The sequence below is a fragment of the Schistocerca cancellata genome, chromosome 1, assembly GCF_023864275.1.
Source record: "Schistocerca cancellata isolate TAMUIC-IGC-003103 chromosome 1, iqSchCanc2.1, whole genome shotgun sequence".
Taxonomy (NCBI): domain Eukaryota; kingdom Metazoa; phylum Arthropoda; class Insecta; order Orthoptera; family Acrididae; genus Schistocerca; species Schistocerca cancellata.
Genome location: NC_064626.1, coordinates 170,062,640 through 170,206,818, shown reverse-complemented (window position 1 = coordinate 170,206,818; position 144,179 = coordinate 170,062,640). Strand labels below are relative to the sequence as shown.

The 144,179-nt window shown below is 41.5% G+C and overlaps 1 protein-coding gene across 1 annotated transcript; it reads right to left on the bottom strand.

The window, feature by feature from the left end:
- Positions 1 to 73,230: 73,230 nt before the first annotated feature.
- LOC126154949 (trypsin-1-like) lies at positions 73,231 to 142,740 on the bottom strand. The gene is made up of 7 exons (XM_049916200.1): positions 142,685 to 142,740; positions 125,464 to 125,562; positions 117,794 to 117,933; positions 107,860 to 107,957; positions 103,950 to 104,056; positions 95,692 to 95,888; positions 73,231 to 73,423 (listed from the first exon to the last, which is right to left on the bottom strand). Exons 1-7 carry the CDS (start codon positions 142,731 to 142,733, stop codon positions 73,280 to 73,282), a joined length of 834 nt encoding a protein of 277 aa, XP_049772157.1. The 5' UTR covers positions 142,734 to 142,740; the 3' UTR covers positions 73,231 to 73,279.
- Positions 142,741 to 144,179: the final 1,439 nt, after the last annotated feature.

Genomic DNA, 144,179 nt, shown 5'->3' with positions numbered 1-144,179 from the left:
CAAACTGATCTTCCTCAAGGTCGGCTTCTACTAGTTTTTCCATTCGTCTGTAAAAAATTCGTGTTAGTATTTTGCAGCTGTGACTTATTAAACTGATAGTTCGGTAATTTTCACATCTGTCAACACCTGCTTTCTTTGGGATTGGGATTATTGTATTCTTCTTGAAGTCTGAGGCTATTTCGCCTCTCTCATACATGTTGCTCACCAGATGGTAGAGTTTTGTCAGGACTGGCTCTCCCAAGGCCGTCAGTAGTTCTAATGGAATGTTGTGTACTCCCGGGGCCTTGTTTCGACTCAGGTCTTTCAGTGCTATGTCGAACTCTTCACGCAATATCATATCTCCAATTTCATCTTCATCTACATCCTCTTCCATTTCCATAATATTGTCCTCACGTACATCGCCCTTGTATAGATCCTCTTTATACTCCTTCCACCTTTCTGCTTTCCCTTCTTTGCTTAGAACTGAGTTTCCATCTGAGCTCTTGACATTCATACAAGTGGTTCTCTTTTCTCCAAAGGTCTCTTTAATTTTCCTGTAGCAGTATCTATCTTACCCCTAGTGAGAAAAGCCTCTACATCCTTACATTTATCCTCTAGCCATCCCTGCTTAGCCATTTTGCACTTCCTGTCAATCTCATTTTTGAGACATTTGTATTCCTTTTTGCCTGCTTCATTTACTGCATTTTTATATTTTTTCCTTTCATCAATTAAATTCAATATTTCTTCTGTTCCCCAAGGATTTCTAGGAGCCCTCATCTTTTTACCTATTTGATCCTCTGCTGCCTTCACTATTTCATCCCTCAAAGCTACCCATTCTTCTTCTACTGTATTTCTTTCCCCCATTCGTGTCAGTTGTTCCCTTATGCTTTCCCTGAAACTCTGTACAACTTCTGTCAGTTTATCCAGGTCCCATCTCCTTAAATTCCCACCTTTTTTCATAACCAATAGATGTCAGAGTCCACATCTGCCCCTGGAAATTTCTTACAATTTAAAACCTGGTTCCTAAATCTCTGTCTTACCATTATATAATCTATCTGAAACCTGTCAATATCTCCAGGCTTCTTCCATGTATACAACCTTCTTTCATGATTCTTGAACCAAGTGTTAGCTATGATTAAGTTATGCTCTGCACAAAATTCTACCAGGTGACTTCCTCTTTCATTTCTTACCCCCAATCCATATTCACCTACTATGTTTCCTTCTCTCCCTTTTCCTACTACCAAATTCCAGTCACCCATGACTATTAAATTTTTGTCTCCCTTTGCTATCCGAATAATTTCTTTTATTTCATCATACATTTCTTCAATTTCTTCGTCATCAGCAGAGCTGGTTGGCATATAAACTTGTACTACTGTAGTAGGCGTGGGCTTCGTGTCTATCTTGGCCACAATAATGCATTCACTATGCTGTTTGTAGTAGCTTACCCGCATTCATATTTTTTTATTCATTATTAAACATACTCCTGCATTACCCCTATTTGACTTTGTTTTTTATAACCCTGTATTTGCCTGATCAAAGGTCTTTTTCTTCCTGCCACCAAACTTCACTAATTCCCAGTATATCTAACTTTAACCTATCCATTTCCCTTTTTAAATTTTCTAACCTACCTGCCCGATTAAGGGATCTGACATTCCATGCTCCGATCCGTAGAACGCCAGTCTTCTTTCTCCTGATAACGACGTCCTCCTGAGTAGTCCCTGCCCGGAGATCCGAATGGGGGACTATTTTACCTCCAGAATGTTTTACCCAAGAGGACGCCATCATCATTAACCATACAGTAAAGCTGCATGCCCTCGGGAAAAATTACGGCTATAGTTTCCCCTTGCTTTCAATTGTTCGCAGTACCAGCACAGCAAGGCCGTTTGGTTAGTGTTACAAGACCAGATCAGTCAATCATCCAGACTGTTGCCCCTGCAACTACTGAAAAGGCTGCTGCCCCACTTCAGGAACCATATGTTTATCTGGCCTCTCAACAGATACCACTCTGTTGTGGTTGCACCTACGGTACGGCTATCTGTATCGCTGAGGCACGCAAGCCTCCCCACCAACGGCAAGGTCCATGGTTCATGGGGGGTGATATATAATGTATATAATATATATAATTTATATAATGTAACCTTGTTAAATAATAAAGGGCCGAAAACTGTTGAAAGCTAAGATACCCATCTGTGTAGGTACATATCACACACAGCATTACTCATATGGAGTTGTTACCACCAGGATGCTTGATGGTGTGACTGTGTGGGAATAAAAGACTTCTGCTACATACATGAGTAGCCTGATACCAGCACACACAGCAGACTCCAGTAGAGAAACAGGTAAAGCTACAAGGTGGAAGGGCCACCTGCAGAAGAGAACACATTACCTAGTGGTAGTCAAGCAAAACATGGCTGACTGATGGCAACAAGACAGACTAGGATAAGAGCAAAGCAGCCTATGTAACAATGAGGTACACAGTAAACCTTCTCCACACCATCGTTAACAGGCTAAGAACAATGACAGACAAACAGAGAGAAGGACCAAATGCCAAGTGGGGTTGTTTTTGAACAATCTGTAGTATAGAGATGATAGTATCCAACAATTTCAGACATGAGTACAGAACTGGCTGACTATTCACTGGGCACCCGATTTTATACCGGCAGTGAGGAACACCCCCGACTGGTGTATTCACATGGTGAGATGGGTGGTCTGCGAGCACAGCATGGTTGCAATATTATGTCCTCTATTGGCCATTTAGGTCCATGTCCTCTGTTGGACATTCAACTTCCATGGAGCAAGATAGGCACTATCCAATCAGGGAATAAAAATAACCTGTCAGGTTATGACGAAGATAATGAATTTGTGCCTACACATATTCCTTACATTGGGCTGGGTGGAACTTCTGGAACGGCACTGTGAGGTGTGAGGTTATCAACGTAAGACCTGTACACCAAACCCAAAGCATTGCTATTAGTGTCAGCATTTCAATGCTATTTGTATACTTTGAAATAATCAGAAACCAGCTGCATAAAAGAAATTTAATTTCTTATCCAGTTTCAGACATTTAGTGCCCTTCTTCAGAAGGTTATGACTTCCACATTGTTTGAGATTGTCAGCAACAAGATGCATGCAGCATCTTGGTGTAGTCATGAGATTCAAGGTGCCTGTATAAAAATGGCAAAAAGAAGCCAAACAACAAGTGTAGACATCATGCCAGAAGTGGAGCTAATCAGCTGATTATTTTGATATACTCAACTTAAGTTGCTGAAGATAGATAAAATACTATTTGTATGTTATCTAAAGCAGCTGCCAGATGTGTAATTTGTGGCAGATGTGACCACAACATAGTTTGCACACCTCTTTTACCAAATGCATTAACTGTACTTTGATGAGTGGGCTATACAGGAGATCTGGATGAGGGTAAAAGTTTCCTTTGCTGTTTCTCAGAAAATATTTGCCATCTGAAAGCCTTCCATACTGCCATCCAGCAGATACAACACTATCAGCAGAAAGAACACCATCATTACTATGCCATGACCAAATAAGGATATAATCACACAGACCTGTGAGCTCTGGTTTAGTGCGACAATTGTAAAAACCTCAAGCATGAAAGCAGCATTCTCATTTACGACTACTGTACTTGCAGAACGTATTATACGACCTTCATTCAAACATAGGAAATCTCTTGTGATTCCTACAAAAGTATAGAAATTTAACAGAGATTACTCCTGAGACAATTTATGCTTACCTCTGGCCATCAGAAGTCCACATCCTTTTCCAACAAATTCAACAGAAATAAGAAGACAGGTAAAGATAAACATTCACCCCTTCTTCAAAAAAACAAGGTATTCCAAAGCTGCCAAGGAAATTGTTACCATTGCATTAGATTGTCTCATCCTTAAATATGGCTATCCTTCAGTAGATTACACATAGCACTAGAACTGCAGCTGCTATGACATTCACAGTCCCTAGTGGTTATATACCTGCAAGAAACAAAAATATTCCTTTAAGAGTGCTTTGATATTTTATGCTTCACTGCTGTATGTTGTGATATTCCTCCTGAGACAGAACTCCAGTTCACAAGGCCCGATGACAATTGTCTGAGACTCATCCTGTTAAACACCCAGGTATGTAACTTTGCAGTGAAAAAATATGGATGGGCTGCTTACCAACTCTCATGCCAGACAGCATGGTGAGTCAGTGTCTGCAACCTCTACAGTAAACAATTATGAATCACACAAAAGTGGACTACCTGCTAAATAAAAATGTAGTCTTGAAGGCTCTGCTTACATGTAAGTAGCATGGAAACAAGCTCTTCAGGCCCTGTAAATTTATGTACCTTAGGTAGGCTGTTAGAGGTCTTAATGCTGCATGTGAGTATCTGGGTTGCAGGGGTTTGGGCCTGAGTGAAAGAACTTAGAAAGTATTGGACTGAGGGAACCCCGACAATGGCTTTAAACCATATTGTACACCCAGTTACTTTTGGCCTACGTTGTGTTACACTAAGTATGGCTACATAATCATATTGATCATAGTAACCTAACTGCTTCCACCAACAACTAGATGTAACTGCAAAGCTTTAGGATCCAAAGGTCGGTTAGTGGAGTGTGATGGGAGTTGTAGGATTGTCAAAATTGAAGGCAAAAAATTACGATATGTATTTTATGTAGAGAAATAAATAGGGAGGAGATTCCATGTGTATCATCAGGCATCTGCACAGTCACAGCCCCCTGACAGAGCAAGAACCCACTGTTTCTGCTAGAGCTGAAAACTGCAGAAACTTGTGGCCCCAACAATTTTCCTTCCCTGGCCATATTATGGAACGAAAACACATTCAAATAAAAGGTGAGAAATATTTACTTCTGTTTTAGGTTTTGCACTAACTTTTGAGGAGCCTCTCTTTATCACAAAACCATTGTTTTTATTTTACATTTTTAGTATAAATTTGGGGAAATAACCTCAATTAGCAAAATGTTAATGGCTCATTCTGGTTAAAACTGTGACCCTTATACTCAGTCACAGACATTGTTCTACTTTGAGAAGTTCAGTGACATTCCCATCACCATCAGTCCTCACAAGAGCTTCAACTTGGTCTAGGGTGTGCTTATGCATCATGATCTCACACTGCACACCGATGAAGACCTGCATGTAAACTTGGAGCAGCAGGGTGATCATTTTGTCTCTTGTATACAACAGAGGCCAAAAAGTAACAGAGCAGACATTGGTGATTTTGACCCCAGAAGTTACAAGTAATGCTTTACTGTTGTGATGCAAAACTTTATGTACAGCTTCCTATGCAATGTTTTAAATTTTCAGAAAGAATGTTCTCTCTGTAGAAGGGTGTGCGCTGATATGAAACTTCCAGACAGATAAAAACTGTGTCCTGGGGTGGGATTCCAAACCAGAACTTTTGCCTTTTGCAAGCAAATGTTCTACTGACAGATATAAGAAGACACAACTCGCAACCTACTCTCACAGCGTTACTTCTGGGAGTACCTGTCTCCTGCTTGCTGTTTCACTGCAATATCCTTTCTTGCATCTTACATGAAATTTGAAAGTAGGAGGAAGGCTGTGAGACTGAATAATGAGTTATGCCTGGATAGCATTCGCCTTTAAAAGGCTAAGGTTCTGGGTTCTAGCCCACTTACAGCACACAGTTTTAATCTGCCAGAATGTTTCATATCAGAGTTTTAATTTTTTTTGCATTTTGAGCATGTCTTATGGTGTACAAGTGACTGACCTGTGGAGACTGGATGACTACAGTATGATAATAATTTGTGCAGCTAACCACTAATATGTTTCAACTGCAGAGAGCAACATTTCACATTCTTCAACTCTCTCCTTTTTAAAAAAGGAAAGAAAGATGCAAGAGTACAAAACCTTTGACTGCCTTTCATATTGAGAAACAAAGAAAACATATTTAGCTACACCCAGTTCAAATTACAACCAACTTTGCAGAGACAATGGCTAAGACCCATCTATCACAAGGGCAAACACATTTACACCTCTGCTTGTGTTAAACACTGGTGGTTATCTGAATAAGTGTGTTCCTGAGGGAGACAACTGCTGATTGTGGCATACACTGGAACAAAAGATGTATGTTGTCCGGGGTGTCAGAGAAGGTTGAGAAGACCAGCCTTGCACACACAGTTTCAGCGAGCCTCTCAATTTGCAGCCTTGTTTCAGGACTTATTGTGGCCCTTTGGTTCTGAGGCTAGTGAAAGGAATGAACCAGAGACTTTCAAGGTTTTGTGACAAGACAGACTGCAACTTCTTGGACTTGTGCCACAGGGTTGAGGACTGTAGAGTCTGCCTAAATGGGTCCGATGTACACTACACACCAGAGGCTGCTACCCAAGTAGCTGATTGTGTTGGGGTGCACACATGGATTTTTTAGATTAGGCGAGCCTCCATACAGTCCAGGTAATAACAACTGCATGAGAACTAAGAGTACTAGTGTAAGATCTAAAGGAATGTCCCTCCCCGCCCAAAGGTGAGAATTTAAAATCCTAGTAGTTAACTGTTGGTGCATTCACAACACAATGCTGGAGTTTGAAGCATTCCAGAAAAGCAGTGAAGCTCGCATAATACCAAGTACAGAAAGCTGTTTAAAACCTAAAGTTGACAGTAGTGAGATTTTTGGGGAAAATTTAAGTGTATATTGAAAGGATAGGCTAATGGAAAATGGAAATGGTGTATTTGTTGCAGTAGACAAGACACTCAGATCCACCAAGATATAAATTGAAGCTGCATGTGTAACTGTTTGGGAAAGATTACGTATTGGAGGTGGCATACAAATTGTAATTGGTTCCTTCTATTCAACTCTTGCTGAAACCAAAAACTTTAGTTAAAACCTCAGTTCTCTTGTCACAAGTTCCCAAGTCACATTGTAATCATAGGTGGAGGCTTTGACCATGCAACAATCAACTGGGAAAATTAAAGTTTTGTTGGTCGTGAATGTGACAAGATAACCTGTGAAACAGTACTAAATGCCTTTTCTGATAACAGTCTGGGACAGATGGTTCAGAACGCCAGTCATGATGGAACTATATTAGACCTAATGACAACAAAGAGATGTGACCTCCTTCAGAATGTCCACACCAAAACTGGTATAGGTGGCCATGATGTGGCTGTAGCAAGAATGATTCACACAGTACAGAGGGCCACTAAAATTGCTTGAGGGATATAAATGTTCAGTTAACTGGATAAAAAAAGCAACAGTGTCATATCTCAATCACAAACTCTAAATTTTTTGCTCAGGACAGGAGCATATAGATGAACTATGGCTCAAGTGTAAAAGAATAGTTGACAATGAACTAGACAAATATATACCAAGTAGAACAGTTAATAATGGGGTGGATCCTCCATGATATACAGTCACTCTAAAGAAATTTATGAAGAGATAGAAACTACTGCAGAATTGGTGTAAAATGAAACATACCACTACTGACAAAGAAATGCTGAATGAAATACATTTGGCTGTCAAGAGAGCAATACGTGACGTATTCAATGGCTACCATAGCAGAAGTGTGTCAAATGATCTTTCACAAAATACAAAGAAATTCTGGTTGTATGTAAAGGCTGTTAGTGGCAACAAAGGTCATGTCCAGTCACTCATATTTTATTTTATTTTATTTTTTATTTTATTTATTCCATGTGATCTGATGGTACACAGTGTGTTGCAGATGTCGGAAAATATCATTTAACATTGTTAACATATATTAATGTAGGCCTATAGTATCCTAATGTATTATATTGCTCAATGTTTTCACTTTAACACAAACAGCATGATTACCGTTCTAAGTATTCATTTACAGAGTAAAAACAGTGACACAACAAATATGACTTCACGGCTTTGCTAAATTTTGTGTTGTCTTCGATGAACTTATTACTAGTGGGAAGACTGTTGAACAGTTGGAGGCCCATGTGGAAAACTCCCTTTTTACACAGTTGAGTGTTTGTACGTATAACATACAGGTTTGCATTTTTCCTGGTGTTGTGTTCATGTATTTCTTTATTTTTTATGACTCTGGGGTCAGTTAGCACTATGTGGTTTCTGAAAAATTTTAGAATCTCGAGAATGTAGAGGCAAGGCAGTGTAAGGATTTCCAACTTTCTGAAGATGGGTTTGCAGGGGTCTCTGGGTTTGCTCCCAGTAATAATCCTCATTGCTCTCTTCTGGATTCTGAACATGCTCAGAGTACTTGGAGAATTTCCCCAGAATATTACACCATATTTTAGGTGGGCTTGTATGTAAGCGAAGTCGCATTGGTTAATGTTTTCAGGCTAGCACATGTTTTCAGTACACTCAATGCGTAACAGCCAGTACAAATCCTGGCATTTACCTTTCCTGTATGTGTATTCCATTTCAGGTTATCTTGAACCCACAGACCTAGGAATTTGAAAACAGTGTCAGTATCTATTGACTGGTTATTTATAGTGACAAATGGCTGAGAGGAATTTGCATTTTGTGTTGTGTGAAAGTTCATGGAAGCTGTCTTTTTGCTGTTGATAGTTAATCTGTTGATTTTTGGCCAGTTGCTGAGTTGTTCAGTAGCCAAATTCACAGCTTTTTGCACAGCCTCTGTATTCTCCCCTTTGAGGAGTACAGTTGTGTCATCAGCAAACATTATTGTTTTGTGTGCATCAACATTCAGGCTCAAGTCATTAATATACAGGAGGAAAAGTAGGGGTCCCAATACTGAGCCCTGTGGAACACCTTGCTTTACAGTTTTATTACTTGATAGTATTTCGGTTATTGAGTTGCTTTGCCTATTAGTATATTTCATGCTGACTCTCTGCATCCAATTGGTTAGGAATATAGCAATCCAGTTGTTTGCAATTCCTCTGATACTGTAGTGTTCTAATTTTTCCAGTAATATTTTGTGGTCAACAGTGTCAAAAGACTGACAGATCCAGAAATATGCCTCTTATGGGTTGTTTTCTATCTAACAGTTCTAAAAGCATATTTATGCAATCATATACTGCAGTTTCAGTAGATTTGTTGCTTCTGAACCCATGTTGAGCTAAACTTAGTAAATCTTTAGTAACTTTATAAAAGCAGGATGAGATTGAGATAGGCCTGTAGTTATTCATATCTTTATTATCACCTTTTTTTAAAGACAGGAATTACTTTAGAAAGTTTCAGAGCTTCAGGGAACATACCTGCCTGGAAAGAACAGTCACAGAGGTGAGTTAATGGTTCACAATTTTTGATTACAGCTGCTGGGATACCATCAATTTCTATGTTCGTGTGTGAAGCTTTCAATTCCCCTCTTTCCCTTTTTATGATATTCCACATTGCTTTTACTTTATTGCTGGATTTGTCAATGTACTCATCATTCTGCATCCTTTTTGCTTGGCTTATCACTCTTCTTAGGATACATGTGTAGTTTTTATAGTATTCTGTTAGTTGGTGGGAGTCACTACTTTGTTTACATAACATGTGGAGTATTCTTTTATGTTTGCAAGAGATTTTTATAGCTGGTGTAATCCAACTCTTGTTACAATTATTATTATTATTTATTCTTACTGGTTTTTGCGGAAAGGCCTCTTCAAAGTGGTGGATCATTTTGTCAAGAAATATGTTGAATTTCATATTGACATCATTGGCTGTGCACATCTCTGTCCACTTTTCTTTACTAAGGAGGGCATTTAGCTTGTTCAAGTTCTGTTGGGTGAAAAACCTTCGTAAAGTTTTAGGTGGGACTGGGTTTGAGGTATCTTTGCTAACATCGACCTTTAGAATGACAGCTTGGTGGTCGCTGAATCCTGCATTGTATACTTCTAGAGTTGGGTTAAGTTTATTTCTATTTGCAAAAATTTGATCTATAGCTGTCTTGGATGTGGGTGTTATTCTAGTGGGCTCGTTTCCAAGGCCATGCAAATTATAAATTTTTGCAATGTTAATCAATGTTTCCCTGTTTCTGTTGTGGATGAAAAAGTCTATATTAAAGTCACCACATATAATCACATCCTGTTTCCACTGACTTATTTTGGATAGAAACAAGTCCATTTGTAACAGAAAATCATTAATACTACTGGAGGGGGGGATGGTAAATTGTAGCTACAATTAGATTTAGATCTGTAAGCTTTATGGCTGCACATTCAAAGATCTTATCTGTTCCTATTTCCTTTAGGGTAGGAAGTGGGCTATATTCAATGTGTTGTTTGATGAAGATGGCAACCCCACCATGTCCATGATTTGTTCTGGAGTAGTGTTCACACAATTTGAAGTTGGGTAGTGAGATTAGCTTAACCACATCAGAGCAGAGCCAGTGCTCTGCTAGGCATACTACTGAGATATCACTGAGTTCACTGGTCAGCAAAATGCTTAAGTCATCAGATTTGTTGCTCAAGGATTGGACATTGTGATAATAGATTTACAGGTCTGAGTGGGCCTTACTCAGGGGGCTTGAAGTCATATTTACTGTGTCACTGACCTTTAGTTTAAATTGTGCTGTATTCCAGGTATGTTGACTTCTGAGCAGTTGTGCTGGTTCTGTTGGTCGTCCTTGGCAGCCGACTCATCTTCCAGGTGGGCCTGAAAAGTATCCACATGCACTTCACACTGTTGAGGCATCACATTGACGTTTTGGAGGGATGTCTCGATAATGTTCACCATCACATTATTGATCCTTTCAGGTAAGACAGGAACTGAAATTGAGGGTGACAAAGCAAAGGCAGAAGTTCTTAGCTCAATTTTCAAACGTTCCTTTGCAAAGAAAAACCAAGAAGAATTGTCTCAGTTTAGTCCTTGTATCACTGAAAAGATGAGTGAAATAAGTGATAGTGTCAATGGCATTGAGAATCAGCTGAAATCATAACAATGTTCCAGGGTCTGGTGGAATCCCTGTCAAATTCTATACTGAATTTGTGGCTGAGCTAGCCCATCTGTTCACTACAATCTGTTGTAGATAACTCAAACAAAAAACTGTGCCTACTAATTGGAAGAAAAAACAGGTCACAGCCATTTGTAGGAAGGGTGGTAGAAGTGATCCACTAAACTACTGTCCAGCATCCTCGACCTCAATTTTTTGTTGAATAATAGAACATATTCTGAGCTCAAACATAAGGAGATATCTTGAGCAGAATGACCTTCTCCATGGCAACCAGCATGGAAACTTTTCTCAATATGACATACTGAAAGTTTTGAATCAAGGCAGTTGTAAATACAGTATTTCTTGACTTCCGAAAAGCATTTGATTCAGTTTCACATCTACACTTATTACCAAAATAAAGATTGTATTGGGTATCATGTGAAATTTGTGTCTGAATAGAAGATTTTTTGGTGGGGAGGACACAGCAAGTTATCTTGGAAGAAGAGTCATTGACAGATGTAGAACTACCTTTGGGTGTGTCCCATGGAAGTGTGTTTTGACCCTCGCTGTCGGTGGTGTATGTTAATGACCTTGCGACATTATTAATAGTAACATCAGCCTTTTTGCAGATGATACAGTTGTCTACAATGAAGTATTGTCTGATGGAAGCTGCATAAATCTTAATAAGATTTCAAAATGGTGCAAGGCTTGGCAGCTTGCATTAAATGTTCAGAAATGTAAAATTGTGCACTTCACTTCAAAAAATGAAAAAAAACCCATAGTGTCCTGTGACCATAATAACAACAAGTTGCAGCTGGAATAGGTCAACTTGAACAAATATCTGGCTGTGGAATGGAATGATCAGATAGGCTCAGATGTGGATAAAGCAGGTGGTAGACTTGGATTTATTGGTAGAGTTCTGTGGAAATGCAATCAGTGTACAAAGGAGACTGCTTACAAGTCACTTGTGTGACCCGTGCTAGAATAGTGCTCTAGTGTTTGATAGCTGTACCAAGTAGGACTAAAAGGTGACATTGATCCTATGCAGAGAAGGGCAGCATGAATGGTTACAAGTACGTATGGTCCATGCAAGTGTGTCTCAGAGACACTGAAGATACTGGCAGCCTCGTGATGATACGATGTAAACTATCCCGAGGAAGCCTACTTACAAAGTTCAAAGAACCAGCTTTAAATCATGACTCAAGCAATATATTAAAACCTCCTGAGAATTGCTCTCATAGTGGCCATAAGGACAAGATTAGATTAATTACAGCACACATGGAGACTTTTAAACAACCATTCTTCCCATGCTCCATACACATATAGAATGGGAAGAAACTCTAGTAACTGGTACAGCAGGATGTACCCTCTGTCATGCACTTCACAGTGCTTTGCTGAGTATAGATGTAGATGTAAATAATCATCACACTGCAGGAGACAATTCCCCTTGCCCTGCCTTCCTGCTGCAATCTCCCATCACCTGCTGGAAAAAAGAGTCCTACTCAACTGGTAAGCTCTCAGAGAGGATTATCTTCCTTTGGACTTATTGGGTTGACTAACACTGCCTTGCAGCCAATTTGCACCCAGTGGTTGACAAAGGTGCAAACCACGGATCACAGAATAGTTCACTCATCTTCCTTTCCAGACATGCTATGTGATACACCCAATTAGGAACAAAGCCCATAAGGAGAATAAACACAGAAAGATGAAAGAAGTCAAGAAGAAAACGAAGATGAAGGTGGGTGTGGCAGTCTCAGACTTTGAATGTTGACATCACTCTCACACATGTGATACAAACACAAGCTAAAGTGTGTACCATCTTCTCACCTTCCCACACTGCCTGAGAACACCTAGAACCATCATCCATGGTCACTGTAATCTACTTCTACATCTATAGATGATTCATGATTATGATCACCTCACAGTGGAACTCAGACAGCTATTATCATTGTATCCAGAAATCTGAATTTCCCTCCAGGAAACTAGGTTCCCTGAAACATATTCCCTGACCCTATGTTGTCATCAAACTTAATTTAAAAACAGAGTTGAACAGACACAAGTATCAGGTGGTGTCTGTACAATAATACTTTGGGCCATTTTTAATGATCAAGTACCATCCAACAGAATAACTCTGAAGGAGTTGAACCATTGGATGAGATGGACCAGTGGCATATTTCACAGATGCGCTGCTTGACAGGAGCTCCTGCTACTTCCAACAAAGCTCTTTTGTGAATAAACATAGTGCAAAAGTGTTGCTGTCACGTTTTTTCTTAGTTCTGCAGAAAAATCATATTCTCTGTTCTGATAAGCCAACAAGTTTTATCGTGTAGTTACATGATTTTAGCATTAAGGCTAAGTTTTACTGTGAGTTTGACAAATGTGTAGGCATGAAACTAACCTAAAACTGAAATAGAGTTTGCTGCCTACAGATAGAAGTTGGGGTGGTCCATCTCTCCTGACAATTGGGAGAAATGAATCAGTGTTATTTGGGAGAGATGGACCACTTGTTTCAATGAGGGAGAGATGGAGCACTATTAAATTAGCATCACAGCATGTGAAATAATCCCACTGAAGATGGCCTCAGTCTCAGGCTATGCTTATTTGTCATAAGATATGTCTGTGTCAGTAAATGGAAGATAAGAAAGTTACACACAAAGCAGCCAGTCACTTCAAAGCTCATCGAAATACCTAGTGATCCTAAGCACATGAGCAGAATTATCTGAAAAAGTCAAATTCCTTCACTGGCACAACTTCAGACTCTACTCCTACTAAAACTAAAACTTTCAAGATTATCACCTTAGAAATAGCTACTCCTAAGCCAACACTTTTGGAAGAAATATCACTTACTCTTTCTTTTGATACATCTGTGATTTTTAAGAGGAAGGCAGAAACTGTATCCAAAGGGCTGAACACTGTTGAATATATTAAAACCGTGAAGAAAAACAGGGATGCAAAAAGATAGGAAACATACAAAAAAACACAAACAGATCACCAAGGGAAATACTAGCAAAGAGAAAAACAGAATGAAGAAGCTAAAAAAGAAAAATGTTGCCAAAAGCTCACTGTGGTCATGAGATGCAAGCATTGTAGAAGGTCATAAAGATAACTTTGATGAATGGGATGAGGATGAACATTTTGGAGGTAGTGAGATCTATTATGAAACTAATAAAAACGATGATTGGATTCAGTGTGCTTCATGTTTATAATGGTGATATGAATGTTGTTCAACATTTGGTAATGAGTGTAACTGCTGTGATAAGTGAACGGTAAGCTAATGCTTGAACAAAACCAACAACTTATTTGAAAAGCCAATATTCAATCAAGACTTATCATAAACTGACAAAATTGTTTTGGACTAAATTATTTAGTACCATAAATCTGTATTCATTACAACACATTCCAAATAAAAATATGAAATTTTAATTGATTCTTTTCTCCATCCATAGCCATTTTCATGCAGTCCATCTCTCCCAGTACTCATGCATATTTTCATTTGATCATATCTTTCGTATTTTAAGTGGCAGTAGACAAATAATGTACTCTATATTTATATGACACACTGTATGACATCCTAACATAAGGGAAAGTTGAAAAAAACACACACACACACACACACACACACATTTTATGCTGAAGAACAAAAATGATCCAACTCTCCTGGATGTACACTACAGTTTTATATTCCTTTCCAGATATGTAGCTCCATATTAAGAGAGAGATAACTTGATTCATGAGCTTCCTCTACCTTTTCTCCTCCAACGAAGGCAATCTAATGGAACATGTTACCACAGATGTTAACTTATATTTACTCAAAAGCGACTCACCACCTCATTTTAATGTGGCACATGGAATGTATACAGTGACTTACCTCTTAATTTGTAACCCCAGTCTCCACTTCCCAATCCACTGAAGGGTACATGATGACCTCTGTGAGCATGACCATTTCCTGATTGTGATGAACCTACCATACCATTACCGAACCGAGTGCCGTTAATATAGCTCCCTAGAAAAGACAATTGGCATACTTTCAGCACTGCATGGTAATCTGGAAAGCAACATCAGTGATTTAATACAGGACACAGCTACTTTAATACCAAAAGCAGCAGAAGTGATGATTCTCCTTTCTTCAGGATCTTCTCATCAGAAACTAAACTCTTAATGGGCACAGGGAATTGCTAACACAAACTGGCAGTTGCATGAACAACATAAGTGTCACCTGCCAGTCAAAAACCTTATTGCTTTAAAACAGCTCTATGCCCGCACACAACCTTATAAAGGACCAGAAGAATGATAGAAAAGTTAGAAGACTTCCACAGAATGACCTTCACAGTTTTTGTTCCATTACTATTACCACTGGATTCCTTGCTAGTCACTAAGGATGCTACATCCCTTAGATAAACATTCCCCGTGATCATGCCCTTGCTGCCACAGAACACTATCTTTCTCACACATTCTTTCCAGGTACTGTAGTTCCCTGTGATTAACACTTCAGGGAACTCAGCCAGTCCTGGCTGGTTGTGGATTTGGCAAACCTGCAGTTCTCTAGACATTGGCTGGTCAACATTACCAATTCTCTACTACGTAAACTGTGGACATGCCTCAGTGGCTGCAGTTAGGCGTAGAGTATTATAATGTCTTGCCCCTGGCAGTGGGGATCTTGGCTTGACATTTCAGATCACTAATAGTATATGAAACATAAAAAATTCCCCAAAGTCAGGTATCCACCAATAGGACAGATAGCTATTGTAATGACATAGTAATTATGAGGAAACATCTAGGGATTACCATGTCTATTTATTTATTTATTTGGCATCCAATAGATCACACATGTGATATAGGCTTTGTCATTTGATTACACATAACACATAACAATACTTACACATAATAAACGGACAAACATATACAAACAGCAAAACAAATTACATGCACATAGTACGTAAGTAGTGTACAAGAACTTATTACACAAAAACAGAAGTATGTGCTCATGCTAAACAATTATAGATCATGAGCTACACCTTATACACAAAACATATTACCGATATTTAACAGATTTTTCATAAGTACCATAATTACGAAGTTGAAAACATAATTAAATTAGTTTAAATTTTTTAAAAGATAAGTACAGGTTTCAATCCACAGTCTGAGACAGGTATTCATTTACACTGTAGTAGCATTTTTCCATCAAGTATTTTTTTACTTCACACTTGAAATTATTTTTGCCTTTCATTTCTTTAATTTGAGATGGAAGTGCATTTAAAAGCTTTATTCCTAAGTGGATAACATACTTCTGACTTCTAGTTTTTGCTACATAGGGAATGTGGAAGTCTTTACATTGCCTTGTATTGTGATCATGGTAGCTTGAGTTGGTTTGGAGATTGCAGTTATTTTTCTTGATCATTTCCAGGCATTTAAAAATATATATGATGGTATTGTCAGTATCTTTAGTTGTCTGAATACAGGTCTACAGTGAGTTTGTGGTGGGCTGTGTGTCATGATATGAATAGCTCTTTTTTGCATAATAAAAACTTATGCCATAGCTTGCAACTGAATGGAAATAACTAAAGTACACTGCTCTAATACATTCCTTGCTACATACCTTGGATATTATTCTTAAGGCAAAACATGCTGAGCTAAGTTTCTGAGTAAGATATACACTGTGTTCATTCCAGTTTACATCTTGGTCAATTCGCATTCCCAGAAACTTTGTGGTGCAAACTTTTTCTATTTGTTTGCTATCCAGCATAAGGCACATATTTTCCCTTTGACACTTGCTTCCATAGTGTATAAAGTTTGTTTTCTTTGTATTTAATGTCAGCTTATTTGAATAAAACCATGACTGCATGTATGAGAGCATTTTTTCTGCTGTAGTACACAATGATTCTTTTATATCACTAATTATGATACTCGTGTCATCTGCAAATAGTAGAATTTTGGCTGAGCTGTCTGGAGCCTGTATATCATTGATATAAATTAGAAATAACAATGGGCCCAGAATGCTGCCCTGTGGAACACCTATTTCAATTTGTTTTGGTTCAGATATGAGTTTAAAATTGTGAAGATTGTTGGGTTACCTCAGCTCAACAACTTGTGACCTGCTTTGCAGATAAGATTCAAATCATTTTTTAACAGTACCCCTGATGCCAATTGCTTCAAGTTTTCCTAGTAGTATTACATGGTTCACAGCATTAAAGGCTTTGGATAAATCTAGATTAATTCCAACAACCTGTCTATTTGACTCCAAATTTCTTACTATTTCTGTTGTGTAGTCCAATATGGCTGTTTCTGTACTGTGCCCTGCTCGAAAACCATGTTGACTGTTATTTATTAGTTTATGTTTTTCTAGATATTTTGTAACCCTGATTTTCATTAATTCCTCGAGTATTTTGGAGAAGGCTGGGAGGAGAGATATAGGTCAGTAATTTTCTATTTTATGTCTGTCACCATTTTTGTATAGAGGTGTCACTTTAGAGATTTTAAGTTTATCCGGAAATATCCCTTCACTAAGGGATAAGTTTGCTAAGTGCACTATAGGTTTGACAACACATGGAGCAATTTTCTTAATTACTGATACAGGTACATCATCTAACCCAGAGGACATTTTGGATATCAAGCATTTAAGGACTTTTAGAACTACATGCTCATCTCTTGGGATTGCCATCATGCTGGTATTTACCATTGGAGTCGTCACTGTTGGTTGTTGCTTAAATTTACTACTTAAAGTAAGGGGAATATTTACAAAATAATTGTTTACATAGTTTGCCATGGCATCTTTTTCTATGGGTATATTTTCATTATTTTTAAGATTGATTTCCTGTTCTTTAGTTTGACCCCCAGTTTCTTTTTTTACCATTTTCCACGTCATTCTGGACTTGTTACTAGCCTGCCTTATTAATCTATCATTACTTAATAATTTTGCTTTTGCTATTACTTTGTGGTAAGTCTTTTTGTATGTCCTCATATATTCAACAAACTGCTGATCATGACATGTTTATAACTTTAAACTTAGTAATTTCATGGTTTCACTTGACTTTTTAATTCCGGGTGTAATCCAGGTCCCTTTGGATCCAGATGATCTATAATTCAAAAGCTTTTTTGGGAAACACATTTCAAAGTATGTCATAAAAGTGGGAGCAAATGTATTGTAAGCATCATTTGTGTTCGTTTGTGCCAAGACCTCTGACCAAACTGCATTTTTAAAATTATTTTTGATCTGATTACAATTTTCAGTAGAGAAAAATCGTTTGTACTCCTTTTTATTTTCCTCCTTCTTGAGAGTTACAGTGAGATTAAAGGTTAGTGCATTATGATCTGATAATCCTCTATTCACATTTGTAACTGCGACTTCATGTGTGACCACATTTGAGAAAATGTTATCTATTAGGCTTTCACTGGAATCTGTTGTTCTAGCGGGAGCTGATACATGGGGGAACATGTTGAAGCTTTTTAGTATGTCTAAAAACTTATTTTTTACTGAAATCTGGACCAATAGATTAATATTAAAGTCACCACAAAGAATTATGGTAGAGTTCTCATTTGAGAAAATGTTGAGCATTTCTTCCAAATTCTTAAGAAAGACTTCAGTATCTCCAGATGGTGATCTGTAAATTGCTGCAACAATTATTTTCTTCTTTAAACTATATAACTGAATGGCTGCTGCTTCAAAATCCTTTTCTATGATTAATGGTTTAGCCTCGTATCTTAACTTAAATTTAAGCTTGGGATTTAGATAAATGCATACACCACCACCTTTGGCATTTTGCCTACAGTACTGACTGGCAAGTTTATATTGGCTTAAGTTTACGCTGTTTAGTTCAATGTCCCTGCACCGATGTTCCATAACACATAAACAATCAATATGGTCACTATTTGCTGCTACCTCAAGTTCAAGGTACTTGTTTTTAAGACACTGAATGTTCAGACTCATAATTCTTAGCTGATTTGAACAATCCGACTGACCTGTGACTTTACACTCTGTTGATGCATTTTCTCTTATACTGTTACAAGATTTCATACCTTGTTGTAAATTCCTCTGCTTGCAAACATTTACCTGTTTCCCTGTAATGTGCTGTTGTTCACTGTTTTGCCCCAGCAAAAATCCTGGCTTCTCAAGGGTGGCTGCCTTCTTCTGGTGTGATGACTGCTCCTATTACCACTGCTGCTGCTGTGTGCTGTTGCAGTGAATGCCAGTGATTCTGGTTGCTTGGTTATTGATGTTGGAACTACTGCTTCTGATGTTGCTGCGACTGCTAATGATTCTGGTTGGTTGGTTTTTGTTGCTGTAACTATTGCTTCTGATGTTAGTTCTGCTGCTGCTGCTGCTGCTAATGTTGTTTCAGTAGTAGGTTCCTCTGTTGCTACTGTTTTTTGGACGTATCCCATTCGTATTAGGCTTTTCCATAAAAGATGGTGATCTATTTGGACTGACCTTTATTTTGCCCCATACTGATGAGAATTGTATGGTGTTAACAATTTAAAGTCAAACACTCTCAGGTTTAAGGATAATCAAAACTGAAATGAAGGCAGTAAAGAGTAGTGAAAGGAGAACATTGATTTGTTTTACAGCACAACTGGGAACAACACAGTAGTGGAAGAGTGAAAAATTCTCTAGTCTTGGAAGCAAGATTGCAGGAGATGGTCATTGCAAGGATGATATCAAAAGCAGCATGGTGCAGACAAAACTTTCTTTAATAAAAGAGCTCAGGTGGTATAAAATGTTGATTTGTAATTAAGGGAGAGGTTCCTAAAAGTGTACACATGGAGCACAGCATGAGTCTCATCTTGACAGGTCACTCAGAGCCCAGAATGTCCTCAGTACAAGTGAGCCCTCTCATCCTGGCAGGTCACTAAGGCTCCACAATGTCCTCAGTACAGGTGAGTCCCTCTTTTCTTGGGGTCTGAATGGCCTGTCCTACTTTTTAACCTTCTCCAACCTAATCCTCTACCTTCCCCAATAAAGGAACTGTTACTTCCAAAAGCGCTTTTACTTTTACCCATGTCCACTACCAGTGCTACACATTTTGGTTCATACTTGATATACATCTTAAATAATCTGGCAACTTGGACTCTCATATGCCATATGCATATTGCGAGCTGGAATTCAATGTATGTTTCTCTTTATTCTTTTATGGTGATGGAGTATGTTAAAATTTATTGTCATTATACTATTGTTGCTAATTTCTTATGCAAAACACTGGTTTACTGTAATGTATCCATAATAGGTACGAATGGTAATGGTGGGACTGGCAGTGTTTTAAACAATGATTAGGTTCATAAACAGTTGTGTAAATCATTGTTTAAAACACTGCCAGTCCCACCACCACCATTCGTATATATTATGGATACTTACAGTAAACCAGTGTTTTACAAAAGAAATTAAATTAGAAATAATAGTATAATGCCAATAAATTGTCATGTACACCGCACCATAAAAGAAAAAAAACAAACTTACATTGAATTCTAGCTAGCAATAGGCATATGGCATATGGGAATACAAGTTGACAGATTATTTAAGATGTATATTAAGTGTGAACCAAAATGTGTAGCACTGCCAGTAGATATGGGTAAAAGTAAAAGTGCTTTTGGATCCAATAGTTCCTTTCTTGGGGAAGGGAGAGGATTAGGTTGGAGAAGATTAACAAGGACAGATCATATAGTCCCCAGGAAGAGAAGGACTCACTTATACTGAGGACATTCTGGGGTCTGAGTGACCTGCCAGGATGAGAGAGACTCATCTGTATTGGGGACATTCTTGGGTCTGACTGACCTGCCAAGATGAGAGGCACTCACCTGTACTGAGGGCATTCTGTGATCTGAGTGAGGTGTCTGCATGAGAGGGACTCACCTGTACTGAGGACATTCTGGGGTCTGAGTGACTTGCTCTTCCTTTTTTTTACCTTCTCCAACTTCTCCCTTCATCAAGGAAGAAAGGATCAATTCCAAAAGCTATATGGTGTGTTGAACTTACTTTTACATTTGTCAACTAGCAGTACTACACATTTTGCCTCCTGAAGGTAAACTGGTCAGCAATGCTGTCTGAAGTGTATTAGTTTGCTGGATTGAATTCTCCTTTGATACACACAAATTAAACATAACTACCTTCACTACAGCTACCACAGATTATCTGCAGTACTACTGCATTTATTCCATAAGTGAATAGATGAATTTTAGTTTATGTGCATATAAATATGATTATTTTTCTGTTATAAACACTACATTTGCATCAAGTTCAATATCATCTAGTGATTACACTGGCTAAATCAATAAATGAGTAAAGCAAATCAAACAATAGAAAATCCAGGATGGAATGAAACAGTATTATGAAAAGGAAAGTTGCTACTCACCATACGGCAGATATGCTAATAATGCTAAGTCACAGATAGGCACAACAAAAAGACTGACACAAATACGCTTTCAGCCAGCAGGACCTTCATCAAAACTAGACAACAGATACACACGCACACGTGACTGCAGTCTCTAGCGACTGAAGCCGCACTGTGTCTGTGTGTGTGTGTGTGTGTGTGTGTGTGTGTGTGTGTGTGTGTGTGTGTGTGTGCGTGCGAACGCGTGTGCGTGTGTGTGTGTGTGTGTGTGTGTGTGTGTGTGTGATCTATTTTTGACAAAGGTCTTGCAGGCTGAAAGCTTATTTGTGGCAATCTTTTTGTTGTGCCAATCTGCAGCTCAGCATCTCCACTATCTATTTTTCACAATAAGTAAAGCAATTACTTTCCTACTAAAATGTAGACTTTCACGGCCAGAAATATAATGTCCATTATAATTATCCGGGCTGTTATGCCGTGGTCGGTTGATGAATTCTGTGTCGATTCCCAATGTTTCATCTCCGACTGCGGGAGACATCTGCAAGGGGGTCCGTAGCTCGATGGAAGGTCCAACACACCCACTGGCTCGCTACTGACTGCCGCTAAATTCCGTGTCCGCGCGCTCCCACACCGCGGCGTGATGTCACGTGTTTTAAAAACTTCAGTGCAATTGGCTGCTGTCCATCGCCGTCGAACGCCGTTGTCATCACCCAGTAGTGGACGGGTGGTACACATCTTCTTTAACACCGGCATCCATATACCGTTTAATTTCATGCCCTCCTAATTTCGGTTGAAATTATTTGGGTGTTTAGCGATTTCGACTGCCTCCCTGTAGAGCCTTTCGTAACATCCGCTTGTGGCCGCTAGTACTTGCATCTCCTCGAAACGAATATTGTGGTTCCCTGGCTGGAAAGCATGTTCCGCAACAGCTGATCATTCCGTTTCTCCTCTTCTACAATTTCCCTTGTGCTCTTCCAAACGTTTAGAAACCGTTCTTTTAGTGGTACCCAGCATCGAGCTACGGACCCCCTTGAAGATGTCTCCTGCAGTCGGAGACGAAACATTGGGAATCGACACAGAATTCATCAACCGACCACGGCATAACAGCCCAGATAATTATAATGGACAAGTTATTTTCCTACAGTAAAAAATTTGTGAATCATTCAAACAGACCACAAAATAAATTGCAGTTTGGAAAAATTGTAACAAAATAAAAAAATAATAAAAAAACAGAATTTAAAGTTTGAAACTGATGGAACAGATGTATATATCCGGATGCCTACACTGACAATACCAATGGTTATGTAATTGTGCGGCTTTTCATCTAGACTGAATAAACCTAAGTTTAAACTGAAACTGATACACGTGACAATGACACAGTAGCAGAAAAAATGAATGCTAAGTAGAAAAAGCAACTAAAACAAAGCAGAAAGATTAATATGAACTAGATAAAGAGGCAATAGCATTGTTTCCCAAGGAAAACTTAGATCTAGAAAGGAGCTTGTAGAAGACCTATGGATGAAGTTTAAAAGAATAGTTGGCAGTGCACAAGCTACCTAAATAGCCTACCTAGTATAACAATTCATGATGGATAGGTACACTATCACTCTAAAGCAGCTTCTAAGGAAATAGTGTCTATTGCATAATAGGTGTAAAAGCACTGGGCCTACAGATAAAGAGATGCTGAATGAAATGTGTTTAGCTGTCAACATGGCAATGCATGAAGCTTTCAATAACTGTTGTTGCATAATATTATCAAAATTCTCTCATAAAATCCAAAGACATACTGGTCATATGTAAAGGGTGACACCAAAATTAGTGTCCAGACACTCATGGATGAGACAGGAACTGAAACTGAAGATAACAATGCAAATGCAGAAATTCTGAATGCAATTTTCAAATGTTCCTTTATAAAGCACATTCCAGTAGTATTGTCTCAATTTAAATTTCGAACCACTATAAACATGAGTGATATAGATATTAGTGTCTGGTGTAGAAACAGCTGAAATAGTTAAAACTGAACAAAGCTCCAGGGCCCAGTGGAATGCCTATTTGATTCTATACTAATTTTTGTCACTCGATCATTCCTTCTCTTGACTATATGTGAATGGAATGGAAAAAATACCTAATAACTGTTAGAATGGGAAGTACTTTCTGCCACACACTTCACAGCAGTTTACAGAGTATGAATGTAGATGTAGAACATTAACTTCAGAAAAAGCTGGGTAACATTTTTTTGTACTGGTATCTATCTTCCTGCCACTTTAGCACAACAAACTGTACTGCGAAAGATGCATCTTGGCAAAATGTTTAATATAATGTATCGTTAAAACTGTACATTGTTTGAATATGCAAGTATAAATACGTTATTTACCACATACAACCCATTAGCTTCTGGTAGACTGAAGTTAAGATTGTGGTTACTTGATTTGCTGCTGACAGACAACAACAGCAAGCACAGTACACCTGATCTGGTTAGGCAATTACAAAGAGCACAGCAGACGTAATCTGATCAGCCAATTACACTACTATTTCACTGTGTGCACACACAATTTAATATACATATAGTACAGAAATAAGCGGAGCTGTGTCTTCACATGCAATTTTCATTGTCACAAATATTGGCTGCCTTTTTATTTTATTTCTTTATTTATTTTTGGTTCAGGGATGGGGTTAGGGTGGGATGTAAGAGCACAGCTTAAATTGCTGCAAGTGTAGCAATAACATTCCTATTCTCATTTCAAGAAATATCTGACTGTTTTATTCCAAGTATGTTGCAATTTCCACATCATGATTTCTGAAGGTACGGTTAGGCTTCGACGTAACTACATGGGCAGTGAAGCACAATGCAATATCCAAGAGTGTGGTTAGGCTGTTTTCAGCTGTTTCCTCCCCCCCCCCCCCCACAAATATTTCACGATTTATTTTATTTTTTATTTTATTTATTTTTTTGTTTTGCAAGTCTAGTTCCATATGACCAAACTGAGAAGCAAAGCTCCATGGTCATGGAACATGTCAGTACATGAAATTACAACAGAAAAGTAATAACTGATGCAACAAAATGTTTATGAATCCTAATAATTGTTGGAATGGGAAGTAAGTATGAGGGTGGCTCAAATGAAAATCTTAAATTTGTAATATCAAATCGAAATTTCACGCCGTTATCCTGTAAGTTGGTAAGCGTGCTACAAACAGGATGCAGAATGGCCTGTAGATGGCAGCATAGTGCACATGCACACATACCATCGCAGTATCAGTATAAAGATGGCTGCCCCACTTGTGACTTGCACCATTGAAGAACAGCATTCTGTTATTCGGTTTTTGCTTAGTGAAGGTGTGAAACCCATTGAAATTCATCGACGAATGAAAGTTCAGTATGGTGATGCATCTTTGTCACAGCAGCAAGTCTACGAAGGGAATAGGAAGTTTGCAAATAGTGTGACTTCAGTGGAAGATGCTCCTCGTCCAGGTCAGGCGCAACGAGTTGTGACTCCACAAAAAAATTGCAGCAGTTGAAGCCATAGTGAAGTAAAACCACCAAGTGACAATGAATGACACTGCAGCATGTTTACAGATTAGTCATGGGTCAGCACACCACATTGTGCATGATGTGCTCAAGTTTCATGAAGTTTCTGCAAGATGGGTGCCACGGCAGCTGACTCCTGAAATGAGAGAACGATTTGTTGATGCTTGTGAAGAACATCTTCGGCGCTTTGAATGAGAAGGTGATGGCTTCCTTGCATGAATTGTTACTGGTGACGAAACCTGGGTTCACTTCCACCAACCAGAAATGAAGAGAGTGAGCAAGGAATGGTGCCATTCCTCATCACCAAAACCAAATAAGCATCGAACAGAACCATCGGCAGGTAAGGTTATGTTGACTCTCTTTTAGGATGAATAACGCGTCATTTTGGAGCATTACATGCCTAGAGGGACCACTGCCATCAGTGTATCATACACAGACCTCCTAAAAAATCATCTGCGGCCTGCAATCAAATCAAAGCGACGTGGATTGCTGTCATCAGGTGTCCTTTTGCAACATGACAATGCAAGGCCCCACACTGCCTGTACAACAGTTGCAACAATCACATACCTGCATTTTGAGTGTCTTCCTCATCCACCATACTCACCAGACCTTGCCCCAAGTGATTTCCATATGTTTGGACCACTCAAAGACGCAATGGGAGGAAAGAAGTTCCTTTCTGATGAAGAGGTGTGCCACACGGTGCATGAGTGGTTGCGAGGACTACCAAAAGATTTTTTTTCTAAAGGAAGAGGTATGCCACACGGTGCATGAGTGGTTGCGAGGACTACCAAAAGATTTTTTTTTCTAAAGGAATTTATGCACTTTGTAAGTGCTGGAGGACTTGCATTGAGTGTGGGGGAGATTATGTTGAAAAGTGATACAGCTTTGTACCACTTCTGTACAATAAATAATATTTTTAAAAAAATTTAAGGTTTTCATTTGACTCACCCTCGTATTTTCTGCCACACACAGCGGTTTACAGAAGGTACAGTCAAGCTGGGAAACATGAGCACAACTTGAATTACCACAAAAAACTTGATTGTGGTCACAGTTGATCTGCACCATAGCATAAGGTATAAGTTAGGTTGGAAGATAACAGTCTGTGAGCTGAAAAAGCCTACAAAAATAAAATCAGACAACCTGATTATGGTGACAGACTTATCTGTAACCTGAGGTGCAGCAGTAAAATATATGTTGCTTGTCATTAATAAGAAGTTGTTTTTCTGAGTATGTCACAATTCCAAACAGCATGGATAGGCATGAAATTAGAAGCACAGCTTGAATAGGTGGAGCCATATGATATATTTCCTGTTTCGTGAAACTGTCAGTTTTTACGCTGAGCGACAGCTTATTGTTGCTATTTCACAGCATACCTTTAGCAGTCACTCTGCATGAGTCAAATGCGACATTACCATTCAACCACTGTCAATACCATATCAAGTGCTGTGAGATGTTACAAAATTTGAGCCCATTTGAAGGAGAGTATCATTTGCCTGATGGCAGTTCAGTCTTGAACATGGTGTGCCATGGGTATCTTCTATGTGAATCTACATTTTATAGATTGAGCAAAGCTGACTTATGGTCATTGTTTATGGAGCACAATGAACTATCACAAGGAAGGATAGTTGTGTGGTTAAAGTGCAGTGCACATTCAAGCACAGTTTCCAGATTGGTACTTGGTTTGGTGATCTGAATGTGACTCTCCAATGAACCTCTGACTTTTGTCCCATGCAGGTCTTCATATGTTATCCAATGAAATTGAGACTTGGCACAGATTTCGGCATGTCTCCACATATGGTGACTGGTTTTTCTTCTGTCATGAATTATGTATCAAGTGGGCAACAAAGAATGCACAATAGTTAGGAGGAGCAGGAATTGTCATTGAAATAGACACAGTGAAATCTGGGAAAAGGAAACATGGCACAGGCTGTAAAATCTGTGGAAAATGGGTGTTTGGAAGAATTCAGTGAGGGTTAAAAAAATGCTTTCTTGAGCCCATTGAATTTCGGAGGAAGGAAGTATTGACAAAATTAATCAACAAAAAGATGGTCCTTGGAATGACTGCTTAATTTCGTCCAACACTCTGGGTACCATACTGAAGGTTCTCACCACCTTAAGAGTGAAATATAGTCTGAACTTCACAGATCAGAAAGATCATTCAATTCACACAGAGATGTGGTGGGATGCTAGAGGTGTCATCCAATAATATGTCAGGAAGAACAGATATTACGTCAGTTATGTTTCTGAGCATATGTTCCGTCAAGCATATTGCTCAAAAGAAATATTACGCTACCTTTTTCATTGAAGCAGGTAAACTTTACCTTGCAGAACTGTGATACAATAATTCTTTTGAAGGATGCTGCAAGCACAACTAGAGACTACAATTCTGGGCCTTTCAGGGAAACCTGCGCCTTCACTTTCCTCAGCATTATGATATAGCATCACTTTGCTTTGTACTGTATGGAGCTAAATTTCAACCAGGACATATTGGAACAAAACAGCACTGGGGATTTAAAATAGTGCATGTGTATTAAATCACAACATAACTTAATCTACCATTGCACCAGCACCAGTGATGTTACAATGGGTGACCAACATGCTTTATTGAGGCAGAGGTGTTGTACAGTTGAAGAGGTGCGTCCTGAAAGATAAATATTTAGAAATAAATCACTGGTACAGTACACATTGTATATAACCTTGAGACATTTGCTTTACTCCTGCTTCATGCTTAATATTTTTTTGTCATTTGTGTGTTTGTGTGTAAAAAATGTGATGATGTGGTACAGTACACATTGTATATAACCTTGAGACATTTGCTTTACTCCTGCTTCATGCTTAATATTTTTTGTCATTTGTGTGTTTGTGTGTAAAAAATGTGATGATGTGATTGGCTGATTATATTATTTGTCACATGCTCTGATTCTGTGCTTTGATTGACTGATGACATCGCATGTCCTGTGCTCTGATAGTCTAACAAAAGCACACTGCACAGTGCAATCTCAATTGCACAGTTTCCGAAGCTATCACGGCGTATTTGGTGGATTTCAGTTTATCCTCAGGTAATCCAAAAATATGCAGTTTCAGTGATACAGAGCATTAAAGATCTATCCATAATACATCTTTGTTTTTGATTGGTTGTGCTACAGTGCCAGGAAGGCAGACACCAATGTATAAAATCAATACCAAAAGCTACAAGGTAAAAGTTTGACTAGCACTGCAGGTTAATTGAAGAACTATATAAAAAATGAACAAGTTGTACTGAAAAGATAATCATCTAATCACGTAACATTTTGCCTGTTGGAACATGTCGCTGTTGTGTTATTCATTGTTATTGAATTAATGAGACTCAAAGCAATTTTTTTTCTGTTTTTCTCTTTTTTCTACCTTTAGTTACTATCGATAATGTCACTAAAAATTATGTTTTTAAACATCTCATTTCACATATAGCTTTCAAATATTCTGATAGTTTACTGCATGCTACTGCAAAATATATTTCACCACTTCCTGTGGAGTTAACTGAACTTCAGACTTTCATGGAAAACTGGTCACTGATTCTTAACCTACAAAAAATATGTCATACCTGTCATATTTACTATTATACACAAACAAAATCATTATTATTAGGTACAGAGTGAATTATTGGATTGATAATATTAAGAATAATGCAGGAAACCATCAATCACCGAGTTTCCATCAGAATTGCTGACAAATGTAGCATATCCACAAGTACAATTTATTTGTGTAAATTAGAAAGAAGTATGGATATTAAATTCATGATACTGGACAATCAAGAAAGGCACACTACCTTATCAGCAACATTATAAGGGTTGCAACTTAAATAGTGGCAACTATTTATTTATAACTTACATAAAATGGGTACATGTTTCAAAGTTTTACTGTCCTTCAAAGTATTCACCAGCATTGTGTATAACCCACTGCCAGTGATGTAGAAGTCATAGGATACCCTTAGAAATGCCAGATGAGTTGATAGTTTCAGTGGAGAGGTATATTGCCCAATGAATCTTAGCATCAGTTCTGAAGACAATTTTATGAAGTGCTTCCTTCATCTTAGGGATAAAGTTGAAGTCACAGAGACTTAAGATTGGGGAGTATGGTGAGTGGAAGAGTACTTCGCAGCCACACTGGTTGAACAAATCAGTCACAACTTGTGCCACATGCACCCGAGCATTGGTCTGCAAAAAGATGGGCGGCTCCTGCAGAAAGTGTCCTGCTGAAAGTGTAGCCACCTATTTCTCAAAGTTGGTCACAGGTTGTGTTCCAAAAATGAACAGCAACACTTCCTGCAGGAACTGGCCATCATTTTACAGAACAAAACTCTGGCACATATGGCTTAAGTTGTTCCCGATTTGTTCAATCAGTGGGGCTGGAAAGTGATGCACTATCCACCACACTCCTCAGACTTAAGCCCTTATGACTTCAACTTTATTCCTAAGCTGAAGGAAGCACTTTGTGGTGTTTGCTTCAGAGCTGTTGCAGAGATATGTCAAGAAACAGATTGCTCCACTCCAAGTAACAACATGAGTGGCAGTGCTAAGGGTATTCTACATCTTGCCCATTGCTGGCAGTGGGTTATACACAAAGCTGGTGACTATTTTGAAAGACAGCAAAACTTTGAAACATGTATATAAATTGTATAAGTTGTTAATAAACTGTTGCCACTATTAAAGTTACAATCCTTGTGCATTCAAAAAGACAACTGTATTACTTTACTTACTCTGCCACCTCAAACATTTCAAAAAATTCTCATGGCTAGCACACAGATATCAGTAACACTCTATGATATTACTGGACACATTGGCAAAGTATTCATCTTACCTTTCACTATTTGAAAACTATAACTTATAGTGACTTTAGGGCATGCACCACTGGACACTGAACATAGACTTTTGGACCCGGAGACCATTTGCTTACCTTAACTGACTGATCAATTTTTGCAACTGAACCCAACCAAAGAACCGAATCGGCATCTACTTCCACAGTTGATACATCTGAGAAGACCATAACTGCGCCTAGTGAAGGAATCAATATCTGGGATCAGTGGCAAGAAATGCTTCAAAAATATTTCTTCTCATTCCAAAGCCTTAAGTAAAAAAAAAAAAAAAAGAGAGAGAGAGAGAGAGAGAAAACTAAATCAGTGATTTTGACACAGAACCATCAGAAATAGTCTTGAAGAATCGGCTCGATTTACAGGAGGCAAGAAAAAGAAGAAATCTAATATACACAGTATCTAGATGTCATAGGAATAAAACAAGAAAGTCAGTCAGCATTAAAGAACTCAATAAGCCTCAATCTCTGTTACCTATCACACTTCATCTTCAGAAGTGGCTCATTCTTCAGATGAAGACAGCATTCTTCAGAGGCACTTCATCACTGTGAAGTCTATGACAAAAACCAACAACTTACAGAAATTGTAATACTAATGTTTAGCAAGACCTGATAAGACAGCCAACTCAAGTGTCACTTCTGTGTTGTAATGGAACAATGAAGTATACTTCAAAAAATTAAAGAAAATTTGTGCCACAGATTGACGGTTGGATAGTAATTACCTAAACTAGTTATAACAAGAACGGCCTGAATGCAAATATATTGTATTTTAATTGTGATCAGATTGACTTCTGATTTTATTTGTTGTTTACCAGCCTATTGTAGGCTGTTTCATTACTATCATTTGTTGTTTCCATTTTAGTATACTATAATCCATAGCATCTGAGTATCCAAGAGTTGGGTGGCAAGGGCATAAAAAGTCATAACAACTTGCTATTTCTTATACACTGAAAAGCCAAAGAAACTGGTGCACCAGCCTAATATCATGTAGGGATTCCATGAGCACACAGAAGTGCTGCAACATAACGTGGCATGGACTCTACTAATGTCTGAAATAGCACTGGAGGGAACTGCCATTACGAATCTTGCAGGGCTGTCCATAAAACCGTAACAGTGCGAGGGGTGGAGATCTCTTCCAAACATCACATTGCAAGACTTTCCAGATATGCTCGCTCAATAATGTTCATTTCCGGGGAGTTTGGTGGCCAGCAGAAGTGTTTAAACTCAGAAGAGTGTTCCTGGAGCCACTCTATAGCAATTCTGGATGTGTGGGGTGTCGCTTCGTCCTGCTGGAATCGCCCAAGTCTGTCAAAATGCACAATGGACATGAATGGATGCAGGTGATCAGACAGGATGCATACATATGTATCACCTGTCAGAGTCATATCTAGACATATCAGGGGTTCCATATCACTTCAGCTGCACACACCTCATACCATCACAGAGCCTCCCTCAGCTTGAACAGTCCCCTGCAGGCATGCAAGCTTCATGGATTCGAGAGGTTGTCTCCATACCCACAACGTCCATCTGCTCAATACTATTTGAAACAAGAACTGTCTGACAGGCCAGCATGTTTCCAGTCACCTACAGCCCAATGTTGGTGTTCACGGGCCCAGGTGAGGCCTAAAGCTTTGAGTTGTGCAGTCATCAAGGTTACCCAGGTGGACCTTCAGCTCTGAAAGCCCATATCAATGATGTTTCATTGTATGGTTTGCATGCTGACACTTTTGGATGGCCCAGCATTGAAATCTGCAGCAATTTGCTGATGAGTTGTACTTCTGTCACACTGAATGATTCTCTTCAGTTGTCATTGGTCCCATTCTTGAAGGATATCTTTCCAGCCACAGCAATGTCGGAGATTTGATGTTTGACCAGGTTCCTGATATTTACGGTACATTCGTGAAATGGTCGTACAGGAAAATCAACACTTCATCGCTACCTCGAAGATGCTGTGTCCCATTGCTCGTGCGCTGACTATAACACCATATTCAGACTCACTTAAATCTTCATAACCTACCATTGTAGTAGCAGTAACTGATCTAACAACTGTGCCAGACACTTGTTGTCTAATATAGACATTGCCAACCACAGTGCCGTATTCTGCCTATTTACATATCTAGAGTTAGGTATACAGAGCTGTATTTGAATACGCGAGCTGTATTTGAATACGCATGCCTATATCAGCTTCTTTGGCGATTCAGTTTATGTAATGCTGATCAGCCACTGTGGTTTTGAGCCAAGTAGAATGTATTGGGTAAAAGGCTCTGAAGTTCTGTTACAAGCTGGGCTACGATATCCTGCAGTTGTGATTTAGGGTTGGGAACTGTAGGGGCTCTCTACATGTGTCATGGGTGCGCTACACATCAGAGGCCACAACCCAGGTGGCTGACTACATATGGAGTGCACAGACTGGTTTTTAGCTTAGGAAACTCCAGATCCATTCCAGATAATGATAGCTGAAGGACATTTGTATTGTTAGAATAAGATTCAAAGAAATGGTCCCCAGAGATGAACTGACTAAAGTCTTAGTGATCTAACGCCGAAGCATTCACAACTGAGTCCCAGAGTTTGAAGCAGTTCTGAGCAATGGAGCTCATCTAACACTAGGTGCAGAAAGTTAGCTAAAACCCGAAATTGATAGCAGTGAGATTTTTTAGGTAAATCTGTGCGCATATCGTGAGGATAGGCTAAGGGGAAACTGATTGGAATACATTTACCAGTCATGAGAGCAAGGTGCAAAGCTTTCAATGCCTATCACGGCAGAAACTTATCAATGATCTCTCACAAGAATTCTGATATTGTGTAAAGTGTGTTAGTTGCATCACAGTTAGTGTCCACTCACTCATAAATGGCATATGAACAGAAACGGAGGGCAGCAAAGCAGAAACAGATATACTGGAATTCTTTTTTCAAATATCCCTTTATGCAAGAGATATACGTACTGTCACAGTTTACTTTTGACACCACTGCAAAGATGAGTGATATAGATATTAGTGACAGTGTCGTTAAGAAATAGCTAGAAATTACTGTCATTAAAGAAGGCCCCTAGGGTTGATGGGATTCTCATCAGATTTCATGCACAAATTGCAACTGCTCCTATAATGTACAGCAAATAGCTTGAACAAAATTCCGTGCAAGGTAACTGAAAAACAAACTATAGGTCGTATTTCTGTACCAGAAGGTTAACAGAAGTACCGGCAATCCACAAAACTACTGTCAAGTTTTGTTGGCATTCACCTGTTGGAGAATCCTAGAACATATTCCGAGTCCAGGTATAATGAGATATCTCAAACAGGTTGATTTCCTCCATGTCAATAAGTGCGGATTACGAAAACATGTGAAATTCAATTTGCACTTTTCTCACATTACATTTTGAAAGTCACGGACCAAGGCAATCAGGCCAATGCTGCATCTATTTATTCCCAAAAGACATTTTTACCTGGAATCATACCAATGTTTATTGATAGAAAATGTGGCAATAAGGGGTATCAATCAAAATTTGTCACCTGGTTATGGACCACATGGTAGGCAAGATACAAGACCATATCTTGGATGAAAGTCAGTTACAGGAGAAGCAATAACTTCAGGCATGACTTGGAGGAGTCTGTCAGAGCCCTTTTTGTTCACAGTGTGTATAAATGATCAACCAGACAATATTAATAGCAACTCATGCTTTTCTCTGATAATGCATTTACCTATAATGAAGCACTGCCTGCAGAAAGCTGCAGAAATATACAGTCAGATCCTGATAAGATTTCTATGTGACGTATAAAAAAAGTTGTGCACTTCGTGAAACAAAATGGTCCACAATTAGAACAGGTGAACTCATGCAAACATGTGGGTGCATCAAATTTTACAGGTATGGAATGGAATGATCACACAGGCCCAATCACAGGTAAGGCAAATGACAAAGCAACACTCTTGATTTCATTGGCAGGATACTGCAAAAATACATCTTAGAATATTGCTCAAGTGTATGGGGCCTATACCAGTACTGAACCTACACAAAGAAGGCTGGCATCAATGGGAGTACACAGAAATTTTTCCAGAAGGGGTGAGATTAAAACTGCCATTTTTTATGTAAATGAGTTGGTCAGCAGAAATTTGCTGCCATAACTAACTCAATTTTAAAGATGGTACAGAAAATGTATTACATCTCAGAGAAACTATGGCTATCTGCTCTATATAAATATGAATAAAAACTCTATTCAGCATGACAGGTGCGAGAAAGGGGCTGGGGCTGAGCAGGTGCGCCTTAATCAGGTTTGACGCATACGTGACCATCAGAGAGCTGTACAAAAAATTTGAACTGGCACTGTCTTGAAGACCGCAAGAACAGTAGTTTTTTATTCATATTTCTGTTATGTTGGACTATCTTTCTGAAATAAAACGACTCGCACACTATTTCTGAGAAAACGAAAAATGTTCTTTAGTGTATAGGTGTATGCGTCCATTTCAGTAAGACAAAATATCCACCTGTAATTAAATAAACGGTTCATTATTAGTTGTGTAATGTCCAAAGTTGATGCGGCCAATTTGTAATAGTAGTATTTTGTACTTTCGAATTTATTACTTTTACACATTTCATATGATCATTAGATCACAATTTTTATTGTACGATAGTGCTTCCTCCACTGTACTGTATATGTTGACTCGACATACGCCTCAAAATAAAACGCGGAGTTCTAGATGCAGCGATATCTACTCAATAACGCCACTTTCTGCAGGCGTCCCATTTACTTACAGTTTTTCATTGTGACTATCTACTTACCTCTACAATATCAGTTCCGCATGCGCCCCATTTATTTCAACTCTTCACAAATAGAATTCTCAACCGTCTATTAATTCTGATTACGTTGGGTGTATACCAAAGCGTTGTAAATATGCTATGGATTCATTTCGTGACGCAATAATGTTTCAACATTCGCTATTTCTTGGAATAATTTGAGTTCTTTGGATCTTAGGTGCTCGTAGTATAATACTGGCTATAATTTTAAAAACACATTCATTTAATCCAGTTGATAGGAATTGACGTCCTTTAATATTCTATGTGGCGATTTAGTTTTGGACTAAAGTTAATTCGGCAAAAATCAAATTTCACTTTTGCCTCTAGTTGTCGGTTTTTTGTTACAGGTTACATAGAGTAATCACTTGTCACACTTTTTTGAAGAGGGATTTAGAAGTTATATTTGCGTCACAAATCTTGGTAACTCTAAGCGTTATACCCCTATATAAGAAATAAGCAGCATCATATGATTTGACAACGTAACGGCACAGATTGTTTTTTCGGGAACTCCTAACCAATAACATCTCTGCGTCATTTCTGGTCGAGTGCGTTGTTTCCTTTTCTGTCTTCAATAGAGTTTTTGTTTTCAAGTTTCCTCCCCAATGGGGAAATCGTTGCTTTTTATCGGCATATTATTATTACTCCAGCTTCCATAAATATGCGTCCTATAAAAGATGAAACTAATAAGCCTACCTTACTGCTACACTGATGGGCACGAAGCCACAGTAATACATGTCAGACTGTGGTGTAGCACTGCATCCTATACTCCAACACAGTGTATCTTATTGGCGTTGCTCTGTGAGCAAACAGCGAAGCGTCAATTGTTTATTGAACTAGCCTTAATTATTTTCTTCCCGCCCAATCTGAAAACACATCACTGGATGCGATGCAATACTGTTTCCCCGCTCTTGTTGAACTTATTGTTGTACTTTGTATTGTTCCCATTTCAATCACACGTTTGTTGCATATTTCTGTGATTAACTCAATCGGCTTTGTGAGATGAAAGAGCTACGCCCATCTACGTACAAGGCGTCACAAGTCGGACGACGGGGCAAAAGAGATCGTTGGCTTCGTCTGACGAGACTGTGATGTTACCACGGAACATAAATTAATTATCAGAAGTGTGGAAATTGGCCACAGTGTCGTCACAAGAAGGTAACAATTTACTATGCCCCCCAGGAGAGGAGCATATTTAGTTGCACAACGCCCTGTCTGACATTGCTAAGTTCACCCCGCTATGCAACATACTTGTGACCAGTTTCCTCATGTAAGATTATGTAAATGCTAGGAACCAAGGAACGTATATTCTGATCAGATAAGTACTGTGAGGACCAGAATAATCATTGTATTTATTCAGTTCAGCAGAGACAAAACAATTAGACTATTATTAAAGTTTTCACTAGGTGGTAAGAAGATAACTGTTAAAATCTACACAGTAAACTTTGGAATAGCTTCTGTGACAGCTAGCATTCTCCCTATCCAGATGTACTGCCCAAACTTCTATGTGTCTCCTGTCACAAGACTATATTTAAAATAAAGACGTAAGTGGCGATCAAGAATCGTGCGAATTGGTAATCAAATGTTCTGTCACTCTAGCAAGATGGAACAAGGCTGATCAAAGTCCGACGGTGCTGCATAAATTTACCTGTAATAACTGCAACTGTACCCGGTACTGCTGTTGACTGCCTGAATTGCTCAAAATCGTTCAAATGGCTCTGAACACTATGAGACTTAACATCTGAGGTCATCAGTCCCCTAGAACTTAGAACTACTTAAACCTAACTAGCCTAAGGACATCACACACATCCATGCGCGAGGCATGATTCAAAGCTGCGACCGTAGCGGTCGCGCGGTTCCAGGCTGAAGCGCCTAGAACCGCTCTGCCACACGGCCGGCGCCTGCATTGCTCGACAGATTGTTATGTAGATGACCGACGGAGCAGCAACTGCGACGATGTGCTATCGCCGTACAGTAAACAACGTGTTCCTAGGTAAATCTACTACATCTGTATCCCGTAGCAGATCACTATGACTGCCCACTAAAGTAGTCAGAACACGACTCCCCTTGTCTCAGCTCGAGCGTAGACTCAGCTTCTCCTATCACAATCAGCACCAGCAGATGCCCAATCATCTTCTTGCAACAAAGTTTCCGCCAATCCCCTGTCTTCCCTCCAAATAGTGTGTGCACGGGAATCACCGCCCGATGTCACACAGTTTCAGCCAGTGGGTGGTTTCTGCGAGGTGTTTTAAGTTGAAACGTTCTCGAGGTTTCTGCGTCGCTAACAGAACCATCGGAATTTTTCTGCGAGTCTTACAAGAAGTGCACTCGCCAGCACGGCTCGTAGCGACGCCACACCCGTCTTTTGTGTTAATGCGGCGCCGTGGCCGCAAAAATTGAGTTTGGGCCAGCTTTCCACGTAGTGAAGAAATCGCAGCTTTGAGTTTTGATGGTGCGGGACGAGGGCACCACCCCACCCTGTCGTCTACAAAGGCTGCCGCCCGCCGGGGGCGGCCTGTCGCAGGCTCTTCTCTCGGGCCACCCGTGGAGGCCGCTATAAGCCTTCCCGACTCGGCTGTTCCTTCGATGTCACTTGGTCACAAATACCGAAGCTCACACACCCATGCCCGAGGGAGGACTCGAACCTCCACCGAGACCAGCCACACAGTCCATGACTACAGTGCCTTAGACCGCTTGGCTAATCCCGCGCGGCCACTTGATTTCTCCGGTGTACAGATCTTCTTCTTCTGTAGTGGTCAATCCAAGGATTGGTTTGCAACAGCTACAATGGCAACTTGTCTCTATTCTGTGCGTCTTTCAGCTTTTCTCTTCATTTCTTTATAGGTGTTACATCCCACATCTTTCACGATTTGATCCATGTACCTCAGTCGTGGTCTTCCTCTTGGTCTTTTTCCCTCGACATATCCCTCTATGATTGTGTTCAGGAGTCCTTTATGTCTTAATAGATCGCCTGTAAATTCCTCTCTTCTTTTAACAATGAAACTCCAGAAGCTTCTCTTCTCAGAAGTAAAGATAACTAGAAATATTCAGACTGATTCTGCAAAACCATAAGAAAACTGCATGGTTGTGTATTAAAAATATATGGAGGGCGAGTGATACGGGTTTTGCACTTATTGGGGAGGGTACACATCTGTTGCCACCTTGCTAGTTCAAGGAAACAGAGAACGACTGTAGCGCTTTTAGGGGCTTGGAAGTGAACTTCGAACATTGGAAAACATGGCGCGAAAAGCTGTATTCTAGCTTTTTCGAAATACGAGTATTAAATGATAAAATTTTTCATGTACGCTTTATGGGTGAACCTCGCAATTCAGTGTGAAAGTGTGTATTGGAAATGATTTTGTGATCTCACAAAGTTGACAAGGTGCTCACATATTTCCACGTCAGTATGGGCGAAACGTGTTCTCCATACAAATTATTCAGGAATGGTGAGAATATTGTTATTTGTTCATCATTTTCTCCTATTGAAAACAGTCAGTAATATATAAGAAAGAAAAGTGAGAGTACAGTACTATTTCTAGATTTCCAATTTTTCTGTTGGCCTCGTCGTAAGCCTTATTCTCTCAAATATGAGGGTAGTTCGGAAAGTAAGTTCCATTTCGATTTTTCTCCGGGGAATTGCTACGATCGCAGTTCCGCTCAAGAGCAGTAGTATCTTCAATTCAACCAGAACGAAATTACGCTATTTTGAGCTCGTTCTGTGTTGTGTGTCGTCCTTATGATTATAATGGCGTCGTTGGTCGAAAATCCCGCCACGTGTGAACTGAGTTCTGTGATTCGTTTTTTGAATGCTAAGAACGTTAAACCAAGTGACATTCATCGACAAATCTGCAAGGCTTATGGGGGATGAAACTTGTATTACTTAGGACACCCGTGAAACGAAACAGCAATCGATAGAATGGAGGCGCACTTCGTTCCCATGAAAGGTTAAACCCAAGAAACTCTTGACACCACGAAAAGGAATGTGCACAGTGTTTCAAGACAGACAAGGCATTTGACTGACCGATTTTTTACCACGATGTGAAACAATCAATAAGGATATTTACTGGGAGATGCTTAAGAAATTGTGCCAGGCAATACGGAACAAGCGCAGAGGAATTGTCTCAAAAGATGTGGTTTTCATTGACGACAACGCCCGACCACACACTGCGAATGTGACAAAGCAACGCCTTCAGAACTTTGGCTGGGACGTTTATGGAGATCCTCCTTTCAGTTCAGACCTCGCATCTAGCGATTTTCATTTCTTTCGGCCGACACCTTCAGTCGTTCCTTGATGATAAGCGCGTCAATGACGATGATGACATAAAAGAACATTTTAGCACATGGTTGACAACGTAGGCGGATACATTCTATGACGAAGGAATACATAAACGTATACCACGCTATGAGAAATGCCTGGAAAATTACGGGGGTTATGTTGAAAAGTAGTGTAAATGTTATAGATTTTTGTGAAATGAATTGCTTTCTTTATCTGTATTCAATTCCTTTTTTATTACCAAACAGAAGTTACTTTCCCAACTATCCTCGTAATTGTGTTCCTACCATCAAACATTTCCGACGTTTTGCGCTTGTGAATCAGTACCATAAGCTGCAACGTCATTCGATTTCTTCGTGTTCCCACTCGCATGCAACCTGTAGGATATTGCATAACATAAACCTGTACCCTTTTTTCATAACCTAAATAATTTCGTTTCTATGAATTATAGGTGGCATTTTTAGGGGCACTTCCCAGCTGTTCCCGCAATGTTATACACTAATTTTGCAAGATGCTGTTTGCCGAGTTCCTATATACACTCTTAGTTTTCTCTGACACAACGTTAACCAAATTACTTGCCTTTTCATCTTTATGCCATTAGGAATTCGTTTTCAGTTCTGCGGATTTGTGAAACTTTTGAAATTGGTGAATGAGCAGCTTACGAATGCGCCATGATGACTGCCATGCGTTAAACGTTGTCAGAAAAGCACACACAACTTACAAAGCACACCTTTAGTTGCTTTGGAATAAACCAACTTTTGATAAAATGGCAGCCATTACAATCGATATGTTATACCATCTCTGTCATTCTTTGAATTGTAATTTTATGTCATGTTGCCATAGATTCAGCAAAATTTTAAACTGTAGGGACTCGTCGATACTCTTATATTCAAAATAATTTCCGACGTCGGAAAGTTTGACCAGGAGACTATTATCCTCTTCATCAAAGCAATTGAAGCCCGCAGAGGTAGGCCTACTGGCTAGGTCCGTATTTTCTCCATTATTAAAATTGTTGGAGTTTTTAACAGAGATATTTGAGATTGATTTACCCTTTTCTTGTGATATTTCATCTCAGGTAGTGTATGTTTCGAGTCCTTCACTTTCATTTTCGGTTATGATGTATAAAAAAAACTTTCAAATATCTGTCGGTTTGTCATTCTCTTCACTATGCTTTTACACCTCACAATGCTCAAAATTTTATGAAAGCCACATTCGTGCACAACTGCTTACTTGCAACTCATTGTTGACTGGAAAAATTGAGAGAGATCTTTATTCAGTGCCGACAACAATTTCGTGCCGTATCTATCAGTTGAGTTTAGTCGCGCCGCATTATATAGGTGTTAATGCTCAGATGTGGTGCTTATTTACGGTAGTGATTATGAAATTAATTAAATGAAAGCTGTTGACTACAGCCCGCATCTCGTGGTCGTGCGGTAGCGTTCTCGCTTCCCACGCCCGGGTTCCCGGGTTCGATTCCCGGCGGGGTCAGGGATTTTCTCTGCCTCGTGATGGCTGGGTGTTTTGTGCTGTCCTTAGATTAGTTAGGTTTAAGTAGTTCTAAGTTCTAGGGGACTGATGACCATAGATGTTAAGTCCCATAGTGCTCAGAGCCATTTGAACCATTATTTGTTGACTACAGTTACTCTATGAGCACCTGAAAGCTGTTGACTACACTTACTCAATGAGCACTATCCACCGTTGGATCACAGAGGTTGCCAGCAGTTCCAATAACGACGACTTTATACTGCTACCAAGTACTGATCAGTGACCACACAGTTCGAATGAACTTCGAATGAACTTCAACAAATGAAAAGAAATATAATGCAGTATGCTGCTTTGAATTAGAACCTGACAATTGTTAACTATTATCTGAATTTTGAAGGAGTAAGGTTGTATAGAGTGATTTTTGACATGCAGCTGTTTTGTGACACTAATAGCCATTTCAGACTCATGAATAAATGCGCATCTAGCGACATAGGAGTTGGGAAGATGACTTGGCAACACTTGAGAGACGAAATCCTCATTAAGGATGTCCTCAATGGGACAACGTACACATGTACTCATTTTGTCACTCAGGCAATCGGCAACTTCATTTCATTTTATCACAGTTCATTAGCAATGCTCAGAATTTTATGACATACTTTTTCTTTCGTTATGAGCAATGTATTGTTCACAAGTACGTAAGTCCTGAATATTTTGTCTGTAAAAATGTAAATTTAATTTAGGATATTTTGTCATATAGATATTTCATTTTCCAAGGATGATGATTTTAAAATTTGACTCTATTTTTTTACAATGTTTAAATTGCATTTAGGACACAACAATTCATTTTTTGAATGTCGTCATGAATGAGCAACGATTTTGCTCAAGAATGTATTTGCACAGCCGGTCAGGGTGGTTGAGCGGTTCTAGGCGCTACAGTCTGAAACCGCGCGACCGTTACGGTCTCAGGTTCGAATCCTGCCTCGGGCATGGATGTGTGTGATGTCTTTAGGTTAGTTAGGATTAAGTAGTTCTAAGTTCTAGGGGACTGATGACCTCAGAAGTTAAGTCCCATAGTGCTCAGAGTCATTTGAGCCATTTTTTTTTTTTTTGTATTTGCACATGTTTAAAATAAATTGACAGCTGATCTGTATATTGTCATTGTCACATTATTTACCATTCTTAACATTTACCTGGTACAGGTATTGAAATAAAATATCGATATTTTGTATTTATATTGTACCAAACGTAATGTCCATTTGTGGTTATCGATATTCATGTGTCGAATTTTTAGACTTGAAACTAAAGGAAAGTTTCAAACTGAATTTGTCTGCCAACATACGTTTCCATACTATCGAGAAACTCTGCTGTAGTTCTAAGATGGTTGTACAACAATTTTTGTACATCTTCAAAGAATAATAGCCGCGCAGGATTAGCCGAGCGGTCTCAGGCGCTGCCGTCATGGAGTGTGCGACTGGTGCCGGCGGAGGTTCGTGTCTTCCCTCGGGCATGGGTGTGTGTGTTTGTCCTTAGGATAATTTAGGTTAAGTAGTGTGTAAGCTTAGGGACTGATGACCTTAGCAGTTAAGTCCCATAAGATTTCACACACATTTGAACAAAGAATAATATTTCTTAATGAAAAACAAAGTAATTTAAAAGTCATTGCCTGTTCTGTAATTTCAGTTTCAGGCCCCAAAGAGTTTTATGTAAAGATTACAGATGTGGAAGCTTTAAAAAAAGTGCTTTAAAAGTTTGCACAACAAATTCCGAGGAATTTCTTCTCAACACGCCCTCGTATCATATCGTCACGTAGAAGAAGGTGTAATTAAATTAATGACGAACACTAACTTCACTTAACGAAGGTTTATTCAGCACTTGCACATACTAGAGCGCGGAGCGAACTGCCTCCGGCCAGAACACATACAGCATATATACGGCTTCAGGACATTCCAGTACAATGATTCTTGACATTTGTGGATACTTCTAGAATCATAACCACTACACCACGGTGCGACTCAGGTTCTTCTGTGACATTGCTCCCTCCTTAAGAGAACAGAGTCTCGGTGTTACGTCCTAGTCCGGGAACGAGTCATCGGTCCTGCATACTCCGACTCCTAATGACTGATTCTTGCCCTGGCGATGATTTTCTTAGAACTTCTTTTGCCGCTACGCTCTTCGTCACCTTTCCGCTTGTTGCCTGTCGCTGGAGCTTCAAATTTACCCTGGGTTGCAGGATCCTTACAGGACTTCATTCGAAGGACGTGGACCGTATCTCTGATCTTTCGTCGTCTAGTGTCGGGGTCGAAATCTTCAAATTTACGAGTAACATCAGACAACTGTCCTACAATCTTATAAGGTCCAAAGTAGCGCCTGAGAAGTTTCAGAGACACGAACCTTCTGAACAGGAGAAAAGATCCAGAAGAGGTCACCAGGCTGGTGGCTCGCGTCATACCTTCGGGATGGTTTTTTTGAGCCTGCAGCATGCGGAGTCGAGCTAACTGCCGAGCTTCCTCAGCTCTGTTTAATACCTGGCCGATCTAGTCGTCGTCCACGTCATCAGGATGTAACGGAAAAACAGTATCCATCGTCGTAGTCGCCTCACGCTCATGCACCAGGAAAAATAGCGTAAATCCTGTAGTGTGTTGTTTGGCGGTGTTGTAGGCAAACGTCACGAAAGGTAGCACCTCATCCCAGTTGCTCTGCTCAACACTGTCGAACATTGATAGCATGTCGGCCAAGCTCTTATTACGGCGTTCAGTAAGTTCAGTAAGCCCACTAGTTTGCGGATGGTAGGCAGTCGTCATGTGAGAGTAATGTTGCATCGATGGTTTATCTCTGTCACAAGATTCTATTGAAAACTTTCCCTCGATCGGTAATTAACGACCTTGGGCCACTGTGTTTCAATACAATGTCTTCCACGATGAATTTGGCTACCTCGGATGCTTCGGCTGTTTTCACGGCTTTTGTAATGGCATACTGTGTCAGATAATCAGTGCAAACAATAATCCATCTATTGCCACTAGCAGACGTTGGAAATCGTCCGAGGAGATCAGTCCCAACACGCTGGAAATGCGTTTCGGCTGGTGGAATTGGTATGAGTCGGCCAGGTGGTTTCTAAGGAACTGCCTTTATCCTCTGGCACTCTCGACAGTGCGATACATAGTGACGGACACTCCTAAATACCTGGACAGAAAAATCTCTTGCGAATTCTATCGTATGTCTTAATAAATCCTAAATGTCCGTCCTCAGGTGTGTCATGGAATTTCTGAAGAACACCTAAGCGCATGTGTTTAGGAATCATCTCTTTCCAAACGGATCAAAGTTTTTCTTGTAAAGTAATCCGTTAACTACCTTAAATTGTCCTTTCACATCCTCTGACCGATTTAAGGCAAGCATAATTTGAGATATCTTGGTGTTCTTCTTCTGCTCAACAGAGAGATCCTGGAGTGCAGCGAGACAGTCACTATCTTCATCAGAGTCTTGATGGTCTTGCGCAGGGTTTCTTGAGAGACAGTCGGCATTTTGGCGTTTTCTTCCTCTTTTGTACACTATGGTAATGTCATGTCATACTCTTGAAGACATAGTGCCCACCTTGCGAGTCGTCCTGTTGGATCCTTAAGTGAATGATGATCTGTAACAACAGTGAATAACCTTCCACAGAGATAGTGTCGAAATCTGCACATGGCCCAGTTCACAGCAAGACATTCTCTTTCTGTAGTTAAGTAGTTTCTCTCAGCTTTTGTAAGTGTCCTAGAAGCATAAGCAATAACCTTCTCTTTTACATCCGAAATTTGCATCAGAACAGCACCGATCCCATACCCGTTGTCATCTGTGTGTAGTTCTTTAGGTGCTCTCTCATCATACAGACCAAGTACAGGGTCAGTCGTCAGAACTTTTCGCAGCAAAACGAATGAATCTTGTTGAGCACTACCCCAGATAAATTTAGCATAAGCTTTTAACAACTCATGGAGTGGCCTGGCTTTGATACAAAAGTCTTTGATAAAACGACGGTAACAAGAACATAATCCGAGGAAGCTTCTCACATCTCTAATACTTCTAGAATAGGAAATTCCGTTATAGATCTCAACTTTTCTGAATCTGGCCGCACAACTTCGTTTGACACAACGTGTCCAAGTATTTTAATTTCTTTTGCTCCAAAGAGACACTTTCTTGGATTAAGTTTCAGTCCACCTTGTTGGAGACTCTTACGAACGGCCCTCGGTCTTTCTAAATGTTCATCAAATGTCTCTGAAAACACTATAATGTCATCTAAATAACAAAGACACATCGTCCACTTCAGGTGCCTTAGAAGATTATCCATCATCCGTTTAAAAGTTGCTGGTGCATTACACATACCAAACGGCATTACCTTAAACTCATACAGGCCCTCAGTGATGAATGCAGTTTTCTCATGATCAGCCTCATCTACTTCTGTTTGCCAGTATCCCGAGTACATGCCCATGGTTGAGAAAAACTTAGTCCCCTTCAGACAATCTAGTGTATCGTCAGTTTGTGGAAGGGGGTAAACGTCCTTTTTAGTTATCTTATTAAGTTTCCTGTCATCAGCACAAAAGCACCAACTGCCATCCTTCTTCCTGACGAGGACCACTGGTGACGACCATGGGCTCTGCAAAGGCTGAATGATGTCATTCTTCATCATTTTCTCTATCTCGTCGCGAATTATTCGACGTTCCGTTGCTGACACATGGTATACTCTCTGGCTGATTGGTTGATGGTCTCCAGTTCTAATCCGGTGCTTCACCGTCGATTTGTCTAATTTGCTCTTCACCTGTGGACTGAAGCATTCAGAGAACTTTTGAAGAATGGAAAGTAGCTTCTTCTGTTGTTCCTTAGTGAGATCTGATGATAGTCGAGCTAAAAGATACTGTCTCGTAGTGGTAGCGCTAATTTCGCCCACAGATTCGGCATGGGATGTTTCTATGACGCTCAGCTGTTCTTCAATTAACGGCTCAGCATTTGCTGTGCACACGCGTCTTGGAAGGATCTGCGGTTCTTGGCGACAGTTATCTATCCACAATTCACCGAATCCGTTCTTAAATGAGACGGCAGAGACCGGGATGACAAAGTTATTCTTCAGTGGTATGCTTCTCTTACATTCCACTACAAGATCCATTGGTCGATGTATGGCATGACACGTGACAGTTACCTTTCTAGCGCTGACTGCAGGAATGATCACTTCATCCAGCACATAGTCTCCATACACTCGGATGCGCGTCTTCCTATCCACAGTATCTCATCTCGTTTAGCATAATCTTCGAGCGACCACAATCTATAACTGCCTGAGAAGCTCTCAAAAAGTCCCATCCGAGAATGTCGTCATGACTACACTCTTGTAAGACGATGAATTCTAAGGGCTGTGTATGGCCATTTATACCCTCACGAATGGTACATCTTTCCGTAGGTTTCACATATTTCCCATTAGCCACCTTCAGCAGAGATGTTCTGTTGTCGTCGAACACAGTTTACTGCAACTGATGACGGTACTTCTCCGAAAATACTGAATATGATGCTCCAGAGTCCACAAGAGCTTGGGCTGGTCGGCCATCCATGAGGATATCGACATAGTTTCCGTGATCGACGGCGGAGGATATTTCTCTTCGGCGGCCTCGCCTCCAAGGAGGTCGTACCCTTTAGTTTTCCAGGTTGCGGCGGCTAGGTGATCGGCTGGAGCTTCTAAACGGCGATGGAGACCTTGATCGGCGTGTTGGGGAACGTCCTCTCCAGCGGCTAGCTTGCGGCGATGGAGACCTACGTCTTGTTCATATTCGTCGTCCCGGAGGTGGCGTCGGCTAAGATCGGTCTGCTGTCTTCTGGCGCGGGCGTCGTCAAATATCCGCCGCCTTTCTCTACAATGGCGCACCACATGTCCCAGTAGTCCACAATGGAAACATACTGGTTGCTTATCCTGGGTCAGTCTTCCTTGGTGCCCAAACAGGTTCCTCATGCACCATTGTAGGAACGTAACTCCACCTGGGTCTCGACTTTTTCACCGTTTTAAAGAGAAATGAAGGACGAGAGATTGGGTTCAATGTTTGTTCCACTTCCTCCCTTATGGCCTCTTGAAGCGTCTCTGTTATTTGCTCACCGTGCAATCCAAGTGCCTTCTGAACTTCCTCTCTCACTATCTGACGATGGCCACTTGTGAAATCAGTTGCTTCTTCCATCACAGACATCGATAACGACGTTTGGAAGCCGTTCAAACTTCTTGCGTGTAAAATCTTTTTTGATGCATTGTCTCGATGTACTGACACCATTTTATGAAGTCGTCTGCTGTTGAGCCCCCTTCAGGAATAGGGCTTGATACATATCCTCAGCAACACGCTTATGAGATGTGCAACCTTATTTTTCTCCTTCATGCTAGGATCCACAATGTTACACAGCTCCAAGACGTCTTGAATGTAGGATGCTGTAGTTTCTCCTGGACGCTGTGCCCTTGTGCTCTGCACTTTTTATGTTCAGCCTTGCACTTCTGTCATTGTGTGTCGCCAAAAAATACTTGCGCAGTTCTGCCTGGAATGCTTCCCAGTTTGTGAACTTCTCCTCGTTGTTCTCATACCATTGCTTGGCAGTGTCCTCCAAGTACACTCATGCTCATAAATTAAGGATAATTTCAGAATTTGGTGCCACACAACGTGGCAATACACAAAACAGGCGCTAATAGCATAGGAACATAGGGAACACACACGACACAGATCTGTAAGTCCACAGTATTGGTGAAAAGCTGAGAAAACCGTCCCGAAACACATGTGCTACAAAACGCCACTGTTTCCTGCGCATGTACCCCGACATCAATATGGGATATAATCACCATGCACATGTACACAGGCCGCACAACGAGTTGGCAGGTGGTCGAGCAGCTGCTGGGGTATAGCCTCCCATTCTTGCACCAGTGCCTGTCGGAGCTCCTGAAGTATCGTAGGGGTTTGAAGACGTGCAGTGATATGTCGACCGAGAGCATCCCAGACGTGCTCGATGGGGTTTAGGTCTGGAGAACAAGCAGGCCACTCCATTCGCCTGATATCTTCTGTTTCGAGGTACTCCTCCACGATGGCAGCTCGGTGGGGCCGTGCGTTATCATCCATCTGGAGAGAGATGGGACCCACTGCACCCCTGGAAAGGCGGACATACTGGTGCAAAATGATGTCCCGATACTCGTGAACTGTTACAGTTCCTCTGTGAAAGACATGCAGGTGTGTACGTGCACCAATCATAATCCACCCCACACCATCAAACCACGACCTTCATACTTTCAAGGACATTAGATGATGTTCAAATGTGTGTCAAATCTTATGGGACTTAACTGCTAAGGTCATCAGTCCCTAAGCTTACACACTATTTAACCTAAATTATCGTAAGGACAAACACACACCCCCATGCCCGAGGGAGGACTCGAACCTCCGCCGGGACCAGCCGCACAGTCCATGACTGCAGCGCCTGAGACCGCTCGGCTAATCCCGCGCGGCTCAAGGACATTAAAGAGGTTGGTATCTGGTTCCTGGTTCACGTCAGATGAAAACACGGCGAGAATCACTGTTCAGACAATACCTGGACTCGTCTTTGAACATAGCCTGGGACCACTGTTCCAATGACCATGTACTGTGTTCTTGACAACAAGCTTTACGGGGTCTCTTGTGACCATGGGTCAGTGGAATACACCTTGCAGGTCTCCGGGTGAATAAACCATGTCTGTTCAGCCGTCTGTAGACTGTGTGTCTGGAGACAACTGTTCCAGTGGCGGCGGTAAGCTCCCGAGCAAGGCTACCTGCAGTACTCCGTGGTTGTATGCGGACACTGATGGTGAGATATCGGTCTTCTTGTGGTGTTGTACACTGTGGACGTACCGTACTGTAGCGCCTGGGCACGTTTCCTGTCTGCTGGAATCGTTGCCATAATCTCGAGATCACACTTTGTGGCACACAGAGGGCCCATGCTATGACCTGCTGTGTTTGACCAGCCTCCAGTGCCCTAGTATTCTACCCCTCATAACGTCATCAGTATGTGTTCTTTGAGCCATTTTCAACACACAGTCACCATTAGCACATCTAAAAACGTCTGCACACTTACTCGCTGCACCGTACTCTGACATGCACCCACACACCTCTGCGTATATGGACTGCTGCCAGCGTCACTGTGCGACGACCGCAGGTCAAATGCACCGCATGGTCGTACCCTGAGGTGATTTAAACTCGCAAACCGCCCACCAGAGCATTGTTTCACCACGTATCAGCATTATCCTTAATTTATGAGCAAGAGTGTAGAAAAATACGTTAGCCAAATACACAGTGTCATCCCATTTGTTAAATTTGGCTATACGCTCATGTACCTTCAGCCACTTGTTTGGATCTTGGCCATCGTCACCAGAGAACCCGGAAGAATGTCTCATATGGAGGTGCAGAGTTGCTGTCATCGTAACGTCCTCTTCTTCTTCTGTCTCCGATAGATTGCGATCTGTTGAATATGGATCGAACTGTGTCGTCGATAATGTGCGCTATATCAAGTTCCAATACCCAGCGTCTCCACCAAAATAATGTCACGTAGAAAAAGGTGTAATTAGATGAATGAGAAACACTAACTTCACTTGCACATACATGAGCACGGAGCGAATTGCCTCCGGCCAGAACACATACAATATATATATATATATATATATATATATATACAGCTACAGACCATTCCCGTAGTATGATTCTTGACATTTGTGGATACTTCTGAAATGTACTCGATCAAAATGTAGAAATTAAAACTGTACAGTCCAGGTGAGATTTGAACTTACAACCCTCCATGCAACAGTTTAATATCATAACCACTACACCACAGTGCTACTCAGCTTAGTCTACGACAATATTTTACATAATTTTATCGATATTTTCAGATCATTTTAATGATAATTTTCCATGTATTCTAGGTCACAAAAATCCGTGCACTCTGGTGACAGGTTCTTTTCCGTACTGGTATTAGTGAACTGAATGAATTCTCACTAGGGGCAGCTGCCACCAGTGCCACCCCCATGAGGGGACCCCTGTAAAATATTATATAGGAAAAATCTCAATCATAACCTAAGATTAACTTCTAGGAACTGAACATCGTGGTCACCTTTAGATTGTCAAATTATTTATTTGCAGAATCCGATATTGCAATTTCGATTGTGTGGTCATTATTAAGTGGAAATAATTGCGCTTTAACACTTGTCCAAACCTAAAAATCATCTTACGTGACATGACACAGAAGCTGCTTTCATTGCATTCTGATCCTGATTAAGACATTCTTGTGTGTATTCCACTCTTTGGATTGCAGTATAAACATGTTTCTCATATGGTGCTTAATTTTTGCTCACATCTATAATACAGTATTGGGTGGGATCATTTACCATCCATATTTGTTTTTGTTGCATATAAAACATAAGCTGGTTTTGTTGCATGGTGTTCTGTGGTCTTATATCTGTTTGTTACTGCTTACGAATTGGGTGTGAACTGCTTGATTTACATGCATTTAAGCACATTGTTGGTAGCCTATTCTGTGTTATTTTTATTTGCATCCATTTTTGGTGGTTTCTGGCATATAAAGGAAGATTCCGAAATTTTATATAGAGTGCTAGGATGATTCTAGTGCACTTTTCTGCTAAAACATATTGTTTGTAGCTCCCGTTAATGAACTGGGAACACATTTGCATAACTAGCGTTGTACTTTTAGCATTTGCAAGGAAGAATAAATACTTCAGTCGCTAAGACCACAAAGCATGCTCATCTTCATCTACATCACTATATAATGCATGGCACTCAATGACAAGAAGCAACACCATTCAAAGCAGAATCACACACTCATCCCATGACAAGACATAATAAAGTTGAATACAAATTCTGTCACAAGCTGCTGTCAGGGAGTTCTCCATTAAATGCGAGGAAGTACAGAAAACGGATGCAAAAGTAAATAAAATAGAATAAAAGCAATATACTTGCAATCCATTTCAGCCAAGTAGTTCACACCAGATTGGTAAGTGATGAAACCAACTTCTGTTTCCTATGAAACAAAAACAAATATGAAATCATTAATACAACTCAATGTTAAAAATTCGAGCAGAAATCAAGCAGAATACGAGTAACATATTCACAGTGCAATTCAGAGTGCAATGCATATAAGAAGTTGTTATCAGAAGCACAATGCACTGTAACCAGTGTCCTTTTAATATGGAACGAAAGCAAATATGGATGCCTTTAAATCACTCAATAAGAAAATGAGATGATGAAGCAGTGTACAAATGTAGCACTTCAAATGGCCTGCCAGCGAACCAGGGTTGTGATACTGAAAGTCCCTATGTGAAGTTCATTCCCATAGTGATGAGATAACGAGAGGGATCTGAAGCTAAGTGGTGCTGTCTGACTGAAGCAGTGTGATTTAAAGCATTCATTACATGAGGATTAAGGTCATATAAGGACTTCCAGTAATACTTCCTTGGCTCGCTGACGGACCACTTGAAGCACTGCAGGTTTATCAGTCAATTGTCCACGTTTCTTTTGGATGATTTAAAGTCTTCCACATTTGTTTTGGTTTCGCTCAAAACAGAAGCGGTTTCATAGCACTGTGTTGAGAGCTACAACTCTGTATGTGTTGTTGCATTCTTTGATTTCCGTTGTGAATAATTGTTGTTACATTGTGTTCTGTGGATATTTGTTCCTGCCTTCGAATCCGTGTGTGAATTGTTAGATTTAAATGCATCGATTCTATTTTATTTTAGTTTGCATCAATTTTTGATACTTTCTTGCATTTAATGGAGAGCCCCATGTTAGCATCATTGACAGAATTGATATTCAAATTTAGTAGACCTTGTTACAGAATGGGGATGCATTCGTGCTTTGAATTTTTCCGTCATTGAGTATGCTTTATAGTATTAGTGACAGAGTACATGGTTATTGTGTCACTATTATTAGGCAGCAATAATGTCCTACATCAAAGACATATTTGTACATAGTTTGAACGTACTTCCATTATACTTAATGCTACTGCATTTAGTTCTAGTTATACAAAATTCACTATTAGAAAATATGGGAGTGTGTGTTATTTGCTTGTAAATTTTTATCAGAGTGGGAGAATAATTTTAGTACATTAATTTCTACTAAAATTTATTGTTTGAAGTGCCTGTTAATTGCGTGTCAACACAATGGCATACCTATGTTGCATCTTTATCATTTGCAAGGATGAACAACTTACTCACTAACACTACCAAGAGTAGTAGAAATACATACTCATTCTGTGATAATACGTAATGAAATGAGAATACCAGTTCTGTCAAAAGCTGCTACCATGGAATCCTCCAATAAATGCTGGATCGTACAAAAACAGATAGATAGTCTATTTACAATGGATTTAAATTAAGCAGTTCACACAAGTATGTGTAAGTAGAAACAAAAGTCCACAGAACACCGTGTGGTAATATACAGAAGAAGTCATAATAAGGGAACATGATGTGGCGAAACCACCTTCTCTGACACATCACATCAGATGATATTTACAGTGTGCTCTTTGCTAAGGTGCAATTATTTGCACCTGATAATGACAACACAACCAAACTGCGATATTGAGTTTTACAAATAAATAATTTTACTGTCGTCAGTTACAAAATTTTGTGACTATGAATCTCAGTTACGAGAAGTGAATCTTAGGTTTTGAGTGAGCTTTCTCGAATATAGTACTTTGCAATTTCACAAAAGCCTTTCAGTTTACAGACATGCACTTTACTGCTAGAATACAAGTATTCTCGGAATAGAGCAAGAGACACGTTATATGAACCCGGACTAACACTAACTGGAATTTAAGGTAATTTGCCAGTGAACGGCTGGAAAAACAGTAAGAATTTTCATAAAGTTTATGAGGTTCTAATTACATAACGTGTGTATTTAGAATTAAAAATACGGATTTTTCCCGCCATATTTTCTCGTTTTAAAAATTTACTGCCAGGCCACTACTGATGCTGCTGTTGTTCCCTGTTTCTGTATCGTAAAATGGGCCTTGCACCATTTATATTTTGGTGTTCTGTGATTCACTGGCGTTATGGGGGAGAAATTAATACAGGGACTTCGGGTAATATGACCTTGGATCGGTGCCAGGCCACCTGGAACACTGCCAGTGTAACAATCAATAATCTCGTTTTCTTATTGGGTGACGTAAGGCCTTCCATATCTGTTTTGATTTAGTTCAGAACAGAAGTTGGTTATCAGCAATGTGTTTAAGTATTCCTGATTATTACTTTGTTTGTATTGAACGCTATGAATCGCAATGTGAATATATTGCTTTTATTCTGTTTGCTGTGTTCTCTTATTTGTGAGTGGAGTAAATGATGTTATATTTAATTTTGTTTTGTGTAGAACAGAAGCTGGTTTTGTTGCATAATGTTCTATGCAGTTTCTTCTACTGGATGGAAACCTCCTTGTTAGCAGCATTTAATAGATTTAGTATGCAACTTTATTACACGTTGTCACAGAATGAGTATGTAATTCTGCTTTGAATGGTGTTGCTTCTTGCCAACGAGTTCTTTGCATGTCACAGTGGTTTGGAGACTATATATGTACTTGAGTGTGATTTGTAGCCTTAGTGACTAAGGGTCAGTTGTACAGACTCCAGTTGCCAACCAGTTAAGTGCTATTCTCGGAATAGAGCAAGAGATATGTTATATGAATCCGGACTAACACTAACTGGAATTTAAGATAATTTGCCAGTGAACGGCTGGAAAAACAGTAAGAATTTTCATAAAGTTTATGAGGTTCTAATTACATAACATGAACTCTGAATACAAAGAAATTTTAGGACAATGCAATTGTTTTAAGGATGAAGATTTTGGTATATAAAATTTATTATAAAAACATTTATGGAAGTCAGTAAGTTAAAAATTTTCTTGCCAGTCTTTGTTTGAAGTCTATAGACTTATTAGCCTAACTACGTTTCGTAGATGCTTATATCTTTGTGCACACATTTATGATATTGTTATCTAAAAAGTAGACTACGATCAAAAGATTTCAATCAATAGTTTTATACTATAAATACATAAATTAGATAATCAAAATTAGGGTAATTTTTATTTAATAATTAATAAGGGTATATTTTTCCTTCTGGTGATAGTAAGCTGGTGTCTGTAGTCTACTTTTCTCCAAATGGTAGTGTGAAATATCACAAACAATTTCAGACCTCTTGCTCAAATAATTTTTATTTTTTGCATAAAATAAAAATGTCAGAAAATTTGATTCTTGGGAAGTTCACATTAAAGGTACATTTCATTTGTTGTTGACCTCTGTTGTTCTTAAAACCCTCCAGTTGCATAATACTCTTGGTTTGTGTGTTCGTCATCTCCTCTCTACCTTTTCCTGCTCCTCTTTGTTATTATGACCTCTTTAGTTGCCTCAAGAATCCATTTTTCGCCTGTCAAGGAATCAATTGCCATCAGTGCTTGTCTCAAATTGAAACGAGGAGTTAGTCCCAACAACTCTAAAAGCATCATATCTACTAACTGCCCCATACAACTGCATCTAATATACCTAATCTCAAGGTATTGAAACCAAGAAACACAAATTTAGACAGGCATTCCCATATCATATGGTTGAAACATTCATTAACATTTTGTGTCTTTCCATGTAAGCACTGTGACAATAGTTTAGTATCACTTAAGTCCCTATATATGGGCTTCATTGCTTCCAATACCTCAAATGGCAGGGAGTGATGGTGTGCATAAGTCTCACCATTTGCTATTGCTTTTTTGTATCCACACCATGTGTCTACACCACTGTCACAGAGAGCGTGCTGTGGATGATAATCCGTAGAAGATTTATGGAAAAAGGTAGCCCATACTGCTTTTTTCATGGTCACCTCTTCCTTAGTAAAACGACCCCTACCATCAATTGGTTTGCCATCACTGAGCTTTTCCCCCTTCATATCTTTTATTAGCTTATGTAAACATGTGCCCATCCTCTTTTGGACATGACCAACACACTCTAACTTTTCAATTTTTACGGTTCATCCATAAGGCATATTTTTCAACACATTTGCAAACCCTTTGGTGTCTCCGACTCCAAGGTACTTCACATACTGTACATCATAATTCTCTTCTGGCCTTTGAAATATTCTGAGAACTCCCTCTGATTCCATTCCACCACTGTACCCAGAAAATTCTGAACACAAACATGATCCTGGTTATTTCCTTTGCAGCCATGGCAGTACTTTGTCATACATTCTATGTCAATCACCTTTCCATTTTCTAGGGATGTTGCAGTGACAACACCATTCAGTGATAGGTGACCACACTTCTGCCATGTCCCATCAAAGGCTGCAGCTATATCAGTGTCACCTTAATTGCATAACATAGTTTCTTCTATTGCGTTTTTCATTGACACAGCGCTCACTTGACCAAGGCTTTCAGGAAGTAACTGTGTGTACTTCTCAAATCTTGTAGGTGGGGGCAAATTCATGACAGCACAAAATATTTGAGCTGCCTTTCTACCCTTCCCAATACACCTCGTTCCATATGCAAGTCTGATATTTGTATTATGAACTCTTCTTTAGCACAATCCAGAAGAATACCCAGTTTTAGTTACCCCACAGAAATCACAAAACACTTGTAACCTTTCCTGCCTTCAAAATCTTCGACGATTTCAATATCACCTTTTCCACAAAGCGCACACACATCAGCGTCCTTTAGAAATGAACATAAGTCACTCAATTCAGCATTTGTGGAAACACATTCCATTACAGTGTTTTGATCATATTTTATAGAAATGTCATTCTGGGTACTCAAATATTTTACCTTCTGTCTTGAGGCACTTGGCGGAGTCGACATAACATCCATTTGGTTTGTGGATGTAATTACACAGTCTCTAGTTTCCAACTAATTAAACTGATTACTATAGAACGTAGTTTTTTTGTTCCAAAATACATTTTTGGAGCCATAAATACTTCCGAGAATGACACAGCACCAACAACTCAACAGAGGTTCGAACACAAACAACTCTCGAAAACCATAGATATACCAAGGAAAACAAAGGAGCATTGGAAAGCGTGTGTGTTAACAGGGCTGCCAACTCAAAAAACGATTACGCAGTGTATCTTTTCGAAGTGGCAAAATAATAATGACGCCATTTGACATCCGACCGCAGTGGAAACACGGTCGTTGCCGCATACCGACACACCTTTAAATTTGTTTCTAAGATGTTACCGATTTCCGAATCGATTCATTTAACTACTATTTTGTTCACAAAACTCTAAATATTGATTTAAGACGGAAAGAATTCGAATTTTTGAAGCAGATTTACTAACAAGTGACGTCAAACTCCGGATAACTTAACCAGTGAGTCTTGGTTTGTTATCGAGCTTAACCGGGAAATTAGTTATTAAGATAGCAGGAATAGAGACAGATGCAGTTGCAGCCAACAATGACGAGATTCTGTCTGAAGTGTTCATGAGCATGAGAAAGCAAAAAAAAAGTGAGACGACGCCAATCCAGAATTTATATCCAGATTTTGCTTATCAAAGTAGGCTGTATCTTCGTCTTTTCAATCTTGTACGTAGGAAACTGGAGCATTTGACGAACAGGTGAGACTATTGCCCTGTTTTCTAAAACAATATTGTTTATTTGTAGGGGTAAGCATTTGATTTCAGTACTTCGAGAATTCCGTCTTGTTTTTTATGTAAATCAGGCACATTGGAATGACGATTCGTGCCAAAATAGCCTTACTTATCTCGTGTGTGTTGTTACAGTACCTACAGTGGTACAAAGGATTGTTTCGTTTTATTTAGCAGTGCCTTAACAGACTTTACCAAATCGAAGAACCACAGCAGTTATGGGTACTATTCGTATTTAACAGCTATTTCAGTTTTAAACAAAAACATTGATTTTTCATGCAGCAGAACGTTTTGACAAGACGGTTGTGTTATAATTTCTTTCAGCCACATTACGTCAATAGCAGAAAATGTTGTTCCACTCTGTTTTCTATTAGGAATGACGTGTTTTGTAAACACCACAACAGTGTCAGAACAACTTCCGCCTTTTAGTGAAAATATTAGGATTCGGGTCCATTAATGCTTCTGAGCAACAATATTGTCTCCCACCTACCATTATTCACTGAAGCCTGTGAACTATCCGTGTTTACTCAAGCTAAGTTTATCAAAGTAAATTTAAGAGGACAGTCAGTCTTTTTATGAAAGCTGTAGGATATGGCTGTTGTGTTTCTCAGTTATTGGGATTATCCACATAACCACATCCATATTTATCATAAAGTAATTGTTATCTGTGTGTCATAGGAATATAGGTACTTGTCATTCAGCTAACACAAATTCACTGAATCTACATAATTGTGACAGTGGAAGGAGTGGATAGCAAGTTATGTTTTTAAATTTCTCTTGAATTGTCGAAGGAATTGTCTCATGGCATTCTTTTTCTTTCTTTCTTTCAGAAATGACCCTGTTCCACAAATCAAGAAGGTAATACCTACACTCAAATATTTTGGCTCTGGCGATTTTTTCTGTCTGTTGACGTCTTCATTGGTACTGGCAAGGGGACAGCATGCAGGATTATTAAAAGGATGTGTATGGCACTGGACAACTTGCACAAGAGATAGTTCTCTGATATAATTAATGAAAATAAACATATTTATATGGAATAACATACATTTATTCAGAAATAATTCGTTCAATTTGCATTTTCTGATCCTAATTTTGAACTTTAGGCTCTTTTCTTGGCCAATACAATTCTTCCTCCCTTCTGTGGTTCTTGTCATGCTACTTTTTAGGCAGCACCATCTGCAACTCTGTTAATTCTTTCACATTTGAGAATAGCTATTTTTACTCTGAAAACAAAACTAACAGTTTTAAACTGAGATGTTTATAGAAAAGAAAAAACACACTGAAGGTGTCACGCATGCAGCTGCTTCCTCTCCCCTCCCAGATAGCATATAGCTGCTATAGATGATTGCAAAAGCCAAAATATGAATGAAATAGTTACTGGTCCTCAAACATTTAGGGTGTGATACAAGAACACCCTCCAGTTTGGATATGACCATTGGTACATTTCTACCACAGGATTATAAAAAAGATTGTGCTTGTTCATTGCAAATGTTGGCATCTTATTCTTCATATATATGCTCAATATAATTATTAATAATTACATCATAGAAACAAGATTTACATATGCCCAAAAACTGTAAAAGTGGATGCAGAATGTTCAGTAACTCAGCAAAGGTAGGTCTCCTTTCTGTAGAAACCCTTTGTTGCTGTAATGAATTAATCATTCTAAAACAAATAAAACAGCAAGCTAGCCAGTAACACCTCCCAGCATTGTCAGCCAGATCAGTCTCAATGACATCTGTGTTGTCACATTTGGAGAGGCTAGGTAAGACCCACCATATTTAATAGCCATGTTGGATAACTGCTACATAAACAGAGAGAGCTTCATCACAGAGTGAAGAGAAGTCAAAATCTAGTAAACATACAAAAGTTAAACGAAGCGAAAATGGAAGTAAGGAGAACAATGAGAGAAGTAAGTGTTCAATGACTGAAAATAAAAATTTTATCAAGTGATCTGACTAAAACCTTTAAGTGGTTTTGGCCTTACGTAGAAACAGTAAGCAGTTTGAAGATATCTGTTCACTCACTCTATGACCATAAGGCACCGAAACAGAAGAAAACAGAAAAAAGGCCGAAGTATTAAATTCAGTGTTCTGAAAGTTTTCACCACGGACTCTCGTTTCGTCGAAATGGTAGGTACTGAGATAACCGATCTTGGAACAGGATAGCAACTACAATCGCTCAATAATGGAAAGGCGTCAAGACCAGATGAGATACCTCTAAGAAATATTTGTCTGTCTCTCTCTCTCTCTCACTCACTCACTCACACATACATACACACACACATGGGACGTCTGATCCCATCCACATATATGAAGCATTTGTCATCATGAGCTGACAGATCGACTTTCATTTGCAGTGCAGTATGTACCTCATGGACCTGCAACCAAAAGACTACTTGCTGCACCATATGAGAAGACTCATCATCAGAAAACAGACAGTACTTACAGTCTTCATTTGTGAGTAACTGTGAGGCTGCACAATACACACCATTAGCCTTTCTGTGGGTGATACATGCAACTACACAGTGTGTGAATATCTTCAGTCTGAGCCCAACCAGCTCCACACTCTGCAAGCCATCCACTTCATCTTTCATTAGACCAATAACTTTCTTGTCCTGAGATGTTATGCCATAAAGATAACTGGATTGCAAATCCTAACATGTCGAATTTCTCAGTATTGTACCTGATTACCTCACATTGACCACAGCCTTGCACCCAGTACACGAAACTGTTTAATTGATATGAAGTAACTTAACTTCAGCGAAATGCTGTTTTGCAAACTTGTCATGCAACCGGTACATGTGGAGTTTGGAGCGATCAAGAACACACTTACCGATATAGATGGGCTTCATGAATCTAATGAAACCGTAGCCATCTCCAAAGCATCTATTCCTTCATTGAAGATTGTCACCCTCTTCAAATTTAGCCTGATTATATAATCCCTCGAACCCTAACGTCCATCCTAACGACGGTGAACGAAACGAATATACTGATAGTTTCTAACATTCTCCATCGTTTTGCCAGAAACTGAGTTATTCAATAACTTACAAAACTTCTTTTCTGAATCTTTTTCGCGAGAGCCCTCTGAGTGGTATCTAAATCAACATACTCTTTCAACCAGGAACGCTGCTTGAAGGAGATGTTATGGGTGGTTCTAAGAAACCTCATACCCAACCTGAGACATTTCTGAAGGCGTCTATAGTGTAGAATGTATTCTGCTTATTCTCCAGTGTTGTCATCAGTAAAGTATGTAACTCAGTCATCAGGTGCCCTGTACATCTCTCACTCAGTGGCGGGTTATTGGCATTGGTGTACCAGTGGTCACATCGGCAAAGATCCCTGCCTTTGAAAAAAAGCCACATATCAACATCAGTCAACAGCTTGAGGGTGATACATGTCTTCTTTTAACATTGTGGCAAAAACAATGCTACAGTGCAGTGTAGTAAAATGTGAGATCCAGGGTGTATGTCTGCAGGTATACACTCCATAATTTCTCAAAAATGTCTGCGAGCAAGTACAAATCTGTCTCCATGTACAGTTTAGCGTAACTATCTAAATCAGCAATGTTGAAATCCTGCCAAACATTCACCATTTGCATATACTCTGCATCCATTTAGATATTGCCTGTGAGTTTTTTCCTGGTGAATGCAGTTATATTGGGTATGTGGTTTTGTGGAGTCTCTCCACCTAAACAACATATTCATATGGGAAGACACCTTTCTTCGTTACAGCCTGAAAATGTTCATCATCAGGAAATACAGAGCAAGTGATATACTCTTAGACTCATCATCTTAGCAAATTTTTGAAAAGGTGCTTGCATAAATCGTAGTGATCCAGGAATCAGAGCAATATTCGTGGCCTCTTTCGCTTTACGATTGAAATGTGTTTTTCTGCATTTCAAAGTGTGATACTGAGCTGATCATTCTCCAAACCAAAAGAATTCAGGTGCTCAGCGAAGAATTGAGCTTCACACCTTCTCAAAGTAAGGAAGAAGATGGGTATGTATCATGGCAGTTTGTCCTTCAGATTGCATGCATTGTGAGCTGTACTGTCGAACTTCTCCAGTAGATGACAGTGATTACAATGAGAAGTTCCCACTTTTCCAAAGGCAGGTCACAATTATGAAATTTAACTACTTGCTTATACGTGGTGTTTAAAAATTCATATAAATTTATTGAACGAGGATACAGAGTTGAGTTTGGTGTTACTGTATAGGGAAACACATGGAGGTTTTTTACCTTAAACTAAAGATGTTGCATGTGGCTTCCATTGGTGACCCTCCATAGATCCCATTGGAAGTCAATTTCTTTCCAAACCTGCTATAGCATGTGTAACTTAATCAGTGGTGGTGTAAATTCTTGCTCTAAGTTCAGATAGAGGAGCCGGCACAGGAGGTACAAACACGATATCCTTGATGAATCCCCATAAAAAATTGGATGGTGTGAGGTCTAGGGAACGTGGGGGCCATGGAATTGGCGCATCGTGGCCAATCCATTGACCTGGAAAGCGGTCACTGAGAAAATCCTGGACGTCAGCCAGGTAGTGCGGTGGTGCACTATCTTGCATGAAGTAAAGATTTCGTTCTTGGTCATCCTCATCGATCTATGTTGTAAAAAATTGTAACATATCCAGGTACAGTATCCTGTTGATGGTTCTCTCACAAAAAAAGGAGCTCAGTGCATAAAAAAATGTTCAGTTTAGGGCCATCACGAACATGTTGCAAATGTTTGACATGGATTTTCACTGCCTCAGATCCTACAGTTATGACATGTGTTAAGTCGACTCGTCAAAAAAGATGATTTTGACCAAGGAATGTTCATCCTCAATTAACCGATTTAACACATCCGCACAGAAGTTCTTGCGAGCTATTTTACCAGTGTCTTCTATAGCTTGTACCATCGTCAGGCTGTACAGTTTCAAATGCAAACGGTTTCTCAACACACACCAAACAGTCGTATGTGGGATTTGCAATTCATGAGGTTCGTGCTGGGTCGATTTCGTAGGGCTGTTGACAAAACATTGTCTCACTCGCTCAGCGATTTCGTCAGATGTGCTTCGACGACCTGATGATTTCCCATGTCTTATCGAGCACCCTGTTTCTACAAAACATTTATGCTACTCACGAATAGTAGACCTACTATTAGGATCTGTAGCGTACTTGGTATGGAAATTACGCTGAATTGTTGTCACCGACTTCGATTATTTAAACCAAAACACATAGCAAGCATACTCAGGTCCAGTGAAGGCAGCCATCTTTAACGAAACTGCCGCTGGTGCTCCTTACGGTGCGATTCGGCACTAGTGAAGTGCGCGAGATGAAACTATGATCACCTCTGTAGGTATTATGAATTAATTTCTATGGATTTTCAAAGTTGTAAAGTCATTTTTGAAACACCCTGTATAAGGCAGAATTCTTCTTCAAGATGTTCATAGGAATGTTTTTGCTATAAGGTCATCAACAACCGATGAAAGTTTTTTGAGCTGGGAGAGCAACCACCCCACAGGATTATACCTGATATATGAATCAAATTTGTTGCTACTGGAATCATGAGAGCACATAACCTTATACACTGTTGCTCTATAGACTTTGTAACAAACGTAAAATTTCTAGGAATGAATATTGATCCTTAGTTGAAGTGGTGTGAACACACAAAAGTACTTGCAAACATAATGTCATCGGCATGTCATGCCCTTAGAATCCTGTCATCAGTGTGTAACATGCAGTGTCTTTTAGTTACATATTATTCATATGTACACTCAATTCTTAGCTATGGCATTCTTTTTTGGGGAACAAATGCACAAAATAAGAACACAATTTTCAGACTCCAGAAAAGAGCCATACGAATAATAACCAATAATACTAGTCGAACTCATTGTAAAGATCTGTTCAGAACACTGGGGATCCACTGTGAATCCATTTACCAGTCAGTTGTACACATCAAAAATAACATTGGTAATTACAGCACAAACACCTCTGTCCATGACCATGCAACAAGAGATAGACTCAACTAACATTTACCAAGAAAAAATAAACATAAAACTCTAAACAGCATTTTCTACCAAGGGATAAAACTGTAAAATAAATTACCATACGAAATTTAAAAAATTGCAAAAATACACTTAGTTAAAAAGGCAGCTAAAAAGTACCTGTTATGCAATACATTTTATACATTGAAGGATTAGTTAGCTAAAACAGAGTTGAGGTTTGATAAAAATGTTGTACAAATAAATAATAATAACAATGATTATAAAATATCCAACATTCCGCATAACACCTTCACTTTATGTTTTTTTTCCTTATGTTTTTTCCTTTCTAGAAATACTTACCCCCAAGCTATGCATGGCACCATACTAATAACTCTTCCTCTTTCTAACCTCAACATCTCACTCATTATGGAGGGATGCTGAGTCAGTTTTTCACGATAGCAAATGGGAAGTAGTGGTACAGAAAATGGCCCAGAGATCATCAGTGTGTGTGTGTGTGTGTAGTGAGTGAAGTGTTATGAAAGAATGTGTGTATAGTGTGTGCAGTGACTGATAGTGAGATTTGAGTGAACAATATGGCATTACATTATTTAATAAATTATTTGTAGAAAAGTATTGTATACCAGGAGTAAATCTAATGATTGTCTCTAACTAGAAGTCTGTAAATATATGTGTATACGGATTAGCTTATTTTAAATTGATCTAAATTTGTAAATACTGTGACATGTCCTACATCCTTGTACAAAGAGATCTACGAATGAATAAAGCTACTACTACTACTACTGCTGCTGATTATGGTACATGTCGTTCTGTGAAAGTGATGTGAGACGATTGGATTCACCCTTACACCATGCCACAGGAGCTAGGAAGCACTCAATATACAATGAAGAGGTATCGTTTCTGGTGGTGGGCATTCTTAAACTTCAAGAACTTTTTATCCTCAGTATGCATTTCCACATGTACCAGTTCGTTGGTCAACAAATAAATCATATGTGTTTCTAAATACTTACGCTTAGCAAAAGCGTTGAGGCATTTCCACCAAAATTTCCTTGTGTCAGAATGTTTGACAGTTGGGTGGAAACTAGACAGGAAATACCTTTGATTCAGATATGGTACTACTTCTTACCTTTGAAGAGTAGCAACAAATATACATTTTTTGGGTGCTGACCAGATACTTCAGAACGGTAGAGGAGTCCAGCTACCTTACGCTTCATATCTCTTGACTTGCTTTTCTTCTCACCTACAGCCTGATGGTAAATGTGAATAAATGTGAAGCGAGTAATTAGAATTCTGCCTCTCGAACCTTGGCAGGTCAGGAATTGTAGTGGGGAATGAGGCGCCTACAAAGTTGTAACCTTCTCATCCAGATTTTGGTTCCAAGCACCACATCGCTACTTCATCACATCGCCACTTTTCGATGATGAGACTATGATGTGAAGATGAACGAAAACACATTTTCCTCTATATGTATGTTATTTGTTACTTTCCACATTTGCACATGATATTATGTGTTCCATTTTTTACTACAGGTGAGCACATCGATATTGATCTTCCCTAAGAAGAACCTATGATGCCCTTCTCCACACAGAGTTCATGGGTTTTGGCCTGATTGTTGGTGATCGAATGCATGCCATCGATAATGACCTAACGTCGTTTTCCCCACATAGTTCATGGGATTTAGATCAAATTGCGGGTGAGCTACGACAAGTGATTCCACCATTTCTTCCTAGTGAGATTTCTTGGAGGACGCCACCTGTCTTTGAGAGGCAGATACATGGGTCTTAATATCACATCTTCTTCTATCAATAATAATAATAATAATAATAATAATAATAATAATAATAATAACTCCTTTTATGGTGCATGCGGTGTTTTCACCTTTTTTCTAGCTGCACTTGATGCTGATACTGCAAGGGAAATGGAAACTGAACTAGCCAAAAATATGTTCAAATATGCCACACTTAATATTATAATTTAAATAATAATAATTTTTTAAATAAGTGGCTGAAAGCACTTATCGTCAGCAAACTTTGACATAACTATCAGAAATTAATTATTATTGGTGGATGTACATGTCTATAGCCTGCATACTAATTAATTTCGCTCCCTTTTCCATTGCAGAAGGATGGTGTACTGGAAGCCTCCAGAGGTGGCCTCACAACACTGCCACCAGACCCTCCACTGAGGTTTCATCTTGGCCTAGCGATAACAGGTGGTGCTACCAGCGTCATTATTATCACCCCATCTCCAGTCCCATCCCCAGTCCAGCAGTAGCAGCCCAACAGACCACCTTGCTCAGCAACACCAAGTAAATCATGCAGCCCCATTAGCCTACTTTGTGGCTGCTGATGCTTTCAGGGATAGGATCTTACAGTCGCGCATTGATAATGTCAATGCAGGATTTTGAGATCCAGCCACCTTCCTTCATGCCTTCCAAGCAGTGTTTGAAAGGGAGACCCCTGAAATCATCAAAGCCCAGGGGTATTCTGTCATCAGGCGCAAAGCAGTTATCTACTGACAGCTTTTGTACCCTCCTAAGAAAGGTAGGCAGCAATAGTGCTTCAGGGACTAGCATATTCAAAATGTGGGGGAAGGATGACGTGACATCGCAAAAGATGTCAATAGTGAAGAGGTATTGCATTTTTGTGGAGTGTGTCATACTAAAGTATTTTTCCGATATGGAGGGAAGAGGCTCCAGTAAGGAGCTCAACTGTGTACTCCACCATGATGTGTATACACATGTTATTGATCTGGTTGATGGAGGAACCAGTTTCATACCTCTTCCAGAAGCTACTGCCGCTAAAAAGTCATGTATTAATGTCCAGAATCTAGATGAGAAGGATGACAACTGCTTTGAATGGTCACTTCTGGCTTGCAATATAAACTAACCTAAACATGTTCATCTTACAGACACATACAAGACATCTAATGTCTCTGGGTATTATAATTTTGAAGGAACTTCATTCCCCGCTACAATTCCTTTTGCCAAAATTCGAGAGGCAGAACCATAATTACTTGGTTCACATTTATGGTCTGGATGTAGATGAGGAGAAAAGCAAGTCACGACATGTGAAGCATAAGGTAGTCGGAGCCCTCTATTTTTTCAAAGTAGCTGGTCATTATTGGAAACATGTAGCTTTATTGATATTCTCCAGAGGCGAGAAGCAACACTACATCTGGATCAAAAGAATTTTCGATCTACTCTCCAGCCAAATATCGAAGCATTCTGTCACAAGGAACTTTTGTCACAGATCTCTAAACTCTTCTGCTAGGTGTGAGTATTTAGAAAGACATTTGATTGATTGCTTGAGCCATAAATCTCTACATGTGGAAATGTCTACTGGGGATATAAGGTTCTTAATAAGAACGTCCACCACCAGGAACAATGCCCCTTTATTGTATATGCTGAATTTGAGTGCTTCCTAGTTCCTGTGGCATGATATGAAGGTGAATACGATCCCTCTCATGCCAGTTTCTCAGAATGACACATACTATATGCAGCAGTGTATCAGGTTGTACGCTTTCATGATTCCAGTAGCAACAAATTTGATTCATATTCAGGGATAATCACATGAGATGGTTTCTCTCTGAGCTCAAAAAACTTAAGTGGATTGTTGATGGCCTTCTAGCAAAAACATTCCATTAAACATCTTGCAGAATAATGTTGCCTTATACAAGCAAGCAGTTAAATATCATATTTGTGACTTGCGGAAACTGCATGAGAAGTTCCACAGTCCAGCTCATAACGCATGCGATTGAAAGCACAAACTGCAATGACATATACCCATCTTCTTCCATAATTTGAGCAGATATGATGCTCAGTACCTTGCTAAGCACTTGGGTGCTTTTGGGCTGGAGAATGATAAGGTCAATATCATAGCTGACAATGCAGAAAAATACATTTCATTCTCCAACTGAATGACACCAAAAATATCGCTATGATTCGCTGGATTCCTTTCGATTTATGCAGGCACCTCTTTAGAAATTTGCTTACATGATGCTTCGAGAGGATATGTATATCATTTGATCAGTATTTCCTGAGGACGCAAAGTTTCAGCTTCTAACGAAGAAACGGGTCTTTCCATATGAAAACGTTGATTAGATGGAAAGACTCCACGAAGCCACAAGCACAGTATAACAGCATTCACCAGCAAACTCACAGGCAATGCCATAATGTATGCAGAGGGTAAGCATGTGGTGAATGCTTGGCAGGAGCTCAAAGTTGCTGATTTAGAGAGTTATGCTAAACTGTAAATGGGGACAGATATGTATATGCTCACAGACGTTTTTGAGAAATTCTGAGGACATACATTCTGGGTGTAGCTTTCTGTTTCACTTTGCCGTGGTTTTCATGGGACACAACGTGAAAAAGACATGTATCAATTTCAAGCTGTCAACAAATGCTAATATGTAGCTTTCTTTTTTAATGTGGGGTCATGGGAGACTTTTCTGGTAGGTCCAGTGGTAGGCCACGGTGAAAAATCTGTGACTGAGTTTGGGTCATACAGGCCACCTGACAGTTTGATGTACATACTTTACTAGCATGTAAACAATCTTGACCATGCACCAAACTCTGTCCTCAGGAGTGTTCCAGTCGCTGTCCAAAGGTCAGATCCTCAGACTAAAGGACAAGATCCTAAATGTGGGTGTTGAAACTGGTAGGGGGTATGTCCTGGACGCAGATGTAGAATATCAAACTAATTTGCATGACCTGCCGTTGTGCCTGGAGCGCCTACTCCCAGTAATACTGTAAGCTACACAAATAAATATAAATATGCACATAATTCTGTTGAAATTTCAGGTAGTGATGAAGTTCACAAGTCATACATACTGTATATTGAAGCACAACATGCACTGAAATTAATAGGAAAGACTTCCTCTGATGTGTTATGACAGGTAAGCTTTTTAAGAATGTGTCATGCATTCTAGAAAATCAATGCACACACTGCCCCCCCACCCCCACCCCCAAGACACTTATAAATCCCACACTACGTGGCTGAGCTCACACACATCGAGTTTTTGAAAGTAAATGCACTGCGTAGTATTGTCGTCCATTTTAAATGCTGTTGGGCAGTTATTTTCAGTAGAAACTTAGTAACAGAATGTAGTAGGTATATATCAATAGTAGTATATTGTATATGTATAGAAGAGTAGCAGACCCAGCAGGCTCTACTGAATTTGAGTATTATAAAGTTCAGTTTGATAATGCTGTTTAGGAACGGTTTTTACTTTAGCTTTAGGAGTGCTTAGAGTGCCACTGGTTTCTACAAGCATATACTGCTATTATAATTATACTAATTTTATTTTATTATCTTCCTTCAAATTTTATGTTAAAATATCCTGTGTAGGTTTCATGCTAGTAAATGTTTGTACTTGATGACGGACAACATTTCATATTTGTATAATCATTTCTGTGACTTGTTACTGTAAACTAGGCAGCAGGTCATTGTAGTATAGAACATAATTCCATACATATAAAAATGGATGTAAATATGTTACATATCTCCTCCTGAACCACTGGACCAATTTCAACCAAATTTCGTACACATATCACTTACTGTCTGCAAAGAACCGCTGCTGGATAAGAACCACCTACCTATCAACAGGGTGACAGCGAAGAAGGAGTATACTACATGACGCGAGAATACCTGAATTTATTCGTCCAGTATTCGAGAATGAGAGCACTTAGTTACTTGCAACAAGCTTTACACACAACTTCAAACCTTTAAGAAACTTTTTTCGCTGACAATCCTAGTAAAATTATGAAAGGCAAAATATTTTCGCTTCCTGTTCATGCAGTAAAACTGCGACATCAGGCGTGACGTTTTAATTTACTACTTCTTTATTACTAATTGTATTCATGATACACTTTGCAGACAGTACTTACTTATATCAGCGAATGTACCTGCAAAATTATATCACTGTGTGACACATATTTCAGGAGATATAACGTCATGAACACTGAGTTACATGAAAAACAGCCATATTATGTAAGACCTCTAAATGTATTTCTTTTTTGCTAATAATTCTATGTCCAACACATTTTGCAGACAGTACCCACACATATCTCTGAATATACACACATAAAAAAAGTTTTGCATCACCTCGGTTCCGAGAGTTCCGGAACCTGTACAGTCCGCCGCTCGTGGTCTCGCGGTAGCGTTCTCGCTTCCCGAGCACGGGGTCCCGGGTTCGATTCCCGGCGGGGTCAGGGATTTTCACCTGCCTCGAGATGACTGGGTGTTTGTGTTGTCCTCATCATTTCATCATCATCCAGGAAAGTGGCGCAATTGGACTGAGCAAAGATTGGGTAATTGTACGGGCGCTGATAACCACGCAGTTGAGCGCCCCACAAACCAAACATCATCATCATCCGGAACCTGTACAGAAAATTGGAATAGAGATCAACATAAACATCATTTCCACTATTTTTATTGCTCGTGAGAACCACACATTGCATGTTGTACCACCATACAGCGAGACATTCAGAGGTGGTGCCTCAGATTGCTGTACACACCGGTAGCTCTGATACCAAATAGCACGTTCTCTTGCATTGAAGCATGCCCGTATTCGTCGTGGCACACTATCCACAAGTTCATCAAGGCACTGTTGGTCCAGATCGTCCAACTTCTCAACAGCGATTCGTAGTAGATCCCTCAGGGTGATGGTGGCTCATGTCGTCCATAAACAGCCCTTTTCAAGCTATTCCAGGCATTTTCGATAGGGCTCATGTCTGGCCACTCTAGTCGAGCGATTTCGGCATCCTGAAGGAAGTCATTCACAAGATGTGCACGATGGGGGCGCGAACTGTCGTCCATGAAGACGAATGCCTCGCCAATATCCTGCCAATATGATTGCACTATCGATCGGAGCATGGCATTCACGTATCGTACAGCCGTTACAGCGCCTTCCATGACCACCAGTGGCATACATCGGCCCCACATAATGCCAAAACACCAAGGAACCTCCATCTTGCTGCACTCGCTGGACAGTGTGTCTAAGCCGTTCAGCCTGAGAGGGTTGCCTCCAAACACGTCTCTGACGATTATCTGGTTGAAGCCTTATGAGATACTCATCGGTGAAGAGAACGTGATGACAATCCTGAGTGGTCCATTCAGCATGTTGTTGGGCCCATCTGAACTGTGCTGCATGGTGCTGTGGTTGCAAAGATGGACCTCGCCACGGACGTCCAGAGTGAAGTTGCCCATATGCAGCCTATTGTGTACAATTTCCACTGCAGTAGTAGACCTTGGGCTTCCTGAGCTAGGAATGTCGTCGACACTTACTGTCTCTGTATCTCCTTCATGGCCGACCAACATCGCATTGGTTCACTCCGAGACGCCTGGATACTTCCATTGTTGAGAGCCCTTCCTGGCACAAAGTAACAATGCGGACGCGGTCAAACTACGGTATTGACTATAGAGGCATGGTTGAACTACAGGCAACATGAGCCGTGTACTTCCTTCCTGGTGGAATGACTGGAACTTATCAGCTGTCGGATCCCCTCCGTCTAATAGGCGCTGCTCATGCGTGGTTGTTTACGTATTTGGGCGGGTTTAGTGGCGTCTCTGAACAGTCAAAGGTACTGTGTCTGTGATACAACATCCACAGTCAACATCTATCTTCAGGAGTTCTGGAAACCAGGGTGATACAAAACTTTTTTTATGTGTGTACATAGAAAATTATATCATTGTTCAACACATAGTTCAGGAGATGCGACGGCAAACACTAAGCTGTGTGTAAACAAAACTGCAGAGCGAAATTCCCTAGAGATACAAGTGAATTAAGTGTACCAATGTCTATGAAATGGGTTAACGCACGTGACACATCTATATTCGGGCCAAGTTGCGGTTACAAGATCCCTTCTAAACTGCTAGATCGTCTTCAACCATACTTGGTACACATAGCATTTAATAAATAGGAAGGAATATTGTAGGGGTAACAGCTAGCAGCATCCTTTTGAGGTGGGGTTCTATCGTTGAGAGAGAATGGGTGGGAGGAGGAGGTGGAGAGATAGAGAGAGGTAAGGAGGAGATGAACACAGATATGTGGGAGGAGGAGAGGAACAGAGAGAGGGGGAAGGAAATGATGGGCTAATAAAATTGGAATAAATATATATCTGGGCAACATGGGGTACTCAACTAGTAATAAACAAACGTTTTTCAATAGTCACCAAGACATATTGTAACAAAATCCATTAGCACTACAGGCATTTGGATACTGTATATTGCAGTTATTTGTGCTGGATTCTGACCTAATTTATAATTCAGAGTCTGAAAGTGCAACTCTCATGCCCCTAAATTCGGGGATTTGAGAAATTACTGTTATATTAAGCTCATGACCCAAGGACATGCCTGCAACCGCAGTTTAACTACCATTCACATTCAGCTTATGCCTTAGAGAGAATAACATTACTTTATCAGGGGACCTACATCATGGTAATGGCACAACAAGCAGTATCAATGTGGGTTATAGCGGAAGTTCGAAGTGTGAAAATATTTGTTGTATGTCCTGCTGCTCCAATATATGAGATGGTCTATTAGCGTGCTGCTGCAGCTTGATTAGTGGTGTAGATACTGGAAACTTGAATAGCTTTGTGATGTGCTCTGATAAATCAGGTAACCTGTTTGTGTGCTGCTGTGAGGATGATGGTGGTATGGGCAATGGAAAATCAAACAGTTATTGCATATTCTGCTCCACTGCATCAGGTAGCAGTTGTGCTGAAGGAGAAATTACAATAACCGAAAGTACACATATATGCAATGAATAATAATAATGAGCAACGAGAGAAAAAGTTTAATAATACTTACATTGAAATGTAAGAGTCGGTTTTTTCTTTTTATTCTGGCTGATAGCAGTGAATGATCTCTGCTGATGCTTCACGATCATAATTTACCAACATACAGAGCACAAATGCCAAGTCCATCTGATAACTATGGCTAGCTTGCCTGGTAAAGCAGTGGCGGTAGTCCCCTGCAGTATCACAGAAATTGGAACAACTAGTTTTGTTTTATGGTGAGAAAAATCTTAGATTGCGATACTGGCTCATAAATTATAATAATTAATGTCAGGTGGATCATAAATTAGAGTAATTAAGATAAGCATATCTTGTAAAAGCATCCATTGGCCATTTTGGTGCATAAATTATTGTAATAAAGATAAAGTGGCATAAAGACAAAGGCAGAGACGTTTCGATAGTGCGTCATAAATTACAGTCATTAAGATGACTGGATCATAAATTAAGACCTAATTAAATTCTAGGTAAGATAACTGGTGGGATAGTGAGAGACTGGATAGAAGAGGGGGGCGACTTTGAAAGTGACAGGGGGATGTTTGTTTACATAAGGCTCATAAATCAATGTGTCTGAATGGAGTCTGTTTCACTCCTAAGATCTTGAATAAAATGTCAACTCCTGTTACAGGATCTTTTTTTTTTTATTTTGAAAATCATGATTTGTTTCAGCCCTAAAGGCCATTAACCAGTGGTATGTGTCAGGTGCCCTGAGTAAACACGGCACAATTCTCATGAAACCTAACATCTTCCACTGGAAATTGGCCGAATGGTAAAAACCAGCTGTTTTATAATAAACAGGGAAGTCCAACTTGTGTTAGCATTTTATTCAAAAGTAATGTTACATTTGTGAACCTGCGTCACGATGCTCCATATTATGCTACACAAGCGAAGATAAGTTGAAAGGAGCTCTGTTTTCTAAGCGAAAATAATTTTGGTTTGATTAATCTGCAAGTACTGGTTGGAAAGTGCATGATAGCAACTTCAACTCTTCTTACCTGCTAAATTCTTGTGATTAAAATTTCTTTCTCTACCAGGATTCGAAATGGCTACCTCCACATCTAAAGCCGTCAAATTTAAATGCCTAAATGATTACTGTCCACATGCAACTGACAGGGGGGAAAAAAAGATTGCCCAGCGAACGAAGTAAAAATCGAAAGTCCCCAGAATGCACACTGTAGGCATTAATATGTCGACCCCGGGAATGCTAGCAAATACCGAAATTTTCTGTTTTGTGCATAAACACTATAGTAAGAAGAAAACTTGACTAAATTTTTAGGTGATCTGGGGGTACACAGGGTGCGAAATTTAGTACACGTAGTTGTCTCCTCTGGCAGCAACAATTGTTTTTATCGGTTGGATGTCCAATTAAAGTGAACTTGGATGACAGATATGGATACATACTCCATTTATTCAACAGAAGTGGTGGTGGGTGGTGGTGTGCCAGTTTCTCAGAAACCCGTGAGCAGATGTTTGTGAGAGATCTGGAAAACATGCTGAAGAGACTTATTGTCAATTATAGGACAGCATGGGCAACATGCCGTCTTACGTTATCTTTTTGAAACGTAACGTCACGTACGCCTAGAAGACAGAGCACGGTCACCAGTGTTAACACAACAAACCTGTAACGCCTGCTGTACACGTTTACAGCTATGCAAACGAGAGTCGATTGTGTTGTGTATGGCCACACCAGGAGCTTGGTGCTTATGACAATGACGATCTCATTGTTCACTCTTCTTGGAGCCTCCACAGATTGATACGCTCGCTGTGATGCTAGACGTAGAACGGAAAATCTTTTATAGAGACCACACAGTGCCATTGCTGTGTCCAGTGCGGTGATTGGGCACACCACTGTCGCCGCATTTCTCACAGCTGCCACATCAACGAAAGCTGCAGCGAGGGACGCCGTGCTGACAGTCGGCACTGCTCCAGACGTCGTCGCACTGCCCTTGAGTACTTACTTGTCTTGTTCCTAAGAAGTCCATTACCTGACTCAAGGAACGATTGTAGCTGTACAAATTTGCGAGGCCAAGTGAACAATGCGTCTGATTTCTCTGATCGTGGGGACCTTTGAGATCCTGGATGGCACTGAGTATGGCCCTCTTCATATCATAGATTCCATAGTTTAATGACAGCTGTGGAGTCCGGATCAACCCGAGCACCAATATCCGGGAATGATAAACATATTCTCGTTAGGCCACGACCTTGCTGCTGTCGAATGCCAACACGTGCCAATGATCGTTTCTCCTTTTCACAATAGGCATTACCCGATCTCCTCACAAACAAACTACATTCAAGTGCTATTTCCAACTGATGGTGGTGGTGGTTGTTGGGATGTTTAAGGGGGACTAAACAGCGAAGGTCATCAGTCCCCCATTTCCAACTGACTATCCTGCTGTGCAGTCATTCTTTATTTACAGAATGTTGATGGTGCCTGCGCCAGCCTAAGTGGCCGTGCGGTTCTAGGCGCTGCAGCTACGGTGGCAGGTTCGACTCCTGCCTCGGGTATGGATGTGTGTGATGTCCTTAGGTTAGTTAGGTTTAACTAGTTCTAAGTTCTAGGGGACTAATGACTTCAGAAGTTGAGTCCCATAGTGCTCAGAGCCATTTGAACCATTTGAACTCCTGCCTGCTTTTCACAGCTGTGCTAATCATCATCAGACATGTAGCACACTTCACGCTAATTTGAGATTTGTTGCATGTCGCGTTTATGACGTTGCAATTCTAATGGCCATCTGTGTACCAGTCTAGTAATAAGCAGAATGTGAAACAGAATGAATAAAAGGAAATTGTATTTTGCTCTTAAGATCAATTTATTATGTCACTGAAACTGATAACAGCCGCAGCGCCGCTGAATTAAAGGTACTGATTGATGAAGTCTTCGTAGGCAGAGACCCTGGTGAAGACGGTTGGCGCGCCCTCTGAGCCGCACGGCATCAGACCCCACGACACGATCCCTATCACTGTGCCGTCCTGGGCCAGCGGCCCGCCGGAGTCTCCCTGCAACACAGGCGTTTTCACCGTTAAGTTGTTAACTGTGATCAGCAGCTTTATGTTCAAAGACCCCTTTTCAGGGTGCTCGGCCTGGCTGAAATTATAAGTCAAAAATACATTCTGTCATTTCGGCGATCTGCATGGAGGATATTTTGTATGTAACTGATCCGTCGTAGTCATTGTGATGTGCAGATTTAAAGAGTAGCGTGGTATATGTTGTTGATGAAGCTCAGAGTGAAAGTAGAGATGTTAAGCAGTGCCGCTTGAATCCTTTGTCTTGGGAAGCAATGGGGCTGCAGTGTCTTAACATCTTCGTCCGACGGATTGACCATCACCAAAAAAATTTCGCACCATGAAACATTGCGCAGAGGTTTTGACTTATATGAGTACTGCCAACCGTCTGCCAATAAGGAACTTATCTCTCTCACAAACCAAACAGCGACGGTGAAACTTCGTTCCACACTAGAATTCGGACTGGCTTCTCTATCTACATTAGCGTTCATTAGCGAAATTCACACAGAGTGTTCGTAAATACTACATACAAAGGAGATTGGGGCTTAATGTCTCCTCTGTGAAGAGGTCGATACAGGCGGGTCACATTCTCGACAAGGATGGGGACCATGCCCGTATTCGCTTTAAGCTGTTTAGGTAGGTCACAGAAAAAAAATCTGGTTTGTTCGATACGAGTTTCAATCTCTTTTTACGAATAGTAGTCCAGTGTCTTACCTCAGTGTCCTCTCGTTCGATGAGATGAATAAACGAGAAATTAACACTGACTATAACGCATACGTCTGTAACTGCAGCAGATTGAAGGCCAACAGCAGCGGCCAAGCGGTTCTAGGCGCTGCAGTCTGGAACCGCGCGACAGCTACGGTCGCAGGTTCGAATCCTGCCTCGGGCGTGGATGGGTGTGATGTCCTTAGGTTAGTTAGGTTTAAGTAGTTCTAAGTTATAGGGCACGGATGACCTCAGATGTTAAGTCCCATAGTGCTCAGAGCCATTGGAACCATTTTGCAGCAGATTGTAAGAGCACAAATTGACGCTAAGCTTTAGTAGCCATTGTCAACAAGAGTAAACTTTACTAGAATACTGAACTGTTTCATTTTCCTCTTCTACTTCCTTTACCACTCTACATTTGGCCTCACTCCAGGGATCTTCTCCAAGAATTCTTCAGATGGCTGAAGACAGCCAAACAGCTGTATCTCATCCAAATACAGATGAAAGGTCTTCCGCATTTTTGTGAAATTAGAAAATTTATGAGTGATATTAGTGAGACACTTATTGGTGGATCATCACTTCTAGGTAAGTTCTGGCAGCTGGAAGTGCTAGGAGGGGAATGTTGGCAAACAAGTCATGGTACTGCTAAGGTGGTTTCTTGAGAGAAATGTTTCATGTCCATTACTGATGGTTAATTACATTCGTGATGAATAGAAGCTGCCAAGCTGAAAGCTTGTAACAGATTTCTCTGTTCATTGATAACAGAAGGAAATAACAAGTGACACCAAATGAATTTCGTAGAGTACCGCCCGAGACAAATGTTACAGCAGAATTACTCACGGAGTGCAAAAATGACACCCGCGCAATGCGCTGCACGTGTGCGCTCCGAGGCTCGGTCTTTCACAGCAGTACTCTGTGCATCTCAGCTTTGCTTGGTCCTTCTCGGAACTGCTCTGTACTGCAGGACATTTCGTTTAGCAGTGTGATCCGACGTTGCTTCTTCCGGCATCTGGTATGGCATTCTTCAGTCAGCACGACTTTCTTCAGTTCAGCAGAATCGTGATGATAACGTTGTTTATCCTTCGATATCGTTCGTGTAATTAAGGAAGTTTAGAGGTCCAGTGGCTATATGCGCAAAAGGAGGCAGTCTACCGATCTATCGGCACAAAATTAATAGGTATCACAGAACAGAAGGATGAGAATTCTCCATACTTATTGTGCAGTCACGTAATCTTCAGTACAGGTAATCTGCTGTAGAACGGCATTGCAACACCATGCAGAAAGAAATTAAAGATTTAGTTAACAATGAAAGAGAAAAAGTTATGATGCTCGACAGACGATTTGTAAGGAATTCTTTGTTTTGTACATCTACAAGCATTTTGTGCCAAATTTGCAGGCACGAAGCACGTCATGAAATTAGTCGTAAGAATAGCAAATTTTAAGAAATGAGACACATTATCATACCATCAGTTGCAACAGTTGTAATGGAACTGAATGAAGAGTAAAGAGACATTATAATACACTCCTGGAAATGGAAAAAAGAACACATTGACACCGGTGTGTCAGACCCACCATACTTGCTCCGGACACTGCGAGAGGGCTGTACAAGCAATGATCACACGCACGGCACAGCGGACACACCAGGAACCGCGGTGTTGGCCGTCGAATGGCGCTAGCTGCGCAACATTTGTGCACCGCCGCCGTCAGTGTCAGCCAGTTTGCCGTGGCATACGGAGCTCCATCGCAGTCTTTAACACTGGTAGCATGCCGCGACAGCATGGACGTGAACCGTATGTGCAGTTGACGGACTTTGAGCGAGGGCGTATAGTGGGCATGCGGGAGGCCGGGTGGACGTACCGCCGAATTGCTCAACACGTGGGGCGTGAGGTCTCCACAGTACATCGATGTTGTCGCCAGTGGTCGGCGGAAGGTGCACGTGCCCGTCGACATGGGACCGGACCGCAGCAACGCACGGATGCACGCCAAGACCGTAGGATCCTACGCAGTGCCGTAGGGGACTGCACCGCCACTTCCCAGCAAATTAGGGACACTGTTGCTCCTGGGGTATCGGCGAGGACCATTCGCAACCGTCTCCATGAAGCTGGGCTACGGTCCCGCACACCGTTAGGCCGTCTTCCGCTCACGCCCCAACATCGTGCAGCCCGCCTCCAGTGGTGTCGCGACAGGCGTGAATGGAGGGACGAATGGAGACGTGTCGTCTTTAGCGATGAGAGTCGCTTCTGCCTTGGTGCCAATGATGGTCGTATGCGTGTTTGGCGCCGTGCAGCTGAGCGCCACAATCAGGACTGCATACGACCGAGGCACACAGGGCCAACACCCGGCATCATGTGTGGGGAGCGATCTCCTACACTGGCCGTACACCACTGGTGATCGTCGAGGGGACACTGAATAGTGCACGGTACATCCAAACCGTCATCGAACCCATCGTTCTACCATTCCTAGACCGGCAAGGGAACTTGCTGTTCCAACAGGACAATGCACGTCCGCATGTATCCCGTGCCACCCAACGTGCTCTAGAAGGTGTAAGTCAAATACCCTGGCCAGCAAGATCTCCGGATCTGTCCCCCATTGAGCATGTTTGGGACTGGATGAAGCGTCGTCTCACGCGGTCTGCACGTCCAGCACGAACGCTGGTCCAACTGAGGCGCCAGGTGGAAATGGCATGGCAAGCCGTTCCACAGGACTACATCCAGCATCTCTACGATCGTCTCCATGGGAGAATAGCAGCCTGCATTGCTGCGAAAGGTGGATATACACTGTACTAGTGCCGACATTGTGCATGCTCTGTTGCCTGTGTCTATGTGCCTGTGGTTCTGTCAGTGTGATCATGTGATGTATCTGACCCCAGGAATGTGTCAATAAAGTTTCCCCTTCCTGGGACAATGAATTCACGGTGTTCTTATTTCAATTTCCAGGAGTGTATATTACTGCTAAGAACGTTGGTTAAGTCAAGGAGGATGCCACAAGCGATTTTTCGAATCGAGACCGTCGCCGAATTCTTGAAAGGAAAAATGAAAGGAACGAAAACTACATTGAAAAGCCAAAGAAACTGGTACACCTGCTTAATATCGTGTAGGGCCCCCGCGAGCACGCAGAAGTGCCGAAACACGACGTGGCATGGACTCGACTAATGTCTGAAGTAGTCCAGGAGGGAACTGACACAATAAATCCTGCAGAGTTGTCCATAAAACCGTAAGAGTACGTGGGGGTAGAGAAGTCTTCTCAACAGCACATAGCTAGACACCGCAGATATGCTCAATAATGTTCATGTCTGAGAGTTTGGTGGCTAGCGGAAGTGTTATAACTCATAAGTGTGTTCCCGGAGCCAATTTGTAGCAATTCTGGATGTGTGTGGTGTTGATCATGCTGGAATTGCCCAAGTCCGTTGGAATGCAAAATGGACATTTGTCTCGGGCGGTATTCTACGAATTTCATTTGGTGACACTTGTTATTTCCTTCTGTTCTCAATGAATAGAGAAATCTGTTACAAACTTTCAGCTTGGCAGCTTCTATTCATCACGAATGTAATTAACCAATGGAGGTGGCCGGCCGAAGTGGCCGTGCGGTTAAAGGCGCTGCAGTCTGGAACCGCAAGACCGCTACGGTCGCAGGTTCGAATCCTGCCTCGGGCATGGATGTTTGTGATGTCCTTAGGTTAGTTAGGTTTAACTAGTTCTAAGTTATAGGGGACTAATGACCTCAGCAGTTGAGTCCCATAGTGCTCAGAGCCATTTGAACCAATGGAGGTGATCCGACAGGATGCTTACGTACGTGTCACCTGTCAGAATCATATCTGGACTTATCAGGGGTCCCATATCATTTCAACTGCACACAGCCCACACCATTACAGAGCCTCCGACAGCTTGAACAGTTCTCTGCTGACATGCAGGGTCCATCGATTCATGAAGTTGTCTCCATACCTCTACATCAACGAGGGTACACGAGTTGGTCTTCGGCTCCGAAAGCCCATATCGATGATGTTTCGTTGCATGGTTCGCACTCTTACACTTACTGATGGCCCAGCACTGAAATCTGCAGCAATTTGCGGAAGGGTTGCACTTCTGTCACGCTGAAAGATTCTTCTCAGTCTTCGTTGGTCCCGTTTGTCTCAGGATCTTCTTGTGGCTGCAGCGATGTCGGGGATTTGATGTTTTACCGGATTTCTGGTATTCACGGTACAATCGTGAAATGGTCGTACGGGTAAATCCCCACTTCACCGCTACCTCGGAGATGCTGTGTTCCATCGCTCTTGCGACGACTATAACACCACGTTCAGACTCACTTAAATCTTGATAACCTGCCAATGTAGCAGCAGTAATCGATCTAAAAACTGCTCCAGACACTTGTTTTCTTGTATAGATGTTGGCGACGGCAGCGCCGTATTCTGCCTGTTTACATACTCCTGTGTTTGAATACGCATTCCTATACCAGTTTCTCTGGCGCTTCAGTGTAGAACGTCTGGAACTGATTATAGACCTCGCACATCAAGTGGTTTTTTCCTAAACACTGCCCACAGTAGGACGTTGAAATGAAATGCCGTGTGGCTAGGGCCTCCCGTCGGGTAGACCGTTCGCCTGGTGCAAGTGTTTCGAGTTGACGCCACGTCGGCGACTTGCGTGTCGACGGGGATGAAATGATGATGATAAGGACAACACAACACCCAGTGTCTGAGCGGACAAAACCTCCGACCCAGCCGGGAATCGAACCCGGGACGTTAGGTATGACATTCCGTCGCGCTGACCACTTTTTTTTTTTTACAATAACAAACATAAACTGCTTCTAGCATTTTTTAAATATATAAGACGATGACTTTATAAAAGAAAATGTTTCTGGGAAACGTAAATAAGTGGATTTTTTTAACATAATAGTGGAAAAAAATAAATAAAATATCCTGCTTCTGGCAGTACAAACAATAACGGTCTAGGTTCCTCTTTTAGGTGCGTACCTCGCTAATCCCGTCACACCTCGCGTTGGTGTCGGGTACGTCTTCACGTGTGTTTGTGGATCCTCTCCACTGTCCTGGTCCTTTCTTGTTCTGATACTTATAGACAATAATTACATTCTCCTACCCGGGACACCCCAACTGGGTGGGGGATCAAGCAAGGCACTCCCTAAAAAATTTGCGTAATATGTTCGATATCTCGGATGTCTCATAAGCTGTGAGTGATGTTCCTGTAGTAAGGCCCAAAAGTCAAGCACATTCTTACTGCCGTCTCGGAAAAGATAACGCACAGTCAAACCTCGAATCCAAGTCACTGCGTTTGTCTTCGTTCGGGGATAATATGTCCTATCTGGGAGAAGTAGTGTGCGTGGTTCTATGGTTTGCGGCCCCACCCGAAGGAGGAAGGCGATCATTTTTTTGACCAAACACCAGACGTCCGCCGAAGGACCGCATATCAGGCGATGCTCCTCAGTGTCTATAACATTGCACTGCGGACACAGTGGCTCGTCCGCCATATGAATTGTATGCAACCTGGAACGAGTCACGTATTTCCCATTTACCACCTGATACCACAATGCGCGCGTTCCCGTATCGAGGTGTGGGTGGTGCACTGTACGCCATACCACTGACCACGTAACTGTTGGTTGGCGGCGCTCTACGGCATTATTCGGCCGTCGTCGAGTGAAGATGTGATATATATCACGTGCCGTTGCCGTCCTGGTAGTCGGTAGTTCCATATGTACATAACTGTGTTCCACAAAGAAGGTTCGCATATGGGCAAGCGATGGTGAGATGTGAGCCACCGCTACCGGAGCCGAAAGAGAAGGTGGGGCGAGTTCGTCTATCAAGCTGCCCGTCAGACTTGTCTGGTGTCGTGTCCATATCTTTATCATTGTGGTTACATAAATAGCCACTGCTCGGTCGCGTACGTGGACTAGTCCAAGACCTCCACGACTACGAGGAAGGGTGAGGGTTTCGTACCCTACCTTAAAAAGCAGACCTGTGCTCACAAAATATCCGAGTGCCGCCAGGATTCGGCGGGCCAACACCTCTGGCATAGGAAGAACTTGTGCCAGGTGGGGGATGCGAGAGGCTAGATAAGTGTTGGCAAAGGTGACCCGTTGTATCATATCCAGTGCCCTTAACCTGTGACTTCGGACACTCGCACGAATTGTTTGCAGAAGATTTCTGTAACTCAGTGCCACCGTGCGTCGAACGTCGGTAGTGAAGATAATTCCTAGGCATTTCATCTTGTTGATCAGCTGTAATGGTGCTACACTTCCTGTTGGGAGTCCTCTCCCGATGTTCATCGCTCCCGACTTTGCCATGTTCAGGCGACTTCCCGTAGCCATACAATACAAATTAATCCAATGCAAGGCCGCTCCTGCCTCGTCGCCTGATCGTGCTAAAAACACTAGGTCATCTGCGTATGTTCGGCATACAAACTTGTTGTGCCTTATCGTCATTCCTTGAAGTCGATTCCGGAGCCCGCAAAGCAGCGGCTCGACAGCGATGGCATACAATATCGTTGACAGCGGGTACCCTTGTCTGACCGATCGTGAGATGGTGATGGGCCCCACCAAGCGTCAATTGATGAGCACTTTGGATGCGGCTCCGTGGAGTAGTCGCATGACGACGGTGACAAAACTTTCCGGAAACTTCATTTTCGTCATCACGTCCGTGAGATAAGCATGACTCAGCCTGTCAAATGCGCGATCGAAGTCTATCGATACCAATGCACCCCGGAGACGACAGATTGATGGCAGTGAGATAACATCGCGGTAGTCGCTAAGTGCCGTTTGTATATTGCTAGCTCCTCCTAGCTGGGTTTGGTCGAGTGAAATCACTTGTCGTATTACGCGTTTAAAGCGTGCTGCAAGTATCCTGGCGTAGATCTTGTAGTCGCAATTAAGAAGGGTCAGTGGCCGGTAGGCCTGTATCCCTGTGCCGCCAAATGGTTTGTGGATGGGGATGATCATTCCTTCCACGAAGGAGGGTGGAAGAGGCACGTTGGGAGACATCAATTCGCCGTACATGGCAGTCCATCGTGGAATCATGAGATCTTTAAATGTACGATAGAACTCTAACGGAAACCCGTCGGGCCCCGGCGATTTGTGCGACGCTCCCTTATCAATCGCTTCCATTACGTCGTCAACTGTGATTTCACCTGTTAACTCCAGGTTGGCCGACTCGTCGAGACACGCGGAGAGCGTTCGTCGGACCTCATGAAAGGCTGCCTGATCGTGTTCCGCTTCTTCATAGAGATGACCGTAATGTTCCACGAAAGCGTTGGCAATGTCTTTTTGCGTTGTCATGCGGCGACCATCTGGCAGTACGACCGTCTGTATTAAGGTTCTGCGGCTACGTTGTTTTTCTCTAATAACGTGATACATCGACGGGGATTCTCCACGGACTCGTTCAAAGGCCCTTGCACGGATTGCGACACCCTCCAGTCGGCGGCGCGTTATGGAAATTATTTGGGCCTGTGCTCGTTTTATACCGGCACGACGCTCCTGTGAAGGTGCTTGTACAGATAGTTCGCGCAGCATCGTGAAATAAAATTCCGTCGTGTACCGCCTCCACATCATCTGCTCTCTTCCGTATGCAATTAACGCTCGGCGCAATGCAGGCTTAACGCATTCCAGCCACCACTGCAACGTCGTCGGATATGTCGGGAGGCGTCGTTCACACACATGCCAAGTGTCTTCGACTAAGCGTCTGCACTCAGGTTCCCTAAGGTGTGCTGTATTCAGTTTCCAAACACTGCGACTCCTCCACACCTGTTGACGACTCAGGGAGACCGTGCATATATATGCTATGTGATCTGAAAAGGCGACAGGCCACAATTCCGCATCGAGGATCGCAGGTTCGAGACGACGTGTTACGTAAATGCGATCGAGACGACTTGCAGAGTGACTCGTGACGTAGGTGTATCCACGTCTGTCGCCATGTATCTGCTCCCATGTATCAATGAGATTCATGTCCAGTATGAGTTGCCGCAGCTCCGGGCATGAAGTATAACGGGGGTGTTGATCTTTTGGTGCGAGCACGCAGTAGAAGTCGCCTCCAAATAAGACATGTTCATACCGACCTAAGAATAGTGTTGCAATCTCCTCTGCGTAAAATCGGGATCGGTCGCGCCGTCTGTCTGACCCCGACGGTGCGTAAATGTTAACAATGCGTACTCCCAGCATTGTGAGCGCTAGTCCTCGCGCTGACGGCAGGTACACCACGTCCTCGGCTACTATGCCGCTACGTAGAAGTATCGCTGTTCCGCTGCCGCCGTCGGTAGTAGGTGTAATGTACGTATCGTACTCATAGAGGTCGGGGAAGCTCTCAACACATACTTCCTGCAGCAGAACGATGTCGACGTCTGACGCATGCAACATGTCTCGTAATAATTGCAATTTGACAGGCGTTCTGATCGTATTAATATTTATAGAGGCTGTTCGATATGCCTGCCGCTGTTCCTCAGTGCGTAAAGCGCACATGAACGCTTATGTTAATTTGTGTGCTGCTGCCCGGTGACATGCTGTCTGTGCGTCAGTCTGCATCTTCTGCGCGGTTAACATCCGGTGGACGCAGCACTCGCCATTGCGGGTGCGTCGTCGGTGCGGGGGTCAGTATCGGATTCGTCGGCCCAGTTCCTGTGCTGGAGGTCCAGCTCCCGTCGTGTCTCTCCGGCCGGGCTGACCGAAGGCGGTGGCGTTGCTGCGGTGGGTGGAGGGACTCCGTCCGTCGGCTTTCCGTCCGGTGTGTCTGTATTCAACCCCTGCGTAGCATGATTCGCGTCGTACTGCTGTGTGGGAGGTAGATCCTCCTGTTGCGCATCCGGAGGCACTGTATCGACGTTACACCCAAGTCCGTCTGACGTGGACTGCAGTAAGCAGGTATCCGACGGCGCGAGCCGTCGTTTCTTGTGGCGCTTCGGTGATCGTTGTTTGCGCGTGTGCGCCTCCGTATCCGAGTGCGGAAGTGACTCCCGGTGCTCAGGGACGAAAGCAGCTGTCGGCACAACAGCAGGATCAATTTCCATTTCTCCTACCGATCCCTTCCGCTCGGTTAAGTGCGTCGTCGGCGCCGGAGCGGCAGAGGTGTGCGTCGTTTCGTCACTGGAGGCGGTCTCTGCCGCAGTCGGTTGCCGTAAACTGTCAGGATTCTGTAGCTGGGCATTCTTCGGGATGGGATCCGTTCGAAATGCGTCCGCATACGTTAGTGGCAGCGGCGTCAACGTGGACGGAGGTACGGGTTCGCCGTTTGGAACTTGCACTATCCTCCGCTGCATACATTCGGAACGGACGTGGCCCTCTTTCCCACAGCCTGAGCATGTTTTGGGTTGTCCATCGTAGATGACTATAGCTCTGCATCCGCCGATGAACAAGTACGAGGGTACATGTCGTGTCAGTTCTATTCTGATTTGACGCACCCCATTGAGAACGGGGTAAGTCGTGAAGTTGGACCATTTTTCCTCAACGTGGCTAAGCACTCTTCCATATGGGCGTAAGGCGTCAACGACCAAGTCAGACGGAACCTCGAAGGGAAGTTCGAAAATACGTATGTTCCGTAAGCCCAGTCCTGCATAATCAATAGTTACTTCTCCAACATGTCCATCAGAGTGACAAAATTTGAGTCCAAGTTTAGTATCTCGGATGATTCTGTCACATACTGCTTCGTTAATCAGCTTGACGTAAACAACACTGCTCACTATGGAGAGGTGGATTCCGATAAGTTCGTTGTAGTCAAGTTTAACTTCGTCTCGTAGGAACCTTTCTATTTCGTAGGCTTTCGGTCTCGCATATTCATTCGAAAAACTAATCTTGAGAGTCGACTTTCGGTATGCATGTGCCATTCTATATCGAGTCGTCTAAACGCACGAGTACGCCGACGAGGTAAACAACTGCGCGTGCGCGAACTTCTCCGGCAGGGACGTAAACAGACGTCCGTGCCGTAGCACCGCCGAAGGCAGGCCACTCAGCTACCAGGGGCGGACAAGTAGGACGTTGCAAGATGAGAAGAACTTCTTTCTGATTTAATGGGGATGCGTATAAAAAGAAAATCGAATTGTGGAAGGAACAACTTATGACAAAAACACTGTCCACTTCACTTAGCTAACTGTAGCTGAGGAAACGAGAATGTTGAAGAATTCATTGTGGCATTGAAAGACTTACAAAACAGTCTTCTAAACGTTTTGAAGACACCGCCAAATTTACATCTGTTTTTGAGCTGTTTTTAAGGCCGTTTGCTGTTTCAGTTGAGAATACCCCGGTGCTTGTGCAGATGGAACTGATATATTGGCAGTCTGATTCCTGTTTAAAAGACAAACTGTTTTACGTTAAAACTGTCCAGGAGCTCTACTTTGGCTTCCTTGGGAGGATTTCCATTGTCTCCATACTCTCCATACTGAAGTTGCAAACGTGATACCAAGTTTCGATCAACATTTGTGCGTGAAAACCTTTTTCCGATTATGAAACTAAATAAGTCGCGATTACTGAGTGACGAAAACCTGCGATATTGTCTGCATCCGTCCATATGCCGACATTTTATAGCATATGTATCCAATATATAGCTGTGTGTGTATGTATTCTGTCTTAAGTGCACCAAAAGTGATTGATAGTAATGAAAATATGTTTCCGATCTGTGTTATTGAGAAATATGAAATAAAGCCACATGCAGTGCATTCAATGCTCGTGATTTCCCTAAATCGCTTCAGGCAAATGCCGGGATGGTTCCTTCGAAAGGGCACGGCCGATTTCCTTCCCCATCCTTCCCTCACCCGAGCTTGCGCTCCGTCTCTAATGACCTCGTTGTCGACGGGACGTTAAACACTAATCTCCTCCTCCTCCATTCAATGTTCCTTCCGCGATTACATAGCCATGAGCCATGCAAAGAGTTCCAATTTCCCCCTTATTTCTTCTTTCTCTTCTCCTGCTCAGACAGCATGGTGTGATGGAGGACGGGTGACGATGGGGGATGGAGGGGGGGGGCAAATGTGCACTCAGTCGACAGATTTCCGCACGTGTGCAAGAGCTCCGCATATGTGCCGAATTCTTGGCCGTCCGTGTCCTATAGATAACAGTATATATATCATGACAGTGCCAAGCAGGCAAGTCATGTAGGCCATCCTACTAGGATTACCATATTTGTTTAGGTCCACCCCAGAAATTATTATTTTTTTTTTTTAGTCCAACCCAACACATATCTTTGAATGCACTGGTCTTCAATTACCTGGTTCAACAATGTACTCCCATTAAGTAGGGCATCAACATTAACGGAAACTTTTCTGATTGAATTAATAACTAGTGCTCTCTCTTCTAAATCTGACCAAAATACACTCCTGGAAATTGAAATAAGAACACCGTGAATTCATTGTCCCAGGAAGGGGAAACTTTATTGACACATTCCTGGGGTCAGATACATCACATGATCACACTGACAGAACCACAGGCACATAGACACAGGCAACAGAGCATGCACAATGTCGGCACTAGTACAGTGTATATCCACCTTTCGCAGCAATGCAGGCTGCTATTCTCCCATGGAGACGATCGTAGAGATGCTGGATGTAGTCCTGTGGAACGGCTTGCCATGCCATTTCCACCTGGCGCCTCAGTTGGACCAGCGTTCGTGCTGGACGTGCAGACCGCGTGAGACGACGCTTCATCCAGTCCCAAACATGTTCAATGGGGGATAGATCCGGAGATCTTGCTGGCCAGGGTATTTGACTTACACCTTCTAGAGCACGTTGGGTGGCACGGGATACATGCGGACGTGCATTGTCCTGTTGGAACAGCAAGTTCCCTTGCCGGTCTAGGAATGGTAGAACGATGGGTTCGATGACGGTTTGGATGTACCGTGCACTATTCAGTGTCCCCTCGACGATCACCAGTGGTGTACGGCCAGTGTACGAGATCGCTCCCCACACCATGATGCCGGGTGTTGGCCCTGTGTGCCTCGGTCGTATGCAGTCCTGATTGTGGCGCTCACCTGCACGGCGCCAAACACGCATACGACCATCATTGGCACCAAGGCAGAAGCGACTCTCATCGCTGAAGACGACACGTCTCCATTCGTCCCTCCATTCACGCCTGTCGCGACACCACTGGAGGCGGGCTGCACGATGTTGGGGCGTGAGCGGAAGACGGCCTAACGGTGTGCGGGACCGTAGCCCAGCTTCATGGAGACGGTTGCGAATGTTCCTCGCCGATACCCCAGGAGCAACAGTCTCCCTAATTTGCTGGGAAGTGGCGGTGCGGTCCCCTACGGCACTGCGTAGGATGCTACGGTCTTGGCGTGCATCCGTGCGTCGCTGCGGTCCGGTCCCAGGTCGACGGGCACGTGCACCTTCCGCCGACCACTGGCGACAACATCGGTGTACTGTGGAGACCTCACGCCCCACGTGTTGAGCAATTCGGCGGTACGTCCACCCGGCCTCCCGCATGCCCACTATACGCCCTCGCTCAAAGTCCGTCAACTGCACATACGGTTCACGTCCACGCTGTCGCGGCATGCTACCAGTGGCTGACACTGACGGCGGCGGTGCACAAATGCTGCGCAGCTAGCGCCATTCGACGGCCAACACCGCGGTTCCTGGTGTGTCCGCTGTGCCGTGCGTGTGATCATTGCTTGTACAGCCCTTTCGCAGTGTCCGGAGCAAGTATGGTGGGTCTGACACACCGGTGTCAATGTGTTCTTTTTTCCATTTCCATGAGTGTATTTCAGTTGCAGATTATTTATTTATTCAGTTGTACTTTTTTACTAGATACGACATTTTTCAGAATTTGTTTGTTTCAATTACATCAAATAATGTACAACAAGAACGTTCTCAATTAATTTTAATATTTAACAGATTTTTAACATTAGATACAGAAAGTGCATCTCTTTCTGCAGTCCACATGTTCACCATGATTAAAAAATCTCTCTCAAGTGGAACAGATATCCCAGGCAAAGAGATCGCAAACCATTTTATAAATATTGCAAAAAGAAATATCAGTCTTTTGAAAAACTTTAAAAAGTTGCTTTCCACCTCTTCTTTTTATATCTGATACTTTTCGAAACTTCAAACACATCCTATCCATTAGCTTCCAATCATCCCTCACACACAAGAACAACATCAGCACATTGCTAATGCGGTGTTGCTAAATGACTAAACGAAACGTTGCACCGGAATTCGTAGCCACACCTCTCCAACGATGTCAGCACTTGCTCCAAGGTCGGCTGAGGGAGACACGCCACAAGAGAATGTTTAAAAACGCGATGTTAAACAAATAGACCTAATCTTTTTTTAAAAAATCCACGCCGGTCTCAACCACCAGACATTTTTTCAACCTCGGACATTATCCACACATCACTAAAAAGCCAGGACTGTCTGAGCTAATCCCGGATGTATGGTGAGCCTAGTTCTATCTTTATAGGTAGTTAGTTAGATGTTCCATATAAGATCTGAATGATTCTTTTATCGAAATTATGATTAACGAGTCAGTTTGCAGGATATGTATACATGATTAATGTGATCAGTATTAACAGTAATGAACGTATTTTTCAGTCTCCTCAAGCAATTGCTCTTAAAAACAAGTTTTTTTTTCAAGTTAACAGCTTTTAAACAAATTCATCCATGGAATATGAGTTGTTCAGGAGAAATTACTTTGGGTTAGATTTGAAACTTGCTTTGCTGCCGGTCAGACGTTTTATATTATTGATCACATGATCAAAAGTTTTGTTGTAGCATATTGGGCTCCTTTCTGAGCCACTGACAGTTTTAATAAAGCGTACGATATTTTGCAATTGCTGTAGTTTATTTTCTCCATCTTTCATACAATGACATACCATCAAAATACAATTTCTGAAATTATTTTTTAAATTCAATGTCAGTGTTAGATGCCCACAGTTAACTTTGGTTAAAGATATCTACACCTATCTGCCCCTGATATGTTCCTTGCTTGACTATACTGTGTAATCTCCATTCGCTCTATATTTTCTCTTCTTCGATTTTCGCATTTATTAGGCCACTATTCTCCATTTTCTCTTCAGCACTTTCGTCTTCGCTTTCTGCAGATTTACCACATGATCTGTACAGAGATGCTGCCCATTCCACTCAGACGTTTGATAAGGTCTCGTTACTTTCTGGTATGAGAGTTACGTGCTTTCTACATCTACAGCTACATGTACATTGATATTCCGCAAGCCACCGTAGGATGCGTGGCAGAGGGTGCGTTGTACCACTGCTAGTGATGTCGCTACCTGTTCAACTCACAAATAGAGCGAGAGGAAAAATGTCTGTCTGTATGCCTACGCACGAACCCCAATTTATCTTATGTTCGTGATCCTTACGCGAAATATGCTTTTATGGTAGTAGGATAGTTCTACAGTCAGGTTCAGACGCCGGTGCTCTAAATTTTCTCAATAACGTCCCTGGAAAAGAATGTCACCTTTCATACAGAGATTCCAATTTCAGTTCCAGAAGCTCTCCGTAATACTTGCTTGTTGATCGATCCTACCGTCAACAATTCTAGCAGCCCGCCGCTGAACTGCTTCGATATCGTCCTTTCATCCGACCGCATTTCGGAAATCTAGAATATGGAATCTATCCGCTACCCTTCATCCATAGATTGCAGGATATCGTGTGAGAAAAGGGTAAACTGAGTTTCACACGAGCCATGCTTTCTATAACCGTGCTAATTTGTGAACAAGAGCTTTTCTGTCTCAAGGAACTTTAATATGTTCGAAACGAGAACATACTTAAGAATTCTGCAGCACAGCAATGTTAAGGATTTTTCGGTCAGTTCTTTTACCCTTCATGTGTACAGCAGTCACCTGCGCTTTTTCCAGTCGCTTGGGCTCTGCACTGGGCGAGAGATTTGCGATAATTGCAAGCTAAGGGGCCAATGCCGTAAAGTACTCTTTGCAAAACCGAACAAATTAAAAAAATACATTTAAACCAGTTAATTGAATAAAAATTACGATTGAAGTCACTTCGACAATTATCTAAAAGTAAAAATTTTAAAGCTCTGGAAAAGGTAGGACTCACAGCCTTCTACACGTCAGGCTTATACACTCATTACTACGCTACAACGCCACTGTATGTAGAGCTATCAACTTTAAAGAATATCTTCCAGAATAACGAAAAAGACGATTTCACCCCTTGGGACCTCTCCTTGTAAGTGGAATGCTAGTAACTGATTTTTTTGTTTTTTCTTTTGCTCCTTTCCCGATCTTCTTCGATACCTAAGCAGCACTGATCGCAAGCTAAAAGCTCGTATTCCACACACATATCTTCCTCTTTTAATTTCTGGAGGTAAGGTAAATTACTCAACTGTCTCTCTACGTTTTCGCAGTTGTTCTCGGTACTTCAAGTTATTATAACACTCAGATTGTCGAATACTTGCTGAAGACCACAGTATCGCGAAGGCGCCTTTCAGGCAGAACTACAATTCGTTTGTTTCTGAAGCCGACCTGTTCTTGGCCTAGCGCCAGATTCGTGAACGATGATGAGGCTAGTATGTAGTTGCAGCTGTGGTTCCCTCGGATCCTGAGACATCTATAATCAGAAGAGTGATCTTGACTATATTCTGTAAATGATTGCCCTAATTAGTTTGTGTAATACTTATTGGTTAACAATTCACAACTTGTGAAATAATTTCAGAGAGAGCAACTAACTACATTACTCGCTGTGTTGTTGTTGTGGTCTTCAGTCTTAAGACGGGTCTGACGCAGGTCTCCACGCTAGTCTATGTTGTGCAAGTATCTTCAAATCTGAATAACTACTGCAGCTTACATCCATTTGAAATTACGCATTGTATTCATCCCTTGGTCTCTACAATTTCTGCCTCTAATATCAAATTGATAGTTTCTTGATGCCTCACAATGTATTCTATCAACTGATTCCTTCTTTATTCTTATTGCGCAGGAAATTTCTTTTCTCCTCACCTTGATTCAGTACCTCCTCATTAGATGAGCCACCTATCCGTCCCGTCTTCAGCGTTATTCTGTAGCACCGCATTCCAAATGCATCTATTCTTTCCGTGACTGGAATGCCTATCGTCCACAATCCACTTCCGTACAACACTACATTCCAGACAAATAAATTCAGAAAAAGAATTTCTAACACTTAAATTTATATTCGATGTCAACAAATTCCTCTTTTTGAGAGATGCTTTCCTTGCTATTGTCAATCTGTAGTTTATATCCTCTCTATTTTGGCCGTCATTAGTTATTTTTCTGTCCTAATAGTGAAATACATCTACTACATTCAGTGTCTCATTTTCTAATCTAATCCCCTCAGCATTGCCTTAGCTAATTCGACAACACTCCTTGTTTAGCTTTTCTTGATGCTCAGCTTATAACCTCTTCCCAGCACACTACCCATTCCATTCAGCTGCACGTCCAAGCTCTTTAATATTCGTGACAGAATTGCAATGTGATCAGCAAATCCCAAAGTATTTATTTCTTCTCCTTGAAGTTTAATTCCAGAAATTTCAATTTTTCTTTGGTTTCTATACTGATTGTTTTGCGTGGATTGAGTAACATCTGGGATAGGCTATACCTCTGTCTCACTCCCTTCTCAACTAGTGCTGCCCTTTCATGTTCTTCGATTTTTGTAACTGCGGTCGGATTTCTGTACAAGCTGTATTTTATCCCTGCTACTTTTACAATTGCACAAAGAGTATGCTAGTTAATACTGTCAAAAGTTTTCCCTATGTCTACCAATGCTACGACCGTATGTTTGCTTTTCTTTAACCTACCTCCCAAGGTAAGTTGTAAGGCCAGTATTGCCTCACATGTTCCTATGATTCTGTCGAACCCAAACTGAACTTCTACCAGTTCTTCAAATCGTATCAGTATTTTACAGCCATAACTTATAAAACTGATAGTTCGGTAATATTCACACCTGCCAGATTATGCCTTCTTCAAAATTATGACATTATTTCATTATTACATTATTTCTGAAGTTTAAAGGTATTTAGTCTGCTTCATGTATCTTGTATAACATGTTGATTAGTTTAGTCATGGCTGTCTCTTTCAACGATGTCAATAATTCTGAGGGAAGGTCGAACCCAGGGGTCTTGTTTCGACTTACAGTTTCCAGTGCTCTGTCGAATTCTTCTCAAGTATCGTATCTCTCATCTAACCTTCTTCTACTTCCTCTCCCCTTCCTAGAATATTCTCTTGAAATTCATTTCCCCTGTAGAACCCTTCTGTAAGTCCACCATTCAGCTTTGTCTTCACGCTTAGTACTCGTTTATGCACGTGAACTCTTGATATTGATGCGGTTGTTTCTTTTTCCAAAGGTCTCTACACTCTTCCTATCGGCGGTATCTATCTTTCCCCTAGTTATACTCGCTTCTACAGTCTTGTGTTTGTCCTCTAGCCATTACTGCTACAGTTACTATAAGGTTCGCACTAACAACGATCCTCAAAACTGACCGCTCAGCCTCGAATAGAACATTTACTGGTTGCAGCATGTGTTACATCATACGCTCAAAAGAGTCTAAATTCATTCATCACCGTTTGTGAATCTGACTGAGTTCCTCTTGAGTTTCTCCCTCCGTGTTTGTGTCTCTGATACCACGACGTTCAAAAATACGGATTAAGGTAGGAAATGGTGAAATCTTTCATACTCAGACTGGAGAAACAGGATTTAAATCGTGATATATTCGTCTTGTTCTACCTATTTGATAGCTTTTCTGTGGATGTCCTAAATCGCTTGAGGCGAATGCTTGATCTTTCCCCTAAACAAAACCACAGATGATTTCTTTCCCAGAATGTATCCATCTTTGGGAGTAGGGGGGGGGGGGGATGTTAAACGATATATTTGATTTTCGTCATCATCTGGAGCCTTTACAGTAATGAAGTCTGCCAGATGATGACGAAAGTTGGAAATGCGTAGTTGCAGTAAAACAAAATTTTATTTAATAGGAGCTTTTGATGGTATGTGTATCCTCAGGGAGTCACACCTAGTGACACGTGGCTGGCGACCACGGGGCCTCGAGCTGAGTCCTCGCATTGATTCCACTTACTTATGCCAGGCTCCTCACTTTTATCTTTCCTATCTGGCCACCCTCGGCCAGCCCTTGTTCTTTTCCGACCCTGACGCTATTAGGTTTCGAGGGCTAGGGGTCTTTCATTTTCCAACCTATACTTCTCATGCAGCGTCTGACCCAACGCGGGCGGCTGCAAAAGGCGTCTGTATCCCATGTTAGGGGCGGCCTCCAGAACTGCGGAAGGCAACGGAATACCACCGCAGATTATCTTCCCTGCATAATGCAGTCTCCATTTTATGCACAAAAAATGGCTTCCTCTCATGTTAAATCAAATCAGTGTCCGGAGGTAAAACAGTCTCCCATTCGGATCTCCGGGGGGGACAACTTGAAAGGAGGCAAAAAATCAAAACGAGAATTGGTACCTGGAATGTCAGAACTCTGCTACAAGCAGGAAAACTAGAAAACCTTAAGAGAGAGATGGAAAAGAATCATCTGGACCTCATAGGAGTTGCTGAGGTAAGATGGAATGGACATGGAGAGTTGCAGTCAGATGAATATGTATTCTACTACTCAGGAGGAGAAGTAAAAGGAATTAATGGAGTAGGAATGATTATGACAAAGGAATTGGCTAAATGTGTGGAATATGTAGACTATGCAAATGACCGGGTTATTGGTGTAAGGCTGAAAGGAGCACAAAAAGATTTACTGATTGTCCAGGTGTATATGCCAACTTCAGAACATGATGACCAAATTGTAGAGGAAACGTACAATGTAAGAGAGAGAATAATGGACGAAAATAAAAAATGCTGCAAAATAGTAATGGGAGACTGGAACTCCATTGTGGGAGAAGGGAAAGAGGGAAACATAGTAGGCAGTCATGGTCTTGGAAAGAGAAATGACAGAGGTGAATGGTTAATTGACTTCTGCAGGAAAAGGCAGCTGATAGCGGCAAACACATGGTTCAAGAACCATAAGAGGAGGCTCTACACTTGGAAATCACCAGGGGATAAATACAGAAACCAAATCGATTTTATACTGGTAGAAGAAAGATACAGGAATGGAATCAAGGAGGTGCACACATTACCAGGTGCAGATATTAATAGTGACCACAACTTACTTATGGCAGAAACAGAAATAAGGATGAAAAAACGGAAAAAGGCGACAATGGTGAAGAAGTGGGATCTAGAGAAGATAAGGTCCAACAAAGAACACATTATAGAAATGCTGTCTCGGGACTTTCTAAACACATTACGAGACAAAGAAGCACCTGATAATGCCAACGGGTACTGGAATATGCTGAAAGAAGGAATCATTAAAGCAGGACAGCAAAATATAGGATATGTAAAAGGGAAAAGGTAAAAAAAAATGATTTCCAAGATGGAGGAGAGAAGAAAATTGAAAAACAAGAACACTGAAGATGCAAGAAAGATATACCGAAGGTTAAATAACGAACTGCGAAGAGAAACACAGCAGGCTAGGAAAAAATGGCTAAAAGAGGAATGTGATGAAATTGAAGAACTGGACAGGAAGGGAAGATACGACTTACTGTACAACAGAGTAAAGACTATGACATGGGAACAAAACAGAGCAGGAAGTGCTACTATGGAAATTTTGAGTAAAGACGAAGAGGTAGTGTACAAAGATCGTGACGATGTCCTCCAGAGATGGGAGGAATATATAAAAGAGCTGTATGACACAAATAGCAAACCAGAAACTCTGGAACTTGAATCACACAACAGTGTAAGTGATGAAGAGAAAGGACCGACCATCATAATGGAAGAAGTAAAGTCTGCCATTGCTGCAATGAAAAATGGCAAAGCAGTAGGTACAGATACAATACCGGGAGAAATACTAAAATGCTTGAACCACAATGGAATAAGAGAAATATTGAGGTTATGTAATAAAATATATGACAGTGGTGAATGGCCTGAGGACTTTTTGACAACAGTAATGATTCCATTACCGAAAAAACAAGGAACCAAGAAATGCAGCGAGCACAGGACAATCAGCCTCATTTCACATGCAGCCAAAGTGGTTTTAAGAATAATTAATAAAAGACTTGAAAAAGTAATAGAGGAGAACCTCGGCGAGGAGCAGTTTGGCTTTAGACGGAATACGGGCACCAGAGATGCAATAGGGCTCCTACGAATCTTGGGAGAAAGGTTTATTGAAAAAGGAAGAGACCTATATATGTGCTTCATCGATTTAGAAAAGGCATTTGACAATGTGGTTTGGGACAATCTGGCGACTATTATGAGGGAAAAGAGAGTGGACTGGAAAACCAGAAGACTTATAAACTCATTATACCTTAATCAAAAAGTTTCAGTTAAAGTGAGAGGAGAAAGTACAAACTGGATCAGACTAGGGAAAGGAGTAAGACAAGGATGTTGTTTATCACCTACTCTTTTCAACCTGTACTTGGAAAATATGATTGACCAATGTTCATTAGATGACAAAGGAGTAGAAATTGGAGGAAGAAGAGTAGGGTGCTTGAGATTTGCTGATGACATGGCCCTTCTAGCCACAGGGGAAAAAGAATTACAGGATTTGGTGGACACCATTGCAACTAACGGAAAAAAATATGGAATGATAAGTAATACAAATAAAACAAAAGTATTGGCAATAGGAGGAAATAAGGAAATAAAAATTGTGCTGAATGGAGAAACACTAGAACAGGTGCAAAATTTTAAGTATCTTGGAAGCAGGATAGACACCGACTGGAAGTGCACCACAGAAATTAAAACAAGGATAGCAGTGGCAAAAGAGGCGTTTTATAAGTAAAGGAGAATCTTCTGCAGCGGTCTGGACAGTGAACTCAGAAAGAGACTCATAAAATGTCTTGTGTGGAGTGTTCTTCTATATGGCGCTGAAACATGGACTATGAGGAAAAAAGACAGAGAAAGGCTGGAGGATTTTGAGATCTGGAGATGGCGGAAGATGGAAAGAATAAGTTGGATGGACAGAGTAAAAAATGAAGAGGTACTGAGAAGAGTGGGAGAGAAAAGACTGTTACTAGACTTAATAAAGAGAAGAAAAATAAATTGGATTGGGCATATATTAAGAAAGAATGACGGACTGATAAAAACAGTTTTAGAAGGTTATGTAGAAGGGAAAAGGAAGCGAGGAAGGAAGAGATTCCAGATACTGGATGACATGATGGACGGTACAACATACAGCAGCCTTAAGAAGGAAGCAATGGATCGCAGAAAATGGAGAGGCAAAGGACCTGCTAATATATCAGATAACTGATGATGATGATAATGATGATGGTATGTGTAATAAATATCTTTTATCGAAGCTGTGGAGTGCAACTTACAGAAGAAAATTTCATGGCAGAGATTTATTACCTGTTATCCAGTCGCTTCTAGTGTTGCTGGAAAATTTCTCTCTTCCTAGGTCCTGACTCACGGCAAAGTGAAGTGTTAGAGACTGTATTATTAGAGCTATGGTTCATATTCATGTAGACATGGAACTCAGACTTCAGCATAGCACGAGGACCGCTCGAAATTATTGGTACCTACGACACTGCAGTGCCGAAGAGGAGCTAACACGTCCCGCTAATGGGGAACTGATCATAGCCGCGTATGTCACAAGAAAAGTACTTGAGTAGTGCTTACGGTGCAGGCGGCGATGCCCCCGGTGACCGGCCCGGTGCACACGTTGTTGTCGTTGAGGGCGCTGTAATTTTCCAGCAGCTCGTAGCACTCGGTCATCCCGATGACGGTGACGTCGACGTACTGCAGGATGTCCGGGTCGTGCGGCAGAATACCGCTCTTGGTGCTGCCCCAGCCGGAGAGCGCAGCAATGGATCCAGCTGAAAAATGCATTGTAGCTTGCATGCAGAACTTGTATTTCATACAGTTATCGAATTTTCATCTACATCTACATCTACATGGATACTCTGCAAATCACATTTAAGTGCCTGGCAGAGGGTTCATCGAACCACCTTCACAGTTCTCTATTATTCCAATCTTGTATAGCGCGCTAAGAGAATGAACACCTATATCTTTCCGTACGAGCTCTGATTTCCCTTATTTTATCGTGGTGATCGTTCCGCCCTATGTAGGTCAGTGTCAACAAAATATTTTCGCATTCGGAGGAGAAAGTTGGTGATTGGAATTTCGTGAGAAGATTCCGCCGCAATGAAAAACGCCTTGCTTCTAATGATTTTCAGCCCAAACCTCGTATCATATATCGCTATAATACAAAACGTGCTGTCTTTCTTTGAACTTTTTCAATGTACACCGTCAGTCCTACCTGGTAAGGATTCCACACCGCGCAGCAGTATTCTAAAAGAGGACGGACAAGCGTAGTTTAGGCAGTCTCCTTAGTAGGTTTGTTACATTTTCTAAGTGTCCTGCCAATAAAACGCAGCCTTTGGTTAGCCTTCCCCACAACATTTTCTTTATGTTCTTTCCAATTTAAGTTGTTCGTAATTGTAATACCTAGGTATTTAGTTAAATTTATGGCTTTTAGATTAGACTAATTTATCGTGTAAATGAAGTTTAACGAGTTCCTTTTAGTACCCATATGGATGACCTCATACTTATCGTTATTTAGGGTCAACTGCTACTTTTCGCACCATTCAGATATCGTTTCTAAATCGTTTTGCAGTTTGTTTTGGTCTTCTGATGACTTTATTAGTCGATCAACGACAGCGTCATCTGCAAACAACCGAAGACGGCTGCTCAGATTGTCTTCCAAATCGTTTATATAGATAAGGAACAGCAAAGGGCCTATAACAAACATTACCTTGGGGAACGGCAGAAATCACTTCTGTTTTACTCGATGACTTTCCGTCAATTACTACGAACTGTGACCTCTCTGACAGGAAATCGCAAATCCAGTCACATAACTGAGACGATATTCCATAAGCAAGCAATTTTACTACGAGCCACTTGTGTGGTACAGTGTCAAAAGACTTCCGGAAATCCAGGAATACGGAATCGATCTGAAATCCCTTGTCAATAGCACTCAGCACTTCATGTGAATAAAGAGCTAGTTGTGTTTCACAGGAGCGATGTTTTCTAAACCCATGTTGACTATGTGTCAATAGACCGTTTCCTTCGATTTTATCTTATGGTTCATAAAATTCTTCAATAATTAGCGAGAGAGATCAATATTTAAAATCAGTTGAACTCAGTGATTATTTCTATACCACAAAGAAGAAGACAATCGCTAAAACTTGGCGAACGACATCAGCCAAACAGTCGACGGCTTGATTCCAACATGCATCATACTTATCACTTAGCAACGACATGCGCTGCTGAGATGCTGTACTCGCATTCGGGAGGACGGCAGCTGTAATTCCCTCCTGGAATCCAGATTTAGGTTTTCAATGATATCACTAAATGTCTTACAGGGAATGCCAAGATGGTTTCCTTTGAAAGGATACTACCACATTTTACCCCGTTATTCCCCGATCCAAGGACATTCTCCGTTCTTAATGACCCTGTCATCGACGGGAGGTTAAACTCTAATCTTCCTTCTGATCGTGAAAATACTTGCATCCATCTTATGCAGAGGTCATGAGCATGTGTCATGGTTCAGAGGTTCTTATATATCCCAGTACCAAAGTGAACCATAAGGTTTAACGTCCCGTCGATGACGACGTCATTAGAGGCGGAGCTCTGATTGGGGGAAGAACGGAGGAATAAATCGGCCATGTCATTAAGAAAGGAACCTCTCCGGCAGTTGCCTTGGGGGAAACTACGGACGATCTAAACCTAATGGGAGAACAGGAATTAGTTTCGCCTTCCTCCCTGAACGAATCCAGTGTTTTTCCGCTGCTGTAACTCACTCAGTTGAGCTTCTGTTCGAGAATCCTAGTGTCTTCTACTTTACTCATTGTACTACAGGTCGTCTCCGTGGTCTTACAATGAATTCATGGTGGGCGCGCCGGTACGCCTTCAGGGCACCAAACATCGAATGAAAATTAGCAGAAAATATGACAGAAAATTCTTAATCCATCACTCCCCACGAACGCACGAAGAAGATTGTATGAGTTCATTATAGAAACGATAAACAGAAAGGAATATTACTTTAAGACAAAAATGACTGATTCTTCGATAAATTTTGAACGTGGCATTGAGGGACCCTTTATTAGTTTGTGGCGAGCTGTACAAAATTTGTAATTGGACGAGGAAGAAACTGACCCTTACTCGTAGGTCTACAAGAGGATATGAACACTCAAAACAGTTCTGATCCCGGACTGGAATTTCTTCCCTCTGACGAAAAATTGCATATTCTTGGGTCTGCACCCTTAGTGAATAGAAAGAATACCTCGCTTATCAACAATAGAAGGTGTAGGGGCTACAATAGTACACGTGCCGATTACAAGGAACAGTTCAAGAATTTCTTCGCGCGGCGCTATAGTTCGTCTAAAGAGGAATTATTACTTCTGTCATCTTTCAAGGAAACATTCTAGATTTTTCAGCAATTACATAGATCGCAAGTTCGATTCCCATAAACCACTTGAGACTTTTTCTGTTATTGAAATGTCTGGAAAGTTATTTCTCTGGAGGCCATATGAGGAGTCACTTAGGTAAAAAATAAAAATAAAAAAAATAAATAAAAAAGAAGTGAAGCTGACACACTAGCCACCAATGTGGCACGCAACATGTATTTATTTTATTACTACCAATGTACTGTGTCGAGGCAGTTAGATGTGTCTAAGGCTGTATGTGATGTATTTTATTGCGATCAAGAATCAGCTTGAAACTTCGTGGCGTTGCCACAGCCTGAGGGATGTTTCCAGAATGAGATATTCACTCTGCAGCGGAGTGTGCGCTGATGTGAAACTTCCTGGCAGATTAAAACTGTATGCCGGACGGAGACTCAGGTTTTGCATTTCACGGGAAGTGCTCTACCATCTGAGCTATCAAAGCACGACTCACGTCCCGTCCTCACAGCTTCTGCCAGTACCTCGCCTCCTACCTTCCAAACATCCTGAAGCTCTTCTGCGAACCTGGCAGAACTAGCACTCCTGGAAGAGAGGATATTGCGGAGACATGGCTTAGCCACAGCCTGAGGGATGTTTCATTCTGGAAACATCCCCCAGGCTCTGGCTAAGCCATGTCTCCGCAATTACCTCTCTTCCAGGAGTGCTAGTTTTGCTAGGTTCGCAGAAGAGCTTCTGTGAAGTTTGGAAACCGGCGCGGTAGCGCAGCGTATTCGGTCAGAGGGCTGCTCATCCTCTGTAATAAAAAAAAAAAAAAAAAAAAAAAAAACTGAGTAAAGGGATCACCGATCAACTTGAACAGATGTCTTGTGACGTCCGCCAATACCAAACGCAACGAACATACCGAACAAAATGAAGAAAAAGAAAATAAAAAAAGATGGTAGAGCACTTGCTGCGGAAGATAAAGTTCCCGAGTTCGAGTCTCGGTCCGGCACACAGTTTTAATCTGACAGGAAGTTTCACAACAGCGCACACTCCGCTGCGGAGTGAAAATCTCATTCAAGAATCAGCCTGTTAGTAGCTTTTCCCCAGAGAGTGACATGCTATGTTACTCAGTTTCCGACTTAACTGTAAACAGTTATTCTCATATCATCCACAAACGAAAACAGGTTTGGGGTTAACCGCAACAGTTAAAGATAAGGAAAAAAATGCTCCCCTACCGTGGAATACCATGGAACACGCAGCATTACTTTACTCCAACGGATACAATCTCTCTTACTGTTATCTGATAAGTAAAAGAATTTCTTTTTCCTACTGCCTAGATAATAGAGGCGCGGAGACGACTTCCCGTTACATAGCTAACTATTCGTGAGACTTCAATACAGGATTTCGAGTACGCCAATGTGAAATCGACAATTTTTTCTTAATGTCGCTGCGTAACAACCATAGACCTACATGATGCTATGTTGTTACGTACCTACTTAAAATAAGCCTCTAGCCTACAAGAAACATATTTAAGTAGATTCTCTCCACATTGTCACATCCTCAGGTACTTGTAGTTGCTCCTAATACTTTAGACATAGAAAATAATTAGAGAGAATAGTTCCATCCTTCCTTTATGAAGCAGTCTGTAGCATAGAATGCGTCATCACTGTTTTCCCCTACCTGCACCGCCTGCCTTCCTATCTGATATTTCTGCTCTTCGATAACAGATTTTGCTTTCTTTTTCGGTGTTAGTGGAAGAAGTCACGGCGAACAGACACGCGCATGCGCTAATGATTACTGTCAGCTTGAGACACAGAACAGGTCAGATTAAATGATCTGATGTTCTTTTCCTACAGGTATAAATCACTCAGAATATTGAATTATTTGGATCAGGATCTCAGTTAAATGATATACTTTCTATGAGATAAACGTTACAGAAAGGTAAAACTATGTTTGTAGCATTTGTAGGTGTAGAAGAAACTTTGACTATGTTGACATACATTAATCTAAATTCTAAAATTATCAGGGATAAAATACAAAGAGAAAAAGGTTATCTACAATTTTCTACAGAAACCATAATCGATGGATATGAAAATCAGGCAATAATTGAAAATAGAATGAGATAAGGCTGTAGCCTATCCCCATGTTAATCAAACCGTACGTTAAGCAAGCAATAAGTGAAGCAGAAGAGAAATGTTGAAAATGAATTAACGTTCAGTGACAAGAAATAAAAAGGTGAGAAAACTGGAAAAGAAAAGAATCGAAGCACTTGAGATGTGGCACTACAGAAAGACGTTGAAAATTTGGAAGGACTAAAATTTAAGAAATGGGGAAGTTCCTCGCAGAATCGGCGAGGAGACCAACTGTCATTAAACATTGAGAAGAAGAAGGGACAATATGATATACCATGTGTTAAGACTTGGTACGTAAGGGAGTTTAGAGGGTAAAAACTGTACAGGAAGACAGATTGGAATGTGGCCAACAAATAATTTAGGGTACTGGGTGCAAGTGCTACTGTGATACGTAGAGAGTAGGTGGCACAGGAGAGGAGTGTGTGGCGGGTGGTATTAAGCCTGTCAGAAGACTGATGAAACAACCAAGTTTGCCGATCACCTTGTAATTCCGTCAGAGATAGCACAAGACTTGGAAAATCCATTGAACGGAATGGATAGGTCTTGAAAAGAGATTATAAGATGAACATCAACAAAATTAAGTCAAGATTAATGGAGTGTAGTCGAATTACATCAGGCTGCTCTGAGGAAATTAGATTAGGAAATGAGACACTGAAAGCAGAAGATGTATTTTGCTATTTGAGCAGAAAAATAATTGACAGTATATGAAGACGTGAAGAGAGAAAAACGCAGATTTTCAACGATGCAACACAATTAATATGTCACTTTTTATAGGCTCTGTAATTAGCACCCATTGCGACGCAGAAATTTGATATTTAGTTTAAAGGTGCCTACGACCTACGTCTGTAATAGGCAAAAGTGGGGCGTTCTCCGACGCCACCTCGGGCTCGATGACGCTTCAAACAGCAGGGTGTCGATACATGTCAAAGAAAGGACTGATTTCAGAAGTTCACATGAGGTCTAAGATGGGTTAATGAGGTCATATTTGCATCAAACTTCACTATAATTCTGCCCAACGCCACTGTGGACGTGTCAGATGATGGGAAGGTCGTCACACCTGCCTTTACCCTCATATCGCCCCTCTGCGACACAGGGCAGAACCGAGACGCGCAGCGTTGAAATCACCCACTTTTCTTATGAGTGGCCAAGAGAAACGTATCAGACATAGCGCCACTGAGAATTGACAGGAAAAGGCCTCATGAGGTGGCATAAAGGGCGTCAATGAAACCACCCCTTCCCTTGAGGCGTTGATTCCCATACATTTCGTGGTCCAAAACGACAGCACGCAGTGCGATGAGCAATGCAATGATGTGCTTGCGAACCTTTTACACTGCTGACACACCTAGGCCGTTTCAATCCTTCTCTAAGGACATTCTGGGACTGCAACGTCACTGAACGTGATTTCACACTTTTAGAGTGTAGCGTGACCTCAATCTTTGCTGTAGTGTACAGGGCATAACCATTAGGGACCGTTCAAAACCTTTCGATGAAATTTGAACGTGATCCGAATCTTTTTGAGCGCTGCTGTTCCGTGCCCCCTCCTTTGTCTTGATCACGGAGGGGGGCGGGATGGGGGTGCGACATTGCCATGTGGATGAATAAAACGGCAAAGGATCCCTCTAAGACTCCCCAGTTCTCAACACTCCCGGTGACATCCGCGTACCTTTGCTGGACACTTCATAGTTGTGCCTGTACAGAGAAAGCCATTCACTGAATCCTAGGCGCCGGCGTGACGGGAATCCCTTTCGACAGCTCTTGGATTTTGCAGGGACCAGTTCAGCGAGGTAGCATCACTCAGCTGAGGTGTGTCGGAAGGAATCAATGAATGGCTGTCTTTGTACAGAAATATTTATACAGAGCCCAGCAAAGGTGCAATTAACACAGAGCGTGTTGCCGAACTTGGTGGGGGAGGGGGGGGGCTTAGAAGGACCTTTTGCCGTTTTATTCACGCATGTATCAACGCCGCGAACCTCCTCCCCCTCACCACACGCCACAGAAGGGCGCCAAATACGAGGACTGAAAGACACGAACACCCTTTCTGCTTCGAATCATGTTCAGATTTCGTCGAGTGGTTTCAAAAGATGTCTAGTAGTTTCACAATGTACAACAGAGAAAGAGCTACGATTGATCTACGCTCGAAAGGTTATAATCATGTTTATGGTGTTGCAGACTCACAATGTCCTTAGACAAAGATTCTATCGGCCGGGAGTTGTCAGCAGTGCCAAAGGTTGTCAAGAACGTCTTCCTGCTGCTCATCGCACTGTAGATTGTCGTTTTCGTCCGAGAAATGTGTGGGAATCAATTTCCCAGGCTAGGGAGTGATTTCATGGTGGTCTTTTATGCCACCCCCCTGAGGCCTTTTGGTATCGGTTCTGAGCTGCGGTGTGTCTGAAATTTTCCCCTCGGCCACTCACAAGAAAACCGCGTTATTTCAACGCTGTGCGTCGCGTTCTAACCTTTATCGCAGATGAGTCAAAAGATGGGGTAAATTTTGGGTACGAGGGGCTGTGACGACCTTGTCATCGTGTGAAACGTCCACGGTGGCACTGGGCAGAATCGTGGTGAAGTTTGGTTTCAATGTGATATCATTACCCCAACTTACACGTCACATGAACGTCTGAGCCCTGGCCTTTTTTTCGCATTTGTTGACAGCTAGCTCTTTGAAGCGTCGTTGAGGCTGAGGGAAGTCGCAGGGTGCCACGCTTTTGCACCTTCACAGAGGAATGTTGTAGGCACCTTTGAGCCAAACTTCAAACTTGTGTGTCGCAGTGGGAGACAGTTACGAGGTCTTCAAGTCTGACCCTTTATTTACTTTGCGCAATGTGTTACAAAATTAAGCGTTAGAAAGTCTTTTCTGAAAGGGTTGTGGTATAGCCTTGTACGGAAGTGAAACGTGGACCACAAATGTTTCAAATAAGAAGCGATAGAAGCCTTTCAAATGTGATGCCTCAGAGGAGTGCTAGAGATTAAGTGGATAGACCGGATAACTAATGAGAACGTACTGATTCGAACCAAGGAAACGAGACATTTATTACCCAAGTTGACGAAAAGAAGACAGTGAGTGACAGGATCCTGAGGCGGTGAGGGTTAAAAGTTGTAGCGAGAGAGCATGTTTTGACTGAAGTAAGCAGGTGTTATAGGTTACAGCAAGTATGTAGATGAAAGGTCTTGCTCAGGATGACTTTCAATAGTCAGACTTTAACGATGTAGACTGACACTTTGCTTTGATGGTATCAAAGAGCAGTTCGTAGAGACGCCACGGAAAGCATATCCATCGTATTTTCTTGCATTTGTCAATGACTAAAGGTGCTAAGACAAATAGAAGCCTAATAGAAGCCTCAAGGTGAAGTTTACTTACCAGTGGGAACACTGTCAGCCACGGGAAGAGCTATTTTCTGGACGTAGGTGTTCAGGGTGAGCTCCGACTGCAGGGTGAAGACGGCCACGTCGTTGATTGCAACGTTCCTGTGAACACAGATCTTATTTATTGTTCCTGCAACTCTATCATCGAAAAGCTCTAGTCCACAGCTCGTGATCGTGCGGTAGCGTTCTCGCTTCCCACGCCCGGGTTCCCGGGTTCGATTCCCGGCGGGGTCAGGGATTTTCTCTGCCTCGTGATGACTGGGTGTTGTGTGCTGTCCTTAGGTTAGTTAGGTTTAAGTAGTTCTAAGTTCTAGGGGACTGATGACCATAGATGTTAAGTCCCATAGTGCTCAGAGCCATTTGAACCATTTGAAAAGCTCTATGTCTTTTGTCACTACACATGTCGCTAAACCACTGATCTGTAAGCATTAAACTAACGCCTGTGAAATAACATGAGCTACGAAAACAAATATACGTTACTTCATAACGGCGAGGATTATAGAGTCTCAAAATAATCCATTGCAGTTCATATGTATCGGTAAGCTAAGATTTATTGCACGAAAAGGCATTGCACCAAGATGACACTGTGAAGTACAATATGCTACAGTGATGGGACACAAAGGAAAGTGTGCCATGCACGGCACATCGGAAGGAGACCCGTAGTATGGGCAGAATTCTTCGGTACTGTGGGTCAGACACTGTGTTGTGTACGTCTGAGACACTGTATTCGAGATGGAGAAAGAAGATGGCACAGCGACCGTATGTGAATGCTACTGCATTAGTGGCTGGTTAGAGAGAGGCCAAAATCAACGTGGTACGCTCTCGGCCGAATGACTAATTCTAACAGTGTACCCACTACAACTATTGACCTCAAGAGTGCCTGTCCAGCGGTGGGAAGCGTTTTCCAAAGCCATGTTATTGTGCCTAATCCACGGTACATCTGGTGGGGAGACGTGAGTTGTGTTTTGTGCATCACACTCTGTACTGTCGTTCTGAATGGCTCGAAAAGAGGGCCATCGCACACGGTAAATGTTACATGCAGCCGAGCGCCGGTTCCCCCGAAACACAATGTGTTATATTGTTGCCAGGGCCCCATTAGATGCGCACATTATCGTCATGCCCCGTGTTGTTTCGCGGTTATCGATCCTGTTACTTAGGCACGTGTGTGTTCTGATGCCAGAGCAGCTGCTTGAGATACCGGCGACAATACGCATACTCGTAATAACGAGCAAACTGTCGTTAAGTCAGCGTTATTCTCAGGCGCATCCAAGTGCCTCTTAACTGTTGAGTGACGGGGCGAACCAGTTTTCTGGACAACAGCAGTCTTTCAAGATACGCTGGTCAATCTCCGTTCTCTCTTAGTCTTTTGTTGGTCCCCTCTTGCAAGCTCCTTTGCTGCTTTAACAGATCCTGTCATTTCTAGAGAACATACAATTTTTTCTAGCTGAACTATATGCTGTTATTTATCAGTGAAAATTAAAACGCCCAACACGAACCACCAGAAATGAGTGGATTTTACATCGCAAATAACCATCAATATAACACAAAAATGATAAAACGTAAAATGTAATACAAATATTAGAAGTGAACCACACATTATGGGAGGATCCCTTATGTATACATTACAGATGCTTCAATTTTTATCTGAGCAAAGGCATTGTTTTGGCTCATGTAATTATTCAAATTTCAGCTGTGTTCAGCTCTGTACGAGCACCGCAAAGTAACAGCCAACTGACGGTATCCCAACCACTTTAATCCTCTTCAAAAGGCAAAGTATCACGTTAATGTGCAGATCAGAGAACAGGTCATGTACTCTATAGAGGAGTAGTCTTGAACATCATATGTGACTTGTGGACGTGCATTTGTTATTCACTGCAACTGCGAGGACCCATAGAAAGAAGCTCAGCAATTTAAACTTTTCAAATTACCTCATATTGCGGGTGCAACACGAAGGAATTGGAATTACCCGTGATAATCAAGGACCCTGTTGGCAATCATGACAACGTAACTGTTCGTCCAGTACAAAGTTGAATAATGTACTCTGGAGTCATCACTCCCGTACAAACTGAAGAGAAGAGAGATTCATAGGAAACGAATTTTTGCTGTCAGTCCGCACGTTATAAATCTGTATTCGCGACACCACTGCAGTAGTAAGCTGTGCTAAATTGACAGCTCGCTATCCACTGCCGGGGTTAGCTATTCGTTCGTTTCTCTTCAGATCATATTTTCCTCAGATACACCTCCGTGTTTATAATACCCCCCAGTAAAAACATCTGTTTCACTATGATACAGAACGAATAACGAGAATCTGCTACTGCCTCCATTCCGATCCTATAACGTGTTCCCATGGATACCTTTGGCGTAAATGAAGAATAATTCTATCTAATGTGACATTTACTGCGGCAGGTACGTACACACAGCGTTCTGTCCTCCGCTGTAAGCTTTATGCAAAAAGATACCGAAAAATTTGTGGAGTCGATCTTCTATGACTCTTATTCTTTGACATGCGATAAGGTTTCGTGGCAGAGAAGTAGATGTCCTTACTGCCACTATCTCTGAATTGCCAGTGAAAAATACACACAGTTGATACCTATTTAGAAATCTAATTGCAAGTTTGCATCGCTACAAAATGATGATTATCACGTATATTATGAGGAGTATGTATTAATGAACATCTGGAAGGAATTATCGTTTTTATGAACGAAAGTGTAGGTGAGTTTTTTATTGCAAGTTTGCATCGCTACAAAATGATGATTATCACGTATATTATGAGGAGTATGTATTAATGAACATCTGGAAGGAATTATCGTTTTTATGAACGAAAGTGTAGGTGAGTTTTTTAATGCATTTATTTCTAGTGTTCACTACATTTTTGGGTGACAGTCCCATCATAATAATTGCTCCATGATGATCATGTGGTAGCAAGACTGATCAACAATATAAATAACTGTAAGTAGGCTGTTTAGGTTTTTATGTTGGTAACGTCCGTAGCGCTCTGTATGAAAATCACTGACTGCTGTGTGCAGTCTATGGCTGATTTGCGTAGTTGGAAGATTTGCTATTGTACTGTTGGGCAGTTGGATGTGAACAGCACGTAACGTTGCGCAGTTGGAGGTGAGCCGACAGCAGTGGTGGATGTGGGAAGAGAGATGGCAGAACTTTGAGAGCGGACGATCTGGACGTGTGTCCGTCAGAAAAAGGAAATTTGTAATACTGGATGATTATATGACTTTTGAACACTATTAAGCTGGCAGTATTGGCGCTCACTTTATTGCAGTAGTTCGAGTAACGAAGATTTTTATGAGGTAAGTGTTTCGTGAAAGGTATAGGTTATTGTTAGTCAGGGCCATTCTTTTGTAGGGATTATTGAAAGTCAGGTTGCGTTGCGCTAAAAATATTGTGTGTCAGTTTACTGATGATCAGAATAATGAAAGAGAAAAATGTCTGAGTACGTTCAGTTTTGCTCAGCTGTTTGAAAATCAAATAACGTAAGAGCTTTACCAGCACAGTCATTTATAATTTTCAAAATGGGACGTTTCATAATTACTATAGAACGTTCCATCAATGTTTTCATTCACGTAGGAAATTGTTCTATCAAGAAGTGATGGAAGAATCCACTAATGTAAGGTTGCCTTAGTGACAAACTAGCCATACTGTAGTGCAAAACAGAATAATAACATTCCTTTTAACTCAAAATGGTATGAAACCTTTATCCCTAAACCATTAATACTGACACATGAATTGCAAAAGTTATTTAGAAACGAAGCTATAAACTTGTATAGTTACCACGAGCTACCGCAGATTCTAGTTTACTCTAACTATAAAAGAATTATATTTTAATAAGAAGAAGCCATGGGCCTCAGCTTATGCCAAATAAAAGGCACCACCTTGTGATGCATCCTTACCCCCAAGGCTTGTAATCAGGGTGCAGGATCTGGTCTGCCACTTCGATCGTCTGCTCGGTCCCTTCGTCAGCACTTAAATCGTGTTCTCCGGCTACTGCCTGTAATGTGTAAATACAGGATGTACAATAAAATTGCAAGGTTGTCACATCAGCTAATGTAAGTAGCTCCTTATAAAGATCTGACTGTTCATCACTCTGCTTCATATAGCTTCAGACACAAATTTCGTCACGTGAATTGAATATGTGATATTATTATTGCATTCAGTAACAATCGAGTGCACAGAATCGTATATAATTAATAATGGTAGAATCATCAGACTCTTCGTATATCATCCAACAAAAATTTGAAGCACTCTTACTTATTAAGTGAGTCCAGCCATCTTAATTCACAAAAATCTGAACCGAAAACGTGGTTTGTTGTGGTAGTAACAACCATTGTAGGAAATTAAACCAAAAAAGCTAAATTTAAGTATGATGTAATCAATACCAAAACTGTGTTGTTCTTAAAAAATGACTGCCAGACGTTGTCATCAATTTATGACAACAAACTTAATACATTATTATATCACGCAAACATACATTCGACAGGCTTTGTATCAGTAGTAGTAATAGCTTTATTCATCCATAGATCTCTTTTTACAAGGATATAGCACATGTCAAAGTATTTAGAAGTTTAGATCAATTTAAAAAAAGCTAATTCGTATACACATATATTTACAGACTTCTAGTAAGAGACAGTCATTAGATTTACTCCTGGTGTACAATACTTTTTTTACAAATAACTTATTAAATAATTTAACGGCACACTGTCCACTCATATCTCACTATCAGTCACTGCACACACTATACACACATTGTTTCATAACACTTCACTCACTACACACACACTCACACACACACACTCACACACACACACACACACACACAAACACTGGTGATCTCCCATTTGCTATCCTGAAAAACTGAGTCAGCATCCCTCCATAATGAGTGAGATGCTGTGCTCAGAAACAGGAAGAGGTGTTAGTATTGCGCTACACTTAGCTTGGGGGTAAGTAGTTCTAGAAAGGAAAAAGAAGGGAAATTATTTGTATAACATTTTTTATCAAACCCCTACTCTGTTTTATACGGAAGAGTCTTACAGAATGAAGCAAGCAACTTTTAACAATTTATGGTGTTTCTTCTGGATCTCAGTAAATATGATTTACTTGCGAAGTAAGAACGCCAAGGCAAAAGTTGTAATGCAATATAGTTGTTGTAAATTATCACGTTCTATGGTACACACGATGTCGTCTCAAAGACATTTTTGTGATAACTCCTTCTTTCCATTGAAACAAAACAGTACAATACTGCGGAATTTTGCGAAAATATGCCGGCTATTGATTGATACAATTTTACGGTATGTTGATAATTTTTATTTTGGGACGGTTTACTTACAAATGAGTGAAACACAGGTTTTGTGCCATACGCGTTTCGCCTTTATTCTTTGCAACGCAAATTTAGTGGCCTGGAATATGTACATTCTTTTTTGTTTACACTATTCAGTTTACGTTTTGGACATTGTATATGTATATGAAGATTGTAAGCAGTTCTAGCACTTTTTGTATTCCTATGATGAGGTAATAATTTAAATTTCTGCTTACAGATTTCGTGGATGTTGGTCTACATGTTGTGTTTTTTTCGTACTTGTAGCTGTTCTGCATCTTGTAACTCCCATTTGAAATTTTGTTTTCAGACATTCGTTTTGATGTTTTGTTTTGGTTGGTGTTACCAATTACTGAATGTTGTTGCCAACTATTGAATGTGTTTTTGTGATCTCTCTCTCTCTCTGTCTCTCTCTCTCTCTCTCTGTCTCTCTCTGTCTCTCTCTCTCTCTCTCTCTCTCTCTCTCTGTGTGTGTGTGTGTGTGTGTGTGTGTGTGTGTGTACGTAGCTGAGGACGACAGTACTGCAAAAGTTGAAAATGATTGTTTCATTTGGTCATAACAACACTGACGCTGCTGTAATATATTACGGAATCGCTAGGTTAAAAATATAAATTAGGCGTTTTTTTTCTCTTGAATCAAGGCTTCATTGAAGTTCGAAGTCTCAACGAAGTAATACCTACTTGAAGATGAAGCAAAGAAGGCCACTGGTAAATAAAAGCTTTGATAATCAAGACCAGATTCAAGCTTACTTTCAAAGTTACTCTGCATTGAAGTAATTGTTAATAAATCTTATCAGACTATCTCCGTTTAATATTAAATGAAGTGGAAGAAATAAAGACAAAAACAAGTCCATACGTCTAACAATAAGATCATAAAATTCAGCTCATATCCTGTTTGTGAAACGTTAAAGATTATGGTCTTTGTCTTGTGTGATGTAAATTTTGCAGAAATTTTGCTCGTGTTGATACATTTTGGAAAAAGAAAGATTGTTTTATGGTATGCGTACTGGTGTTCACTGGTATACGCTTCTGTCATGTCACTGGTGATCTTGTTGCCGATTGAAAGAAATCCCTTTGCGCTATTAGCCCTGCTCGCTAGTATAGCCTCTACATGATGTGTCCGTATAACAGCTCGAGGTCGCCCTTCCAATTCGGTAGTTGCTGTTTCATCTACTTCTATCTATGTCTACATGACTGCTCTTGCAATTCACAGTTAAGTGCCTGGCAGAGGGTTCATCGACCCACCTTCAAGCTAATTTTCTCCCGATCCATTCTCGAACAGCGCGCGGGATCTGATTTCTCTTATTTAGTTATAATGAAAGCTTCCCTCTATGTACGTGTGCCCCAACGAAATATTGTCAGTTTAGAAGCATTAAGTTGATGATCGAAATTTCTTGAGAATATCCCCCCGCAAAGAAAAATACATTTGTTTCAATGACTGGTACCCCAATTCGCGTATCATTTCTGTGGCACTCTCTCCCCTGTTTCGCGATAACACAATTTGAGCTGTCCTTCTTTGAACTTAGTCGACGTCCCCCGTCAATCCTATCTGATGTGGACTCCACACCGTGAAGCAATACTCCAGAAGAGGGTGGACAAGTGTAATGTATACAGTCTCCTTCGTATACCTGTTGTATTTTATAAGTGTCCTCGCCACAAATCGTAGTCTTTGGTCAACTTTTCCCACAATGTTGTCTATGTAATCGTTGTAATTTAAGTTACTCGTAATTGCAGTCCTGAAGTATTCGGTTGAATTCACGTCCTTTATATTTGTGTGATTTACTGCGTAACCGAAATTTAGCGCATTCCTTTTACTTCTCATTTGGAATACTTTACAGTTTTCATTATTTAGAGATAATTGCCACATTTCACAACATATAGATATCTTGTCTAAATCATTTTGCGATTGGATTTGATCATCGGATGACTTAAACAAGGCGGTAAATGACAGCATCGTCTGCAAACAATCTAATATGGCTGCTCAGATTGTCTCCTAAATCTGTTATATAGATCATGAACAGCAGAAGGCCTATAACACTATCTTGGGGAAAGTAAGATATCACTATCGTTTTATTCTATGAATTTCCAGCAATTACTACGAACAGGCACGCAATCTGATTAGAAATCGCTTGTGACAAATGGTGTCAAAAGCCGTCTGTAAATGTAAAAATTCCGAATAAATTTGAGATCCCCTGTCGATAGCACTCATTACTTAGTGTAAATAAATGTCTAGTAGCTTTTCACTAGAAAGATATTTTCTTAATCCGTGTTGTCTACATGTTAATAAATAATTTTCTTCGAGGGAATTCACAATGTTCGAACACAGTATATGTTCCAAAATCCTGTTGCAAATCGACGTTAGTTAAATTGGTCTGTAATTCAGTGGATTACTCTTATTTCCTTTATTGAGTCTTGGTGTGACCCGTGCAGTCTTTAGGTACGTATTTTTCGTGAGCGAGGGGTTGCATACTTGTATGACTGCTACGTATGGAACTATTGTATTAGCTACTCTGGAAGGGACCGAACTGGTATAAAATTTGGGACAGAGGCCTGCCCTTTATTAAGTGATTTAAGCTGCTTCGTTACACCGAGGCTATCTCCCTCAATAAGTTATTCATGTGTACTTCACATACGACTAGAATCTCCCTGGATTTTCTGCCAGATTTAGAAACAGAGTTTCGTTGTGAAAACCATTAAAAGTATTTCGCATTGAAATTTGCGCTAAGTGTCGAGCTGCAGTGAAACATCGCAGATCCTGGAGATTTGGCGTTCTTTTAAACGTGGAATCCTTTTTTCGTTGCTTCTGCATCTACGTTCTGGCTTGTTTCGTGTATCATGGAGATGAGTACCATCTCTTATTGATTTATTTGGTGTGTATCTATCGACTGCCGCCAACACTGTGTATTTCAATGTAAACCTCTTCTGGTCTACGCTTACATTGTTTAGAAGGAGTGGAGAGTATCTCTTAGGAAGATGCCAGGGGGAAGTTTTATCTCATTTTTAAAATAGGTGTATTTTGCATTTCTTTTTGATGGATTTGAATGTTGCAGTATTCAGTCTTGAGTGACAAATCCTGTGTCTTTGGCTTCCTTTCTTTCAATGTCGCTTCATGGTAGTCAGACACGGATTCTTCATAATAAAGATTTGTGACATGGAACGTCATGGGACGAGTGCCATGAACCTATGGACAGTATTGGTTCGTGTGTAACTGGTCGTCAAGATAAATTCCTGTATCTTACACAGATAAAAGAGTACTAGGTGTCCATCACATTTATTAAACAATATAGAAAAATCCTTCTCCCGAGTAGACGCTCTTTGTACGAGAGGAGGCGTGTAGGTTCACATACGTTGAGACGTTATCAGATAAGTAACAAGGTCACAGATAAAGCGGACGAAACAACGCAGGGAAAGACGGAGAAAAGTGCACAGGTGTCTCCTACGAGCTTAAGGAACTGTGAAGTAAAACCACTCATTATTAGAAATGTTTTAGCATATATACCAAAATTAGTGTGTCAGTAACTTATCATCTTTTGCATCGTTTTCAGTACCTATCCGCATTGGTGGATGTCAGAGACATCACGCTTACGGCGAGAAATTACTTTTCTTTTAGAGTCCCGATTGTCTCTCGCCGCGAAATCCAATAGAGTTGGTTAACACTAATTCAATTACTTACATCTCCGATGGGTAATTTAGAACATTTGATAAATGAAAACAGGGGTTGGGCATGTGCGTGTTCAGTCAAAGTTTGTTTAGCGGTCATGCACCGACTACTGTAGAGTGTACACAGCAAGATTGTTCTTATAGCGATATCGAATCAAGCAGTATATCACGTGGCAGTGATTACCTTGGAACAGGGACAATACACTGATCCTGCAGCGTGTTTCTTACAGGAGTCTCAACTGAAGACAGAAAAAAATTCCTTTCCACACATTCTTGGAAACCGTTTTATTTTTCAGCCGCGTCGAGTCTGGGCTGCAGTCCCAAGTACTGATAGGTGCTTAAGGAAAGACATAAGCGCAAAAATAAAACTAGAGGTAGTGTTAGGCATTGTTATTACTGGATGCAGTTTGAGTACCACGCCGTACTTTGCTCGACTAGGAGAATCTTCACATCTCAGAAAGCACTCCCGCTCAACATAAAACTTTTGACAGTCGTATCATCACCGATCCATAATAATTGCACTAAACCAACTCTATTCAGACCTATCTGTCGGTGTGCTATTCGTGAGTGAACTGGGGTAGCGGAAGCTATGGACAGTCTACTATTAAATATCAACATTACTACTAAACCATATTACTTTTCTGGTGAACTAAACAATATTTTATATCACAATTATTTACTAAAACGTCAGCGATAGGGCTATACTGCCCTCTTAACTTTACCGAGAGATAACTGCAGTCAGTTGTACATTCTTTATTTGATCTACGTGCCATATGGAAGAAATACACGTGAGTTGGAATTATAAAAGTATTAACCCAAAACTTTTACTGTCACTCGAAAATTAAAAATAAATGCTTCAATAGAAGTTAGATCACCATCACATTACGTGCCAGGATTAACTGCAGAATATAAGATCAAATAACTATGGTACATTAAAGTTAAATATGTTTGGAATTACTCTCATTCAGCTGCGTTCCGATTTCACTCTTCAACGGGACACGTATACATCAACTATATGCAAGCTGGTTGTATATAAACATGATCCATGAAACCTCAGTAGTTAACCATACATATTATAAAATGGATATATGTAGGTATTTATGTGTACATGTACGTATGTGTGTGCCACATCTCTTCCTAAACCACCGGACGATTTCAACTAACTTCGTACATAATCGCGTACTGGATGCAACGAAACAACCACACAAAATGACAAAAAGAGAAAAGTTAATCGCTTACTACATTTTCGCTGTTTCTTCTTTACTACTAACCGTATTCATGATACATTTTACAGACAGTATTCACATATGCCACAGAGTGTACCAGCAATATTATAACATTGTACGACATACACTACTGGCCATTAAAATTGCTACACCAAGAAGAAATACAGATGATAAACGGGTATTCATTGGAAAAATATATTATACTAGAACTGACATGTGATTGCATTTTCACGCAATTTGGGTGCATAGATCCTGAGAAATCAGTACCCAGAACAACCACCTCTGGCCCTAATAACGGCCTTGATACGCCTGGGCATTGAGTCAAACAGAACTTGGATGGCATGTACAGGTACAGCTGCCCGTGCAGCTTCAACACTATACCACAGTTCATCAAGAGTAGTGACTGGCGTATTGTGACGAACCAGTTGCTCGGCCACCATTGACCAGACGTTTTCAGTTGCTGAGAGATCTGGAGAACGTGCTGGCCAGGACATCAGTCGAACATTTTCTATATCCAGAAAGGCCCATACAGGACCTGAAACATGCGGTCGTGCATTATCCCGCTGAAATGTAGGGTTTCGCAGGGATCGAATGAAGGGTAGAGCCACGGGTCGTATCACATCTGAAATGTAACGTCCAGTATTCAGAAGTGCTGTCAATGCGAACAAGAGGTGACCGAGACGTGTAACCAATGGCACCCCATACCATCACGCCAGATGATACGCCAGTATGACAATGACGAATACACGCTTCCAATGTGCGTTCACCGCGATGTCGCCAAACACGGATGCGACCATCATGATGCTGTAAACAGGACCTGGATTCATCCGAAAAAATGACGTTTTGCCATTCGTGCACCCACGTTCGTCGTTGAGTACACCATCGCAGGCGCTCCTGTCTGTGATGCAGCGTCAAGGGTAACCGCAGCCATCGTTTCCGAGCTGATAGTGCATGCTGCTGAATGGATGTTGTCTTGCAAACGTCCCCATCTGTTGACTCAGGGATCGAGAGGTGGCTGCACGATCCATTACAGCCATGCGGATAAGATGCCTGTCATCTCGACTGCTAGTGGTACGAGGCCGTTGGGATCCAGCACGGCGTTCCGTATTACTCTCCTGAACCCACCGATTCCGTATTTTGCTAACAGTCATTGGATCTCGACCAACGCGAAATGTCGCGATACGATAAAGTGCAATCGCGATAGGCTACAATCCGACCTTTATCAAAGTCGGAAACGTGATGGTACGCATTTCTCCTCCTTACACGAGGCATCACAACAACGTTTCACCAGGCAACGCCGGTCAACTGCTGTTTGTGTATGAGAAATCGGTTGGAAACTTTCCTCATGTCAGCACGTTGTAGATGTCGCCATTGGCGCCAACCTTGTGTGAATGCACTGAAAAGCTAATCATTTGCATATCACAGCATCTTCTTCCAGTCGGTTAAATTTCGCGTCTGTAGCACGTCATCTTCGTGGTGTAGCAATTTTAATGGCCAGTAGTGTACGTAGGTATTTATTTGTACATGTACGTATGTGTGTGCCATATCTCCTCCTAAACCATCGGACGATTTCAACTAAACTTCGTACATAATTACGTACTGGATGCAACGAAACAACCCCACAAAATGACCAAAAGATAAAAGTTAATCGCTCACTACTAACCGTATTCATGATACATTTTACAGACGGTATTCACATATGCCACTGAGTGCACGAGCAATATTATATCACTGTACGACATAGTTCAGGAGATATGACATCATAGACGCTGAGGCCAGTGAAAATCTGCCTCGCCAAGCAAGACGTTTAAATTTAATGCTTCGTTGCTACTAAGTCTATTAACAACACTTGGCAGACAATATCCACATTTTCCGCTAAACGTACCTACAAAAATATGTCATTGTACGACACAAATTTCAGAAGACATGACATCACTCTCTGGAATGCCTGAAAAACAACCGCATCAATCATGACGTTTCAAGCTATTGCTTCTTTACTACTAACTCTGTTCGATCACATTTCATAGGCAGTACGCGCATATGCCGCTGAATACACCCAGAAAAATATATTATGGTAGGACACAGTTCAGGATATATGACATCAAATTCTGAGATGCCGTATCATGCATGACGTTTTAATTTATTAGTTCTTTATTGCTAACTATTCACGACACACATTGCAAATAGTAGATACATGAACGACTGAACTGGATTAACCTCCAAAATTTTATCATCGTACAGCACAGAGTTGAGGAAATACGGCGCCATAAATATTAACCTGCGTCATAATGAAAATGCAGGGAGAAATTGACTAGAGATACAGGTGAAATGCGTGTACAGATACTTAAGAAATATGTTACATGTATGTGAAGTATATCCGCCATGTGTGTATGGTTGCAAAGCCTAGGTTACAAACCAGATTTTAAACTATGGAACAATTTCAAACTAACTTGGTATCAAAATTAGCTACGATCTGGAAAGAAATACTGTGAGTTTAAGAACCACCACCCTCCTACTGGGAATTGGATGAGAGTAGAAGGGGGGGCGGATGTGACGGATACAGATAGAGGGAAAGAGGAGATGGGTAGAGAAAGAAAAGAGGAAGAGATTGACAGACAGAGGAGAGAGGAGTAGATGAGTAGATGAGCAGCAAGAAGGGAGAGAAGAAGATGGACCGGGAGAGGAGGGAGGAGGAACAAACAGAGTGAGGAGAAGGAGATGAAGAGAGAAAGGGAGACGAGCAAATGGACAAAGAGAAGAAGAGGAGGAGGAGGAGGAGGAGGAGGAGATGGGGTTAGAAGGTCGAGGAGTAGATGGACAAAGTGGGAAGGAGCAGATGGGCAGAGGGGGAGCAGCAGATAGAGGGGGCAGGAGGAGATGGATAGACAATGAGGGGGACAGACAGTGAGGGGGGGGGGATGGAAGCAGTGGACAGAGAGAGGGAGTAAAGGAAATGGATAGAGAGGGGGTAAAAGAGGTGGTGGACAGAGAGAGAGAAAAGAAGGAGAAGAACTAATAGATGAGCAGATACATAAATACATACAGGAGCAACCCTGGGAACTCCGCTAGTAATATTATATAAATGATATCTTACTTATTTCTGTCAAATACGTAAATTAAATGTACATTTTTGCCAGGGGAGCATTCCCACCATTTATTGAGACATCTTAAAGGTGTACAATACATATACGTATTCACCTACATGCAGCACTTTTAACTGAGAATACATGTTGTACCAACTGTTCCGACCTCGACACTCACCTGCTCAGTACATACGTTTTATTACATCGTATGTGGAGGCGTTGTTCGCAGTGTGAATACTAATCTGCCGATAAAGTAGTTGTTCTGCCTTCACCATTAAGAAAAGCTTCCAGTGTGCAACGAATGGCATGTTAGGACCAGTCTGCGGAGCTTTAGCTTTTTACTGAGGAATATTTGTCAGCACAGCGCACAAACTGCACCATGTTGTTATGTTTGGTTTTCTGTGGTGTTGCTTAAGTGTAGAATGGATTTATCCAATGTCTATGGCCACACACATATATGTACACACACACACACACACACACACACACACACACACACAAAATTCTAGACTGTCTGGTTCATGACATCCATTCCTTTACTCACCACATAGTATGCCAACAAACCAGATTGGGTACAGTGTCCAGCTGTGAGGACGGCTTTGGTGCTGATTATCGAGCCACCACACGTGTGAGAAGATATGCCCAGCACCACCCACTGCAGCGATACTTGGTATGGAAACTGCCCTGCAAAGGTACGTGAGTATTCATTGAAGATTAATCGGTGGCGACAGCCTCAGTTGCTGTTGTAGATGTAAGTAATCATTTTAGAGCCACAGTTTGTTAGACAATAGTTAAAATACATGAAGATGTTCGAAAAATAGGCTAACTGTAATTACCATCTAACGAACTATCGGGCCCAGCACTGCGATACCGTAGGATATAGAGAGATAATGACTTCTCTTGGATCATCAGCCTTCTGACATTGTCCGCCACGAGTTCATCTCCTGTGCCAACCTCTTCATCTCGGAGCAACACTTGCATCCAGAGCCCTCAGTTATTTGTCGGATATATTCTAATCTCTGTATCCCTCTACAGTTTTTACGTCCTACAGCTCCTTCTAGCATCATGGAAGTTATTCCCTAATGCCTTAAAGTACCGGGTGATAAAAGAGTCGTTATAAATTTGAAAACTCAATAAATCACGGAATAATGTAGATAGAGAGGTACAAATTGACACACATGCTTCAAATGACATGGGGTTTTATTAGAACCGAAAAACACAAAAGTTCAAAAAATGTCCGACAGATGGCGCTTCATCTGATCAGAATAGCAATAATTAGCGTAACAAAGTAAGACAAAGCAAAGATGACGTTCTTTACAGGAAACGCTCAATTTGTCCACCATAATTCGTCAACAATAGCTGTAGTCGAGTAATGTTGTGAACAGCACCGTAAAGCGTGTCCGGAGTTATGGTGAGGCATTGGCGTCGGATGTTGTCTTTCAGCATCCCTAGAGATGTCGGTCGATCACGATACACTTGCGACTTCAGGTAACCCCAAAGCCAATAATCGCACGGCCTGAGGTCTAAGGACCTGGGAGGCCAAGCATTACGAAAGTGGCGGCTGAGCACCCGATCATCACCAAACGCCGTGAGGGATTAGCCGAGCGGTCTCAGGCGCTGCAGTCATGGACTGAGCGGCTGGTCCCGGCGGAGGTTCGAGTCCTCTCGGGCATGGGTGTGTGCGTTTGTCCTTAGGATAATTTAGGTTAAGTAGTGTGTAAGCTTAGGGACTGATGACCTAAGCAGTTAAGTCCCATAAGATTTCACACACACATCACGAAACGACGCGCGCAAGAGATCTTTCACGCGTCTAGCAATATGGGGTGGAGCGCCATCCTGCATAAACATCGTACGTTCCAGCAGGTGTTTATCAGCCAGGCTGGGGATGATGCGATACTGTAACATATCGGCGTACCTCTCACCCGTCACGGTAGCAGTTACAAAACCAGAATCCCGCATTTCCTCGAAGAAAAAAGGCCCGATAACGGTAGAGTTTTCAAATTTATACTGACTTTTTGATCACCCGGTACTTCCTATCACAGAATTCATTCTTCTTGTCAGTGGTTTCTACGTGCTTCTCTCCTTGTCGATTCTGTGGAGAATCTCCTTTCGTATGTTACCAGGACGCCTAATTTTCAACAACCTTGTACAGCACCGCATGTCAAAGACCAATTCATCTGTTTTCAGCTTTTTCCACAGTACGTCATTCACTTCCCTACAAAGCCGTGCTCCAAACGCGTAGACTCAGAAATTCTTCCTCACATTAAGGCCGATATTTGATGCTAGCGAGCTTCGTTTAGCCTCTTTGCAGGTGTTACTCTGCTTTTTATGCCCCCTTGCTTCGCCCGCCATAAGTTTAGTTGCAGAATTCCTCCAGTTTGATTACTTCGTGTTTATCAGTTTTGATATTAAGTTTGTCACCAGTCTCGTTTCTGCTGCTTGTTGTTTCTATCCGCTTTCTTCTAGGCGTTTAACAATGGAACTCCTCTTGAACTCATAAGCTTGATGTCATTGCTTTTAATTGCACGAAAGATTGCATTATTGATTATTCCTCCTGACGACCATTTCTTTTTGGATGTCTTCTCGGTTTTCCTGCTGCCATTTCGCCTTGGTGCCTCTCCAACTGATTATTCTTCACTACTTCAGATTGATTCCTCCGGACAATTCTCCCGAACTTCAAACTACTCTTCGTCACAAATCTGAGTCTATATGGACTACTGGGCTCGTCTTATAATCAAATATGTGATTTTGGATTCTCTGGCTGACTATGATGAAATCCATCCGCAACTGTACAGCGTCTCCAATCATTCTTCAAATATGCCTCCCTCCCTTAAGATTTCTAAACAGTGTATTCGACGTTACTAGCTGAATTTTACTTCAGAACTTAATTACTATTTCTCCTCGTTCATTCCTGCTACCCATCCCATATTCATTCGTAACTTTATTTTATTTTTCTTCCCGTAAAAATGTCCAAGATTGTTACATTTAACTCTCCATTTATACACTTAATTACACGTTCAATATCCTCGTATACTTTCTGTATCTCTTCATCTACTGCTTGTTACGTCATCAAGTATACCTGAGCTGTTGTCGCTGGCGTTGATTTGTTGTCGAGTTTGCTGAGAATAAGCCTATCTGTAAACTATTCACAGTGGTCACTCTCTGTTCTACCTTCCTGTTCGTAAAGAATCCGATCCCGTTAAAACATTTTCTACTGCCATGATCATATGAAAATATATGTGTCTCATCATATATCTTTATCTTCTTTCCATATCACTTAACTGACCCCCCACTATACTCACATTGAGCCTTTGCATTTCCTTTTTGAGATTTACTAGTTTCCCTACCAAGTTCAAACCTCCGACATTCCAGTCTCCGATTTGTAGAATGTTACCTTTCCATTCCTTTTCCAATCTCTCTTCTCATGGTTAACTTCTCCTCTATCCACCTCGTAAAATGTTACCCTTCTGTTCGCCATTCAATCTTTATTCTCGTGGTTATCTCCTCCTTAGTAGTCCACTCCCAGAAATCAGAATCGGCGACTAATCCGGAAATTTTTGCCAATGGAGACATCATTATGACACTTTTTCAATTACAGGCCATGTGTCCTGTGGATAAACATTGTGCGTTTTTAATGCAGTGGTTTCAGTTGCCTTCATGCCACTTGTAGCCCGCTTCAATAGTGACAGAGCAGTAGATTAAACAAGGCAGTATTTAACTGCACTGTATTATATGCAGTACGCAATCAAAAAAGAAAGTCAGCTTCAGATCAGTTTATCCAACGTACAGGTAACTATGCCGGAAAACACGTTATACGATACAAAGCAGAGCTTACTTTGGCTGGTCAAAGGTCAGATCAGCAACAGTAACGTCAACGAGACAGTATGATGAAAACAAAGTCTGATTTATTATAAGATAAAGTACCTATTGTGGATCCTCAAAACAATGAAAATGCCTTCTGCCATCATCAGTTGAAGCAAGTAAATAGAATGTATATTACTTGCGCAAAATATTCTATATATTCAAATTGGTGAATCTCACATATTTCGTAATGAGACTAACCAGTCAACTCGACTTCATGATGTGACAATAATGTCTTCCACTTCAAATTCTTCCTTAACTATATGCCAAGTGTAAAACTTTTACTGCGTAAACTATTATGGCACTATTTCTACTTCTGTTTGTGTGTAACAGTAAGTTTTCGAACCAAAATAAATCTCTAGAAACCTTAAAAAATTCCCTAAAATCTTTCTTCTCTTTCTGAGAATGAACATGAACTGAAAAAGTGGGAGGGTGACATGGAGACAAATGATGAGCTATAAGACTTAAAAGTGCCTCTCGATGAGAAATTCAAATTTCAAAATAACTCTTCGCGTAACAGCGCTACATTTGAGGTCCTATGAGACATATCTGTCTCTCTCACTATTTTTAGAAACGAAAATTCTGGGTGAACTTCTGAATACACGTCTTCCACGAAAAACTCTTCGGGCCCAGAACCTACACACTCAGCAGCGGGTCTCAAAAAATAGAGTCGGCGAAATCTGTCACCAAACATCTAAAAATACAGAAGAAGAAAAAGTACCACAGAAGGCGAGATGCTAACGATGAAGAAAATTACTGACACTGAGAAGAGGTGCACAAAATCTCAGTTAGGAACGTTTATTTCATATTTGTTTTCTTAATGAAGCATTCACATACAAAAAAGAAAGTCTAGCAGCAGCACTTAAAAATGCTTGGTTATCTGACAATCTTCCAGGCAGACATTCTGTTGATAGCCAGGCTCTAGGCAGTGGGTGACCCAGGGTTCCAGTGCTCCTACCCCCCCCCCCTCCCGCCCTGTCCACCTCCCGCCCCCTCCCTCGAAATGTGTGGGCTTATAGTAGATACAACGGAAACTTTCTAGTACCAAAATTCTTTCTTCATATTATTCATTCTTGATCATGAAATGAGTTCCATTAACCAACACATTAACGTGAATCCCGAAGTTATAATTAACATTTTCCCTCGACGACTAGGCTTTTTTTTTGTAATCTCTTGTTAGTTTCTTTGAATTTTTCGAGGTATTTGTTTTCTACTGCTTACTATGTGAGATGACATTTCAGTAACATTGCTGTAAATTAAATATATATTTATCTAGTAGTTTTGAGCTTTTAACTAGTTTATGGATCACTTAAGGCGAATGAAAACAGCAAATCAATTCTTATCCGCCTGGCTGGTCTATTAAAATGATTGATGGAATTTGTATTTATATTATAATATAAATAGTCATACTAGGTAAAATTAGCTTTCCAATTTGCACACTCCCTCCTCCCGAAGAATAACTCTGTGTGGGGGGCCTGCGTGACGGACTGTGTGCTCGAAATATATTATTCGATGAACCTGAGCGCTCTCAACATTTTATCACTTTTGCGGGGCGCGTTGTGAAAGTGGATGTAATTTCTGAAACACGCTCTGAATGCAATTGGAGGGCGTCTCGAAAGAAGAGTTTTTAGACTTCATTAACGAACTGACTAAGCCCGTAGAAGAGTAAATGTCTCACTGTTAGGAAACGCGGCAGTAAGATTTCTCCAAGAAGTTCGGTGAACAGACTGCTATGAAAATACACACACAACTACGCACGAGGGAGAACTCGAATCTCCGGCGGGAGGGGACGCGCAATCCGTTACATGGCGCCTCAAACCGTAAAACAGAGAAATGCTGGGAGGCTTAGGGGTAGAGAATAATGGAGCTCTATGAATTGCGTGAAGGAAGGTAGGTTAGAGGTTAATGCCAGATCGACAGTGATTTTATGAGAGACGGAGTATTAATTATGACCAGTCCGAAAAGAATGTTTAAACTACAATTTCAGCAGTCATTTGTAATTAGTTAGGAACACTATGAAAATTGATGATGGAAAAGTGAACCTCTGCCCTTCGGAATTCAAGTCTAGCCCTCTGACCATCTTGCCATCTCGTTCGCTCTATACCTTACAGCTGTTGAGACAAAACACAGTTCTGACAGAGAAACTGCACATTGTAACAGCAGAAAAAGTCTCCTGCTCTAGGGTGCCGTCTTAATTTGTAAAGCTCTCGACTGCAGAACATTAATGCGGCATCAAGAACTGTGGGCGCAGATTACAATTAAAAGTGTAGGTATTTGGCTGTAGCTACCAAAAACTTCAACTGTTCTCGCAATTGGAGTCGGTAGTGAGCACTGTCTTTTATAATCAACTGGTACATACTTGAGGCATCACGAAGAACTGCAATGTTTTAACATTTTTGCATAATGATGGCAGCTTCAAGACTGTAGTAGTGGATTCAGCAGGCATACGTAGAAACAGAAGCTGTGTGCTGCACATAGTTACGACTTGTGCAATACCGAGAGGGTTCCACGTTCAGCCAGCTTGGAGCAGAAAGAGCAGCTGCTGGTTTTAATACAGAAGCAAAGCAGACAGCTGAGTCGGTCAGTGGTCTTGGTTCGAAAGTGGAGACTGCATCAGACTAGCTTTGATTGGCAGTAGCTTCAGAATATCATAAATATCTCAGTAAAACAACGTCACGTTGCATAATTACATTGTAGATAGAAGAAGAAGTGTGAGGTACTGTATATGTGGTAACACAGTAACGGTTACCCACTACAGCAGTGTAAGCCGCGACAGAGCTACGAACAGAATCAAACTACAATCATCGGCGATTTATCAATTTAAAATGCAACAAAACAAATAATGTCACTACCTAAAGAAGAAAAGAAAGAGTGCCAAATTCTCTAACGGTGTAAATGAGTCTGTTTCCCGAAGTGCGTTCCACTTGCAATGATCATATTCTCTTCTTTAAACGCGGTATACACACACCCATCACATAAAAATACACCTTCATATATTAAAAACCATAATACAATAAGAAGGCAAATGTAAAGAGACGTGTGAGTTGACATGGGTCGTGTATTATGTAATAAGAGAACATGAAGACTGGAATTCAGTTATGTGATCTTTGCTTTTGATAATATCTTATGTTTTACTCGTATGTTGACTCCTAGTTAGCAGCGCGGAAGAGCACGGTTTGAGGCGCCATGTAACGGATTGCGCGTTCCCTCCCGCCGGAGGTTCGAGTTCTCCCTCGGGCGTAGTTGTGTGTGTTGTTCTTAGCATAAATTAGTTTAAGTAGTGTGTAAGTCTAGGGACCGATGACCTCAGCAGTTTGGTCCCTTAGGAATCCACACACATTTGAACTTTCTTTTCACTCCCAGTTAACGTAAAGTGCCAACCACCTTCCCGCAGTGGTGACACCGGTTCCCGTCAGATCACCGAATCTAAGCGCTATCGGGCTGGGCTAGCACTTAGGTGGGTGACCATCCGGTCTGTCGGGCGCTGTTGGCAAGCGTGGTGCACTCAGCCCTTGTGAGGCAAACTGAGTAGCTACTTGACTGAGAAGTAGGGGCTCCGGTCTCGTAAACTGACAGACGGCCGGGAGAGCGGTGTGCTGACCACATACCACTCCGTATCCGCATCCAGAGACGCCTGTGGGCTGAGGATGACACGACGGCCGGTCAGTGCCGATGTGCTTTGAGTTTAAGTTAATGTAAAGTAAGCTACCTGACGTCACTGGCGACCACTACGCAGGCGCCTCCCACCAATTGCAATTTTATTTTTCATCCCCTTCTGAAGTGAACTTTCCCAAATAGAGATTGGACTCTCCAGTTATCTACTGTACTATTTCTGTTCCAGTGACATCGCGGTTTTATTTATTTATTTACCGTAAACTTGCAGTAGCCACCTTTCCGATTACGCACACTTCTCGCGCAGATACATATTTCTGCTTTATTTTGTCTGGCATTGTGTGACGGAAGCTTTCACCGCGTCTTTCAGTCTCGGGAACAGCCAGATCAGGTGACCTCTTCCATGTTGCTCTTGGTATAACACTCAGATTCACTTTACAGTTGAAATATTGCTACCTACAAATAAATATCTTTCGATAATCACTAGAACAATGTGCGATCAGTCTACCACATATTCATTTATCTGTAGGTTTTGTTGAAAAACAGTTCCTGCAGCGTAGAAATTCTTCATCCGAGGCCAGATTTCTTGCTCCAACGAGGACCTCTCTGCGTGATATTAAGCTACTTACTGACACTTTCTGAGGCACAGTTGAGGCAAAACAGTCCGTGCATTTTACAGCGTGGAGATTTGCTGAGCTCTTAGGTGGAGTCTAACTGCAGAGCTGAAGTGCTCACACTCACCCTTGGTGGCGTCCTGGCCGCCGACGATGCGGCCGCGGAAGCGGCCGAACCCCCGGTGGATTCCGCTGTGCGGGATGCGACGAATAGGCAGCTCGGCCGCTGAAAGGAAACAAGTGGAGGCGTGAGTGAGGGGGTCGTGTACAGCTACTTGTATGTTGGTATTGGAAATAGCACAAGAAGTTATAATAACAGACTTGATGATGCGTTTTTATACTCATTAACTGTATGCGCTCTAGGCGCAGGTGATGGACGGTAATGCCATAAACTGATCAGGCAGAAAACTTTGAATAAATAAAAGATAAGTAATACAAGTAACTCGTGTCGATACTAAAGTGTTAAAAAAGCCATAATACACGTTCGGTTGACTATATCGTCAATTTATTCATAATTTAATAAATTTCCGGCAGTTTCAAAGTAACGCAAGAATCCTCGTTTACGTTCAAATTGTTCCCTCGGCCTATCACACCGACAGTTAATAACTTACATTATAATAAAACGTAGTCTCATTCGTGCATGAATTACGGGTCTTTACCTGGTCGCCACATGTAGTGCCTTCTGTTTTTCCCAAGCTGAACGAAACCACTCTACCTTAGACTATTTTAAACAGCGGCTATATCATGCGTGCCACTTTCAGGCTCCCTAGTATGCAAAAGCATGTATAGTTCTTTTGGTACCTACACTATGTGATCAAAAGTATCAGGACACCTGGTTAAAAGGGACTTACAAGTTCGTGGCGCCATCCATCGGTGATGCTGAATTCAGTGTGGTGTTGGCCAACCCTTAGCCTTTATTTCAGCGTCCGCTCTCGCAGGCATACCTTCAATCAGGTGCTGGAAGGTTTCTTGGGGAATGGCAGCCCATTCTTCACGGAGTGCTGCACTGAGGAGAATGTCGGTTGCTGAGGCCTGGCAAAGTCGCCGTTCCAAAACATCCCAAAGGTGTTCTATAGGATTCAGGTCAGGACTCTGTGCAGGCCAGTCCATTACAGGGATGTTATTGCCTTATAACCACTCAGCCACAGGCCGTGCATTATGAACAGGTGCTCGATGGTGTTGAAAGATGCAATCGACATCCCCGAATTGCTCTTCAACAGTGGGAAGCAAGAAGGTGCTTAAAACATCAATGCAGGCCTGTTCTGTGATAGTGCTACGCAAAACAACGAGGGATGCAAGCGCCCTCCATGGAAAACACGACCACACCATAAAACCACCGCCTCAGAATTTTACTGTTGGCACTACACACCCTGGCAGATGTTCACCGGGCATTCGCCATACCCACACTCCGCCATCTGATCGCCACATTGTGTACCGTGATTCGTCAATCCACACAACGCTCTTCCACTATTCAAACGTCCAATGTTTGCGCTCCTTACACCAAGCGAGGCGTCGTTTGGCATTTACGGCGTGATGTGCGGTTTATGATCAGCCGCTCGACCATGAAATCCAAGTTTTCTCACCTCCCGCCTAACTGTCATAGTACATGCAGTGGATCGTGATGCAGTGTGGAATTCCTGTGTGATGGTCTGGATAGATGTCTGCCTATTACGCTTAACGACCCTCGTCATCTGTCGGCAGTCTCTGTCGGTCAACAGACGGGACCGGCCTCTATGCTTTTGTGCTGTACGTGTCCCTTCACGTTTCCACTTCACTATCACATCGTAAACAGTTGACCTAGGGATGTTTAGGAGTGTGGAAATCTTGCGTACAGACGTATGACACAAGTGACACCCAATCACCTGACCACGTTCGATGTCCGTGAGTTCCGTGGCGTGCCCCATTCTGCTCTCTCACGATGTCTAGTGACCACTGAGGTCACTCCCAAGATGGCAGCACAATGCACCTAATATGAAAAACGTATGTTTTTGGGGTTGTCCGAATACTTTTGATCACATAGTGTAGCTAGCTCTGCACATCTATAGTGAGTGAATATCATTCCATGACATGCTTTTGAAAGAAAGCATAATCCATTTAATAAAAGATACACGCTGACCAGGACGCGTGACAGCGTAGTAATGAAATCCGAATGATGTCTTGCAGACAAGGTGAACTGCTTCAGTACAAGCTGGGAGCGTCACTGAAAGTGAACATTATTCTAAGTAAGTGCCGTAGAATAGAGAAGGTACACAGCTGTAGAGTCCCCAGCAGCAACTGTAGGAGGTAGCATAGGAGGCACCACACAGTCAAACGTAGCTAAAGTTACGAGTGAGCCATGCGACACCCGCCATGCTCCCCACTCCAACGTTTCCACTACCCCTTTCGTTGCGACTTGATTATCGCTATTCAACGGTGTCATCTCGTACATAATTCGGAAAACTAACTGGGAACATGCAAGTCGTCGTTTGAAACATCCTGAGACTGTAGCTGTACCCCGTCTCCTAAGAGTGAAACGTTTCTGGAGAGACTGCACAGCTACGTATGATTATTTGTAATTATGCTGCGGCGCACAGTTTGGTACGACCAGCAATATCCCGACTTGTTTGCCTTGATCATTTTATAATTTCTCTAGCGAATAGGGCAGTGCTTCGCAATTACTAAATATGTATGGGACTCGGATATACGTCCGAATGTTCTCTCCTCTCTCTCTCTCTCTCTCTCTCTCTCTGTGTGTGTCCTTCTCCATTATCTCTCTCCACCATAATTGGCTTACGGGTATGAGAAACGTCTCCTGCTGCTAGATCTGTGAGAATAGTAGCTTCAATGACGCTATTTCGTATAGTTTTAATCTGAAAACGGTAGTTTTATGCCATACATATTAAAAAAATACGTAACCGGTGTCTGTCCGCACGTTTGTTACATTATCGTATATAAATTTAAAGTAAACTGGTCAAGCACTTTTCAAGAATTTCGATAGCAAAGTTAAACAACGACTTTTCTTTATACTGTACTACAGACTGGTGAACAAATCACTTTCAATGCAAAAAGTCTATTCACTAATTCTACCGCCTGACACTTATTATTTAAGGCCGTCGCCTTTTAGTACCTGTCTTGGTAACCTTCAAATACCGAATGCTTTAGTAATTACTACAAACTGTAAGCTCATGACCAATTTGAAATTTCATGTGCATGCTACTGAGATGCTCTTAAAATCTTAATGTTTATACAAGACTTCACTATGGGCTTCTGCTGACGACCTCATGGGCTGAAAAGTCATCAGATATGATCCTGACATTCGTTCCATTGCCGTCCTGGAGCGTTGAGTGCCATGTTATTTTTGATGAAAGCTAAAGGATAGTCACTGCCTGACATCGAAAGTGTGTGTGTGTGTGTGTGTGTGTGTGTGTGTGTGTGTTTTTTTTGTCTTTTGACGAAATGAACGTCGATGAAATTGAGACATTTGATGAGCGGAGGATCGTGTTGTGCGCCCACATAGTAAAGCGCTTGTGGTTATGGTTCGTAGACTTCGTCCAGGATGGGAATAGCCGATATTTTGTGACTTTGACATTCAGATGACACTATCGTTGCTAAGCTCGATGTTTCCTCGCTTCATATTATAGGTTACAGTGTTGTCACAATCGTTTCTGATCATACGCTGGCTGGAGGATACTTGGGTGGGTTACAGACGCCGTAGTGCGATCTTTTTTTTTCCAAATTATATGAGATATTTGGATCACAAGAAATTGTATCCTGCTAAGGTGCGCTGGGTTACAGACACTGTCGGCTAATTAAGTCTGGTGAATGGGCTAACTGCGAACCCTTATTATTATTATTAATTGATGTAAAGTGACGACTGTGGTTTTTTTTAACGAATGCCACTTACCTTTTCGGGACTCTTTCCATTTTTGTGTATTTACTGCGACCCCTCATTCAAACTAGTGTTGGGCCGGTTTGAAGTATATTTGCTGTAACTGCTAGCTCGAAATTCAAAATATATGGGAGTATGTGTTAAGGCTGGTGTTTTTAGAGGAACATAGATACTAGGTGATGTCTTTTATCTCTGTTTTTGCGTTTTAACGTTCTTAAAGAAGAATTCTAAAGTTATTGGCCAACCATATAAGTTATCTTACATTTTATTAAATAATTGTAAATGTTGGTGTTACAATACATTAAGATAACGATGTTGTAACTGTAAGTTTGAGTGGGAAGCGTCTCATGAAGCAGCGTTGGGGCATGGTAGGCGGCTTTGGCAACTGCCCCGGTGTTAGTCATGCTCGACTTCAATGAGGAGTTTATGTTCCACACCGTTGCATCGATGGCGAGTGTCGCAGCTGTACTTTTACAGGACGACAATGGGAAGCAGCTGCCTATTACTTACACTTCACGTGCCCTTTTCTCGCTTAAAGCCAAATATTCTGTATACGAGGAAGTGATACTGGCGGAGTTGTTCAGAGTTGAGGAGCTTAAAATCTGTCTTAAGCTTGGCCCATTCTTGTTAGAAAGCCATAACCAGACCCTTAACTGGATAGTAGTATGGCCGAGACGTAACAGATGTATGACGAGGGGGGTATGAGTATTTCTGCACTTCAGTGCAAGTTTAAGTAGAGTATGCTGTCGCATATGGCCTAAGTAAGGTGATCAGGAAGGTACAAGATCGCCTCTTGGACAAAGGGGTCTGTGAACCCAATGAACGTGATGCCTCAGGCCATATAGTTCGTCCAGTCTTAAGGGGATGTCCCCTGCTTTATAAAGATGTTGCAGAACAACAAGATTCCGACCTGGAGCTAAGTGAGCTGAATGAGACAATCAGGAAAGGGGAAACGGTTAGACCGTAATTTTTGAAGGGGAACTCACTATGTTGCACCTCACGGGGAAGTCATGCGGTTAAAATAGGTTTACTGAAGTATATGATACCTTGTAGACGGTCATCGGCGGGACCAAGATGAAGATTAGGAAGCAGTTCATCTAGAAAGCCATGGACGAGCAGATTGGGGGCTTTGTATCGACCTGTACGACGTGTGCATTTAGTAGGCTATCACTGAATAATGGCCAAGGGTTCCTGGCATCGGAGTGGATGTATGTTGATCATGTGGGGCTATTCCCAAGTTCGTGAGACAGAGTACTGGTACACACTCATGTGTGGACGCATTCATACATTTCTGTTGGTTGACTCTGAAGTATGGTACTACTTCCCAGGTTACGAAATGCCTTTACTCTATACGTATTTGGAACGTTTGACCTATATACACTATTAGTTACTGATCACTCTCCGAATTTCGCCTCTGCAGCTTTCCACAAATTCTATTTTGAAACTGATAGCAGTCACTCCACAACAGCTGTGTATTTCCCCAATCCGTCGTTTGCAGAGGAGTGAGTCGGAATTTGCGAGTAGCCTTTATCGGTTTCCACCATAAACATCGTATCCGTCGGGATAGCTCATTACCTCTGTTGACGTATGTGTTCAATACATCCATAAACAAATACCAGCCGCCCTTATGTTCGCTTTTAGGCCAAACCTTCACTTGTCCAATCTACAGGCGTTCTCCTGAGAAAGCTGATGCTGCCCAAATTGGAGCTAAATGAAAACGTGCGAGGAGTAATGTAAAGCTCGTCCATGAGAAGCTAGAGAGCCACTTATTATGCTGAGAGGCGGCCATCTCGTTAAAGCCTGACGACAGTGTCTGGATTAAGAATTTTGCAGCAGTGAGCCGTGAGGAACATAACGCGATGGCGGAACTCTTGCCTATATTTGTGGGCTCAGTTCAGATCCTTCGCTCAATGACGCTGGCCACCTTCATCGTCAAAAATCTTGAGACCAGGCGAATTTTTAGGGTTCACATTTCTCAGACAAAGCTATTTAAAGAGCCTAGTGCTTCCCAGTAGCATAAAGGTGATATACTCTGAAAACTGAAATATTTAATATTTCACTAGTGAGGCGAACCACTTTCATATTTTAGATGTGGCTCATATGCTTCATTATAAATTAATTGTGAAAGGCTCCTTGAGAAACCGGGAAGGTGGCTGCTATATCGGACAGCAACGAGATTCAATCGGGAAGTATTGTTCCATGGTAGTCTGATGTATTTGACATGTGGTACCACCATGCTATAACCCTGTGACTAATGAGTACTAATGCAAGTTCCAGTTTTCTCCCCTTCTCAGGGACCTTAGTGTCTGAGGCGGGGGAGGGTGTGATGTTCAGTTCTGTCACGTTCACGAGTCAATTTGAATATCCACCCATCGGCTCCAGCACGACCAGCGCGCATTGACTGAGTAGTGTCGACTTGGGCGGCAATGCTGAGAGAGGGCTCCGTGGCTGCAGCTGCTGTGCTGCCTACCGGGTCGGCCTCAGACCATGTCTAGCGATCAACTAGCTAAGATCGGAGAGACGACCTGCGCTGGATGAGCACGTGCACCGACCCAGCGACAAGTGGGACCTACCCACTAATCCTCTAGTCAGCATACGGTTTCGACGCATGGTCCAATCTATTTTGTTCATTGTATGTGGGATATCCGGATCTCCAGAAAGTGTAATATGTCAAGTTGCGCTGGGTTACAGACACTGTTGGCTAATCAAGCAAGGTGAATGTTTTCTGTAAACCCTTGCTCTTCATTATTGACATAAAGATATGTTGTGTTGTCTTGTGTGCTCTGATTAGTGGCCATGGCTGGTTTTTTGAATGATTATCAGTCGCCGTTACTGGTTTCTTTTGTTTACTGTGTAGTTTACTGGGCTCTCTCAATCAAACTATTGTGCAGGTTTGAAGCTAATCCGCTGTAGCTGCTAGCTCGAAATGCAAACTATATCGTATTGTTTCTTAACGCTGATATTTTAAAGGAATGTAGTTGTTAGAATGTTTTGACTTTTTATTTATTTTATTTATTTCTTTATTTTTTGCAATTTAACCTTCTTAAAGGAAAACTGTAGTGTTGTTGGCCACCCATAAGTGGTGTTACCTTCTATTTTTTTTAAGAAAATAAGTATGAACATCATCGTTATTATACAACTCGAAAGTAAAACTGTGGTGTCACCGCCAGACATCACACTTGCTAGGTGGTAGCCTTTAAATCGGCCGCGGTCCGTTAGTATACGTCGGAACCGCGTGTCGCCACTATCAGTGATTGCAGACCGAGCGCCGCCACACGGCAGGTCTAGAGAGACTTCCTAGCACTCGTCCCAGTTGTACAGATGACTTTGCTAGCGATGGTTCACTGACAAATTACGCTCTCATTTGCCGGGACGATAGTTAGCATAGCCTTCAGCTACGTCATTTGCTACGACCTAGCAAGGCGCCATTACCAGTTACTATTGATGCTGTAAAACATGTACCGTCAAGAGCGATGTTCACCATTTATGGATTAAAGTTAAGTATTCAACAGCTACGTCCTTTTTTGCTAGTCTCATTTCCTTGACCTGTTCCAGACCTCACGCCAGCCTGCGTGAGCTAAAACGCGTGCCTTTCGGCTTCCTCTCATAGTGGGTTGGCTCTCTTGCCAATCCACAACAAAAGCTGTAATTGGAGGTGGTCATATTGATTGGGTTTTCGTTTCAGATGCATGTTTTGTGCTATATACAAAAAAATTGTTTTTTGGATGTTGCTGCTCACTAATTTCTAACCTGGCACCACCACTCCCACTACTGCCACAATTACTGAAATCTTTGGCAGTACAGGAATCAAAGTTTTTGCTAGTTTCAAAATCTATGAAACATGTGACTAACCATGAGTTTTAGAGAAATAATATTACCGAAGCATCTTTACTGTACAGGGAAAAAGATAACATGACCGCTCTGAACGAGTAGTGGATAAGATCTCAGCTCTGTGTTGAATGTTATCGGTGGTGCGCTTGGTCGCTAGACAATTGTGCAGCGCTAGGGCATTCTTATTAGGGGCATAGTAGTGAGCAGTTGAGTATTGGAGAAGGAGATCTGATATTTGTGAATCTGGGAGAAATTATCTGGAAGACTTTATTATTTAGATGAAAATCTTTTTATGAAGATATTTCCTTCACTGTATGGATGGAGAGGTTCAAGGTAACCAATGTACGCACAAGAATGAAATATTTGTTTATCAGAAATATTTCTTGAAGGAAACCCCTTAGACAACTAATAATATTCATGAATAGTGTCAAGTTGATCTCTGTTTTCATTATGTCACAAACAACTCGATTGGTTTAAATGCCTGTAACTTTTGTAATGAGAAAATCTCGTAATTGTTAGTCATCTCATGCAGTACAGCCTTTTCTGACGATAATCGGAGTTTAATTTTTCAAGAACGCTTTGAAGTAAAACCCTTCTCCATCATACTTACAAGGGAACCTCCCCATCGCACCCCCCTTAGATTTAGTTGTAAGTTGGCACAGTGGATAGGCCTTGAAAAACTGAACACAGCTCAGTCGAGAAACCAGGAAGAAGTTGTATGGAATTATGAAAAAAATAAGCAAAATATACCAACTGAGTAGTCCATGCGCAAGATAGGTAATATCAAGGAGAGTGTGTGAGGTCAGGAGCGCCGTGGTCCCGTGGTTAGCGTGCGCAGCTGCGGAACAGGAGGTCGTGGGTTCAAGTCTTCTCTCGAGTGAAAAGTTTATTTTTTTATTTTCAGACAATTGTCAAAGTTCAGGCACTCACACATAATAAACTTCGCTCTCCAGAATTCCAGGACATGTTCAGATATGCTTGGACATATGCAGGACTTGACGCTGTACACACGGAAAAATTTGCAAACGTTAAAAACATATGTTTTCACAGAGCACCGGCAAAAAAGGTACGACTATGAAACTGTTGCATTCATTTGTTGCAGTTTATGTGACAAACTCTTATGTTTTCATCACTTTTTGGAAATGATTATCACATCCACAAGAAAACCTAAATCGGGCAAGGTAGAAGAATCTTTTTACCCATTCGCCAAGTGTACAAGTTAGGCGGGTCGACAACATATTCCTGTCATGTGACGCACATGCCGTCACCAGTGTCGTATAGAATGTATCAGACGTGTTTTCCTGTGGAGGAATCGGTTGACCTATGACCTTGCGATCAAATATTTTCGGTTCCCATTGGAGAGGCACGTCCTTTCGTCTACTAATCGTACGGTTTTGCGGTGCGGTCGCAAAACACAGACACTAAACTTATTACAATGAACAGAGACGTCAATGAACGAACGGACAGATCGTAACTTTGTGAGTTCCACAGCTTTTTAGGAGAGCTTCCAACTCTGATACTTCATTGCGAATTTTTCGGCAGCTAATCACTAGAATTTTAGTGTCCTCATCTGAGGTGTCTTAGTATAGCTGTCGTTATCTACACAGCAAGAACAGTAGCCCATTCTAAAGAACACTTGTTCATCAGGCACAGGCAGCTACCTGGATAGTTGCCTATGATGTGCAGTGCACACCAGACCAATTTAGGGGACCCTGAAGTTCTCAACTTCATGACACAAGTCCAGGAAGTCGCAGCTTAGGTTGTCACAGGGCCTTCGAAGTCTCTGGTTCAAGCCTCCCCCTCCACTTAGAACCAAGGGGCCACGATACGTTCTGGGGGGCAATGCTGCAAATTGCGAGCTTCGATGAAACTCCGTGAGTAAGGCTAGTCTTCTCAAACTTCTCTGCAAGTCTGTGGAATGATCCGAGGAGTTCAGACGACAGGCATCACGTTTTTCCAACATGCGCCATATTCTGCAGATGGCTGCGCTCTCCCCTCTCAGCGGCTGTGGGAATAATCTCTTCACCATGTTGGACGAGGCTCCCAGGCTCCACACTACTGCGGCCGCAACAAAATACCGTAAGAATGGGACCAACGGCCGGCTGGAGTGGCCGAGCTGTTCTAGGCGCTACAGTCTGGAACCGAGCGACCGCTACGGTCGCAGGTTCGAATCCTGCCTCGGGCATGGATGTGTGTGATGTCCTTAGGTTGGTTTGGTTTAAGTAATTCTAAGTTCTAGGGCACTGATGACCTCAGCAGTTAAGTCCCATAGTGCTGAGAACCATTTGAACCATTTGGGACCAACAACGACTGAAGAGAATCGTTCAACGTGGCAGAAGTGCAACCCTTCCGCAAATTGCTGCAGATTTCAGTACTGGGCCATCAGCAAGTGTCGGTGTGCGAACCATTCAACGAAAAGTCATCGATATGGACTTTCGGAGCCGAAGGCTCACTCATGTACACTTTATGACTGCACGACACAGAGCTTTACGCCTCGCCTCGGCCCATCAACACCAACATTGGACTGTTGATGACTGGAATCATGTCGTGTAGTCAGACGAGTCTCGTTTCAAATTGTATTGAGCGGAGCGGATGGACGTGTAAGGGTATGGAGACCACTTCATGAATCCATGGACCCTGCATGTCAGCAGGGGACTGTTCAAACTGGCGGAAGCTCTGTAATGGTGTGGGCATGTACATCTGGAGTGATATGGGACACCTGATACGTCTAGATACGACTGTGACAGGTGACAAGTACGTAAGCATTCTATCTGATCACATGCATCCATTCATGTCCATTGTGCATTCCGACGTACTTGGGCAGTTCCAGCAGGACAATGCGGCACCCCAGACTTCCAGAACTGCTGCAGAGTGGCTCCACACTTCTGACTTTAAACACTTCCAGAGGCCAACAAACTCCCCAGAAATGGACATTACTGAGCATATCTGAGATGCCTGCAATGTGCTGTTCAGAAGGGATCTCCACACCCTCGTACTCTTCTCGGTTTATGGAGAGCTCTGCAGGATTCAAACATTAATCGAGTCCATATCATGTCGTGTTGCGGCTCTTCTGAGTGCTCGCGGGGGGCCCTACACAGTATTGGGCAGGTGTACCAGTTTGTCTCTTCAGTGTATATTATATATACTTACGTGATTATATATATATATTATATTAAAATATATAGGCTACATCTCTCCAAATGTTTATTACAGCATCGTGCAAGAATTTGAAGTTAACAAGTCAGAAACTGTTCGACAGTTTTGGTAACAAAGTTAAACAAAGACTTGTTTTTACATAGGATTATAGATACTCGTATGTACGAATCCCACGGATTTTGCACTTATCTGATTTCGTGTTGCCTTTTACAATAGTGCACCAAAGGTAAACACCCCGTCGTCAATGTATCCCACAAACGCGACATAAAATGCAGGAGCATAACGAATTACGTCTTATGCTTAGGCGGCTATTCCAGGGATGATATATACTTAATAGTAAATTTCAATACAATCAGTACACTATCTGAACATAAATGTTTCGGTGTATTTGTATAAATATTTGCTATAAGAAAACCTGTTTTCGGCTATCGTAACAAAACAATTGAGTGGTAGAGCGATGACGAAGGGAATGCTGATTGTCGATGTGACGACTTGACTGGTATGTCTGCTTTTGAGCATAAAAACTAGGAAAAATATTTAAATCAACATGTACATTGTACGGATGTCATCTACAGAAAAACAATGAGCTGTGCGCTCAGTTCTTTTCGTGGATGAACTTAGTTTTCGCAGGTTCAATGGCCGCAGAGGGATGGATCATTGGTGAAACAATGCGCGCCACGATATCTGGTTTGAACGTTTCGGGGTCGGTGCTTTTATGTGAATAATCCTTGAACTGGCCGTATGAGTCATATGAAATGGAACAGTTTTTCGGGAGTACGACATTGTGTAGACAAATATACTCCGTACATACACAGATGCTGTGTATTTCAAATTGTGCTCTCTTTGGAACTTCAAGCTCACGACGACAGCTGCGACATTCTGATGTCCTCTTATTACCAGCAACACGTGTATAATTGACTTACAGATATTGTTTCCAACGCAGAATCGCATGACGCATCATCGTCATTACATTGTCTCTGAATCCTGTAACGAGGTGCGGTGAAGCCAAAGCGGAGATCTTTTTTGAAAATGACTAAATGAGATCAGGCTTTCAGTAACAAAAGTAATGCAGTACCTACTTTCTCATTAAAGTAACATTATGTTCCAGTCGTAATACTGCAGGACATTGCTGCAGCAGTACCAACATATAAACGCAGTGTTTGCATCACGTACCTTCCAACAATTTTTCTGGTTATTTGGGAAAATAAAGAAGCAGTGTACTCGCACATGCTTACATTTATTCATCCATCAATCGTGTCCCAAAGGTTTTGATTTTTTAAGTAATAAACAAATGTTTTAAGAGGTGAACTAATTTGGAAACCGCCATTATTCGGTGTGCGCTCGAATCTATCATGCTGTACTTCGGTCTGTCTGTCTGTCTGTCTGTCTGTCTGTCTGTCCGAGAACTTAGGCCCACGGTATTCGAACCCGACAGCTGGTGCACAATAAACGCGTTTTGGGCTGATTTCTTTGCAATATTTCGTGAGTTGTATGGGCCGGGTGCGTCGGTTTCTTTCGAATAATTAAGTGCATTTGTAGGTACATGCGTACTTAATATTCAATAACAATGGTACTGTACACTTGTGGCAATTTTATTTAATTCCAGAAAATGATTTTTGTATTTTGTAAAAAAGGTACAGGATGAGTATATGAATACAGCTTTATTTTTTTAGAGGTGCACATTAAATTTAATTCTTTTGAATCGAAATACCTCGCATGGAATTAATCTCTCTTGGCTAAAATATTCCAGTTCATTCAGTGTAACATAAAATTGGGTCACCACTTGATTGCAAGATAATTTACACTACTTAAATTTATGTCGACCGTTCCCGTTTTATACAATACCACCAGGAATCATCACCAGATGGACAATGGTGGTATGTGGCCAGTTATCATATCCTGATCTCCATTTATAGTTCTTATTTCTTTTTCCCGTTGATGTAATACAAACCTCTGTACTCGTGTTATTCTTGAGAGATAGATACGATGAATTCAGAGTTGCTGCTCTTCGTGATGAATTTCCGGTATTGAGGTATGTTACGCCACATACAAAATAAGTAGGTGAGTAAAGTTTTTCATATAATTCGCCTTTTATGTAACTTTTCCAACTGCCTCACAGAATGTGACTGTCATGTTGTGATAACTTTTGCTGCCCACAACAGAATAGGCCTAGTGTGTCTAAAATACTGATACATATGAACACACAGCTGAATATTAAGCCTTATCGTTCTCAAGAAAACGAAGAGAAATAATCAGAAATTCTCGTCTTATCAGCGAAAGATATGAATTTATTAAACAATCGTTGATCACAGAATGTCCTGAGGTAGGTCTGAATAGAATGTGAATAAGAATTTTCAGGTGCCGCCACTACGAAAATTATTCGGACAATTTTAGACTTATTGACTTAACTAATAGTGAAAAATATGTCACAGTTGGTTGAAACTGTTACCTACCTTTATAGTTTCAGTATAGTATCTTTAACATATCGCTGGCACGCAGGGCATTTGAAATTCCACTTACACATTTCTACAGCTTTCAGTGGTTTCCGAATAGGAACCTATGTAGAAGGGTTCACCATTTGCCAGTTACGGCTAGAAGAAAACTAAAAGATAATGTTCAAATTTTCCACTTTTGTTCGTTCGAAGGGCACTTAGTACTTAAATTCCATTTCCAGTCTAAAATTTGAATTCTGAAAATAGTCTTATTTACGCCCCCTTGGCTGCTTTGAAACAGTGTTTCACTTTCTTATCAAAGAAAAGAAAGACCTGGATTTACGAGCTCGTCTTGGTTAGGAATGGGAAAGAGAATATGTTCTACACTTAGCGAAGCTATCATTCCAGTATATGCCTTGATCGATTTACGGAAACCCTGAAAAAAACAAATCTGGATGTCTGGACATAGCTACGAAGCCTCCTGCTTCCGAACGGGAGTCCTCACTGGGATCATTATTTTGCTGAGACAATCGTCGCGTCGCCAAAGTCTGCTGAATGGCAGCAGCTTCATGTGGTGGCTGCTAACGGGGATGCATTGCTTGCATTCGCAGCTGCATTCTGCCACGACATACAAAATTTGATAGCTATCAAACCTTTTCTGTGAGAGCCATCCTTCACTAAGTTTGTCTTTTTCGGATTACATTGTCTCATGAAAACTACGGCAAAGTGTAACGGTGTTTAACTCGCTAATCGTGTAAGTCAAACGTCAGGATGAGTTTGTAATACTTATCAGTGGAGATGATACTCTAATTCGAGTGTAAAACATGGTGGCAGAGCATCGAGTTGAAATTATATTTGTTGCCAATATTGGGTGGTACACCTTCCGAGAAACAGTAAATACATGAAGGTTATAGATTTAGGCCAAAATTTAATTTTCACATATTGCCAAAAAATGATAAAATGATTTTTTTAAAGAAACCCATTTGAACAAATGAGCGTTTGATTCACTCTACACATGACTGGGGAATTGAGAACGACTTTCTTGTTGAATTTAGCCGGTTCAGTGAATATCAGATTCAGAACCATGTCCAAACAGCAAAATAGTTTTAACAGGTCTTTCAAGAGGGAAGATAGTGGAGATGGCATTAAAGCAGAACATTAGAGAAAAATTCTAAGCAAAGATAAACGCACTGTTGTATGTAGATATATACAAGCTACTGCCCCTTGCTAGTTTCAGTTGCTAACATTGTGGTACCTTACAGTCCATGATGAGTTACGTCTCTGAAGCATCACGGTCGGGTTTATCGATAGTGAGTTCGTAAGTTCTCCGCAGCTGTAGATCGATTTTGATTAAGTGTTGTTTGAATCGAGAGCAAATTGTGAAATGTAAAGCTAACAGTGACAAGAAACAGCTGTCCCCTCATTTTAGCTTTGCTCGCAGTTTCTTCATTTTACTACACATTCCGAAGTGCATTCAGATTTGTTGATCACAAAGTGTCTGCCATCGGCTCTCAGCAGGACAATATGCATAGACAGTACGTGATGTGAGAGAGTCTTGCCACACTATAGGACTGCTCTACTTATTGTCCATGGGATTGTCTACCATAGCAAGGTACATGCTTGTAATAATATCAGGGACAGCCTAAATAGAAGGTTTTCATACTTGAGTTACATTTCTGTTCTCTTTTAGGTGCAAATTCTTGTTTCTGAACAAAGATTCGTACATACTCGTAGAAAGTTATCTACGCAGTAATCAAAATAAATCCTACATGATCTTAGTAAAATTTTCATAATTAGCTAGTGCAGCGATTGTCATGACAATATTAAACTTACATTACTACAGCCTGCAAAGTAAATGCGGAAATCAGTGAAACCAAGATGAGATGAACGTGTGACTTGGTCTCATAGCAGTCTGGTTGTAGGCGCTGAACGAAGTTTCCAACGAGCGTGGGCAGAATCGTAAGGTAGATTCTTAAAAAACTGGACAACAAATATAGTGGGTAGAGAAAACATCTCCTTTTTCTCTTTTCTTTTCTTCATCTCGTCAGAGACCGCACCGTTAGTTTTATAGAAACCTTAGACTCTACAGAAATTGCAGAACGTGATCTTTTGCGGAAAACAAACTGTAGTACATCTAAGGGAGAGCAACAGTTTTTCGTTAATACCTTAAGACCTACTCATTGTTTGCCACGTACGTGGTCTAACAGTGATGAACGGTTGGCGTAAAGTCTTTCACTGGCCGCAAAAAAAATTACTTCTAACAAGGGAACCTCCCCATCACACACCCCCTCAGATTTAGTTATAAGTTGGCCCAGTGGATAGGCCTTAAAAACTGAACACAGATCAATCGAGAAAACCGGGAGAAGTTGTGTGGAACTATGAAAAAAATAAGCAAAATATACAAACTGAGTAGTCCATGCGCAAGATATGCAATATCAAGGAAAAGCTGAGCTCAGCAGCGCCGTGGTCCCGTGGTTAGCGTGAGCAGCTGCGGAGCTAGAGTTCCTGGGTTCAAGTCTTCCCTCGAGTGACAAGTTTAATTTTTTATTTTCAGACTATTATCTGTCCGTCCGTCCGATGCGACCACTTTTTTGGGAGTGATTATCACATCCACAAGGAAAGCTAAATCGGGCAAGGTAGAAGAATCTTTTTATCCATTCGCCAAGTGTAGAAGTTAGGTGGGTCGACAACATATCCCTGTCATGTGACGCACATGCCGTCACCAGTGTCGTACAGAATATATCAGACGTGTTTTCCTGTGGAGAAATCGGTTGACCTATGACCTTGAGATCAAATGTTTTCGGTTCCCATTGGAGAGGCACATCCTTTCGTCTACTAATCGCACGGTTTTGCGCTACGGTCGCAAAACACAGACACTAAACTTATTACAGTGAACAGAAACGTCAATGAACGAACGGACAAATCATAACTTTGCGAAAATAAAGAAAAGTTTTCACTCGAGGGAAGACTTGAACCAAGGACCTCTCATTCCGCAGCTGCTCACGCTAACCACGGGACCGCGGCGCTCCTGAGTTCAAACGATCCTATATGTTGCCTATATTGCACATGGACTACTCCGTTTGTATATTTTGCTTATTTTTTTCATAGTTCCACACAACTTCTTCCTGTTTTCTCGATTGATCTGTGTTCAGTTTTTCAAGGTCTATCCACTGTGCCAACTTATAACTAAATCTGAGGGGAGTGCGATGGGGAGGTTCCCTTGTAAGGAACTATGCTAGATACAGCTGTACGATTTGTAGCAAATGGTAGCTTAAGTCGAAGTTTTTTTTATGGATACACGTCAACACGTGCTCTCTGTTACAGTAGGACGTCTAGACAATACTCAGTTTCTTCCCATGTTTGCGCCAACATTTTCTCTATCACCGCCTCTACAGCGTCTCGTGTTCGTACTGTAAAACTTTGCACGTCAGTAACTAGTACGCTAAAAACTTCATCCTTAACGTAACCTACAAAACGTCAAGTGGGATTATGTCTGATTAATGAGGTGGCCATGATGTTGGACCATCTTTACCAATCCATGTGTCCGGAAAGGGTTCATCTACGACCTGGCGAACAAAAAACGGCTCTAGGTATTATGGGACTTTAACATCTGAAGTCATCAGTCCACTAGACTTGGAACTAAGTAAACCTAAGTAACCTAAGGACATCACACACATCCATGCCGGAGGCAAGATTCGAACCTGCGACCGTAGCAGCCGCTTGGTTCCGGACTGAAGCGCCTAGAACCGCTCGGTCACAGCGGCCGGCAAATGGCGAACAAATTACCTCAGTGTGGCGGTGCAAAATCTTGTTCAAGCACTACACATTATTGAAATTCCTGTAACTGAGGTGTAACGTGAATAGCCATAAAAACTTAATGAATTGAGGTACCATTTGCAACAAACCGCATATCTGTGTCTAGTATAACTTCTTAGAAAGAAATTGTTGTTATGAGGAAAGGACATTACGCTCACCGTTTATGACAGGGTTAAATATTAACAATTTCTGGCTTCGACGATGCAGCCACGCAGAGACGGGGAAGAGAGGCGGCCAACACTCACCAAAGACGCAGGCAGTGAGCGCCAAGGAGAGGAGCACGGTCCGCATCATGGTGCTGGTGCTGCAGTGAGCTGCCGTACAACGTTCAGCCCGCTTTTATCGTCCCTCTCTGGCAGGAGGAGATGCCATGCCGTCGAAAGATCGTTTATCAGGCTGATAAAGTAGTAATTAGCAGCACCCTCAAGAGGTGTTATCAAATGATTAAGTCCACATTTCAACTACATTCTACACATTAACTGGCGAACTTCGGCAACTTCGAAAATTTTCAGACTTTAATTTCAATAGTTTTTTTTATGTATAGCAACCAGCAACGTATCACAATGCTCAGTGACTTTTTTTAAAGAAGCATCTGCCATCTAATGATCACAAAAGTTCACAACCATAGCAAGTCTCCCGATTCTTTGTTTCCAGTTTTAGAGAGAGAGAGAGAGAGAGAGAGAGAGAGAGAGAGAGAGAGAGAGAGAGAGAGAGAGAGAGAGAGAAGGGGGAAAAAAGCCATCGGAGACACCAATTTTGTAACTCATCTTGGAAAGTCTGAAATGTCCCATTATGTTTTCGAATGTCTTTTCTCCTATACCAATTTTCTCGGTCTTTTTTGACGTTCACGTAACCAGGTCAGCCGTAGCTCCTTGCATGGCCCCTATATACGGCTGCGGTCACAGTGGCTCCAATATCGGTGGATTCCGCCGCCGACGACCGACATCGGCCGGAGACAGCCGTTCTTTCCAAATCAGTATACCCTTATGTGTGTGGTTACACTCTAACCGATCCTAACTCCCGACCGTACAGACTTCGGACGACAGTCTGTGAAAGTGAAATCTGTGTTTTCTTCAGTCTAATCGACCGACGTTCTCGCACACGAAACATGCAACGCGAGAAACCATAAGTTTAGTCCAACAGTGTTTTTTGTGGCATCCTGAGGATGAAATTAGCGTAACCGAGTAATAGTTCGGAATCTAAGGACTGATATCGCAGGTTTATTCGAAACCTCGAAGAGGTAAAATCTTAAGTAGAAATTTTAGGCATATATTATAAACCTCAAAAATAATTTGTTCAAGTGCAAAAGGTGGCGTATCTTACATGCTTACAGGTACTGCACTGGATCTTTTTTGTGGTAGGTCGTCATTAGTTGTCTACAAATTATTATTACTACTTAATAGCGTTTTATGCCAGTATGATTCTGTTTATATCAAGTGGTTTGCAAATGTGGTGTACAGTACGTTTTTCCACTTAAGTGCCGAACTCTAAGGTTTTCCGAGTATCTTACGCTACATTTTATGCTTGTATTTCCGTCGTGTACTAAATGACAGTCGTTGAAGGTCAATCGACGCACGTCTGCACAACTTTAAATAAATACAGCAAAACTGTGTTTGTAGCTTGCTTTTCAAGGTCCTCACGAATAAGCTCGACTATGTAACGGAACGTTTCCCCCGTCATCTCATATATTCGTAAAAGTTTTCTGGTTATTTCGATAACTGAGGGCAGAGTGTATAGACA

What these genes read in the sequence shown, in the direction of transcription:
- LOC126154949 (XM_049916200.1), bottom strand. Translation starts at nt 142,733, where the DNA reads ATGATGCGGACCGTGCTCCTCTCCTTGGCGCTCACTGCCTGCGTCTTT. An exon ending in GTTTGTTGGCATACTATGTG is followed by an intron (nt 107,958 to 117,793) that starts GTGAGTAAAGGA and finishes TACACATTACAG; the next exon opens with GCAGTAGCCGGAGAACACGA. An exon ending in CCTGATTACAAGCCTTGGGG is followed by an intron (nt 104,057 to 107,859) that starts GTAAGGATGCAT and finishes CTGTGTTCACAG; the next exon opens with GAACGTTGCAATCAACGACG.